The sequence below is a fragment of the Rhinoderma darwinii genome, chromosome 13, assembly GCF_050947455.1.
Source record: "Rhinoderma darwinii isolate aRhiDar2 chromosome 13, aRhiDar2.hap1, whole genome shotgun sequence".
NCBI classification, from domain to species: Eukaryota; Metazoa; Chordata; class Amphibia; order Anura; family Rhinodermatidae; genus Rhinoderma; species Rhinoderma darwinii.
The window spans coordinates 57,661,540-57,805,718 of record NC_134699.1 but is presented as its reverse complement, the minus strand read 5'-3'; the positions used below and the strand labels follow the sequence as shown (position 1 = coordinate 57,805,718).

The 144,179-nt window shown below is 43.7% G+C and overlaps 7 protein-coding genes and 1 long non-coding RNA gene across 9 annotated transcripts in view; 3 read left to right on the top strand and 5 right to left on the bottom strand.

Annotated features, from left to right (window-relative positions):
* Window positions 1-2,234, bottom strand: part of NPLOC4 (NPL4 homolog, ubiquitin recognition factor) — a 39,300-nt gene extending 37,066 nt beyond the window's left edge. Inside the window, exon 1 of the mRNA XM_075845968.1 lies at window positions 2,085-2,234. Within this exon, the coding sequence (XP_075702083.1) occupies window positions 2,085-2,099 (15 nt within the window). The 5' untranslated portion in view covers window positions 2,100-2,234. The remainder of the gene's footprint in view (window positions 1-2,084) is intronic.
* Window positions 2,235-2,262: 28 nt separating this feature from the next.
* TSPAN10 (tetraspanin 10) lies at window positions 2,263-6,509 on the top strand. The gene is made up of 3 exons (XM_075845969.1): window positions 2,263-3,746; window positions 4,341-4,948; window positions 6,203-6,509. The coding sequence occupies exons 1-3, from the start codon at window positions 3,633-3,635 to the stop codon at window positions 6,507-6,509; spliced, it is 1,029 nt and encodes a 342-aa protein (XP_075702084.1). The 5' UTR covers window positions 2,263-3,632.
* Window positions 6,510-14,488: 7,979 nt separating this feature from the next.
* PDE6G (phosphodiesterase 6G) lies at window positions 14,489-67,704 on the bottom strand. Of its 2 annotated transcripts, none has more exons than XM_075846842.1 (4): window positions 67,536-67,704; window positions 18,242-18,481; window positions 16,935-16,975; window positions 14,489-15,011 (listed from the first exon to the last, which is right to left on the bottom strand). In XM_075846842.1, exons 2-4 carry the CDS (start codon window positions 18,385-18,387, stop codon window positions 14,935-14,937), a joined length of 264 nt encoding a protein of 87 aa, XP_075702957.1. In that variant the 5' UTR covers window positions 18,388-18,481; window positions 67,536-67,704; the 3' UTR covers window positions 14,489-14,934. The 2 variants fall into 2 exon arrangements, with proteins under 2 accessions (XP_075702957.1, XP_075702956.1); XM_075846841.1 differs by lacking the exon at window positions 67,536-67,704 and adding an exon at window positions 33,257-33,330.
* On the bottom strand, window positions 31,222-33,507 carry OXLD1 (oxidoreductase like domain containing 1). Its single transcript, XM_075846840.1, has 2 exons — window positions 33,275-33,507; window positions 31,222-32,154 (listed from the first exon to the last, which is right to left on the bottom strand). Exons 1-2 carry the CDS (start codon window positions 33,332-33,334, stop codon window positions 31,747-31,749), a joined length of 468 nt encoding a protein of 155 aa, XP_075702955.1. The 5' UTR covers window positions 33,335-33,507; the 3' UTR covers window positions 31,222-31,746.
* Window positions 33,452-42,024, top strand: CCDC137 (coiled-coil domain containing 137). The gene is made up of 6 exons (XM_075846839.1): window positions 33,452-33,608; window positions 35,769-35,896; window positions 38,557-38,791; window positions 39,127-39,209; window positions 39,562-39,641; window positions 40,917-42,024. The coding sequence occupies exons 1-6, from the start codon at window positions 33,544-33,546 to the stop codon at window positions 41,112-41,114; spliced, it is 789 nt and encodes a 262-aa protein (XP_075702954.1). The 5' UTR covers window positions 33,452-33,543; the 3' UTR covers window positions 41,115-42,024.
* Window positions 67,705-81,369: 13,665 nt separating the features above from the next.
* On the bottom strand, window positions 81,370-97,798 carry GPRC5C (G protein-coupled receptor class C group 5 member C). The gene is made up of 5 exons (XM_075846402.1): window positions 97,650-97,798; window positions 86,237-87,269; window positions 85,459-85,553; window positions 84,593-84,730; window positions 81,370-83,816 (listed from the first exon to the last, which is right to left on the bottom strand). Exons 2-5 carry the CDS (start codon window positions 87,264-87,266, stop codon window positions 83,787-83,789), a joined length of 1,293 nt encoding a protein of 430 aa, XP_075702517.1. The 5' UTR covers window positions 87,267-87,269; window positions 97,650-97,798; the 3' UTR covers window positions 81,370-83,786.
* Window positions 82,180-109,542, top strand: LOC142666381 (uncharacterized). Its single transcript, XR_012851673.1, has 4 exons — window positions 82,180-82,337; window positions 101,509-101,657; window positions 102,276-102,371; window positions 109,015-109,542. It is a non-coding gene; the product is annotated as an uncharacterized LOC142666381 (long non-coding RNA).
* A 7,069-nt stretch (window positions 109,543-116,611) lies between these two features.
* Window positions 116,612-143,921, bottom strand: GPR142 (G protein-coupled receptor 142). The gene is made up of 4 exons (XM_075845343.1): window positions 143,389-143,921; window positions 124,569-124,628; window positions 122,491-122,658; window positions 116,612-117,717 (listed from the first exon to the last, which is right to left on the bottom strand). Exons 3-4 carry the CDS (start codon window positions 122,636-122,638, stop codon window positions 116,840-116,842), a joined length of 1,026 nt encoding a protein of 341 aa, XP_075701458.1. The 5' UTR covers window positions 122,639-122,658; window positions 124,569-124,628; window positions 143,389-143,921; the 3' UTR covers window positions 116,612-116,839.
* Window positions 143,922-144,179: the final 258 nt, after the last annotated feature.

The following is a 144,179-nucleotide window of genomic DNA, read 5'->3' as shown; positions in this document are numbered from 1 at the left end:
TGTATGTATATGAGTGATGTAGTGTATGTATATATTATGTATATGGGTGATGTAGTGTACGTATATATTATGTATATGGGTGATGTAGTGTATGTATCTGGGTGATGTAGTGTATGTATATATTATGTATATGGGTGATGTAGTGTATGTATATATTATGTATATGGGTGATGTAGTGTATGTATATATTATGTATATGGGTGATTTAGTGTATGTATCTGGGTGATGTAGTGTATGTATATATTATGTATATGGGTGATGTAGTGTATGTATATATTATGTATGTATATGGGTGATGTAGTGTATGTATATATTATGTATATGAGTGATGTAGTGTATGTATATGGGTGATGTAGTGTATGTATATGAGTGATGTAGTGTATGTATATATTATGTATATGGGTGATGTAGTGTATGTATATATTATGTATATGGGTGATGTAGTGTATGTATATATTATGTACGTATATGGGTGATGTAGTGTATGTCTATATTATGTATATGGGTGATGTAGTGTATGTATATATTATGTATATGGGTGATGTAGTGTATGTATATATTATGTATATGGGTGATGTAGTGTATGTATATATTATGTATGTATATGGGTGATGTAGTGTATGTATATATTATGTATATGAGTGATGTAGTGTATGTATATATTATGTATATGGGTGATGTAGTGTATGTATATATTATGTATATGGGTGATGTAGTGTATGTATATATTATGTACGTATATGGGTGATGTAGTGTATGTATATATTATGTATATGGGTGATGTAGTGTATGTATATATTATGTATATGGGTGATGTAGTGTATGTATCTGGGTGATGTAGTGTATGTATATATTATGTATATGGGTGATGTAGTGTATGTATATATTATGTATATGGGTGATGTAGTGTATGTATATATTATGTATGTATATGGGTGATGTAGTGTATGTATATGAGTGATGTAGTGTATGTATATATTATGTATATGGGTGATGTAGTGTACGTATATATTATGTATATGGGTGATGTAGTGTATGTATCTGGGTGATGTAGTGTATGTATATATTATGTATATGGGTGATGTAGTGTATGTATATATTATGTATATGGGTGATGTAGTGTACGTATATATTATGTATATGGGTGATGTAGTGTATGTATCTGGGTGATGTAGTGTATGTATATATTATGTATATGGGTGATGTAGTGTATGTATATATTATGTATATGGGTGATGTAGTGTATGTATATATTATGTATATGGGTGATTTAGTGTATGTATCTGGGTGATGTAGTGTATGTATATATTATGTATATGGGTGATGTAGTGTATGTATATATTATGTATATGGGTGATGTAGTGTATGTATCTGGGTGATGTAGTGTATGTATATATTATGTATATGAGTGATGTAGTGTATGTATATATTATGTATATGGGTGATGTAGTGTATGTATCTGGGTGATGTAGTGTATGTATATATTATGTATATGGGTGATGTAGTGTATGTATATATTATGTATATGGGTTATGTAGTGTATGTATATATTATGTATATGGGTGATGTAGTGTATGTATATATTATGTACGTATATGGGTGATGTAGTGTATGTCTATATTATGTATATGGGTGATGTAGTGTATGTATATATTATGTATATGGGTGATGTAGTGTATGTATATGGGTGATGTAGTGTATGTATATATTATGTATATGAGTGATGTAGTGTATGTATATATTATGTATATGGGTGATGTAGTGTGTGTATAGATGTATATATTATGTATGTATATAGGCGATGTAGTGTATGTATATATTATGTATATAGGTGATGTGTATGTCTATATTATGTATATGGGTGATGTAGTGTATATATTATGTATATGGGTGATGTAGTGTATGTATATATTATGTATATGGGTGATGTAGTGTGTGTATATATGTATATATTATGTATGTATATATTATGTATGTATATGGCTGATGACACACATGACATGACACAGCGGCTCCAGCCTGACACTATTGCCGGGCCTACTGACTGCTCCCCGCACACCGCCGCCCCCTCCTCATATACTTACTATACTCTCCGCCATGTCTGCTTCTCCACGGTCTCCTCCTTCACCTCACACCGCAGTTACCTCCGGGGATTCCCGGCCTCTAACGTCTTCAACCGGCCGGTCCTGCGCACTGTCACTTCAATAAGCTTCCCCCGGTGTAATCCCAGACACCAAGGTTCCGGCACCGAACGTTCCGGCCTGGCAGGAAGCGCGCCACCTTCAGGCCTCAGTGTGTATAACATGACGAGACTTCAGCTAATACTGTACTCGCGGGACACTGATAAGGAACCCGACACTACACCCTGAGAAGATGCCCACTGTCACCCCACACAACAAAGTACCTAATGTCCTCCTCCAGACCTCCTATCTAAGGCCACAATAACAACCATAGAAATCAAAGCCTGCCCCTTAACATTGCCAACCACAGTGCCCCCATAACAGCGCCAAATATTTCCATTATAATAGATAGTGCCAGCTAAAATGTCCCCATACCACTGAAAGTCACAGAGCCCCCATACCAAATCCACACGTGCGAACAAGGCTGAATTCACACATGCAGTTTTTGATGCCGTTTTTTTAAGCCAAAGCCAGGAGGGGACACAAAAGCAAAGAGAATGATAGCGGAAAATCCAATACATCTTCCTTTTGTATCCAAAAACTGCATGTGTGATTTCAGCCTAAGACCCTGTTCACATGGCAGATTTTTTGCGGAACATGCCACAGATTCCGCTGCAAAACTCAGTCTGACATTCATTTCAATTGGAGTCGGACGCTTCTTTTTACCCGCTAGTTGATTTTTTTCAGCTAGCGGGTAAAAGAATCCTCCTGCCGACAGCAGGAATAATTCTGCAGCAGATTTTGCAGCGGGACCTGCCACGCAAAATCCGCCGTGTATACTAACCCTAAAGGTATATTCACACAGTGCAGGTTTTTTAGTGCCGTTTTTGAAGCCACAACCAGGAGTGGATTTTAAAAAAAAAGTCAAATCTTTTCTATAAACTTCACCTCCCTTTTCAATTCATCCCTGGTTGTGGGTTCAAAAACTGCACCAAAAAAATGCACAGTGTGAATATACACTTAGGCCAGTGTCACGCGCGCAGTTTTAATGCAGATTTCGGCTGCGTTTTCTTTTTCTTTTGACAAAGCCAGGATTCGACACAAAATTAATGGAAAGTTTAAAAGAATTACATACTTCTGTCATCGGCTCAAAAAACCGAGCCAAAAACTGCACTAAAAACTGTGTGTGTGTGTGTGAACCTGGCCTTAAGGTGATCATTGACCTTAGATGTATATTGACAGATCCGACCGAATGGGGATCTGCCGACAATCTTATGTCTATGTAGCCCTAAACACTGAGTGTGCCCACCCATGCCGCCTATGTTCTAGTCATCATTGCCTATTATTAAACTCTGATTTCCCCAGGATAGAGGGGGTTAAATAAAGGAGGGTAAATGAGCCGCACCAGGAGACATGGTGCCTCACATGATAAGAGGCTGACCTCCAGTCTCCTGATTAACTTGCCGGGGGATGGGATAATCTTCAGTTCATATTTGCCCGGTTCAGAATTGAATGCATGTGAAAATGGGCACCAAAATTCACCGCCTTTTTCAGAGACTGTGTCCTCTTTCCGTGCGGTGGAAAAGCCCGGAGGAACGTGAGGAATCGAGGATCTTGTTACCCAAGGTAAACATTCCTTACAATCCGTGTGATCGGTAATTGATTGCTAAAATTTTTTTTATTTATTTTCAAAATACTATATTCACATTATTATGACCAACTCCTACTTTCGGCATTGCGTTGCCCATGAAGGAAGTGATGTGTCGAGGTTGGCGGTTTTTCTCGCACAGCGTCTTCGGTTGTGATCCATGCAGGGCTGGGCTTTCTGGTGTGGATGACCATAAAAAAAGACATCACCCGCCTACGGTGCCACCGCTTACTGCGCAGGGACGCTTATTGTGCAGGATCCTGCTACACTAATAGAATGTAGCTGCAATTTTAAGGGGGGCACTGATCTGGCTTGCTATAGAGGGCACTGATTATGGCGGGCAATATTATGGTGGAGGGACTATCCTGCAGGGAGGGAATGACTTGCTGGCAATGTCACCAGTGGGGGCCATGACTATGGATAGTAAGGTCACGGGGTGGGGCAATGACTTGACTGGCAATATTGTAGGGTGGGCACTATTTGACGCTCCTCTTTTCCTCTCAAAGGTTCGTAATGAAGAAAATTTCCATTTCCTATATGTAATTTCAAAATTGTGAAATCTCTTTCCGCAGGGGGCTGTCAACCCGAATACGAAATACGGCCTAGAATCCGATGACTTCCTATACTACTCCCACAGCAGTGGTGCTGAAGTGGACCGCTCGACCACCTCCGTCACTCCAAATAACTGGCCACCACCTCGAGGCCATCGCCCTGATCCCCTCATACCGTCCATCAAATATCTCATGTTCTTCTTCAACTTTATCTTCTTCACATTGGGCTTCGGCCTGCTCTGCATTGGCTTTTGGGGTCTTGCCGACAAACAGTCCTTGATGGGAGAAAAGATTGGAAATTTGGGCACCGACCCCATGCTTCTATTTGTTCTGGTGGGCCTGGTGGTGTGCGTCTTGACGTCCTCGGGATGCGTTGGGTTCATCAGAGAGAACCTTTGTCTCCTCCGACTTTTCTTTGCTGGGATTTCTGTGCTGTTGGTGTCACAATGTGTGGTGGCCCTGGTGGTCCTTTGTTTTCATAAACAAATTCAGGATTCAGTGAAGACGACCATGCTGGTAGCCGTGAGCAGATACCAAGACGATGCCGACCTTAAGTTTATACTGGATGAGATTCAACTTGGCATGGAGTGTTGTGGAGTGCAGTCCTACCAAGACTGGTCTACAAATCTGTACGTATTCTGCCGAATTATATCTGAGGAGCTTCCATTTATTTATTTGATCTAGGGCTGATCCTGAGTTACAGCCTGTATCCTAGTCCAGAGCTGCATTTAGAATTCTAAAGGCTTCAGAGCAAAAATCTCTCTGCATCCCTTGCTTTTTTAGTGTCTGCACAGAGCTTGTTCTGGTGATTTACATTGTGGGAATTAATCTTTACTACAAGATATGTGCAGTTATAGTTATCTGATGTAGGGAAAAAAAAATCTCAGCTAAACTGTTAGGGGAGTATCTGTCGACAAGCTTATTGACGGTTTCTAATGGCAATGAGCAGAACTGCGAATGCTCTAGAGTATATAATAAAAGATGTAACTCCGAATCAGTACAGTATAAGTAATGTATGTACACTGTGACTCCACCAGCAGAATAGTGAGTGCAGCTCTGGAGTATAATACAAGCTGTAACTCCGAATCAGTAATGTAGTGTATTTAAGTAGATTGCACCTACATATACATTCAGGGGCGTAACTGCCTATAGTTTGCCCTACAAAAGACATGCATCCCCTATCCACAGGATAAGGGATACATGTGTGATCGCTGGCAGCAATAAGGAGAACGGGGGACCGAAAGTCCCCCGAAGTTCTCCATCACAAACCTCGGACTTCCGGCGTCTGCGCAGTTCAATAAAAATGAAAGGAGCGCTGGTCACGCATGTGCACAATTCATTTCTATGGAGCCGCAGACAGACCCCAGAAGTCCAAGGTTTGTCATGGAGAACTTCGGGGGACTTTCGCTCCCCCGTTCTCCTTATCGCTGGGCGTCCCAGCGATCACACATGTGTCCCCTCTCCTGTGGATAGGGGATGCATGTGTTTTGTAGGAACAACCCCTTCAGTGGCGTCGCGCTGTGGCAGCTGCTAGCGGAGCCTCCGGACATGGGGGGAGGGGCCATGCCGGCGGGTGGCACGGGCCCCCTCATGCTACGGGCCCCATAGCAGCCGCCACGGCTGCTAAAGCGGTAGTTACACCACTGTATACCTTATAAAATGTTATTTACGAGTAAACCTATAAAGTCTATGATCAGCTGGGTTGTCGTGTAGACAGCCTTTGCCCACATGCCCTATTTTGGCATACGGACATCACAGATTAAGTAGTAGAGGTTGGGAACTGACCGCTGTGGTGGCTTTGTCATTTCCAGAAGGTCTTCTGGGGTGTGGGACCACAAACTATTCATACTGACCTTGAACCTAATGAGTCTCTACTTCCACAGGTATTTTAACTGCAGTTCTCCTGGAGTCAACTCATGTGGTGTCCCTTATTCCTGCTGCATCGACCCACTTCAGAATGGTACTGTACCCAATTCTCAATGCGGATTTGGAGCCCTTGATATGGGTGAGGCCATGGCTGGCAGCCTGATCTACCTGGGAGGATGTGTTCCTCAGCTTGTGCTTTTGGTCAATCGCAGAACTTGGGATATCACTGCTGGTTACCTTTTGGTGACTGCCATAGAATTTGTTTGTATTGTTTGTGCCCAAAGAGTAATAAGAGAAATCAAGGTGGTAAAATCTCTTTATTAAAGTCTCTGTTAATCTTTAGAATGGTATACGAGTGATCCCTACCGGTGACGGGTGGTTATGTTATGGTTACAACTACTATCGAAGGTGATGTCCTAAACGGGTGCAAAGCAGGTGAGCTTTATGATGAACTGTTATGTCCTATCAGCTCAATACACCATAAAGGTTATGGAGACTCCGCTCTGATCTTGATAATGAGCAGGCCCCGGAGACGTGGTCACCTAAGTGTGGTTCCTCTCTGATTGAAATGGAAGCCTACTATGACTACAGTCATTTTAATGGAGAACACTGTACGAGTGGCCAACTCTTCAATGGACCTCCTCATTCTCCAGGAGTTGGGTACCCAACCCATCTTAAGAGACACCAGTCCTGACTCTTAGGAACAGCTTTCAACATGGTTGTGGGTTCTAAAAAGCTCCGTGTCCAGATTTGACAGTGTCAAACTTTCTAGGCTCTTTACAAACAACCATTGAATGGGATATTGTAGGAAAAACTAGACCTCATGAAGTATGATGTTGAGTAGAGGGACCTCCAGAAATGGTAACTCTTTCTGAAGGCTAAACAACGGACTACAACGGTACAAATCAATAAAACTATGGTGTATCAAATGTCCTCTCCATATACGTGTTTCACCTATTCACAGTAACCATGGACCTAAATGGGAGAAGACCATCTTGTGTTACGGTGTTGACCTTCAAAACACAAGAATGTGTAAGTCTAGTGGTGCTTTTGAGAACTGGAAAAGTGTCACGTGGTTTCGTAGATTCTGGTTCTTTCAGAACTAAAAAAATGGCTTTTACTTTTATCATTAAAAAGAAACGACTTTCCACCATATGGAACCTCAAACATTCACCAAGGATCATTAAAGAGTTTCTCTGTTACCACTTGTTAGAAGGTCCCTTGACAGTAAGGTGATCATACAGTGTCTGACTGCTGGCGCCTTCGGCAATCAACTATATTCTGTTGGGAATCCTGGCAGTAAGTGTTGAATTTCCCTGCAGCACCACCACAGGGGAAACTAAGCATTACACAGTGCTCATTCATATTAATTGGTTGTCTGTGTAATACAGGACAGGTCCTCTAGAGCGAGAGACGCCCTTTGTAACCACTCTCTATTCTGGCCAAGATTTGAGGATACTGAGCAGAGGACACCCCCCCCCCTCTATTCTGGGTTCTCCAAGCTGGACAACCCCTTAATGGTCCACCGGGGCTGTAATCATAGGTCTCCATTGAAAGACTAGGAATTTGGCCCTACTCTGCCAAAACCACCATCATTGGTTACAATTTATGGTCCTCACTATGTCATGGTTTTTTCACCTCCCTGTTTTGTGTTCCTTTTATCCGCTGCATCTTTGCTCCTCATCCAGGTTTCTCCCCAGTAGTGAAAAGATCACCCATGAAGCTCCGTGTAAGTAGGCCCCTACAGATGGTCAGATGGTGGACCTCCTAGAAGCTCCTGGTGGTAATACCCTGGCTTACATTTGGTGACCCTATGCTTGTGTATGTACCCTTATACACTTCTGATACCAATATGGGCCAAAACATGTCATCTCATCGACTTAAAGGGTGGTTTTGTTTTTGTTTTTTTACCAGAAACCGCTTCTATGACAGATTATTGAGTGTCCAGCTGTGGAGACCCCAACTGAAAATGAGTAGGCTAAGGTGAGGTGGTCACCTAGGTGTGGTACATCTCTATTGAAAGAAATAGAAACCGATTTAGTAAGGCACCCTTAGGGCTAGTTTATACAGAGTATTTTGATGTGGAAACCGCGTCAGAAACGGCACCAGAAAATGCCTGAAATCGCCTCTCATTGATTTCAAAGGGAGGTGTTCTTTTCCCGCGAGCGGTAAAAAGAAGTGACCTGCTCTGTCTTCAAAGTTTCCGTCTCTGACCTCCCATTGAGATCAACGCGGCATATGCCCTGCCGGCAAATCAAAATCCGGCAGATTTTTCCGCCTGCAAAAAACTCAGTGTGAACAGGGCCTTAAAGTGCAGCTAAATGTTCGACAAACTTCTGACATATCATAGTGACATGTCAGAAGTTTGTATTGGTGGGGGTCCGAGCACGGAGACCCCCACTAATCGCTAGAACGAAGTAGCTGAAGCGTTCGTGTGAGCGCTCAGCTGCTTAGTTTCTGTTCGGCTTTTTCCGGAAATAAATGTATCGTGTACGGGCTCATAGGCTTTCCAGCTCCCTTTTTAATTTTGAGGTAGAGGAACAGCATTTCTTCAGTTGAACCAGGGACGAAAACCACCTTGGTAGCAAGATTGGCAATACACAGTGCTACTTGACAGACCAGTCCTAAATGATGGCATGAATTCCTCTTACATGACCCTCCTGAAAGAACCAACTTCTATAGATATATGGGAAATGCTAGCGATGGAATTCCCTAATATGCGCTTATAGGTTCACCAGAGGTCAACTTATGACGCGGCCACAACCCCATTGGTTGAGGGACATTGGCATTTCCCTCTAAAAGTTTGGCATGTTTTCCAGGCTGCTCCACCTCCCACCCATGCGTAACCCAAGATCCTATTATATATGACCGCCTATAGTATAAATACGTAAGTAAAGAGTATCCGGCACACCAATTTGAGAAAAAGGTAATTTTTATTTTGTTTTTTTAATGCCAGTGGCGGAGTGCGACGTTTCGGTCAAGGCGACCTTCTTCAGGCACTGAGCCGTGCTGGTTAGACTGCATATACGAGCGCTTAGTCAAAATAATAGCGGCTGGCCGCTTTGTAATGGAGCTCCGTTACATAGTAGCCAGCCGCTATTATTTTGACTAAGCGCTCGTATATGCAGTCGAACCAGCACGGCTCAGTGCCTGAAGAAGGTCGCCTTGACCGAAACGTCGCACTCCGCCACTGGCATTAAAAAAACAAAATAAAAATTACCTTTTTCTCAAATTGGTGTGCCGGATACTCTTTATTTACTCATCTTCGGGTTCGGCCCCTATCCGTGCAAAAACCCCTTTTCCACCCGTATCTGGCGCTATCTGAACTTATATACATATAGTATAAATACATTGCCTTGATTCAACTCTGTAGATGCATTGAGAATATGTAGAGGAAAATCTGACGTGCCCAGTTTTTTGGGTCTTAATTTTTTTTTGTTTTGTTTTTTCTTCTTGGAGAATTTTTGTGGATAATACAAAGCCAACACGTGATCCTTTATCTTATAGAACAGTTGTGTAGTTCGGATTAGATGAGCAGATTACGGGTGATTTATACAGACCGTAGCAAGGACAGGGGAATATGTACAAGATTATATCAGCAGGCAGCTAAGGGTTTATGGATCTAGACTAAAGACACCGGATTAATACAGCCAAGAAATGTATCACTAGAAAAAAGATATTGTGAAGAACAGAATTTAAAATGCATGTATTGTTTATAACTTTATTTTTTATTTTTTTATGTTCATGTGTCCCCTTTTCCCTGCTAACAGGGAATAATTCAGAAACCTCTTCAGTCCCCAAAGTATTCATCTAGAGCCGGGGTCTCAAGCACGAGGACCGCGGGCCGCATGCGGCCCCTGAGGCTGTCATCTGCGGCCCGTGGGACACCGAGCCGCTAGTATCGGCTCTGCTCCGGTACTCTGTGAAATCCCTGACATCGTTGTCCATGAATGGACACACGATGTCAGGGTCTTCCCCAGAGCGGAGTTCCAACCAGAGCGTTTGCATAGGTTCTGCTCCGGGATTGCTGGGGAAGACCCTGACAAACCTGTTCATATATGGACAGTTTTGTCAGGGTCTTCCCGCAGAGCGCTAGTATAGGCTCTGCTCCAGAACCCTGTGGAATTCCCTGACATCGCTGTCCATATATGAACAGGTTTGTCAGGGTCTTCCCCAGAGCGGAGTCTCGGGCAGAGTGCTAGCACAGACTCTGCTCCGGGACTCTGGAATCCCCTGACATCGCTGTCCACATGTGGGCAGCGATGTCTAGGGCTTCCCCAGAGCTAGACAGTGATGTCAGGAGCACAGTAGGAGCGCTAGTAGCTGGGGTTGCCCCTGACATCTCTGTCCATATATGAACAGTGGTCAGGAGCAGAGCTGGAATCCCAGGCAGGGTGCCAGAAGCGGTTCTGCTCCGGGACTCCAGCTCTGGGCAAGCCCCTGACATCACTGTCCATATACACTGATGTCAGTTGCTTCCCCAGAGTTCAGGAGCAGAGCCTATACTAGTGCTCCGCTCTGGGACACCGGCTCTGTGGTTGCCCCTGACATCACATTCCGGTCCAGGAGGATCCCATGACGTCACTGTGTATGAACAGTGACATCAGGGGCTCCTCCAGCAGAGGAATCCCTGGCCAAAGCGTTGGCAACGCTCTAGGAGTGGAATCCCCAGCCAGAGGGAGCCCCAATGGAGCTATCTACTGGTGGTGTCTGTGGCACTATCTACAAGGGGTGTGTGTGGCAGCATCTACAGAGGGCACTGTGGCATGATCTAAAAAGGGACTGCCTAATTTTGAAATTTGTGTGTCTGCCAAACGCTGCCAACTGAGCCGCCGGACTGCATTTAGCGACACTTAAACTGTAAAACTGGATTGTTGAAATAAGCACGTGGAGAAATCTCGCAAATTTCCGGTAAGTTTAAACCTAGCGCTATTATTATAGTAATGTAGTATTATAGTAATATAGTGTTATAGTAGTTCTAATAACGAATTGATTAACAATAATTTTGTAATATATCAAATTTGAAAGTAATGCGGCCCGTCAACTTCACATTTTTTCTATATGTGGCCCACTTACCTGGCCGTGTTTGAGACCCCTGATCTAGAGCAAGGGTCTCAAACACGCGGCCCCTGAGGCTGTTATATGCGGCCCGCCGGGCACCGTAGCTCCCTCGGGAGAGGAGAGAGCCAGCCGAAGGAGGAGCGTCAGAGCTAGAAGCGGCTCTGCTCCGGGACTCCGGTTCTGGGGAAGCCCTTGACATCACTGTCCATATGTGGACAGTGATGTTAGGAGCAGAGCTGGAGTCCCAGGCTAGTAGCACTCTGCCTGGGACTCCGGCTATGGTGTTGCCCTGGACATCACATTCTGGTCCAGGAGAATCCCCTGGCATCACTGTCTATGGACCGTGACAAGGGCTCCTCCAGCAGAGGAATCCCCAGCTAAAGTGTCGGCAACTCTCTGGCTTGGGATTCCACTCCTAGAGGTAGCCCCAATGGAGCTATCTACTGTGTGGCACTATCTACAGTGTCATTATCTACAGAGGGCACTGTGACTTTTTCCATAGAGGGAACTGGGGCACTTTCTACGGGGGGTTGCATTATCTATAGAGGGAACTGTGGTATTATCTACAGAGGGCATCGTGGCATTATCTAGGGGGCGGAAGTGTGACATTATCTACGTGCGTGTGTGTGTGGCATGATCTACAGAGGGTACTGTGGCACTATCCAAAAAGGGGCTGCTCAATCTTTACGTTATTGCATCTGCCAACTGAGCCACCGGACTGCATTTAGCGACACTTAAACTTGAAAATTTTAATAAGCACGTGAAGAAAACTCGCAAATTTAATGAAAGTTTAAACCAAATTATAGTAGTGTTCTAGTGATGTAGTAATGTATTCTTATAGTAATGTAGTGTTCTAGTAATGTAGTAGTGTTAGGCTGGGTTCACACGACCTATTTTCAGACGTAAACGAGGCGTATTATGCCTCGTTTTACGTCTGAAAATAGGGCTACAATACGTCGGCAAACATCTGCCCATTCATTTGAATGGGTTTGCCGACGTACTGTGCAGACGACCTGTAATTTACGCGTCGTCGTTTGACAGCTGTCAAACGACGACTCTTAAAAATACAGCCTCGTCAAAAGAAGTGCAGGACACTTCTTTGGACGTTTTCGGAGCTGTTTTCTCAGACTCCAATGAAAACAGCTCCAAAAACGGACGTAAAAAACGGCGCGAAAAACGCAGCGAAAAATGCGAGTTGGTCAAAAAACGTCTGAAAAGCAGGGTCTGTTTTCCCTTGAAAACAGCTCTGGATTTAAAGACGTTTTTGGTCACTACGTGTGCACATACCCTTATAATAATGCAGCATTGTTATAGTAATGTAATATTATAGTAGTGTTGTAGTAATGTCGTATTGTCGTAGTAGTGTCAGGCCTAATTCACACGTGCGTATTTCACGTCCGTGTTACGCGCGTGAAAATAACGCACGTCACACGGACCTATGCAAGTCAATGTGGACATTCGGACAGTCAGACTTTTATAGTAATTTAGTAGTATTCTAGTAGTTCAAATAACTAATTGATTAACAAATAATTTTGTATTGTAACAAATTTGAAAGTAATGCGGCCCGTCAACTTCACGGTTTTTCAATGAGTGGCCCACTTACCTGACCGAGTTTGAGACCCCTGGGCTAGAGTAATACAAGAAATATGAGATGGGGAGGAGGGAGATGAAGCTGCAGTTCTCTTGCTCTCTCTGAGACTGAATGCTGTGAGAGGGGAAGAGGAGCTGAAGTGGGGAGACATCTTATTGCCGCCGTGGTCTGAGCATAGAATTAATATCACGCGAGGTAGAATTGCTCAATCAGTAGGAATTGAAATAGAAAATATGCAAATAAGAATTACTCAATTTTGCTAATCGGGGTGGTCATGCACCGAAATAGCTGTCAGCCAAACGAGCATTCGGCCGACATGTCATTTCTCCCGACTCCCCCATAGGAGTGCTCGGTTAGCTCAGCAATGTGCACATGTTTATTTTAATAGGGAGAGGGGAAGAAGCTGCTGCTTGAGGGGGTCTGCCAGCGGTTTAGTCCTCAGTCCCCATTAAAATAAACACGCACCCTTGACTGAGCTGACCGAGCACGTATATGTGGGAGCCGAGAGACATGATGTGCCTGATCCTTCTTTCCTCCAACATCTGCCGTTGGGAGAGTCAGGTTGACCCCATCCACATAGATCGTTGACTAATTCCACGGAAATCGTGGGTTTGGCCGAGTCCTGTATACTCTCTATGGGCACATTTTAAGAGCAGTAACCCATTAGTTTCTTTATGGGAGGTCGACCATGTCAACCACTATTGTCCCCACCTTTTTCTCCTCAAAATAGTGAGTTTTTAATATTGACCAAAAAAAAACAGGACAACCCATGTTGTACCAGTGACATACAGCATGCGTCAAATTGCAGGTGACCCCATCCCTCCTGCTCCATGAGTGACGCCACCAGATCTCCACAGGAGCAGAAGACTTGACCATGTCACCTACTGCGGGAAAAGCCTATTCCTAGGCAGCCATCCAAATAAGTTCTTCAACTATGAAAGTGCTGTTGGCGAAATGACTGTGACTCCAATTATATTGCTCTACTTTTTTTTTTTTATTCCAGAAACAGCGCCACACTTGTCCATGGGCTGTATGTGGTATTGCAGCTTAGCCCCATTTAAGTGATAAAGCTGAGCTGTAAGACAAAATGGTGATGGTATTGCCCATGGACAAGTGTGGCACTGTTTTTCCTCCATTTTGGTTAAATAGGTTGTACAGAATTAGAAAAACATGGCTGTTTTGTTTTTGTTTTTTTAAAACAGCACCACAACTGTCCACAGGTTGTGTGTGGTATTGCAAATCAGCCCTGTTCGCTTCAAACGAGCTGAGCTGCTATACCAGATACAACCCATGGACAGGTGTGGCGCTGTTTTTCCTTAATTCTGTGCAAGCCCTTTAAGTATTGATAGTGGGTGGGCCTTAGCTAAAGGCCGGGGCTATCCTGGTCCGGCCTCCTACTGCAGACAGTAGTAGGGACATTTTCCTGCTTCAGTAATCCGACGTTTGGAAGGTAGAAATATTTACGACTCCCGAAACCTATGGAAATTTTAATGAAAAAGTTGAAATATGAAGAGGGATGTTATATGGTACAAACCCATCCAATGGGCTCTGTCCTCAAGGGCATGTTCCAAAGGTGACTGACCCATAATGGAAAGCAAAGAGGACAGATATGACAAAAAGTTAGGAGGAGAAAATATAATTTAATCCCAGACAATGTATGTTGTAGCTATCGCACTGCTCTGACACTAGGACAGGTAGCAGTTGTACTATCTGTTTTTTTAGGAATTTGGGGGCAACTGGAGAAATAAAAAATAACAAAAACATTGGCAAAAAGGGAAACATCGATGTGGACAAAGAGGGTGAAAATCTCATGAAAGTTGATGGATGGAGATTTATGTGATTATTCTCCCAGGATGCCTGGGATGTATTGTACAACATGGCGGAAATCACCGAGATCTCTATTGGATGGGGCAGTTGCAGTGTGTTAAAGTTTTTGTTTTTTTCCAGGGGAGAAAGCCGGCAGTTCAGCATCGAGAACTCAGAGGAGCAGAGTTGGGCGACCTCGTCCTGTACCGATTCCTACACACACTACATCTCCCTGTACCGACCAGCCAGCAAATAAAAAAACAGGCTTGAGCAACAGGGGCATCTGGGGTTCTAGATGATGCCATACTGGGCCAGTTCGTGCAGCTCCAAGTGGTTGAAGGCTTCCCAGGGGCAGATGACGGTGATGTCTGAAAAGAGATAACAATCGATATTAAGTGAGGAAAAAAAATAGGAAACTATATTGGGTCCTTAAAGAACTTTGGCTAAATGATGACTGGCCACCAGGGCCACCCCAAAGAATTTCTGGTCCCCCCGACAAGACAAAATTTTTGGCTTCTCTACTTCAGTTGAGAACACACTTCTACATTTATTGGTGCAGGGTCTACCACCACAAGCTTTTATTGATTATCTCTATACCAGCTGAATATTTCTAAGACAACTAAAGCTCAGCTTAAGGGTTAATACATTTTATTTCCTGGCAGCTGGGTGTGGATTAAGTAACTAGTATGCATATTGCTGGTGGAATGAGATGGGGTTCGTAATATCCCTGGTGGTCTAGGGTGACTTAGTTAACATATATTATCTGGGTGATGAAGTTTACAGTAATAGCCCTGGTGGTCTAGGGTAGTGGTTAATGTCTACATGCCTGGCGTTCTAAATTAATGAAGGGCCAAATGCTAGTAAAAAGTGTTAATGCTAGCATCCCTGGTGGTCCAGGGTAGTAAAAAGTGTTCATGCTGGCGTCGTTGGTGGTCTAGGGTAGCAGTACATGCCTGGCGTACTAAAGTAAAGAAGGGCCTAATGCCAGTATCCCTGGAGGTCTAGGGAAGTAAAACGTGTTCATGCTAGCATTCTTGGTGGTCTAGGGTAGTAAAAAGTGTTAATGTTAGGATCCCTGGTGGTCTAGGGTATTGGTAATGTGTACAAGCCTTGTGTTCTAAAGTAATGAAGGGCCTAATGCCAAAATCCCGGGTGGTCTAGGATAGTAAAGTGTTCATGCTATCATCCTTGGTGGTCTACGGTAGTGAAAGGGTAAATGGCAGCTCCCTGGTGGACTTAGTTAGTAAAAGGGTAAATGTGTCTAGTGGTTTACTCACCTCACGGGCTCCAGTGATGACTCCCATGTACTGTCTGACAGTAACCTAAAACGTATGTGCTCATCACGTTCAATTTCCCCTTCTTGATCTTACTGATCATTAGGCTGAACTCTTGTCGACCGTTAAAAAAAATTGTCCAGAGGGTCTGGTGTTACTAGGCCACCTTACCTTCAGGCTCCCTAATTTGGATTCATTAAGTTGGATGGAATGGGCAGACCTGCTGACCACAGCATATTGCATGGCTGTAGTCCCATGATGTGACCTTCATGAGACTTCAAGTAGCTAAACTTTTTTTCAACAGTTCTCCAATCTCTTCTGCTGGGTATGATGAATTTGGTGGGGCCAAATATCAGGTCAACATGTGGTTGCATTGAGTTCTCCCCATTCACTCAACCCAATGCATTTCAAAGACGTTCCTATGGAACACTACCATTGCATCAAGGCTCCGTTTGGATAGGAATACATGTTGGAAGTTGCTCTCTAGCTGTAGGCCCTTGGTACATGGTGATATTCTTTACCCAAAAACCTCAAGAGACAGCGCTATCTACATAAAGTGACAACCTGCCTATCTTTTTGGGTTGACTGGGCTATCAAGACCACATGGATGGTGCGTAAAGAGGTTGTCTGAGGACAACCCTTGTCCATATGGGTACCCAGCCGGGGAACCCTTTCTTGAGCCAGAACCGAGAGCCCCTCTGTAAGAGCAACTTCTGCCCTCGCAAACTCGAATGGTCCATGAATGGCCGCCATGTAATAATACATTTTCCATACAGTGGCTACTGTCGGGAAAATACCTCAAGCTCCGTTCTGGAAGGGAATGTCCTGGATGAGACCATTTGTTTGACCATTAAATAATGAAAAGTTTTGGAACTCCACATTTTCAAGATCTCTGCTTGCTGAACTAGAATAATCAAGCTTTATTTATAGAAGACCACATAGCCTCTCTCTTAATGGCAGTGTTTAACCCCTTCACCTTGAATTAATATAAATAAAATGCAATGATTTTTTTTTTACCTGTTCCTAGACCTTCCATTCCAGGGATGTCGTCGCCAAATCTACCAGAGAAGTAAGGAGGTATTTTAGGGAGGAGAAATAAAGCTGTATTGAATGGAATAGTTAACCTATAGTTTAAATGGTATGTACACTTTTCGAACAATTTCTTTTTGTATTGTTCCAATGCATCAAAAAATTAAGCAACTTTGCAAAAAGTATATAAAAAAATGTCCTACTGTTTTGTGTTTACAGCTCCTGTGTAGACGTGAGTCTCCATGGTTACAGACTACAAAAAACCTGTGTAGTCTGATCCTGCAGTCATGTCCCACTCCACTACCTCTGCCCCTTCTTCTTGCTAACATACAGTAGGTAAGCAATAAGAGGAGGGTTGATCCAAGGAAAATGGACGTGTTTACACCCAAATTAGGGACATCACTTTACTGCCTATGCATATAGATGTATTCCAGTTCTAAAATCCTTAAAGTACCCCTGGAAGAAGATATGAAGTCCCCTACCTGTCCCCCCTACCAGAGCTGCCCTCAATATTTGCCAGCGGTCACCTGAATGTGACTGATCTCCACAAAATTTACTTCTGTCACCTTCGGAGTGAGCAGAGGCTTCACCCGGGGCAAAGTTTCCGTTTGCTGGCACCATCCCTGTAAATAAATATTCACTCCAAAGTGGCTTGATGACACCCCCCCCCCCCCTGCCACTCTGTCCCAGTATCGCCCCCGGAGGGAGGCCTGTATTGTGAGTATGAAAGATTTCTTAAAGCAGTGTCTAGTTTAGAGAAACCTTTAAATATCCTCTAAGGAATGTCGGTGTTAATAGAGGGGGTTCTCGCAATCAAGACCATCTTCTATTAGCCAGTGCTGATAATAACTAGAAAGAGCGTCTTTTGCTTTGGAGGACCCGGCAGATCCATGTAATACATGAACACTCCATTAATCTCAATAGGAACCATGTAATGCTTAATTTCTCCTGTGGTGGCACTGCAGGGAAATTAAACACTTGCTGCTGGATTCCTCCCCAGATAAGAGCTGATCGCTGAAGGTCCCAGCAGGGGACACCTTGTGATCTGCTTTTCATCAGGTACACTTCTAACAAAAAAGGATTTTCCAAAGTCGACAACCCCTTCAAAGGATCATTAGACTACATTCCCCTTTAAAAGTCGGAATGCCCTGAAGAATTTTTGATGCCCATGTCTGAAGATCTCTGCGGTTCTTGAACATGACCCTATACACTGGACTTTAGTAAATAGTCCTATCCTATATCTGCCCTTGTGGGTGTTGACAATAAGTTGTGGCGTTAGGTCCATGTTCTCTTACCCCTGAACTCCTTTCTTTGGGGGTTTACTTTTAAACTGTCTGGTCTGTCGCTGCTTGAATTTTGGTGGTCCTTTCCTTGGGGTGGCAGGTCCCCCAGTCACACGTGTGGCAGATTTAATCTCTGCCTTTGCTGGCTCAAGATTCATGGCGGTTTTTGAGCCTCTCTAGCTCCGGTAGACTCCCAGGCAAAGTGGAAAAAATCTCGGTGATGCCAGGTGAAGGGAGGATTTGAAGAACCACCTGGAAGAAACAAATATAGGGAAAAAATGTAATGACTGAAGTACCGTTCCTAAAAAAAATCTAAGTTATTAGTATGCAGGGTATGATGACCATATACAAAGTGGACTTCTATAATGGACAATGCATTATCTCTCATCTGTATGAGACATCATCAGGTTTGTACCTGTACATGTGAGCCTTATTTCCATAGCTGTCCTTAAAAGGTTGCTTGAGATTTTGCCCCACAATACTTATTATTGGCCAGGAGTACAATAACCATGGGCCACACCAACACACACCCCTATCCCATGTCACAAGGACCTGTTAGTACAAGCCACGTAGACAGACTTCCTATATGGTTTCTATATGGGCTTATGGTGGACTAAGACCTTGTTTGATTCTATCGAAATTGTCTGCGTCTGCCATCTATCTATGATGATACGTATGCATAAAGCTGGCCATAGTGCCCATTTTTAGCTCAATGGGAAGAGGGAATAAGCCGTTGCCTTTCTCGGGAGCAAAGGATTGGGCAAGTTGAAATCAAACATGCCCCATTCTTCGCTGTCGGGGGACAGTTGGGAGGCTCCCATACAAATTTAGATTCCACCAAAATTGGCATGTTCCGTCAAGTTTTATCTAATAAGTATGTCCAGTTTTAAAGCTTCATAGTCTTCACTAAGATAAATAGTGACCACTTCAACCCATGGTTGACATGTTGACAAGCTGTAGAACATTAGAGGAGCAGAAGTAGAGCAAATATTCCAAATTTAAATTTATGTGGACTTTTGAAGTTATAGGCTCAGATGAGATGGGTCCCATAGCAGAAACACAATAAGAGCTGCCTTCTGGTGATGTTCTTCACAACCAAACTTGGAAGGCCTAGCGCTTGTGCTCTTCCACCTTTGTTGTAGTAGAGAAGGGCCCTCAGGCTGGTTCCCCTATCTTGGTTTGAGACTATTGTGGAGACCAGGAGCAATACACAGGAGCAATGAACCAAAAATAATGGTCACTTTACGGAACAACATCACCCTTAAAACCTACCTCTACTTGTATCACTCAATTTAGGCCGCACTGTTATGAGAATTCATGGATTCAGGGTCTATTTGGTTAAGTTCTCGAAGGTTGGCATTGACCCCCTACTGCATGGCCCAGATGGCATTGCATTCTTGCAACCCTAAGTTCCTAATTTTGACCCTAACCAAGGCAACCAATCATAATTCCTTCCTGTTGTTTCTCTCCTTAGTGACCCTTTTTTTTTTCTAGTGCAATTTTGAAGAGAAACTCTAATCTGTGCTCACCTGTGTATTAACTCGGCTCAAGTCTGATCCTCTTAACCCAAGGACGTGAAAGGCAATTATCCGGATGTGATATGTAATGAGAGCGAAAACACTGGAGGAGGCAGAGAGGAGAAAGTCCAGGAATACAGCTGCGATAGTGCACATGAATGGACCTTCTCAAAAGTGTAATTGTCATTCTACACACGGCTTTATGACCGTAGTATTCGACGACTCCAGTTTGTAACCTTATGCTTACAGTAGACATGGTGGTGGTATATTCTTGTACTATATAGGAGAAGTTATATAGTAGTTATATTCTTGTACATAGGGGGCAGTATTATAGTAGTTATATTCTTGTATATAGGGGTAGTATTACAGTAGTTATATTCTTGTATATAGGGGCAGTATTATAGTAATTATATTCTTGTATATAGGAGCAGTATTATAGTAGTTATAATCTTGTACATAGCAGACAGTATTATAGTAGTTATATTCTTGTATATAGGGGCAGTATTATAGTAGTTATATTCTTGTACATAGGGGGCAGTATTATAGTAGTTATATTCTTGTATATAGGGGGCAGTATTATAGTAGTTATATTCTTGTATATAGGGGTAGTATTATAGTAGTTATATTCTTGTATATAGGGAGCAGTATTACAGTAGTTATATTCTTGTATATAGGGGCAGTATTATAGTAATTATATTCTTGTATATAGGAGCAGTTATATTCTTGCATAAAGGGGCAGTATTATAGTAGTTATATTCTTGTATATAGGGAGAAGTATGATAGTAGTTATATTCTTGTATATAGGAGGCAGTATCATAGTAGTTATATTCTTGTATATAGGAAGCAGTATTACAGTAGTTATATTCTTGTACACAGGAAGTATTTAGGGGACTATACAGGGCTCACTATACATAGAAATAATTGGGAGATAAACTCAAGCACCGCACACACTCCTCCAATAACCGGGGATGTGAGACCGATTGCTTAAACCAGTGGGTAAGGGGCCCACTGTCAGGGTCAGCTCACACTGTTTTTCCGCACTGATTTTGCAGAAACCACATTGTAATTCGCGCCAAAAATCTGCTGAAATTGCCCCCCTGTGATTTCAATGGGAGGCCGAGGCGTTTTTTTTCCCTGGGCGGCTATTGGCCGCTTGCTGGAAAAAAAGTGGCACGTCTTTTCTTACCGCGCTTTCCGCCTCTGACCTCCCATTGAAATGAATGGGAGGCAGAAAAAAGCTGTGTTTTTTGCCTGCGGTCCTTGCATTAGCTTGAAGGACAGGTATAATGTCTATTACAAAAGAACTACGCAATAGAAGAGGGTCAGATATATGTAGCAGAGTTGAGTTGAGTTTGGTAATGTGGCAAAGGTGTGAAAGTCAAGAACTGCAATGTAAAAAGTTGATGTTAGAGGTTTGTCTGATTCACAAAGGAAGAGCAGTGCAGAGATCAGGTGCAGCACGGAAGAAGTCATAGATACATCATCGCAAGTCATTCATATGGGAGGATAATAGTTGTAGGTTGTTATCAGAACAGGGAGCACAGGTGCCAATAAGCAGTTATCCTGACCCGTCCAGCAGCCTGTATAGGGAATAAGTCACTGTGCATGTACGTACAGACGGTGAGTGATTCCTTATACAGGTTCACGGTCGGGCATGACAACTGTTGCCTTGGATGTGGGCGCACACGCAAACTGCAGTAGCGGCCTTTAGTAAGATGTCCATGAGGTGAGAATTTACGGGAAGGCACCTCCGGAGTGTCACTTTAAGATGCAACTTGGTCTCCTAGGGTTTTGTGTATACATCTCCTGTGCATACCTAGGGGTTTCTCTATGGTTGCAGACTACAAACATATGTGTATTCTGATGTCATCTATCTTCCATTCCACTACTGCTCTTTTTATGTTAAAAAGAGGGGTCAGAGGGAGTTCTACATGACTGCAGGATCAGACTACAAAATTTGTTTGTAGTCTGTTACCATGGAGACACATAGGTCTGAAAAGGAACTCTATACACAAAACAGTCAGTACCCTTAAAAGGCACACAGACGTACAGTATGGGCCCATAGCCGGTTATGGACACTATATTTAGGATCTGTGTGATATGTTTATGCGCTGGATGTATAAGAGAAAGGCCACTCAAAAATAATTCAATACAATGAAGAAAATTTCCTTTTTAGATGTGGAATTAAAGAGGTTTTTAGGGTAATGTAAATAAAGCTTAATCATTTTATGCCGTAGAACATTTTAATATACTTTTGGGTTTAAACATGTCTGCTTGCTGTCAGTGAACGTGAACCTGTTCTGATCATGTTCATCTATATCAGAGGTCTCTACTGCAATGAGTCGTGTGCCTGTGTCAGTTGGACATGATCAGGACAGTGTTTCTAGTCTGTTGATGTAAACTAGAATGTTTTCATTCACTGCTTGCAAGCAGACATCTTTAACATGGTGAGGAATTGAAATACAAAGTATATTCCATGAAACAGAAGAAAATACTGTAAAGGGGTTGTCCAGTTTAGAAAACCTATTTTCATATATCATATTAGGGAATTCTGAGTTAATAGGGGGGAGGGGGTCTCTGTTTAGGATCCACATCTCATGGCCAGAGTGGGGAGTGGTTATAAAGAGCATCCTCGCTCTGGAGGACCTGTCCTGTCCAGCATTACACAGACAACCCATTAATATAAATGGACACTCTGTAATGCCTAATTTCTCCTGTGGTGGCGCTGCAGGGAAATTGAACACTTAATGACAGGTTTCCCCACAGATTACAGCTGATCACTGGGGGTCCCAGCAGGGGACACATTGTGATTGGCTTATTGTCAAGAGACCCTTTAAACAAGTAGGGATTGTTCAAAGCGGAGAATCTCTTTAAGGAGTTTCAAACAATTTCATATACAAAAAAAGATTGGTTGATTGTAGATGTGTCTAGGCCTTATCGGCCTTCTATGGTTGTAAGAAGAGCTCAATATCTTTCTATTCACTGCCTAAATACTGCACTGGGCCAAATCATTTGAACAATGCATGGACATCTCTGGAGTAACTGCTACATAAGCTGCAGCACTCAATCAGAAGTTGGCTTAATGGGGTTGTCCACGTTTTGGACAACATCTTCTCTAAAGTATCTTCAAGACACATTTACCTAATGGATGGGATGTCCTCGTGGCACAAGCAAGTCTTGCTTAGTAGGTCCTGTCTGAGTTTTGCATAAATGTTAGAGCAGAGGAACCTCAATGAGCTTCTTCAGAAAGGGGTTCCTATCATTCGAAACGGACTTGTCCAAAAGTGGACATCCCCATTGAATCATTCTACCTCAAGGTAGACCATGCAAACTATTCCCTAGGTTCTACTGTTAGTCAAAAGTCCCTTAGGAGAACATCATGAAGGTCACCTAAAAATAAAGTTCTCATACTTGGAAGGGTTGAGATGGGCTGGTGGCTTTTAATGACTAAGTTCACATTCACAAATCTAAAACGGTTTCTTTATCTTCTGCTTTATCATTTTGTCAACAAGCGACTGGAACCATCTGTTTTTGGAGAATTGACATTATGGAGATGAGGCCTTCTCTGACAGATCAGGCTAAGACATCTCAGGTCTGTACTGTGATATCATCTGAACCCACAGGGAATTATTATTAATATTGATGTTCTGCTTGACGTTGATGCTTCTAATAACCAGACAACCTAAGCTGTTATTGCGCAGGTTTTACAGCATTGCCTCACGGGGGACAAGCATTGATGAAATAATTTACCTTCCTTCGCATGTAATCCTCTTAAACAGCGTTGAACAGGTCATGTGAATATATTCTTAGACATAACTCCAGCAGAGTATGGAATTATTTTTGTGCCTACAAACACTCAGGCTTCCTTGTGGGGTTGAAGCCATAAAATGTTCAAGGGTCTACATACAATTCGGGAAGCTGTTCTGGTTGGTTTGGGTGCCAGCTCCAGTTGACCCCATGCTCTGTCCCATTTTGTGAAGGGCTATCCAATCTCCCAGGTCCTACAAACAAGAACAGTAGAGCCAACCCAACGAAAGGTGGTCTGGTGATTATGCTATTCTACCATAGGACGTCTGAAGGTGTGATGCATTTTTGGCATGAGGACACATGGATATGGTAAATTGAGATGGATATTGTTGACACATCCTCTCTGAGGTCATGATCTCCTTGGCTGTCCACCGTGGGCCATCTCTACCCCATTCAAACACGTTTTAACAATGTTTCTTATTCCAGACCATCCGGTGAATCCAGATAAATGTGAGCTATGACGTCGTTGACCATATTTTTACTGTTTTTGGTGAAAATAAAAGGTTTTCCTTGATGAATCACAGAACACCCATTCTACCTTCCATTAGACTCTAGGGTTTAGTGAGTACAGTTGCCTTCACCAAATAGTGAACTCCATGGTGGCAGGAAGTATGTCCGGTATATGATCGACTACTCACATAAGTGTCACAGAGGTGTTCGGAGCCAGTCAATGATGACCGTATGACCTTACAACATTTACTTGTTGCGTTATAAAGAATACAAAAAGTGTACTGACCCGAAAAGTAAGCTTCATAGGTGTTGGAAAGTTTCCAGGGGAAGGAATAATTCTGTACCTCATTGGTGAATTGAGTTCTGTATGAACCCTTTAGACCTGACCATCAAGTCGACAATATCGGAAGGCCAATTTCCACTGAAAATCTAACCACTGGTTCATCTTTTTACTCAAACACTTGGACTTCAAATATTTTTTTCATTTTATGGACTTCTGTACAATATGTTTGGGTCTCCCCAGACCTTGAGGTTTATGGAGGGAAACTGTTACATACCAATATATAGTATATTCCAGAATCAGTCCTTTTTAACAAATGTTCTATTAGGATATTCGAACAATAAAACCAAAGGTTTTACCCAGCAGGAATGATCCAAAAGTGGGGTTTTATCTACTGAGCCTTATGAATTATTTTGTGCCTAAGCTTCCATATTGTTTCAGAACTTGAATCCAACAAAGTATCTCCTGGTCCCATTTTGGACCTTGGTGACTTCCTTGGAAACTGAAAGTAGGTTCTTACCCGTAATTATTGTTTGAAGACTTAGTGGACTTGCTGTAGACCTCATTGACCATTATGATGGTTTCAAATGATTGATATTTAGTACCAGGATGTCTGGCAAAGGGCATAAACAGCCATGCTTGGGTCTTTAAGTGCAAATTTTGGGCAAAAGTTCATATCATCCCCCTTGGGACAAAAAGCAGAAATCCCCTTTGGGCTGGCTCCTCCCTTGCTTAGGCACACACATCCAAGTGTGAATAAGGCCAAGCAGTGCTAACCACTTACCAATCCATGCTACCACTAAGCTGCCCTCCACTAGGCGGAACTTGTGAGCAGCCAATCAGAATAAATCTAACCAGCTGTTGTTTCTTACTTCAGAAATAACCTTAAAAGGATTGTATGCTTCACACTATGCCGTTCTTAGAAGTCCTTTTAGGGTTTGTTTAGTTAATAGTTGGAGGAACCATACTTGGAATTCCATCTTCTCTAATAGCTGCAGGCAAGAGCTGCTTCTAGCTCTAGAAAGGGGTTGGATTAGCCCACAAGTAGACCAGTGAACCCTTGGTTTTGGCCAAGGCTCTGACATAACCGGTTCCAACCATAACTGGCCTATGAGGTCCAGCAGAAGAAAGGCCGGAAGGATCTATCAATTTTTCGCCCCAAAAAAAATTAGTACTATGGACTTCTTTGGAATGATGCTGCATTTCAGGTCCATGGAGTCACAACAACTCAATGGGCCGTGACATTACCCAATGGCTTCTGCATAATACCAGTGTGAGCTCGTGGTTATGGTTCAGCCATAGCTTTAACTTAATGTAGAATATTCACAATGTAATGGTTGATGTTAGGGCATGGACTGATCCTTGACAAAATTACACATTGATGGGCATTAGGGTGATGAGATATTTCTGGAGAAGTGGGTCTAGGGTAATTTTCTTAGTGTATGTATATCACTCCCACATTACAAAAATCATTGGCCCTTCTATAGACTAAATGTGATGTTACAGGATTAGAAGGACGTTCTGCTGAGGAGGCAAAATACCGTCAGTACAAGCAGCTTAAGGGTGACGCACATCTCAGCCTATCCTGGCATTGTGTAGCCGTAGTCTCGTGTACCTGCCTGGAACGACCTACCATTATACAAGCTATGTGTGTCAAGTAGAAACTCATGTCTCTTCAATGCCAGCAGACTACTTGGCAACTCTTTTGTACTGAGTCAATAAACAACATGGCAACTCCCTTGTACCTGGCCAATAGACAACATGGCAACTCTCTTGTACCTGGCCAATGGACAACATGGCAACTCTCTTGTACCTGGCCAATGGACAACATGGCAACTCCCTTGTACCTGGCCAATAGACAACATGGCAACTCCCTTGTACCTGGCCAATAGACAACATGGCAACTCCCTTGTACCTGGCCAATAGACAACATGGCAACTCTCTTGTACCTGGCCAATGGACAACATGGCAACTCTCTTGTACCTGGCCAATGGACAACATGGCAACTCCCTTGTACCTGGCCAATAGACAACATGGCAACTCCCTTGTACCTGGCCAATAGACAACATGGCAACTCCCTTGTACCTGGCCAATAGATAACATGGCAACTCCCTTGTACCTGGCCAATAGACAACATGGCAACACCCTTGTACCTGGCCAATAGACAACATGGCAACTCTCTTGTACCTGGCCAATAGATAACATGGCAATTTGCTTGTACCTGGCCAATAGACCACATGGCAACTCCCTTGTATTTGGCCAATAGACAACATGGCAACTCCCTTGTACCTGGCCAATAGACAACATGGCAACTCCCTTGTACCTGGCCAATAGACAACATGGCAACTCCCTTGTACCTGGCCAATAGACAACATGGCAACTCCCTTGTACCTGGCCAATAGACAACATGGCAACTCCCTTGTACCTGGCCAATAGACAACATGGCAACTCTCTTGTACCTGGCCAATAGATAACATGGCAATTTGCTTGTACCTGGCCAATAGACCACATGGCAACTCCCTTGTATTTGGCCAATAGACAACATGGAAACTCTCTTGTACATGGCCACCAGACAACATGGCAACTCTCTTGTACCTGGCCAATAGATAACATGGCAAATCCCTTGTACCTGGCCAATAGACAACATGGCAACTCTCTTGTACCTGGCCAATAGACAACATGGCAACTCCCTTGTACCTGGCCAATAGACAACATGGCAACTCCCTTTTACCTGGCCAATAGACAACATGGCAACTCCCTTGTATCTGGCCAATAGACAACATGGCAACTCTCTTGTACCTGGCCAATAGATAACATGGCAATTTGCTTGTACCTGGCCAATAGACCACATGGCAACTCCCTTGTATTTGGCCAATAGACAACATGGAAACTCTCTTGTACATGACCAACAGACAACATGGCAAATCCCTTGTACCGGGTCAATAGACAAATTGGCAACTCCCTTGTACCTGGCCAATAGACACCATGGCAACTCCCTTGTACCTGGCCAATAGACAACATGGCAACTCCCTTGTACCTGGCCAATAGACAACATGGCAACTCCCTTGTACCGGGCCAACAGACAACATGGCAACTCTCTTGTACCGGACCAATAGACAACATGGCATTTCCCTTGTACTAGGCCAATAGACAACATGGCAACTCCCTTGTACCTGGCCAATAGATAACATGGCAACTCCCTTGTACCTGGCCAATAGACAACATGGCAACTCTCTTGTACCTGGCCAATAGATAACATGGCAATTTGCTTGTACCTGGCCAATAGACCACATGGCAACTCCCTTGTATTTGGCCAATAGACAACATGGCAACTCCCTTGTACCTGGCCAATAGACAACATGGCAACTCCCTTGTACCTGGCCAATAGACAACATGGCAACTCCCTTGTACCTGGCCAATAGACAACATGGCAACTCTCTTGTACCTGGCCAATAGATAACATGGCAATTTGCTTGTACCTGGCCAATAGACCACATGGCAACTCCCTTGTATTTGGCCAATAGACAACATGGAAACTCTCTTGTACATGGCCACCAGACAACATGGCAACTCTCTTGTACCTGGCCAATAGATAACATGGCAAATCCCTTGTACCTGGCCAATAGACAACATGGCAACTCTCTTGTACCTGGCCAATAGACAACATGGCAACTCCCTTGTACCTGGCCAATAGACAACATGGCAACTCCCTTTTACCTGGCCAATAGACAACATGGCAACTCCCTTGTATCTGGCCAATAGACAACATGGCAACTCTCTTGTACCTGGCCAATAGATAACATGGCAATTTGCTTGTACCTGGCCAATAGACCACATGGCAACTCCCTTGTATTTGGCCAATAGACAACATGGAAACTCTCTTGTACATGACCAACAGACAACATGGCAAATCCCTTGTACCGGGTCAATAGACAAATTGGCAACTCCCTTGTACCTGGCCAATAGACACCATGGCAACTCCCTTGTACCTGGCCAATAGACAACATGGCAACTCCCTTGTACCTGGCCAATAGACAACATGGCAACTCCCTTGTACCGGGCCAACAGACAACATGGCAACTCTCTTGTACCGGACCAATAGACAACATGGCATTTCCCTTGTACTAGGCCAATAGACAACATGGCATTTCCTTTGTACGGAGACAATAGGTAACCTAGCAAGGCCCTTGTCTATTGACATGATACAACATGGAAACTCCCTTGTACCAGGTCATAGATGGCAACCGCCATCATTGTTCAAAGTAAGACAGGTCCTCTGTATGGAGAAATCCTTATTCTTCCAAAAAAAAAAATCTAAATTCATTTTTATAAAGGCATGATTGATAAAGCATGATGAGATAAGGACTACTGCCATACTGAAATTCCCCTTCTCTACTGCCAATGCAGTCTGAGACAAATCTTTATTTGGGGTTGTCAGATAGTGCATCTCCAGTAACCCGTCCGTCTTAGATCACATAGGTCATCAACTCAAAACCTGAATAGGTACTGAGCTGAGGGTATAGAGGGGCAAGGAGGCCTAGTCTTCATCTCTTCATGCCTTTATTGATCAGATTTTGCTAATAAATGTAAGTGGAAAGTTATTTAAACTCTGTGTTGATCACTATGTCACTACTATGAACCCTCAACATATCCAAAATGTAACCCTGGAACACAGTGTTACCCCATTTTTGGGTATAATTTTTTTGGTTCCCATGGTTATCCATGATACAAAGAGCCAAAATAGTTGAAAGTATACCATTAGTTATGGTCCATAATTTAAATCATAGGGTACCCAATAGACCGATGACCTTTATCTGACAATGGGTACAACAATACCTCAGGTGGTTGGGTCAAGGTAAGTATCCTTGGAGGGTACAAATACTACACCATTTAGCCACAGATGAAGGTCGCCAAATATGAAACATATGATCTTGCTTGTTTATGTTTTAAGGCAGCCATAGACCTCTAGTGGAGGTTATACATTCCCACCACCCAAGATCCTTCTATCAAGATACGTATTCAGATTGCCTAAGCCCACAAGAAAACGGTGGAAATAGGAAATTCAGCCAGATAGTTCCACCGCCAGATTATTATGGTGCAAACTGTAGCAGTTAACCAAAAACATTCCTCTCTGTCTAAGTCAGTTGGGTGGTAATATCTGTTGAACCCATAGACCTGAAGGCTGGTGCTTGGTCCTTCTGAAACTGGCCATATCTGGCGACATTAAGAACTCTTTCACATGAGCGTATCTAATGGACGTATTCCCTAACTTGAAGATCCTAGCCAAAAGAAGGAAGACAACAACCTTTCCCAATGTCTTTCTACTTCCCTCTACAGGTACAAAACGGAAACCAACCTAAATATGCTCACGCATAGGGCCCACAGCCATGTAGAGCCCGGATAAAATCATAGATTGAGACAAGAAGCAGATGGTTATGGCACAAAAGGCCTAAAAAGTTCCAACGAAGATGTTCCTATTAAATTCCTGGTCTTGCCATTGCCATTGCCTTACCTTATGTAAACAGTTTTCACATATCCAGACGTAATATCTGTCTCTCAGTGGTCAGCCCCTTCATGTGCTCTCCTCTGGAAATACACTGATCCGCCCCACCTCTGAGGCTCTGGATTTATTAGGCTCAGAAGTAATAGGATTACACGTCTCTATCTCACAAGGTAATCTGATAACCCATCTGGGGACAGTGCACTACAGTGAAGAGCTTTGACCCTTCTGTGTGATGAAGAATCTCAATGATAATAATTGCTTCCAAAAAAAAAAAGGATCTTTCGACCAACAATTACACGGGCTATTCCCATTCATTAGGATGGTTGTCCAACTTGGCCAAATGTGGACATAACGGAAGATGAACTGCTTCTAGACACCTGTGGTGCAACGTATCTCAGTGGTGACCGCAGAGTTGGACAAGAAGAATCCAACCTATATAATCGTCTCTCTCCTCTCACCAACTCAGTTTTTCGGCTTTGTTCTGAGAACCCTATACAGATCCTACTAATGTCAACAGGATATTGAATGTTTATGGCCAACTGAAATCTTATATATACACTATATGGCCAAGCTTATGTGATCACCTGATGTCACACCTATATGAGCTTGTTGGACATCGCATTTCAAAACCATGGCCCTTAATATGGCGTTCGGTCCCTTTTGCGGTATAACAGCCTCCACTCTTCTGAGAAGGCTTTCCACAAGATTTTGGAGTGTGTATGAGGGGATTTGTGCCATTTCAGCCAAAAGAGCATTTGTGAGGTCAGACACTGATGTTGAGGAGAAGGTTTGGCTCACAATCGATGTTGAATGGGTCCAAAACCGAAAAAACAGCCCCAAAACATTATCCCTCCTCCACCAAATGTTACAGTATGCAATATACATTCCGGTCGGTAGCATTCTCCTGGCACCAACCAAACCCAGATTCCTCCATCAGTCGGCCACATAGTAAGAAGTTCATCACTCCAGAGAACCCGCTGCTCCAGAGTCTAGTGATGACGTGCTTTACACCACTCAAGCTGCCTCCTGGCATTGGGCATGGCTTGTGTGCAGCGACCATGGAAACCCATTTCATTAAACTGTCCCTCTTGATCACCAGAAGTCCAAAGAAGACAGAAGTTTCTTTAGGCTCCGGGTGTAGTCTTCGGGCATGATACCGCTTGGAGATGATGAAGGGCCGTTAACGGAGAAGATACCTACACATTAGCCATGTGGTGGGCTTTATTGTGACCCCCTGGCTCTTCACTATTGTGGCTGTAAGTCCTTGAAGGTGAAACTCTAAAAATATGGGACCATAATGCTTTGGTGGAAAAGCTTCTCCCCCATAAAATGGTGCTCATATTAGTTTGAGACCCCCTGGACCATTACCTGTGGTGAAGACTCGCCCCTCTGTAGTTGCAGTTACTCTCGAACGAAAGAAATTCACAAAATACGCTTTCATGTATAATAAATATATTTTTTAAATTAAAAACACTGTACAGATAGAATATTTATTTAGTACAGAGACACTTAAAGGGACACTTTTTTTTTTTTCCTTTAATGGGGCGCCGAGACGCCCCATGATCTCTACTTTATCTCACGTTCCAGTTTTCGGGATCGGTCAGTCATCCTATAGAAGAACGATAGTCAGTTGGACATAAGACAGACTTTAGGTCTGGTGTCCGTATAAATTTACAAAATGGCTGCCTCCACAGTTAGAGAAGTAGACTTTGCAATGAAGTAGTAGACACAGGATTTTCTCAAGGGGAGTGTTCATGGTCATTCGAGTGATGTGACTTGAGGCAGTTGTACGGAGCCAACATGGTGCCGAAAGGTGACAAAGAGGAGCAGTGGCAGCAGATGAGGTGGCCATGACTTTCATCTATAGGTCCGTGAAGGTCTTCTACCCATAACCCTCCCCCGTTCCTTACACCATGGCGACCAAGGCTCCGGTATAACACTACAATTTCCGATGGCTGGTTTATGTCTTGCTGCTACGCGTTTTGAACCTTATCTCCATCCTTATGAACATCTTAATGTTCTCATCGTCTATCTGCTTCTCCAAGGCGTCCAGGGCTCGCTCTCCTCCATCTTTGTACAGTTCCAGTAGTTCTTCAGCATACGCGATCCACACACAGTTATGGCAGCCACTCATACAGCAGTGAGTGGGAGGAGGTGGAAGACGCGGCTCGGTGAGGTTGCCAGGACCTTCAGGGAGCGGATATTTGGTCTTCAGGGGGTTGTTGTCCACAGAGTCCAGAAGATTTGGGTTCTCCGCACTTTGATCGTTGCTTCTTCTGGATCTTCTAGAATAAATTCCTTCTCTGACACGTAAGATGGAGGCTGAGGGGGTGGAAGAAGGAAGTCTTCTTAGAAGGCATCTCAGTAGCTGAAAAATACAACAGACAAAATGGTGGTCGCACTGGTAAGCATTAAAGGGACACATATCGGGACTGAAGCACTTTGGAACATCTCCAACGTCACTGGGGTAGGAACCCACATACAGAAATCTATGTTCTCATTCTCCTTCACGGATGAAAAATTCCCACTGTGTCTCCGCTCAGTCTTTTAATTTGCCCCCAAATGCCCAACTGTTTAGACTGTTGCCTAGTAACAGGAGCTGCAGGCGGTGGGTGACTACATGTGAACACCGCAGCGTGGCTATAGACATAAGAGATCTGTTCTTCATCCAACTCCCCCATATTCCAATACAGTGCCCGAAAAATGCAAAACAGATACTAGAAGCATCGGCACTGTTATGGGGCACTGTCGCTGGCACTGTTATGGGGCACTGTGGCTGGCACTATTTTAAGGGCACTGTGACTGGCTCTGTTGTGGAGGTGCTGTGGTTGGCTGGTATAGAAGCACTATGGTAGACACTGTTATGGGGGCTCTAAAGCTATTGATGTTAAGCTGGCTCTGTTATAAGGGCACTGTGACTGTTGCAGTTATGAGGCACTGTGGAAATCGCTTTCATGGGGGCATTTTAGCTTGCTCAATTATGGGGGCACTGTGACTGGTTCTGTTATGGGGTACCAAGGCTGACAATGTTATGGAGCACTAATGCTATCACTGTTATAGAGGCACTGTGGGTGGCTCTGTTATGGGGTACTGTGGCTCTGTTATGGGGGCACTATCTGACTGGAGCTCTGAATCTATTGCTGTTATAGGGGTACTAAGTCAGTCACTGTTATGGTGGCACTGTGGTTAGGTCTGGTTATGGGGGTACTGTGACTCTCACGGTTATAGAATCTTTAAAGCTAGTGATGTTATGCGAATACCAAGTCTAGCACTGTAATGGAGGCACAGGCTCTGGATATGAGGGCACTGAAAGCATTGCTGTTACGGGGTTTCGAGACCGGCACTGTTCTGAGGGCACTGTGGCTGGCACTATATGATCACATCTAGAAGAACAAATATAGGGAAACGATGTACACGCTAATTCACAATACAAAATAAGGGTATCCATCACGCGTCCGCCGCATGGTTACCATGGTAACGCTCCTCACTTCGCCGTATATGTCCCGCTTTCCCCCTTCTTTTTGGGTCTTTGATCCAGTCCCTGACATTGATAAACAGAAGTGACGAAAACAGAGGTTGAGGGCAAAAGGTTCCAGTTTCAAAGATGGCGGCTACGTGACGTCATTAACTTGTTCCAGCGATGGAAGGTAGAGAACAGCCAGAGTGCGCCGGTTTCGTGATGACGCATAATGCAGTAGCCGGAAGTTCCCGATCTTGTGGGCCCCACGTGTGATTTCTGTTCTGAGCTGACAGTAAGATGGGGAAGCAGCGGAAACTCGCAGGGTCCTCTGATCCCGGTGCAGGCACGGGGAAGCCTCGAGGGTGTGTAGTTTTCTTAGTTTGTAAAGCATCTGACGTACGTTTTCTTTGGTTGATGACGTATTTACAGCTCAGAATATATTGAAAACCTTCAGCAGAGTAGTCAGAACCAATGCAAGTGAAGAAGCAGAGGAGTTGCCCATAGCAACCAATCAGATTGCTGCACTCATTTAGGAAAAGCTCGCTGACAAATGAGATATGGAATCTCATTGGTTGCCATCGGCAACTCCATTGTTTCCTTGGTTTAGATCTTATAACTTTGGTCTCCTTCAAGGAATAATTAGGACAACACTAAAATGGAGTGGAACTCCGGGCCTGCTTGTGTCATGCTCCACCCCTTTCATGTTCTATATTTACACAGTTCTCTGGGACTTGTATATTAACCCCTTCCTGTCGTAAACAACTTTCAGACTTTATTTTTGGTTTTTCCTCCCCACTTTCCAAAAGCCATAACTTTTTTCATTTTTCCGTCGATATAGTACCATGAGGGCTTGATTTTTGCGGGGCGAGTTGTAGTTTTTCGTAGCACCATTTATTTTGCCGTATAATGTACTGGGAAACATGGAAAAAATAATTTGTAGGGTGGAAAACGAAGAAAAACAGCGATTCCTCCATTTTTTTTTTTTTGTTTTTTTCGCTTCGTTTTTACGGAATTCACTGCAATTAAAACAACATGTTAACTTTATTCTGTGGGTCAATACGATTACGGCGATACCAAATATATATAGTTTTATCTATGTTTTACTACTTTTACAAGTAAAAAACGAAGTGTAAAAAATTACATTTATTTTGTGTCACCAAATTCTGAGAGCCATAAATTTTTTATTTTTTATTTTTCCGTCGATTAAATGATATGAGGGCTTAATTTTTGCGGGATAAGCGGTCGTTTTTAATACTAGTTTGGTGTACATGCGACGTTTTGGTCACGTTTTATTTAATTTTTTTATGGGAGATGAGGTGACCAAAAAATAGAGATTCTGGCGTTTACAATTTTTTTCTTTTTACCGCGTTCACCGTGCGGGTTAAATAATGATGTATTGTAATACTTCAGACTTTTACGGACGCGGCGATACCAATTATGTTTATTTATTATGCTCTGGGGGGGGGGGAATGGGAAAAGGGGGGTCTTTTGAACGTTTAATTTTCTTTTTAGAAAAAACAACAACTTTTATTTTACTAATTTTTACTTTTTTTTTATTAGTCCCCCTAGGGGACTTCAACCAGCGATCGCTTGCACGATATACTGCAATACTAATGTATTGCAGTATATCGTGATTCTGACAGGCCGGAGGCAGGACTTAGTAGGAGCTCAAAGATGGCGGACCTGGGGGCCTTCACATTTAGGCCCCCAGGCAGCCATAGCAACCATCGCTGCCCTGCGATTGCATTGCGGGGGGTGCGATGAGCTGCTATAGGGGGTCACCCCCCCCCTCTTTCTAACTATTTAAATGCCACGGTCGCTATTGACCGCAGCATTTAATGGGTTAAACTAACGGGATCCCGCTCGTTACTGTGAAGTGTCGGCTGTAACATACCGCCGATACCCGCATCGTATGGAGCAGGTTTACTCCGTGAGCACGTTGCTTCTTTCCAGCGATCGGTGGGGGTCTCCGTGCTCGGACCCCCACCAATCCAAACTTCCGATATGTCACTATGAAGTTTGTCAAACGTTTACCTACACTTTAAATTCCATTTCAGTAGAAGCGCAAGACGTTCTGGATGTCTGAAACTGGTGTAAGGTTCCCATGGCAGGTCGCAGTAGTATAATAGGCAGGGTCCGGACCCCACCGTTACCGAGCCCCCTGTCATGTGCAGCCACTCCATTGAGTTGTACAGGATTAGTTCGACATAGTTTCTTTCGTCCAGAAACAGCGCCACACCTGTCCATGGCTTGTGTCTGGTATTGCACCTCAGCTCGATTGAAGTGAATAATGCTAAGCTGCAATACCACACACGACCTGTGGACGGGTGTGGCGCTGTTTTGGAAGAATGTAGCCATCTTTTTCTAATCCAGGACAACCCTTTTAATGGGACTTCCAGAAAGGGCTTTTTGGCTAGGCCACTACTTTCCTCTCGAGTCACAGGTAAAACTATGGGATGACCACAACCTATTGTGTCCCATATAGTGAATCTGTTATAATGTTCTGGTGTATTTCTGTCTAGAAATGAAAAGAAGAAAATGAATAGCAAACCAAAGGATCTGGATACCCAAGAAATCCCCTTCAAGCTTCGAGAGATCATGAAGAGCCGCATGGAAATGAACAATCCAAAGAAAAAGAAGAAAAAGCCAGGTGGGCAGGATATGGGGTTAATCTTAACTCCTTAACGCCGAAGGACGGATATATACGTCCTCAGCAGCTGCTAGTTCGCGCAGGAGGACGGATATATCCGTCCTGTGATGGCGCGGGTACTGAGACTGTACCCACGCGATCAGCGGCAGGAGCACGGCTGTTATACACAGCCTGGCTCCTGCTGCAACTGCCGGAATCGAAGCGCGCTCCGATTCCGGCAGTTTAACCCATTAAATGCCGCTGTCAATAGTGACAGCGGCATCTAATGTGTTTGACAGAGGGGGGACCTCCCTCTGTCACCCGATCTGCGCCCCCGCAAACAAATCGCGGGTCGCCGTCGGGTTTCCATGACAGCCGGGGGTCTAACAAAGACCCCCAGGTCTGTCTTCAGCATCTGCCTGTTAGGCGATGCCGGAGGCATGACCTAACAGGTTGCCTGTCAGTTTTACACTGACAGGCAATAATGGTTTGGTATACGAAGTATACCAAAGCATTATATATGCGATCGGCACATCGCATAGTGAAGTCTCCTGGTGGGACTTTAAAAAAAAATTTAAAACAGTTAAATAAAGTTTGTGAAAAAAATAAATAAATAATTACAGTCAAAGTCAAATAAAACTACTTTTTTGGCCCAAAAAGTGGTTTTATTTAGTAAAACTGTCAAAACAAATCACACATACACATATATGGTATCCCCGCGATCGTAACAACTTGACCAATAAAATGAACACATTAATTAAACCGCCGGATGAACGGCGTCCAAAGAAAACGCAAAAAACAACGTCAAAATTCTCTCTTTTCTCCCATTCCCCCCATAAAAAATAAAATAAAAGTTAATCTATAAGTCCTATGTACCCCAAAATAGTACTAATAAAAACTACACATTGTCCCGCAAAAATCAATCCCACGTACGGCCACATCGACGGAAAAATAAAAACGTTACGGCTCTTGGAATGCGGCGATGCAAAAACAAGTAATTTTTTTCTAAAAGGCTTTTTATTGTGCAAACGTAGAAAAAACATATAAAACCTCTACATATTTGGTATCCCCGTAATCGTGCCGACCCATAGAATAAAGTTAACATGTTATTTACGCTGCATAGTAAACGGTGTAAATTTATAACGTGAAAATTAATGCTGGAATAGCTGCTTATTTTCAATTCTCTCCTAAAATAAAGTTAATAAAAGTTAATCAATATGTTATAAGCATCTAAAAATGGTACAATTACAAAATACAACTCGTCCCGCAAAAAACAAGCCCTTATACGGCGATGTCTACGGAATAAAAAAAGAGTTACGACTCTTGTAATGCGACTGTGAGAAAACAAAAAATAATCCTTGGTCATTAATGTGCAAAATGGCCCGGTCATTAAGGGGTTAAATGGGATGTCGACTTTAGAAAGCCCTATTCAAATACCCTATTAGGGAATAGTTAATAGAGGGGGGTCCTTCGTTCAGGACCCTCATCTATTGGCCAGAGCAAATAGCATCTTTGGTTCTGGAGGACCCGGCCTGTCCACACATTACATGCACAGTTCATTGACTTCAGTGAGAACCATGTAATGCTTCATTTCTCCTGTGGTGGCGCTGCACGGAAACTAAACACTTGCTATCGGGGTCTTCCACAGATTACGAATGACTGCAGGAGGTTCCAACAGAGCGGGAACCTGTGATCGTTGTTTTTTTAGAGGGGTCCTTGTAACAAAAAGGGTTTTAAAAAGTGGACAGCCGCTTTAATGTCGTGTTCTAGATCCTGTTCAGTCATTTCTGATTTTAATTTTTTGGGGAGTTTAGCAAAAAAAATGTTGGCAATTCGAAATACGTTAAAGGGGCTGTCTCATTAGAGGCAAACTTTTTCAGTTTGGAAGCCTTAGCGCCCACTGCAGGGAAAAGGTGTTGTTACATGGCATCTATATAATACATGGACAGCTCGGATCCTCTCTTAGTGTTGCTTTACCTGTTGGGCGGGGTCCTGAGCGGAAGGCACATGGACAAACCCTTTGAATATGATTGGCATCTGCACTGTGGGTGCTTTTAGAATGATGGATGGGGAAGGGCTTAAATGTGACAACCGTGACATATCCTTGGGAAAGTTGTATTTTCCCCTTCTTTATACATCAATATCTTTGAATGCTGCAATGCATCATGGGTTTAAGTTTTTGGAGCATGAGAAGTAAGGAGTAATTTTGGAGGACCCAGCATGTCCCCACATTACACGGACAGTCCATTGATTTCAGTGAGTACCATGTTGTAATGCTTAATTTCTCCTGCCGTGGCGCTGTAGGGAAAATGAACGCTTGCTGCAGTACTCAGAGTAGATGATTGCCTAGGTTTACAACAGGAAGGGAATCTGTAATTGGCTTGTTTTTGGGAGACCCTTACACAAAGGGTTGTAAAAAGTGGACAACCCCTTGAATGTTTAGTTGTATACTCTGTTCAGTAATTTTTTTTGGGAGCATTAGTAGTATCTATAGATTGGGTGGAAATTCTTCGTCAAAGAGACCTACCAGGCCAAGTGAGTCAGCTGCTCCTACTCGGCCAATCAGCTGGATTGCTTACTTTCAGCCACCACTTCGAGGGGCCGGTCACTAGGTGCTATTGTGCACCCACCAAGTTCTGGTTATTACCTTATCAGATTCATTATAGTCCTCTCCTTTTCAGCAAAGAAACAAGGTCCAGACAATGAAGAACTCCAGACGGACATCAAGGTCCCCACGTTCAAGCGGAAGAAGCACGAATCTGTCTACAACTATCTGGATCGAATGAACCGAGAGACTCAACACGTCGTGTTCCTCAGCAAGAACCAGCGGGATCGTATGCCGGAGAAGGAGGTGGATGAGAAGGGGGAGCCAGTGGTGGATGTCTCCATCAAGGAGAAGTCCCAGAAGAAGAAAGAGTGAGTTGTTTTCAATCAGTTCAGATCTTCATCTCTACGTAAGAAGACTTGACCTAGTAGGTTCAATCAATATTCAACTTCTGACAAGTAAACGCCAACCAAAAGCTCAGAACTTTGGTTTTTGGTGGAGCTTTAGCGATGTCCATCCTTGTCATGTTTTAGTTACTGACGGTAAAGATGATGGAGATCAGGGGGGTCTACTCCCATATTGGTCCATTGGAAGTGACAGGGAATGGGGTTGTTATGGGTTGCCTGTAAGTGGACCTTACAGCTCTTGGTTCTTGCCACTTCTGATGCTTGATGAAGATTCATCCAAGCGTTGTGTTCTGTTTCAGTTATAACCGAAGACGTCTGGATAAGTTCATAAAGAAGAAAGAGGAGAAGAAAGAAACTCGTTTAGAGAAAGACATGTTCACAGGTGAGGAACAGAACTGCTCACCATTGTCGGCCATTTTGGAATTATGGAGCTGAGTCATTTAGTCACAGGGTCACCCACCTGCCTACACATATACACAGGCCCTTCCCTACTTTCTCCTCCTTCCCTCCCTCATCCATATTTGTCAGTATTGAATATGATACTATAGTCAAGCCTCTGTCTTCGGTGTTGACTGAAGGTAGGAACAACCACTTGACAGCCGACATGCATCCACTTAAGGATTCCGTGCACTTTAATGGAAGGGACAGTAGGGCAATATTTATTTAAAGGTATAGCACATCACCTGTGAGGGACCATTTTTAATCGCATGGTTTCCGTTGTTTTTATTTAACAGATACTGTGATGTTTGGGGAAGTGGTAATGGAACCTCCATCTCTCACGGTAAAGCCAAGGAAAGGTAAAGCTGAAACGAAGGTGAGATCATGCTCCATACGTTGGATCGTCGATGATAACATAGCTAGCAGTAAACTTATAGGGGAATTCTTCTTTCAATCTGCCTACCCATGAGAAGATAACACGGGAGGGTCTCTGAGTGTTGGGAGGACAACCAATTCCTAACTTGAACTTTCAAGATACAGCTATGTTGGAGATTCTGACTTAGTCATTGGTGTGGCCGCATTTGAGAACCACAGTCGTGTAATGGACATCATCAATGTTGTCTTCTGAAATGTCTACTTGCCCAAAAATATGTGGACATCTGAACATCTCCATCCAATACCAAGGTCATGTATATGGAGTCCCCCTTATTTCGGAATATACTCCTCCGGGAGGGTCTTCCATTAGATTTTGGCTGGTGGAATTTTAAGCCACAGGAACATTAATGAGGTTGGCTACTCATGTTGTGCATTTAAGCCCTCACCATAGGTGTTCCACCAAACATTAGGGTTGACACCACACGCTCAGACAGAAGCGTTCTCCTGGCAGCCACCAAACCCAGAATACTTCAAATAACCAATTTATACTTCTCCAAAGTCCAGTGGTGGTGGCTTCATACCATTCTAGTTCTTGGGGGTCTCTTTCTTAGCCATGGAAACCAAATTTAATCCCAGTTTCATCCAATGAGCAGTTTGTGCCGTAACTTTGTTTCCGGAGTTCTGAAATTGAGGGTATAATTTTTATGCGCTTCGTGCCCGTTCTTGTGCGGACACCACGGCTGAGCTGCAAGTCATTTCCACTTTATAAATTAATGTTATTCCTTTTCCGTTCTAGAGCTGCTCAGGTCGTCTTTTGCAGACTTGTTTAAAAGGTGGCACGGTATGGCAGTGCCATGGCGAGAGTCACTAAGCGTTTCAGTAGGACTCTCTACTGCAATGTTTTGTCTATGGAGAGTACATGACTATCCTGGATTTTATGCCCCTGATGGAAATTACTGTGACTGATATGTCCAAAACTGCTAAATAGAAGGGGGTGCACTTACTTTTGGCCATGTAGTTTATTGAGAAATACATTAAGGTAGAATTCTAGGCTTATGGGCATGGAAAAGTGGACTCAATAGACCAAGCTGAACACCTTTATGACCATGTTTAGGCACATTCTTGACCAGTGGTCGCTCTGTATCAGGTGCCAAACAATTGGAATTTTCTTGCACTATACGCTTATGATTGCTTTATACCTCAAAATGACTCCTGTTTTTATAGCCGTCCATGTTTGATAGTTTTTTTTTGTTTTTCTTTTATTCAATCTCTGTAGCCGGGAGAGAAGAAACTCCTCTTGAAAAGCCTCTTTGACAAACCCAGCTCCGCAGCGCTCCCACCTGTTATGTCCTTAGCCAGAAAGAGACTTTTAGAGGATGAACGGGAACGCGTCGTTCAGGCTTACCGTGACATTAAAAAGAAAAAGCAGCTGCAAAGCGAAGGAGCCAAACGCTCCAAACCTCACCATACATGACCTGTGGCCATAGATGGAGACCAACTAATTCAGAGAACCTTACAGCAAGACGGGCCATAAATGGGTAATTTTGTTGAATGGGTGACATTTTTATATTTTTTTTTATTTTTTTATATATATATATTTTTGGCTGTGGACATTATAACAGAGGTTTGCTTTAAGAACAGGTCAGGTCAACAGAAGACTTGACAGCTGGGACTGGTTGAGAGGATCTTCTGCCGGTGTGGAGACAGTAGCCCCAGAATAAACCTCTGGTTCTCAGACTTTGGTGGAACCAAAACACTTTGTAGTCAAGTGTTGTCCATATAATTGATGAAAGATTTGGAAATACACACCATACAACTCGATACATTCAGGGGGTCATCCTACTTGGGTAGGACCTCCTTATTACCCTCAGAACAGCACAAAAGGAACATCTCCAACAACTTGCTGAATCCATGGCATGGCCTCTCTTGAGGATACTCCTCCTAGTTTTCCTGTTGCCTTTATTGACCTGGGCCCAACAGGACATCAGATGGGGCAACGTGAACACAACTGGAAAGACCAGGATGGCCAAGTGGCAAGTTTGATATGTGAAGACAGTAATGGATTACCTTGGCTTTTATTAGAATAGGCCTTCAATATTTGATCGGTGGAGGACCAACTCAAGCAAGGTCCATGTTTCCTTCATTGTTTTCCTATGCGCAGCAACGTACATATGGTTGTGGCTTTGCCTAGTACTGCATCTCCCATTCACTTCAGCAAATATTGATGTCCTATCCTAAGGGTAAACGTCAATATCAAAGTCCCAGAAAACACCTTTAGTGAGCAGTTGGAACTAGTAATGTGGTTGATTTGACGTTATTTCAAGCAGGTTATTATTATAAACATATTTCCTATACATATAAAAAAATAAATCAATCTTGACCTATTGCAGTTTTTATACTGGCCACTAGAGCAGATGCTGACATTTCCTTTTTTCTCTAGTTCACTTATCAGCTTTGCTGTGTAGACTGAGACAAAATAAACAGAGTGTCCCAAAAGAGGACAGAGGGGTTTTCCTAGAATCGACAATTATGGATAGATGATAATTGTCTCATTGCTGAGACCCACACCAAAACCCAAGATCCTCCTCACCGCACCCCCCACATTAAGGAAAAGCTTTAATGGAGCGGTAGAGCATGTGCTTGTCACTCCATTTTATGTCTATGGAACTGACCGAAATAGCTGACCGTTGTACTCGGGTGTAAACATGACTCCCAAAGACTTTAAATAGAGAGGCAGCACGCATGCTCAACCGCCAGTCCATTCAATGTTTTTCTCACTGCGGTCGAGCAGTAAGGTGGAACGGGGGGTTTGGGACCTCCATTCTCTTGATCATTGGGGGCTCCCGGCCATCAGACAAGTATCACCTATACATAATTATTTATTCTGGGAATACTCCTTTAATGACAGCTCTGTTATACTGCTGGATGTGTGGATACGGAGAAGTAGAATTGCTTTAGACGCAGATAAGGTTTTGTATGCAGCTCCTCTGCCGTTCCCTGCTCTCTGGGTGAGAGAGCTGTACGCCATATTTTTCCAGAAACATTATTCGTCTATGGACACTTTTCTGTCCATTATCTCTCATTTTATGGCAGCTTCCATAATAGACATTCCCTGCTGTACTGTTTATATAGAAAATACAGGACAGAATAGTTTATCTGCAATATGGACAGACACACACCACCGTGGTTCAAGTGAACCAAACTTAGGTCACCGTTAGGTTCTTGTGTGATCTAACCTTGGTTCACATGAACCCACGGTGAGGTTGGGGGTTGCGCAGCTTAGAACCAAACACTGCCCAGGCAAAATCTGCGTCTGCATAGATTTCCTGAGCCCTATCATTTGGTGATCAGACAGAGCGCTCATGAATTGGCCTGTTCAACCATAGAGAGAATCCTGCAGCTCCAAAATAACAGTCCAGTCTATCCCTGCTCTGATCTTGGAGTGTTGTAAGGACAAAAATCACGCTAAACGCAATCCACTTCCAGTCCAGGAAAAAAGCTGCAGCCTGGTAATGTGGGTAAGCCACCAGGTATGAAATGGTAAATCTCTTTTTTTTTTTTTTGCCCTAGACCACCCAGCAGGCTGACAATATCCCTTTCACTGCCCTGGACCCCAAGGGATGCTGACATTATCGCCTTCACTGCCCTTGACCTCCAGTTATGCTTACATTATCGCCTTCACTGCCCTTGACCACCAGGGAAGCTAACATCGTTGCCTTCACTGCCCTTGACCACCAGGGAGGCTGACCTCTCCTTCACTGCCCTCGACCTTCAGGGAGGCTAACATTATTGCCTTCACTGCCCTAGACCAACAGTTATGCTGACATCGCCTTCGTTTCCCTTGACCACCAGGTAGGCTGACATCCGCTTCACTGCCCTTGACCACCAGGGAGGCTGACATCCGCTTCACTGCCCTTGACCACCAGGGAGGCTGACATTATCCGCTTCACTGCCCTAGACCACCAGGGAGGCTGACATTATTCGCTGCACTGTCCTAGACCACCAGGGATGTTATGAACCCCTTCACTGCCCTAGTTCACCAGGGATGCTGACATCATCCGCTTCACTGCCCTAGACCACCAGGGAGGCTGACATCCGCTTCACTGCCCTAGACCACCAGGGAGTCTGACATCCGCTTCACTGCCCTAGACCACCAGGGAGTCTGACATCCGCTTCACTGCCCTAGACCACCAGGGAGGCTGACATCCGCTTCACTGCCCTAGACCACCAGGGAGGCTGACATCCGCTTCACTGCCCTAGACCACCAGGGAGGCTGACATCCGCTTCACTGCCCTAGACCACCAGGGAGGCTGACATCCGCTTCACTGCCCTAGACCACCAGGGAGGCTGACATCCGCTTCACTGCCCTAGACCACCAGGGAGGCTGACATCCGCTTCACTGCCCTAGACCACCAGGGAGGCTGACATCCGCTTCACTGCCCTAGACCACCAGGGAGGCTGACATCCGCTTCACTGCCCTAGACCACCAGGGAGGCTGACATCCGCTTCACTGCCCTAGACCACCAGGGAGGCTGACATCCGCTTCACTGCCCTAGACCACCAGGGAGGCTGACATCCGCTTCACTGCCCTAGACCACCAGGGAGGCTGACATCCGCTTCACTGCCCTAGACCACCAGGGAGGCTGACATCCGCTTCACTGCCCTAGACCACCAGGGAGGCTGACATCCGCTTCACTGCCCTAGACCACCAGGGAGGCTGACATCCGCTTCACTGCCCTAGACCACCAGGGAGGCTGACAGCCGCTTCACTGCCCTAGACCACCAGGGAGGCTGACATCCGCTTCACTGCCCTTGACCACCAGGGAGGCTGACATTATAACATTCACTGCCCTAGACCCCCAGGGATGCTGACGTTATCCCCTTCACTGCCCTGGACGCCAAGGGATGCTGACGTTATCCCCTTCACTGCCCTGGACGCCAAGGGATGCTGACGTTATCCCCTTCACTGCCCTAGACCATCAGGTATGATGACATCCCCTCCACTGCCCTAGACCACTAGGGAGGCTGACATTCGTTTCACTGCCTTAGACCACCAGGGAGGCTGACATCGCCATCACTACCCTAGACCACCAGGGAGGCTGACATTATCCGCTTCCCTGCCCTAGACCATCAGGGAGGCTGACATTAGCCGCTTCCCTGCCCTAGACCACCAGGGAGGCTGACATTATAACATTCACTGCCCTAGACCCCCAGGGATGCTGACGTTATCCCCTTCACTGCCCTGGACGCCAAGGGATGCTGACGTTATCCCCTTCACTGCCCTGGACGCCAAGGGATGCTGACGTTATCCCCTTCACTGCCCTGGACGCCAAGGGATGCTGACGTTATCCCCTTCACTGCCCTGGACGCCAAGGGATGCTGACGTTATCCCCTTCACTGCCCTGGACGCCAAGGGATAATGACGTTATCCCCTTCACTGCCCTGGACGCCAAGGGATGCTGACGTTATCCCCTTCACTGCCCTGGACGCCAAGGGATGCTGACGTTATCCCCTTCACTGCCCTGGACGCCAAGGGATGCTGACGTTATCCCCTTCACTGCCCTGGACGCCAAGGGATGCTGACGTTATCCCCTTCACTGCCCTAGACCATCAGGTATGATGACATTCCCTCCACTGCCCTAGACCACTAAGGAGGCTGACATTCGTTTCACTGCCTTAGACCACCAGGGAGGCTGACATCATCGCCATCCCTACCCTAGACCACCAGGGAGGCTGACATTATCCGCTTCCCTGCCCTAGACCAACAGGGAGGCTGACATCCGCTTCCCTGCCCTAGACCATCAGGGAGGCTGACATTAGCCGCTTCCCTGCCCTAGACCACCAGGGAGGCTGACAGCCGCTTCCCTGCCCTAGACCACAGGGAGGCTGACAGCCGCTTCCCTGCCCTAGACCACAGGGAGGCTGACATTATCGCCTTCACTGCCCTTGACCATGAGGGAAGATAACATTATCGCCTTCACTGCCCTTGACCACCAGGGAGACTGACATTATCGCCTTCACAGGCCTTGACCACCAGTGAGGCTGACCTTATCGCCTTCACTGTCCTTGACCACCAGGGAGGCTGACCTTATCGCCTTCACTGCCCTTGACCACCAGGGAGGCTGACATTATCGCCTTCACTGCCCTTGACCACCAGGGAGGCTGACATTATCGCCTTCACTGCCCTTGACCACCAGGTAGGCTGACATTATCGCCTTCACTGCCCTTGACCACCAGGGAGGCTGGGCTGATATTCGCTTTACTGCCCTAGACCACCAGGGAGGCTGACGTTATTCGCTTCAGTGCCCTAGTTCACCAGGGATGCTGACATTATCCCCTTCACTGCCTTTGACCACCAGGGATGCTGACATCCCCTTCACTGCCTTTGACCACCAGGGATGCTGACATTATCCCCTTTACTGCCATAGACCAGGGGGGCTGATATCTCCTTCACTGCCCTAGACCACCAGGGTTGATGACATTAAAGGGCTATTTCAGATTCCGCAAATAAATTGAATTGTAGAATGAAAAGTTACACAATTTTCCTAATATAATTTTTGTATCCGTTCCTCACGGTTTTCAAGATCTCTGCTAGCTGTTATTCAATAGGAACCTTCATCATTTACTTCCAGTGGATAAAACTCTGTACTGGTCATGTGATGGACACACAGGTGAACGGCTCGTTGTGTTGTAACAGCACCTTTAACTCCTTCATTGCTCAAGACCACCAGGGATACTGATAGTGCCTTTTGTTTTTTTTTTATCTCATACCATTCCTTTTAAAGGGGTTGTCCCAGAATAAAATATTATCTACATGATAAATGATAATTTTCTGTTCGCTGCGTCCCCCACAATTTGTGAGAATGGGTGTCCCCACCCCCCAGATCCTAATCACTGAACCTGCTCCCCGCAGTCAGGAAGAGCTCTATTCAATGAGAATGACAAACTGCCGAGCCTGGACTTTGCTGTTTCCGCCATTCCCATAGAATTTTAATGGAGTGGCAGCATGCATGCTCAATCACCACTCCATTCAATGTCCTACTCACTGCGGTTAAGCAGGGAGCAGGAGCTCGGGGGTTCGGGACACCTGTTCTCATAATCGATTAGAAATGTATCACCTATCCACAATTTTTAATCGTCAGATAGCCCCATTAATCCTCTGTCTACTAGTTATTTGAGAGAACATTCCATTTTACTGTAGGCTGTAAAGTAAGATGCTTTATTTGTACCAGTTTGCAGTGTAGCTGGTTTGGCCACTAGAGGTCAGCACATGTGAAAAAATTGAATATACATAATTTATTTTGACATGAGCAGACAAAAAAAAAGCTGAAAATTATTTATCAAAGTTATTATAAACCTGTCACTCGTAGTGTCCGTTTTAACCCATGCAAGGTTTCCTGTTCCTGCAGCACGGCAATCTGCATGGAGCAGTATAGGCCTATAGATGAATATTATCTATAGGCTGATTTTCATTCTTTGCACCAATGTTTTCCTCTTCGGGCCCTTTCCTACAGTATTTGCATCCCTCGTCCCGCTTTGTTTTGCTAGAATAGGTGTCTAGACCGGCCCTGTGACTGCGTGTGGCCCTTGTCCTATTTTTTTTGTCAGCCCAAATTGTCTTCTGCTTTAGTAAACTAAACGGGTTTCCTCTGCATTCAGAATATCCTTGTCAAGAGATGTATGTATTTGATTTAGAATACTTTGTGTACTTGTCATACCTATTACATACCAGCAGGGGGCAGTACCTTTCCTTTGTTAACCATCGCATGCCTCTACCTTTTATTTCGCCTTTGGCCTAATTGAAAAATATCTTATCATAACTGCCAGCTGCTGTGTGTTTGAGCAGAAATGTTTTAATCATCAATCTTAAGTATAGCGCAAATCTTAAAGAGGAGTGGACACAGTGAGGAAGCGTAGTAAAGTATTCGCTGCTGTAGAGCAATAGAGCAATGACCAACTTTAAAAATGTGAAAACCGTTTATTAATATCTGTCTTCTAAGTTGAGATATGATAAATTAAATTTACAGGCCCAAAGCCTGAGGCTGCAAAACTGAGAGATTATTTTCTTTCTGATTTCTGTCCGGTGCAGTGTTGTCATGGGGGCAAGGTCACCATCCAAATCAATATCTGCATCCTACCCATCCGTGCCAACTTTTGGGAAGGGATATATGTACGGCTGGGTTCACATGGTGCATTTTTATTGCGGTTTTAGCATGTTTTTTTTGTAGTTTTGGTTAATGAACTCCCATTGACAGACATGGGGGGGGGTTTATCTACCAAAACAAAAACACACACCATGTGAACCCAGCCTAAAGTGTCAAGGGAGTCGGCATGCGTGGCATTTTGCTTTTTCCCCCGCCCATTTATATAGGACACGCCCCAATACCACAGCATTGAAATTACAAATCGTGCACATGACCTCCTTTCATCAATACCCCAAAATGAATACAGACCCTTTAAACAAATCAAGATCCCCGACCAGACCCTCTAAGGCCTCATTCACACGGCAGGGTTTCCCGGCCGGGTACCGGCCGTTCATAAATCGGCCGGCACCCGGCTGCATTAGGAATAATAGACCCCTAATGGGGCTATTCACACGACCGATTTTTTTTGACGGCCGGGAAAACCGCCCGTCAAAAAATAGGACATGCTCTATTTTCGCCCGGGTACCCGGCCGCCCGGCTCCCATAGAAGTCTATGGGGCCGGGTAATACCCGGCCATCACCGGGATGTGTCCCGAGTGACGGCCGGGTTTTCCGGCTCTTGCGCTCTATCTCCTCCTCCTCACAGCGCAGAGTGCATGTGAGGAGGAGGAGTTGATGCCATTCTGACGAATGGCATCGCTGTACACGGCTCCCTTCTCCTGCTTGTTTTAAAAGCGCCCTGGCCTGGCGACACCTTTGATGGCGCCGCTAGCAGCTGCAGCAGCTGCTGCTGCGGCGGCTGCTACTACTGCAGCGACGCCACTACAGCAGAGCGGGGAGGTATCTCCCCGCTCTGCTATGTGCTAGCCGCACTTTAGCTTCTTGAAGGAGCGGAATCCCCGTGTGTTCGGGGATTCCGCTCCTGGACAGAGCGCTTGATGTCTCTGTCCATATCTGGGCAGTGACATCAGGGGAAACTCCTGAAGCGGAATCCCCGAACACATGGGGATTCCCCTTCAGGAGTTGCCGCTGATGTCACTGTCCGGATCTGCCCGGCCCGGCACGGATGCATAACTTTATGCAAACCGGCAGGGCAGAATGGCCGATTTTACCGGCCGGCACTCGGGCTCGGACGCGACCCGGTCGTTTGAATCCCGCCTAAATAAATAGACGCCCTAAAATAGACACTACAACAGAACCCTAAACTAATACAGGCCTCAGATCAAACCCCCTAAATTAATACAGACCCTAGACCCCTTGAAGGGGTTGTCCAGGCACGGAGTACTGATGAGCTATCCACAGGATAGGTCGTCAGTATATGATCGGTGGGTGATCGACACCTGGACTACGAACCAATCGGCTGCCTCCGGGCACCGGATGTTCTGCAGGGTATGCAGTATTCAGAGCCGGAACTAGATGGCCCTGAACAGCTGATCGGTGCAGGGTCCGGGTGTCGGACCCCCACCGATCATATACTGATGACCTATCCTGTGGATTGGCCATCAGTTGTCCGTGCCTGGACAACCCCTTTAAGTAAACAGACCTCAGTCCCACTAAATAAATACAAACCCCACACCAGACCCCTTAAATAAATCCAGGTACTATAATTGCCACTTAGTGCGAGCCACTATAGTCCATTTTTTGGGGGAAGGAGGCATTTAATAAAAACATTTACCCCCATTAAGACATCTTCTAGATACCGTAAGTTACATGCCAGCCCTTGGGTGCTTAGGTATCAGTGGGCATTGCTTGTTCCTCAACCTATGGCAACAGATTGGTAAAAAGTAGCCGTGACTCTCAGGGTATGTTCACACGCAGTGTTTTCAGCCGTATTTCTGGGCGTTTACGCCTCGAAAAACGCCTGAAAAACTGGAAGCTGAACGCCTACAAACATCTGCCCATTGAAATCCATGGGAAAAACCGCATTTAGTTCATACGGGGCGTCTTTTTACGCCGCTGTTTTTTTTCAAAAAACGTAGCGTAAAAAGAAGTGCATGTCACTTTTTGAGGCGTTTTTTGGAGCTGATTTTACATTGACCACTATGAAAAAACGCTCCAAGGTCCTGTTCACACAGCTTTTTGACACGGAAACCGCGTCGGAAAACGCGCCAAAAAACTGTTGAAAATGCCTCCCATTGATGTCAATGTGAGGCGGATGTGTTTTGTTATCGTGAGCGTTAAAAAAACGCTTGCGGTAAAAAGAAGCGACATGCCGTATTTTCGGGCGTTTACGCCTCTGACCTCCCATTGACATCAATGGGAGGCAGAGAAAGCGTATTTCGCTGCGTTTTTGCCTGTGGCACTCAATGGGCGCGAGCGAAAACACTGCGAAAAACGCGGCAAACTGTGTGCAGGCATATCAAAAGCTGCCTCAAAATTCCAAACTCTGTGTGAACAGGGCCCAAAAGAAGCCTGAAAAGACGCCTAAGAAAAGCTCCAAATTAAAAGCTTCATTTTCAGCTTCAAAAATGCCTGAAAATCAGAGGCTGTTTTCTCTGAAAACAGCTCTGTAATTTTCAGCTGTTTTTGACTCGGCGTGTGAACATACCCTAATAGGGGGGAGGTGCGGAATATTCTGATTGACCCGGGGGTTAAGTAAATAGCGGCGTGTTGTAATTAATTACAGCAGGCATGCAGCGTGCAAATATGAGCTGAGCCGCGGGTGGTTTCGGATCGGGCATGGAGTGTTATAAAATGTTGACAAAGTAGGTTAAAGAGTCCAAGACGTCTTAATCCACATTCCATGACCTCAGCGTCTAAACCGCACAAATCGAATTCCACAGAATGACCGGAGGAGAGACGAAACTGACTGAAATGTACAAGTCCCTCAGGCCACGATACAGAAGTCGCGGAGGTTTTGACATTATGTGCGTCATATCAAAAACAAAATGGTAAAAGTTGCATGAAGGCGCCGAGGACCGCAGATTACAGGGAAATTGTGTTCCCAGTGTAATCCTTCTTTACAACATATATTTCCGACTCCTCTAAATTTTTTGCAAAACTATCCGATACGTTCAGGTTGCTCAGTGTTTGATCGTGTTTTAATCTAGTTTTAGGGAAATCTGGGGGGCACCACCAGGGTTTTGGGGGGCATGTCACCTCAATGCTGTGCCTTCTCCAGATGCGAGGCATAGGCTAAATATCGCCTATGTCCGTACTTCTAGATGGAAGCTGAATTCATACGGTAGAAGAGTGGGTAACAAATTCAGTCATCTACGCTTGCTGTCAGTGAATGGTAAGATTCTTCTTTACAACTGTAACCTGTACAGACCGGCTAATGGGTTTTAGTTCACAGAGTATTGTAACAAACCATCAGCTGTGAGAAGTAGAAGGGCATGTTCACACGCAGAGTCAAAGTCTCAAAATACGGAGCTGGTTTCAAGAGAAAACCGCTCCTGATTTTCAGACGTTTTTTGTTTTTCACGGCTGTTTTTGGAGCGGTTTTCAATAGTCTATGGAAAATTGCCTCAAAAACGTCCCAAGAGATGTCCTGCACTTCTTTTTCGCGGCCATTTTTTTACGCGTAAAAAACAGAACGCCGTTTTCCCATTGAAATCAATGGGCAGATGTTTGGAGGCGTTCCGCTTCCGATTTTTCCGGCCCTAATATCGGCCGAAAATAGGCCGTGTGAACATACCCTAAGGGTCTGTACAGTTTTCTGGATGTAAACTGGAATGTTTTCACTCATTGACAGCAAGCAGTGCTCTTGGAAAGGGTGAAGAATTGAATCGTGAAGTATATAAGAAAGTTGCAGGAAAAAAGGGCTTGCCATGAAATTGCCTTGTAAAACCGGTCACACCGGTAAAAATAGAAATAACGTCTGCGTAATGGAAATAAACTGGACCAACTATTTTTAATTTTAATTTCCCTCAAAAATGAGAGGTTGCCCACAGGCGGTGTCATGACAAGTAAAAATGTGCCCAAACAGAGTCTAAATATTCAATTCCTCTGTTTGATTAGTTATGGCTGTCACCATGGAAGCTGGGTGACCTCCAAAATGGCCGCTATTATATCTCCCACAGGACTTGTCACCCAGCTTTCCCAGGTGGATAAACTAGCTATGCCGTAGTACCGGGGAGGAGGATAGACCACTGTGTAACTAACCTGATGTGCCATTAAGGGGGCATTCTCACATATTAGGGAATTGCACTATAAGTGATTTCCTAACACACATCCATTACTCCATCCGCTCTCCTGTTCAGGACCCTCGTCTATCAGAAACACTGGAGGACATGGAAAGCTCATTAATTTCAATGGGGACTGTGTAATTCTTTGTTTCCTGTGGTGGCGCTGCAGGGAATTGAACCTGTGCTGGCAGTTTCTCTCACAGATTACATCTGATCACTGGGGTAACCAGCAGGGGGACATCCGGCGATCAACAAATCTTTGGGTCTGTTTTGTTTTTTTTAGAGGGGTCTGGGGATAAAATTAGTTGAAGGGGTCTGGTTTGAAATTTGTATTTAGCTTATTTGGTTTGAGGTTTGTATTAGTTTTAAGTGGTCTGGTCTGGAATTTGTATTTAGTGGGTCTGAGTTCTGTGGTAATTTAGTGGGTCTGTTTATTTAGGGGTTCTGGTGTCAGTATTAGTATTATAGTCTGTTTTGGGGGTCTATTTTTTTAGGGGGTCTGGTCTGGATTCTTTAGGGTGTCTGGAGTCTATCGGTTTAGGGGGTCAGGTCTGAGGTTTGTATTTAATGGTCTGGGGTCTGTATTTAGGGGGTCAGATCTGGGGTCTATATTTGTAAAGGGGGGACTTGTCTGAGGCCTGTATTTATTTTCGGGGTCCAGTCTGGGATCTATATTTAGCAGGTCTGGACTGGTATATGTCTTGATTTAGTGGGTCTGTATTTATTTAGTGGGTCTGCTAAGGTCTGTATTAGTTTAGGGGGTTTGGGTCTGTATTTAGGGGTTGGGAGTCTGTATTTAGGGGGTCTGTTCTGGGGTTTGTATTATTTTAGGGGTTATTGTCTGGGTCTGTATGCATTTTGTAGTGTGATGATAAAGGGGTGGTTCCAATTTTTTATTTTGGGGGCGTGTCCTATATAAATGGGCGGAGAATATGTAAAAAAAAATAATCTGAATCTCCCCGATTCCCAAATATTAGTGAGTATAAGAATTGGTATTTATACTAATATGTTAGTTTAGTTCCGATATTAGCGCATTGCTTGACTAGCTATTCCCTCACATAGCCGTGCGTTATATACGAGCGACATGACCAGACAGTGTAAGTCTACAGCGATACCCTCTCTGTTTTTCTTTCATGCTGCACTCTTCTCATCTTAGAGGAACAGACCATGTATTCAGCTCCTTAAAAAAAAAGCCCCCAGTAATCAGAGGATCTAAAAGAAAAAAAATGTGGTTAAGATTGGAGCGCAGTATAGACGACTCCTTTACATTGCTGTGCGGCAGCTGACTGACTCCTTTACATTGCTGTGCGGCAGCTGACTGACCCTGATTAAATTAGAGAGAGTCTTTGATGCTGTTCATCTTTGTAGGCAGGGGGGGGGGGGGATATTTTTTTTTATGTATAGTGGAAACCTGATCCTGTTACTAGTCGTCTTCATGCAGTAAAGGGGAAACAAATATGTTAGCAAAACAAACATTTAATGATTGCCACCCCAAAAAACATGAAAATGAATGTTGCTATGCAGTAACTGTGTGCAGTCCTGTAATTTCTGCTATTTATATGCCAGATTCTTCCTCCTTTTCTGGGACAGGAAGCCATATTAGCTCACATGTGGCTTCCTTTTCTGTCACACAGTCACCCAGAAAGTCCACTTTCAGCTGTTCTCTACACCCTCCTCTTCTATTGTGCACCTACCATAGAGACATGGCACGCAACTGATATGGGACCCCATGGAAGGAGAGGGCCCCTGCACTGAACTGCTTTTCATGACACCCTTGTAGAAGCTAGCTGACTATATGAGCTGTATAAATCCATATGCAGTTAGCTCCCCCTACAGGTAGCTACTGGTACAGAAATTTATCAAGTCAGAAAAACCACCGATTCTCAGATATATTATGAAAGTAATCAGGTCAGAAGGGTGGACGTTAACATTAAAGGCGCAGTACAGGGTTCTAAGTGAGGCTGGGGCCCATTCTAATTTTTCTAAGGGACCCCATGATTTCTTTGGACACCCCCCTGCTCCCCCTCCCATGCCTTTAATCCTGCTTGATAGAATCTATACCTGTAGAGAGGGAATCCGTACCACGTACCAGTTACTGGATGCCAGCGCCTGCGGAACATTTGAATAAAGTTCTATGTTTGTATTATATTGTTGGCACAGGGTCCTGCACCTGCTGCGGTTTTTCCAGTGTTATCAACCACGGAGCTCGCCAAATGTCCCAGTGTATGCGCATCTTAAGGGTTATTAAGGGCTATTTTCAGCCTTTTTTCGGGCGGTAAATGTCCCAAAAAACGGCTGAAAAATCGGAAGCAGAACTCCTACTAACATCTGCCCATTGATTTCAATTGGAAATACGGCGTTCCGTTTCGACGGGGCGTTATTTTACGCCTCATTGTCAAATAACGGTGCGTAAAAACATGCCCCGTAAAAAGAAGTGCGTGTCACTTCTTGAGCCGTTTTTCATTGACTCTATAGAAAAACAGCTAAAAAAAATGCTAGTTGCGTAAAAAACTTCTGAAAATCAGGAGTTTTTCCCTTGAAAACCGCTCCGTATTTTCAGCCGTATTTTGTTAAGCGTGTGAACAGAGCCTTATAATTAGATCATGAACGTTTTGACAGAATATATCTATCTATCGATCAGTTTATCTCTCTAATATTCGTGTCATTTGTAGAAAGTCCCTGATTACTCGGGTGTGTTCAGTCCCAGGTGGAATGGCTTTATTTGCTGCTGTCAAACAGGATTTAGGGTGATGTTTGTAGGAAAACTCCACTATGGGTCTGAGTAAATGAGGAGCAAAGTGTTTGTCTTATTCCATAAGTGGTGACAAGTCCCTGTCGCCACCTAAAGAAACTGAGCATAAGCTCCAGGTGTGAGGGATCAGCGGCGTTATTACCACATTGTTCAAGGGAGAAGCTAAAAGAGGGGAGAGATTGGAATAAGGATAAAGACAAACAAGTGACAGGAGTATTGTCTAGTTTGGTGATACGTGGGTGGTCACTGGTCAGATCAGACTCTATTATATATCATCTATCAATCTCCTATCTATCTCGCTATCTGTCTATCGCGATCTATCTATTTATCTATTGCTCTATCTCATATCTTATCTATCGCAGAGTGGAAAGTGATCGGATTATTGTCTAGGTGGTGATACGTGGGTGGTTGTTAGTCAGAGGATATCTACCTATATCATATCTATCCTGCTATCCTTCTAGCGATTGATCAATCTAGCCCGTCCATCGATCGATCTAGCCTTCCATCCATCCATCCATCCATAGATCGATCTAGCCTTCCATCTATCCATCGATCGATCTAGCCTTCCATCTATCCATCCATCGATCGATCTAGCCTTCCATCCATCCATCCATCGATCGATCTAGCCATCCATCCATCGATCTAGCCATCGATCGATCCATCGATCTAGCCATCGATCGATCCATCGATCTAGCCTCCCATCACCCCAGATGTGCTATAACAATGACAGCCACAGCGAATGTCTTTCTAACTCCAGGACACTTTTTAGAAGTTCTAATTAACCATTAAAGCCACTTGACCATGTAGTCCCATGTCCTCAGCAGGCAGACAGACATTGAATACACAGACTGTAGGTGTCCACATAGTCATGGAGATATGCGTGGAATGCTGTAGCTCTCTTGTGTGACGTCATGGCAATATATTTGCTTCACCTGGTGATCTAGAACAAAAGATGTTCTGTATGACTTGGGCCCGAGGAATGTCTTCGGCCCAACCCCACAAGCCTGTTAGATTTGTATCTGGCTTGGATCAGTCTTGGCAGGATGCTCACTGTCACTCTTATGTGTCGGAGTAATATACCTGTTCTGTATTACATGCGTGAAGGATATTACCACCTAATATACACGCCAGCATTCATGCAGCGGAGGAGGTTCCCGACAACTTTGGGTTAAAGTCCTACCCTGGTGGGAAACATCAGGAGGCAGTCGGGTTGTTCCCGTACACATTCGATTCCATTCGTTCCACCTATAAATATCTACTGTGTGTGGCCAGAGATGTTCATGAGGTCCACCATGGTGACCACTGTAGGTTCCTGGAAGTAACTGAGGGCTTAGTCTAAGGGAGTCCATATCTTCATTATTGACCCCGCACTGAGGTATGGTCTTTGATGCAGAAGACTCCAGGGAAAGTCTCTGCATTATATGAACCAGCAGGTGAAGTCAATGGGCGGTCAGAGGTCAAAGCTAAGGTGAGATGGCAGCGGTACCAGGGAGCAGATGAGAGATGAAGTCACAGATGTGGCCAAAGATTGGGACTTCATTAGCAGCCAAGACGTCACAACCAGGGAGAAGAGCAGAAACCAGATACGGGGCAAAGATTCCAGTCAGGAATCGGGGCTAGAAGCAGGAACATGTCACATAGTGACATCATCAGTGAGCACTGGTGACATAACACAGCCGGCTGATTTCTACAGGAGAGGGCTGAGCATTAAATCTCTTATTCCGGTTTTTAATTATCCGAAGTTGGAATTACAGACTGTCTGTGATAAGAGGTTCTATATGTCACCAAGGTAACACTTCCTGTCCCTCTACTGTAACGCCTCAGTGCTCTTATAGGGACACAACCAGTCAGATTTTACGCCTTATTTTCTTACAGATGAGATCTAATTGGTTTTCACGTGGACCAGTTATTCTATAACTCTAAGCTTCAAGAGCACAGGGGCAGGAAGTGTTGTCATGGGGACACACACGAAATCTTTCCTGACATGAAGGCAGATAATTTTTTTAAATACACCATTGGGGATTTTTTTGACTTATGGAACTTTTATTATAACTGTTTCTTGGAAGTAAGTGTAGTTTAATAACTAGACGGGTGTGAGGGTAGTCTGGTGGTGACCCAAATTTCCACCGTATGAAGGAAACCAGTGTTCTGGTATATCGCTATGCAGTCACATATCTCCTGGCAGCTACATGGTTAAGCCGCAGCTGGGTTCCTGGTTGTGTTTGGACTTGTCGTGAAGACTTTTACAGAATTAATTGGCCCCCAGGGTGCAGAGTATAAGCTTCATTATAGAGGGTGGAGGCCTCCAGTGCAGCGCTCTCCAGGGAGTAATGTGTCTTCATTAGGGGAGCGCAAACAAACAAAACACAAGATAAAATCACACAACACAAATACTGAAACAATAGAGACCTCTCCCAGTGAAACCAACGAATCTTAATGGTATCAACTTCCCGCTACACATTCAATATGGAGGGCTAACAGACCCCGTTGGGAGTAGGGTTGCCACCGGACTGGTTAACCATGGGCCTGGCTCTTATTTACACTAGGAGGGCGGTGGCGGTCCAATAATTTCTATAAGGTTACTTCATATATGGATTGAATACGCCTTTGTCAACCCCTGCTCATTTGACTTCCCTCCTATGACTACTGTAATGCATACCCGGCTCTGCTACATCTTTGTTATGGAACCTTGGCTCATCTTACTACCCTCCCTACTACCGCTATTGTACCGCATACCTGGCTCTGCTACATCTTTGTTACTGATCCCTGGCTCGACTGACTATCGCTACTGTACCGCATCCCCAAATCTGCTATATCTGTTACAGAAGCCTCCCTTGTCTGACTACCCTCCTGACTTTTTCTATTGTATCGCATACCCGGCTCTGCTATATCTCTGTTACAGAGACCTGACTCATCTGACTTCCCTCCTGACTGTGACTACTGTACTGCATACACAGCTCTGCTTCATCTCTGTTACTGAACCGTGGCTCGCCTGACTACCCTGCTAACTACTGCTACTGTATCGCATACCCGGCTCTGCTATATGTCAGTGATGGAACCCTGGAGAATCTGACTAGCCCCCTGACTATGGCTACTCTATCGCATGCCCAGCTCTACTATATTTCTCTGTAATGGTATGTTCACACGGCTTATTTACGGATGTAATTCGGGCGTTTTAGCCCCGAATTACGTCCGAAAATGTGGCTCAATAGCGTCGGCAAACATCTGCAAACATCTATTCTGTTCCGACGGTCATTTTTTTTACGCCCCGCTGTCAAAAGGCGGGGCGTAAAAAAGACGCCCGCGTCAAAGAAGTGCCTGTCACTTCTACAGACGTAAATGGTGCCATTTTCCATGGACTCCATGGAAACACCGCTCCATTTACGTCCGTAATTGATGCAGCGAAAAAGCGCCTCAAAATTCCATGACGGCTGAAATTACGTAGCTGTTTTCAGGAGAAAACAGCTCCTGAATTTCAGACGTAATTGCTCGTACTCGCGTTTTTCGCGGCGTCCATTACGGACGTAATTGGAGCTGTTTTTCAATGGAGTCAATGAAAAATGGCTCCAATTACGTCCCAAGAAGTGTCCTGCATTTCTTTTGACGAGCCATCTTTTTTACGCGCCGTCTTTTGACAGCAACGCGTAAAAAAAGACAGGTGTTCGGCACAGAACATCATAAGACCCATTGAAAGTAATGGGCAGGTGTTTGGCGTAATGGAGCCGTTTTTTAAGACGTAATTTGGGACGTAATTACGTCTGAAACTTGATCGTGTGCACACAACCTCTTTTCAGACGTAATGGAGGCGTTTTACGCCTCGAATTACGCCTGAAAAGACGGCTCCAATACGTCGGCAAACATCTGCCCATTGCTTGCAATGGTTCTTACGATGTTCTGTGCCGACCACCTGTCATTTTACGTGTCGCTGTCAAAAACGGCGCGTAAAAAAGAAGGCTCGTCAAAAGAAGTGCAGGACACTTCTTTTGATGTAATTGGAGCCATTTTCTCATTCAGGCTGGGTTCACACAACCTATTTTCAGATGTAAACGAGGCGTATTATGCCTCGTTTTACGTCTGAAAATAGGGCTACAATACGTCGGCAAACATCTGCCCATTCATTTGAATGGGTTTGCCGACGTACTGTGCAGACAACCTGTAATTTACGCATCGTCGTTTGACAGCTGTCAAACGACGACGCGTAAAAATACAGCCTCGTCAAAAGAAGTGCAGGACACTTATATACATTATATGCGGGACACTTATATACATTATATGCGGGACACTTATATACATTATATGCGGGACACTTATATACATTATATGCGGGACACTCATATACATTATATGCGGGGCACTTATATACATTATATGCGGGACACTTATATACATTATATGCGGGACACTTATATACATTATATGCGGGACACTCATATACATTATATGCGGGGCACTTATATACATTATATGCGGGACACTTATATACATTATATGCGGGACACTTATATACATTATATGCGGGACACTCATATACATTATATGCGGGGCACTTATATACATTATATGCGGGACACATATACATTATATGCAGGACACTTATATACATTATATGCGGGGCACTTATATACATTATATGCGGGACACTTATATACATTATATGCGGGACACTTATATACATTATATGCGGGACACTCATATACATTATATGCGGGGCACTTATATACATTATATGCGGGACACTTATATACATTATATGCGGGACACTTATATACATTATATGCGGGACACTTATATACATTATATGCGGGACACTCATATACATTATATGCGGGGCACTTATATACATTATATGCGGGACACTTATATACATTATATGCGGGACACTTATATACATTATATGCGGGACACTTATATACATTATATGCGGGACACTCATATACATTATATGCGGGGCACTTATATACATTATATGCGGGACACTTATATACATTATATGCGGGACACTTATATACATTATATGCGGGGCACTTATATACATTATATGCGGGACACTTGTATACATTATATGCGGGGCACTTATATACATTATATGCGGGACACTTGTATACATTATATGCGGGACACTTGTATACATTATATGCGGGGCACTTATATACATTATATGCGGGACACTTATATACATTATATGCGGGACACTTATATACATTATATGCGGGACACTTATATACATTATATGCAGGACACTTATACACATTATATGCGGGACGCTTATATACATTATATGCGGGACGCTTATATACATTATATGCGGGACGCTTATATACATTACATGCGGGACGCTTATATACATTACATGCGGGACGCTTATATACATTACATGCGGGACGCTTATATACATTACATGCGGGACGCTTATATACATTACATGCGGGACGCTTATATACATTATATGCGGGACGCTTATATACATTATATGCGGGACGCTTATATACATTATATGCGGGACGCTTATATACATTATATGCGGGACACTTATATACATTATATGCGGGACACTTATATACATTATATGCGGGACACTTAGATACATTATATGCGGGACACTTATATACATTATATGCGGGACACTTATATACATTATATGCGGGACACTTATATACATTATATGCGGGACACTTATATACATTATATGCGGGACACTTATATACATTATATGCGGGACACTTATATACATTATATGCGGGACACTTATATACATTATATGCGGGACACTTATATACATTATATGCGGGACACTTATATACATTATATGCGGGACACTTATATACATTATATGCGGGACACTTATATACATTATATGCGGGACACTTATATACATTATATGCGGGACACTTATATACATTATATGCGGGACACTTATATACATTATATGCGGGACACTTATATACATTATATGCGGGACACTTATATACATTATATGCGGGACACTTATATACATTATATGCGGGACACTTATATACATTATATGCGGGACACTTATATACATTATATGCGGGACACTTATATACATTATATGCGGGACACTTATATACATTATATGCGGGACACTTATATACATTATATGCGGGACACTTATATACATTATATGCGGGACACTTATATACATTATATGCGGGACACTTATATACGTTATATGCGGGACACTTATATACGTTATATGCGGGACACTTATATACGTTATATGCGGGACACTTATATACGTTATATGCGGGACACTCATATACGTTATATGCGGGACACTCATATACGTTATATGCGGGACACTCATATACGTTATATGCGGGACACTCATATACGTTATATGCGGGACACTCATATACGTTATATGCGGGACACTCATATACGTTATATGCGGGACACTTATATACATTATGTGCGGGACACTCATATACGTTATATGCGGGACACTCATATACGTTATATGCGGGACACTCATATACGTTATATGCGGGACACTCATATACGTTATATGCGGGACACTCATATACGTTATATGCGGGACACTCATATACGTTATATGCGGGACACTCATATACGTTATATGCGGGACACTCATATACGTTATATGCGGGACACTCATATACGTTATATGCGGGACACTCATATACGTTATATGCGGGACACTTATATACGTTATATGCGGGACACTTATATACGTTATATGCGGGACACTTATATACGTTATATGCGGGACACTTATATACGTTATATGCGGGACACTTATATACGTTATATGCGGGACACTTATATACGTTATATGCGGGACACTTATATACGTTATATGCGGGACACTTATATACGTTATATGCGGGACACTTATATACGTTATATGCGGGACACTTATATACGTTATATGCGGGACACTTATATACGTTATATGCGGGACACTTATATACGTTATATGCGGGACGCTTATATACGTTATATGCGGGACGCTTATATACGTTATATGCGGGACGCTTATATACATTATATGCGGGACGCTTATATACATTATATGCGGGACGCTTATATACATTATATGCGGGACGCTTATATACATTATATGCGGGACACTTATATACATTATATGCGGGACACTTATATACATTATATGCGGGACACTCATATACGTTATATGCGGGACACTCATATACGTTATATGCGGGACACTCATATACGTTATATGCGGGACACTCATATACGTTATATGCGGGACACTCATATACGTTATATGCGGGACACTCATATACGTTATATGCGGGACACTCATATACGTTATATGCGGGACACTCATATACGTTATATGCGGGACACTCATATACGTTATATGCGGGACACTCATATACGTTATATGCGGGACACTCATATACGTTATATGCGGGACACTCATATACGTTATATGCGGGACACTTATATACGTTATATGCGGGACACTTATATACGTTATATGCGGGACACTTATATACGTTATATGCGGGACACTTATATACGTTATATGCGGGACACTTATATACGTTATATGCGGGACACTTATATACGTTATATGCGGGACACTTATATACATTATATGCGGGACACTTATATACATTATATGCGGGACACTTCTTTCAGACGTAATTTGAGCCGTTCTTCATTGAACTCAATGAAGCACAGCTCAAGATTTACGAGCGTCTCAGACGGCTCTCAAAATGCGAGGAGGAGCAATTACGTGTGAAACGAGGCAGCTGTTTTCTCCTGAAAACAGTCTGTCTTTTCACACGTAAATGCCTGCTATGTGCACACGTAGTGACCAAAAACGTCTGAAAATACGGAGCTGGTTTCAAGGGAAAACAGCCCCTGATTTTCAGACGTTTTTTGAGCAATTCGCGTTTTTCGCTGCCTTTTCGCAGCTTTTTTTACGTCCGTTAAGTGTCCCGCATATAATGTATATAAGTGTCCTGCATATAATGTATAGAAGTGTCCCGCATATAATGTATATAAGTGTCCTGCATATAATGTATATAAGTGTCCGGCATATAATGTATAGAAGTGTCCCGCATATAATGTATATAAGTGTCCCGCATATAATGTATATAAGTGTCCCGCATATAATGTATATAAGTGTCCCGCATATAATGTATATAAGTGTCCCGCATATAATGTATATAAGTGTCCCGCATATAATGTATATAAGTGTCCCGCATATAATGTATATAAGTGTCCCGCATATAATGTATATGAGTGTCCCGCATATAATGTATATGAGTGTCCCGCATATAATGTATATAAGTGTCCCGCATATAATGTATATAAGTGTCCTGCATATAATGTATATAAGTGTCCTGCATATAATGTATATAAGTGTCCTGCATATAATGTATATAAGTGTCCTGCATATAATGTATATAAGTGTCCTGCATATAATGTATAGAAGTGTCCCGCATATAATGTATATAAGTGTCCCGCATATAATGTATAGAAGTGTCCCGCATATAATGTATAGAAGTGTCCCGCATATAATGTATAGAAGTGTCCCGCATATAATGTATATAAGTGTCCCGCATATAATGTATATAAGTGTCCTGCATATAATGTATATAAGTGTCCTGCATATAATGTATATAAGTGTCCCGCATATAATGTATAGAAGTGTCCCGCATATAATGTATAGAAGTGTCCCGCATATAATGTATAGAAGTGTCCCGCATATAATGTATAGAAGTGTCCCGCATATAATGTATAGAAGTGTCCCGCATATAATGTATAGAAGTGTCCCGCATATAATGTATAGAAGTGTCCCGCATATAATGTATAGAAGTGTCCCGTATATAATGTATATAAGTGTCCCGCATATAATGTATATAAGTGTCCCGCATATAATGTATATAAGTGTCCCGCATATAATGTATATAAGTGTCCCGCATATAATGTATATAAGTGTCCCGCATATAATGTATATAAGTGTCCCGCATATAATGTATATAAGTGTCCCGCATATAATGTATATAAGTGTCCCGCATATAATGTATATAAGTGTCCCGCATATAATGTATATAAGTGTCCCGCATATAATGTATATAAGTGTCCCGCATATAAGTGTCCCGCATATAATGTATATAAGTGTCCCGCATATAAGTGTCCCGCATATAATGTATATAAGTGTCCCGCATATAATGTATATAAGTGTGCCGCATATAATGTATATAAGTGTGCCGCATATAATGTATATAAGTGCCCCGCATATAATGTATATAAGTGTCCCGCATATAATGTATATAAGTGTCCCGCATATAATGTATATAAGTGTCCCGCATATAATGTATATAAGTGTCCCGCATATAATGTATATAAGTGTCCCGCATATAATGTATATAAGTGTCCCGCATATAATGTATATAAGTGTCCCGCATATAATGTATATAAGTGTCCCGCATATAATGTATATAAGTGTCCCGCATATAATGTATATAAGTGTCCCGCATATAATGTATATAAGTGTCCCGCATATAATGTATATAAGTGTCCCGCATATAATGTATATAAGTGTCCCGCATATAATGTATATAAGTGTCCCGCATATAATGTATATAAGTGTCCCGCATATAATGTATATAAGTGTCCCGCATATAATGTATATAAGTGTCCCGCATATAATGTATATAAGTGTCCCGCATATAATGTATATAAGTGTCCCGCATATAATGTATATAAGTGTCCCGGATATAATGTATATAAGTGTCCCGCATATAATGTATATAAGTGTCCCGCATATAATGTATATAAGTGTCCTGCACTTCTTTTGACGAGGCTGTATTTTTACGCGTCGTAGTTTGACAGCTGTCAAACGACGACGCGTAAATGACAGGTCGTCTGCACAGTACGTCGGCAAACCCATTCAAATGAATGGGCAGATGTTTGCCGACGTATTGTAGCCGTATTTTCAGGCGTAAAACGAGGCATAATACGCCTCGTTTACGTCTGAAAATAGGTTGTGTGAACCCAGCCTGACTCTATTGAAAAACAGCTCCAAAAACGGTCGCGAAAAACGCGAGTTGCTCAAAAAGCGTCTGAAAACAGCTCCGTATTTTGAGACGTTTTTGACTCTGCGTGGGCCTTACGGAGTCCTGGCTCATCTGACTACCCTCCTGACCACTGCCACTACCACTACAGCATACCCGTTTCTGCTATATCTTTGTTACTGAACACTATCTCAGTTGACTACCGACCTTGCTACTGTACACATACCTGGCTCAGCTACAACTCTGTTAAAGAACCCTGGATCGGCTGACTTCCCTCCTGACCACCGTTACATTACCGCATACCCGGCCCTGCTATATCTCTGTTACGGAGCCCTGGCTCATCTCACTACCCTCCTTACTACCGCTAGTGTACCGCATACCCGGCTCTGCTATATCTTTGTTACGGAGCCCTAGCTCATCTGCCTACCCTCCTGACTACCACTACTTTATCGCATACCCAGCTCTGCTACATCTTTGTTACAGAGCCCTGGCTCATCTGACTACTCTCCTGACTACCAGGTTTTCTACGTCGCTTCCTGACTACGTTACATTCTCTAACATTATCCAGATAATTAACCACCGGACTAGCAAGGGGTCAGCTGAGAACCTCCACCCTAACCAGAGGAGTGCACCCCCATATTTACACCCCAGGGGTTGACTATATCTTTCCTATTGCAGATCCCTTACCCAAGTCTTCATATGTTATTCATGTTCCCCATAACAGAGGCAGTCACATTGCCTCCATTACAACACCACCCACAGTGACCCTATGAGAGAGTCGGCCAGCAGCAGTGCCCCTATAATAAAACCACCATAAATCACATTGCTTCTATTACAGGACCAGTCACCGTGCCAGCCTGCAGCAGTGCCCCCATGATCGAACCTATCAAGCTGGCACCAGTGCCCCCATAACAAAAGCAGTCTGCAACAGCACATCTAAAACAATACACCAAAGCGGACAACCCAATTCTCGACAAAAGCCCCCCCCCCCCCACTACGAGCTGATCATAGCGGGTCCCATCATATTATAACAGCATGCATGCGGGCGGTTGTGACCGTTCCAACTGAGCATCTTCACAACTGAGCATCTTCATCTTGTGTACTGATCCTAGTAGACCTAGAAAGCATTACTATGGGAGACGGGAAGGGTCAAAGTTCAGGTAAGAGACACGTATGCATAGCGGTGACTGGTTGACCAAAGATATTGCTCCATAGCTTCCAAAATGGCTGACAAATGTTGATACTAGCTTAGCATTCAAGAGAACATGGAAATCTTGCTACATGGGGTGGAGGGCCACTTTAATGAACATGTTGGGATCCGAGTTTGTCTTCGTAATCCAATCGTTTTATCGCGTAAGATGCAGATAATGAATATTAGGAATTGAAGACGCTCACAGCGGAGACCGGTGATCTGAGGCCGTGTCTCTGGTGGATGATACCACAGCGTTAAATTCAACCTTACTAAGCTTTGTCCTGTAATACAATGCAAAAATCAATGACCTTTCTCTCCGCAGAGTCAAGGACAAATCTCGCCGGGGGAGTTGCCTACAACGGCTAGAAGGACGAAAAAGCGAAAAGTTACGCACCATAAAATCCCCAGTGAATATAGAACTTTATGGGTCGTCCTCTTCAGTCAACTTGTAATAACTTCTATTTAGCTGTTTATCTGTTTCTAGAAAAGCTGGGTGGCAACCAATATGGCCATCAGGGGTTAATACACAGCTTTCCCAGAACCGGATTGCCAGTAACGAGAGGTTTGGGTCCCTGCTTTCCTCAGATGGGATATGATGTGCAACAATGATATGGACTGGTGCCACAGTGCCCCTATAACAGAGGCAGCGACAGCGCTGCCTTGCCTTCATAACACAGCCAGTCACTGTACCTCCATTACAGGACCAGCCACTGTGCCCCTATAAAAGAGACGGCCTGCAACAGTGCCCCCATAACAGCGCCTATTACCTGGTTCCATTACAGTGTCGAAACAAAAACACTGACCGCCACAGTGCTCGCATAGAAGAGTCTGTCACAGTGCCTCCATATCAGCATCTGCCACAGTAACCCCATACCAGAACCAGTCATAGTACTATTATATCAGTGTCTGCCACCGTAACCTTATAACAGAGCCAACAGTTCCCCCATATCAGTTGCTGCTACAGTAACCCCATAACAGAGCCAGCCACATTACGCTATATCATCACCTGCGACTAACCCCATAACAAAGCTGACCATGATGCATGTATAACAATGAAAATGGCAGTACCACCCAAACAGAACCAGTTACCGTACCCCCATATCAGCACCTGCCACAGTAACCCTATAACAGTCATAGTACCCCCATAACAGAACCAGTCATAGTACTATTATATCAGCACCTGCCAGAGTTGCCTTATAACAGAGCCAACCACAGTTCCCCCATATCAGTGCCTGCTACAGTAACGTCATAACAGAGCTAGCCACAGAGCCCTATATCAGCACCTGTGACAGTAACCCCATAACAAAGCTGACCATGATGCATGTATAACCATGAAAATGACAGTGCCACCCTTTCAGAACCAGTAACAGTGCCTCCATATCAGAGCCTGCCACAGTAACCTTCTAACAGAGCAAACCACAGTCCCGCTTGCCACAGTAACGCCATAACAGACCTACCCACAGTGCCTCCATATCAGTGCCTGCATTAGTCCCTTGTTAACACCATAACAGTGCCAGTCAATGAGTTGCCAGCTCTGCCAAGAGTCCCTTTATTCCTGAACACTTCTGGAGGAGTTGGCAAGTCTGCCCCTTCTGACACCCGCTCTTGCCCGCGGCTAAGAATCGGAGAATATGAATATCTACCGGTTTTCTTCTCTTTCTCGTTCAGTTATCTCACTATGTGCCATCTCCTTCTCCCTGCGTCATTCACCCCTTTGCTTGGCGCTCTACACTTTTATCCTCCGTACCCTTGTGTATCCATTCTGGCTGAGATCCTTTCATCCTGACAATGTGCTCGATTTCTGTGACTCGGGCCGCCAGCCGCCATGGCACGGTGCCCACACTTATCAGGTTTCCCTTCAGATTCTCTGCCAGATCCTGGGGTGACCTCCTGGCTTCCAACCACGAGACTACAATCCCCATCCCTTCTCTGTAATTTCCTATATCCTGAAATTCTAAATCCTCAAGAGCCGCTCCCTCACGATTGAGATGGGCAAATTTTTGCCCATAGGGGGCAGTATTTTTGTGCAGATATAGTAAAGATGTCTAAATTGAATAGTGACTACCAGGAAGCTGAGATATGGGGTGCTGTTTGGTGCGATCCTCACACTGTAGAATAATTTTAACAGTCTCTATGGCTGCCTGTAACATGAAGGGTCGCCATAATTTTTTTTATTGCCCTAATATAGTCAGTGGCTTAAATTGAACCTCCTGGGCCCCAATGCAAAGTCGTTAACGTGGCCCACCACCTACTATATGCCATTTATAATAGTTTTGTCGTCTTATGTGACCGAGGGTCCGTTGGGCCCCAGGTCGCCAAGACCGGGTGCAACTGCTACCTTACCACCCGCAATAGCTAACCCTATTAAAATAGGTTCCAAAATCTAAATTTTTGACCTTGCAACCCTTTGGTGCTGCTATTTTATTAACGAGAGCAAAAAAATCACCAGTGACTACTTTGGTTCCTCCATGTCCATAGGTAAGTACAGACACAACCAAAGCAGCTCTACACTGGGAGGACCCAAGAAACAACACCCCATATCTCAGCTTCTGATACACCTATGAGTTTGACTTTGTGGGGTTGATATATTGAAGATCACTGAAGTCACCCCTGAACTTTTTGGGTTTAAGTGGAGTTGGACTTTAGTAAGAGTCAACCAGAATCGGCCCCTTGAAAAGGTTTTTTTTTTTTAAGGGAAAAGCGGCAATGAAAAACCACTCTCTCAGACTTCCCTCGTTCAGGAGGAGGAAGTCTTAGTTCTCCCATATTTTGCCAAGGATGGAGAGGTCAGCGGAGGAGCTGAATAATTTATATAGGGGTGATATATTTCAGGATGTTTTCCTACGTACGTGTGTTTCTTAGAGCTGAGGTGGAGGGATTTATGTGTTAACAGGAAAAGGGGATAAATCTCACATCCTTCATGTGTTTAGTCGTCTGTTTGCCCTGTGATATTAATAAGAACCCATAAAGTTTTAAGGGGGGGGCGGCAAATGTGGACACGATTGCTCATTTCTGATGCATTGGCTCACAGTGCCTGACTGTAAATACGCTGCAATGACTACAGTCCAGCACTTGTTCTCTTCTTAAAATTTTGCAATACTGGAAGCGGATCACTGAGCAGAAATAAACAAGTATAGGACTATCTTAAAGGTGTTGTAATAGTTACTCAGGTGTTCCCCTTTAAATGAACGTTAACAAGATGTTAACACAGTGGCCAGAGCCGGCGTCAGCACCCGGTGAACCCGTGCAAGTGCCGGGGGCCCACTGCCGTGGGGGGTGGGGGGCACTCGGCTGCCGGATGCTGACGCAGGCTCCTTCAGGAGTGAAATCTTTGGCCAGAGCATTGCCGAGGCTCTGACCAGAGATTCCGCTCCTGGAGAAGCCCCTGACGTCACTATCCATATATGGACAGTGGCGTCAGGGGCTCCTCCCAGGAAGGAATTCCCAGCCAGAGCGTCGGCAATGCTCTGGCCAGAGTGTCCACTACTAGAGGGAGCGCCAAAGGTTTTCTCTACATGGAAGGGGGCTGTGTGGCACTTCCTGGGAGGGGTGCTGTGTGGCAGTACTTACATGTGGGCTTTGTTGCCCTACCTACGAGTGGGCTGTGTGGTACTATCTACAGAGGGCACTAAATATATGGGGGCCTAACTTCTATATGGTGGTATAAAAAGGGCCTAAATTCTATATGGGTGCACAAAGTTTTCTGCCATTTTACTGCCACCGTGAGTTGACCCGCAAAGGGCCCTACTAAGTCTGTGTCACCCAAGGCCCACATAAACCTGGAGCCGGCCCTGACCGTGGCACACAAGCATACGGTTACTTCCTCTATATGAGGCATGATCAGCGTAAAGATTATAACACGAAGAATTTTATTGCAGAAAATCTGCAACCTAATACAGCAGCAGAGTGGATGGGATTTGAACAAATTTCATCCACACGCTGTGTAAAAAATGTTCATAAATTATTATTTTTTAATCCCCAGCCTGTCAATTTATGTTGCAGAATCGCCGGTTTTCAGTTGCAGGTTTTCCCCATTGAATCCAATAGGGAGCTAAAACAAGCAATACATTTTTGTGGCGGAAAAGCTGCTATTTCGCATACTTGCCCAATTCTGTGCTTCTGCGTCCATCCTGGCCTCCAGGGACGACGTTTTATCCCATGTGACTGCTGCAGCCAATCACAGATTGATGAATCTTTCCTAGCCTTAAAAGGCCAGCGTGCGCACCAGTGCAAAGTTTCCTAGCCAATCCCTATACACCCTAGACTTTAAAAAGGGCTCTGCCCTTTCTCTCCTTGCCCAGCATTGTTGTCTGCCCATGTTCGTCATTGAAATTGATCCCTTATTTGTATCCTGCATCCAGTGTTCTCGCTTCCTGTGCCAAGTGTCATCTGTGCCAAGTGTCATCTGTGCCAAGTGTCATCTGTGCCAAGTATCAGCTACGCCGAGTGTCTGCCAAATCTTCTACCCAGGTATTCTTGTCCTAAAGACTATCGTTGATTGTTGTTTGGCCAGCTGCTACTCCGCTATGGCGGAGCGGCCTAGTGGGTCCACATACCCCATAGCCGTGACATAGAAGCAGTATTATAGTAGTTATATTCTTGTATATAGGAGCATTATTATAGTAGTTATATTCTTGTACATAGGGAGCAGTATTATAGTAGTTGTATTCTTGTATATAGGAGCAGTATTATAGTAGTTATATTCTTGTACATAGGGGGCAGTATTATAGTAGTTATATTCTTGTATATAGGAGCAGTATTATAGTAGTTATATTCTTGTATATAGTGGGCAGTATTATAGTAGTTATATTCTTGTATATAGGGAGCAGTATTATAGTAGTTATATTCTTGTATATAGTGGGCAGTATTATAGTAGTTATATTCTTGTATATAGGAGCAGTATTATAGTAGTTATATTCTTGTATATAGTGGCAGTATTATAGTAGTTATATTCTTGTATATAGTAGTATTATAGTAGTTATATTCTTGTATATAGGAGCAGTATTATAGTAGTTATATTCTTGTATATAGGAGCAGTATTCTAGTAGTTATATTCTTGTATATAGGGAGTAGTATTATAGTAGTTATATTCTTGTACATAAGGGACAGTATTATAGTAGTTATATTCTTGTATATAGGAGCAGTATTATAGTAGTTATATACTTGTATATAGGGGGCAGTATAATAGTAATTATATTCTTGTATATAGGAGCAGTATTATAGTAGTTATATTCTTCTACATAGGGGGCAGTATTATAGTGGTTATATTCTTGTATATAGGGAAAACACTGAGAGCAAAGGAGTCATACACTATTGGGATAAAGTTTGCCAGTGGCATAGAAAAATAAACTTTATTAGGACAATACAAATTACATATAATTTAAAACTAGACTGCAAATCCAAGACCTGTACACCTCCCAAGTGGCATAGAGGAACCACTCCTTATAGATGCAGCTACGGGAAGAAAAGGGTCTTTCTGACAATTAATGACATGTCAGCTAGGGCTGAAGCAAAAATTGAATGCGATTGAGTAGCAATAAAGGCAAAAAGCCAGAGTATATAATTTAGATAAATTGCATCGTATACACAGCCAGACTCATAGTAATATTCTAGGTAAGTAATTGTAAGCTGGACTATAGTAGTGACCAAAAAAGTGCTTCCATACGCCCACATAGAGCAAGACGAGTCTTCCCAACAAGTATAGCCACAAGAAAAAAAGGCAAGTGAAAAATATAGGGCACAGTATAGAATGTTACTAACCCATATGGTTCCTGTAGTTCAGTGACTTCCCGAGTACGGAGAGACCCCGACGTGCGTTTCGCGTGGATGGCTTTTTCAGAGGGGTATATATAGGGGCAGTATTATAGTAGTTATATTCTTGTATATAGGGAGCAGTATTATAATAGTTATATTCTTGTATATAGGGGCAGTATTATAGTAGTTATATTCTTGTATATAGGGGCAGTATTATAGTAGTTATAATCTTGTATAGAGGGGGCAGTATTATAGTAGTTATATTCTTGTATATAGGAGCAGTATTATAGTAGTTATATTCTTGTATATAGTGGGCAGTATTATAGTAGTTATATTCTTGTATATAGGGAGCAGTATTATAGCAGCTATATTCTTGTACATATGAGGCAGTATTATAGTAGTTCTGATCTTGTATATAGGAGCAGTATTATAGTAGTTATATTCTTGTATATAGGAGCAGTATTATAGTAGTTATATTCTTGTACATAGGGGACAGTATTATAGTAGTTATATTCTTGTATATAGGGACAGTATTATAGTAGTTATATTCTTGTATATAGGGGCAGTATTATAGTAGTTATATTCTTGTATATAGTGGCAGTATAATAGTAATTATATTCTTGTATATAGGGAGCAGTATTATAATAGTTATATTCTTGTATATAGGGGCAGTATTATAGTAGTTATATTCTTGTATATAGGAGCAGTATTATAGTAGTTATATTCTTGTATATAGGGGCAGTATTATAGTAGTTATATTCTACTATATAGGTGCAATATTATAGTAGTTATATTCTTGTATATAGGAGCAGTATTATAGTAGTTATATTCTTGTATATAGGGGGCAGTATTATAGTAGTTATATTCTTGTACATAGGGAGCAGTATTATAGTAGTTATATTCTTGTATATAGGGGCAGTGTTATATTCTTGTATATAGGGGGCAGTATTATAGTATTTATATTCTTGTATATAGGGGCAGTATTATAGTAGTTATATTCTTGTATATAGGGGGCAGTATTATAGTAGTTCTATTCTTGTATATAGAGAGTAGTATTATAGTAGTTATATTCTTGTATATAGGGGTAGTATTATAGTAGTTATAGTCTTGTACATAGGGGGCAGTATTATAGTAGTTATATTCTTGTATATAGAGGGCAGTATTATAGTAGTTATATTCTTGTATATAGGAGCAGTATTATAGTAGTTATATTCTTGTATATAGGGGCAGTATTATAGTAGTTATATTCTACTATATAGGTGCAATATTATAGTAGTTATATTCTTGTATATAGGGAGCAGTATTATAGTAGCTATATTCTTGTATATAAGGTCAGTATTATAGTAATTATATTCTTGTATATAGGAGCAGTATTATAGTAGTTATATTCTTGTATATAGGAGCAGTATTATAGTAGTTATATTCTTGTATATAGGAGCAGTATTATAGTAGTTATATTCTTGTATATAGGGGCAGTATTATAGTAGTTATATTCTTGTACATAGGGGGCAGTATTATAGTAGTTATATTCTTGTACGTAGGGGGCAGTATTATATTATTTATATTCTTGTATATAAGGTCAGTATTATAGTAATTATATTCTTGTATATAGGAGCAGTATTATAGTAGTTATATTCTTGTATATAGGGGCAGTATTATAGTAGTTATATTCTTGTATATAGTGGCAGTATTATAGTAGTTATATTCTTGTATATAGGGGCAGTATTATAGTAGTTATATTCTTGTATATAGGGGGAAGTATTATAGTAGTTATATTCCTGTATATAGGGGTAGTATTATAGTAGTTATATTCTTGTATATAGTGGCAGTATTATAGTCGTTATATTCTTGTATATAGGGGCAGTATTATAGTAGTTATATTCTTGTATATAGGAGGCAGTATTATAGTAGTTATATTCTTGTATATAAGAGCAGTATTATAGTAGTTATATTCTTGTATATAGAGGGCAGTATTATAGTAGTTATATTCTTGTATATAGGAGCAGTATTATAGTAGTTATATTCTTGTATATAGGGAGCAGTATTATAGTCGTTATATTCTTGTATATAGGGGCAGTATTATAGTAGTTATATTCTTGTAAATAGGAGCAGTATTATAGTAGTTATATTCTTGTATATAGGGGCAGTATTATAGTCGTTATATTCTTGTATATAGGGGCAGTATTATAGTAGTTATATTCTTGTATATAGGAGCAGTATTATAGTAGTTATATTATTGTATATAGGGGGCAGTATTATAGCAGTTATATTCTTGTAATATAGTAGTATTGTTTTTGTCTATTAGCAGATTGCCACAGGCATGGAAACAGTTTCCCTTTAATTTGCTTATTCACAGTAAAAAAAGTTCTGAAAGGTCACAATTCAACTTTTATTGTCTATACTTTGAAGGAGCTTGTGAGTCACAACTCAACGGAGCTTACAAAATTCAGAGATTGTCAAACCGCTTCATACATGTTATAACAGGTAAACACAGAAAAAGGCCATACTTGCAAATGGACACAGCCAGGTCAGAAAATGCTGATGAAGGAGTGAGCAGGTGCTTTAAATAATAATAGCCACTCCCACTGGTCTTGAGGGGAGTGGTGTGTGGTGCATGGGATGTGTAGTAAGAAATAATAAATGAATAGTGTGTGTGTGCAAGTGTAATACTATGAGTGAAATATAGGGGGCAGTAATGAGTAAAGTGCCTCAATAGAAATAAAATGGATAATGGGGTGCAAGTGTGTGAAACATGGAGGGATAGTGTGTACGTCATGAGGCACAACGTGTATAGCCAGGTAGAAGCCTATTTGTGACGCCTTGATAGTTCATAGAGCGGGCTACCCTGCTTGCTATGCCAAACAACAACACACCATGCTCTCCCAGCATCAAAGACCCAGCTGTGTCCAAGAGAAGCGAATATATGTAGTAATGAAAAATACCTGGGGTATTAGTAATCATTTTGGCCAAAAGGACGCAAGCTCGCAATCCACGACAAGGATCCCCAGACTTGCGAGTCCCTAACTCCTTAAATGGAACAGAACGTTCCTGATGTACAAACAGAACCGATAAAAACAAGGGGACATATATGAAAACACAGAAAAAGGCCATACTTGCAAATGGACACAGCCAGGTCAGAAAATGCTGATGAAGGAGTGAGCAGGTGCTTTAAATAATAATAGCCACTCCCACTGGTCTTGAGGGGAGTGGTGTGTGGTGCATGGGATGTGTAGTAAGAAATAATAAATGAATAGTGTGTGTGTGCAAGTGTAATACTATGAGTGAAATATAGGGGGCAGTAATGAGTAAAGTGCCTCAATAGAAATAAAATGGATAATGGGGTGCAAGTGTGTGAAACATGGAGGGATAGTGTGTACGTCATGAGGCACAACGTGTATAGCCAGGTAGAAGCCTATTTGTGACGCCTTGATAGTTCATAGAGCGGGCTACCCTGCTTGCTATGCCAAACAACAACACACCATGCTCTCCCAGCATCAAAGACCCAGCTGTGTCCAAGAGAAGCGAATATATGTAGTAATGAAAAATACCTGGGGTATTAGTAATAATTTTGGCCAAAAGGACGCAAGCTCGCAATCCACGACAAGGATCCCCAGACTTGCGAGTCCCTAACTCCTTAAATGGAACAGAACGTTCCTGATGTACAAACAGAACCGATAAAAACAAGGGGACATATATGAAAACACAGAAAAAGGCCATACTTGCAAATGGACACAGCCAGGTCAGAAAATGCTGATGAAGGAGTGAGCAGGTGCTTTAAATAATAATAGCCACTCCCACTGGTCTTGAGGGGAGTGGTGTGTGGTGCATGGGATGTGTAGTAAGAAATAATAAATGAATAGTGTGTGTGTGCAAGTGTAATACTATGAGTGAAATATAGGGGGCAGTAATGAGTAAAGTGCCTCAATAGAAATAAAATGGATAATGGGGTGCAAGTGTGTGAAACATGGAGGGATAGTGTGTACGTCATGAGGCACAACGTGTATAGCCAGGTAGAAGCCTATTTGTGACGCCTTGATAGTTCATAGAGCGGGCTACCCTGCTTGCTATGCCAAACAACAACACACCATGCTCTCCCAGCATCAAAGACCCAGCTGTGTCCAAGAGAAGCGAATATATGTAGTAATGAAAAATACCTGGGGTATTAGTAATCATTTTGGCCAAAAGGACGCAAGCTCGCAATCCACGACAAGGATCCCCAGACTTGCGAGTCCCTAACTCCTTAAATGGAACAGAACGTTCCTGATGTACAAACAGAACCGATAAAAACAAGGGGACATATATGAAAACACAGAAAAAGGCCATACTTGCAAATGGACACAGCCAGGTCAGAAAATGCTGATGAAGGAGTGAGCAGGTGCTTTAAATAATAATAGCCACTCCCACTGGTCTTGAGGGGAGTGGTGTGTGGTGCATGGGATGTGTAGTAAGAAATAATAAATGAATAGTGTGTGTGTGCAAGTGTAATACTATGAGTGAAATATAGGGGGCAGTAATGAGTAAAGTGCCTCAATAGAAATAAAATGGATAATGGGGTGCAAGTGTGTGAAACATGGAGGGATAGTGTGTACGTCATGAGGCACAACGTGTATAGCCAGGTAGAAGCCTATTTGTGACGCCTTGATAGTTCATAGAGCGGGCTACCCTGCTTGCTATGCCAAACAACAACACACCATGCTCTCCCAGCATCAAAGACCCAGCTGTGTCCAAGAGAAGCGAATATATGTAGTAATGAAAAATACCTGGGGTATTAGTAATCATTTTGGCCAAAAGGACGCCAGCTCGCAATCCACGACAAGGATCCCCAGACTTGCGAGTCCCTAACTCCTTAAATGGGACAGAACGTTCCTGATGTACAAACAGAACCGATAAAAACAAGGGGACATATATGAAAACACAGAAAAAGGCCATACTTGCAAATGGACACAGCCAGGTCAGAAAATGCTGATGAAGGAGTGAGCAGGTGCTTTAAATAATAATAGCCACTCCCACTGGTCTTGAGGGGAGTGGTGTGTGGTGCATGGGATGTGTAGTAAGAAATAATAAATGAATAATCCTTTTGGCCAAAATGATCACTAATACCCCAGGTATTTTTCATTATTACTTATATTCGCTTCTCTTGGACACAGCTGGGTCTTTGATGCTGGGAGAGCATGGTGTGTTGTTGTTTGGCATAGCAAGCAGGGTAGCCCGCTCTATGAACTATCAAGGCGTCACAAATAGGCTTCTACCTGGCTATACACGTTGTGCCTCATGACGTACACACTATCCCTCCATGTTTCACACACTTGCACCCCATTATCCATTTTATTTCTATTGAGGCACTTTACTCATTACTGCCCCCTATATTTCACTCATAGTATTACACTTGCACACACACACTATTCATTTATTATTTCTTACTACACATCCCATGCACCACACACCACTCCCCTCAAGACCAGTGGGAGTGGCTATTATTATTTAAAGCACCTGCTCGCCCTTTCATCAGCATTTCTGGCCTGGCTGTGTCCATTTGCAAGTATGGCCTTTTTCTGTGTTTTCATATATGTCCCCTTGTTTTTATCGGTTCTGCATGTTATAACAGGTACGACACTAACTGCTTTACCCCTCCGTCACTAGGCTCAAATATTACCTAGAGAATAGATACTAGTCTGTCGTTCCCTTTGGAATAAATGTACAATGACACATTGGAAAAGGTGGACGATCTGTCTCGGTATAGGTAGATGGTCCTACCGCTTCAAGTTTAAGGTGTGAAAAAATCTGCAAGAAAATTTAGCCATTTCCTCGACACACTTATATTACACTATTCTAAGAGACCGTCCTGCAGCCTTTAGTCAATGATTACTATTAATGACGGGCCGAGAACTTTGGATCCTCTTCTGGGATCTATTATGATTTGGACCTTGGACAAAATTTATAATGGACATATGCCATATCAGTTTGGACTATATGGACATGGGCAATGTATCAAAGTTTACAGATCTTGGACATAAGGGTTTTCCAGGACCGTAATATTGATGGCCACCCTTAACATAGGCCTTCAATATCTGATCGGTGGGGGTCCGACTCCCAGCACCCCCACCGATCAACTCCATGAAGGGGCAAGGATTTGGTTTGGCTGTGTCTAGTACTACAGGTCAGTTATTTTCATTTAACGTGGTTGTCACAAGAAGGACATATATCCGCTATTTTGTGGATAGGTGAAAAATGTCTGATTGCTCGGGGTCCCACCCCTGGGACCCCAACTAGAACAGGGACCCCCTTGTCACTGCACGACCCCAGTGATTAGGAGTTTGAATGGAGCGGTGGTCACACATGCACCCTGCCGCTCCATTCAATGTCTATGGGACTGACTGGTGTTCTAGTGATCGGTGGTGGTCCCTAGTGATCAGACAACTAACCCTTATTCTGTGGAGAAGTGATAAATGTCCTGCGTTGGACAACCCTTTATAGGGCTGAGTAGCTGTGAGCTGCAGTACCAGGCTGAGCCACAACCAAATATATGATGTAGGGCAATGCTACAATACTTCTCCTGTGCTGCACCTACACTATGGGTTGCTTTCGTTCAGACCATGATAATTCATCTTTTTGCAGATGACAAGGTCACATAATTGTTTGACAGCTTATCCACCACACTCGGGGACGAAGATTTGGTTTATTGCCCTTTTCATGTGCGCTTTTAATAACAAGAGTCACATAGAAGTGCCCATATTTTTCCTGTTAGTGAAAAGCCCATACTACAGTGCAAACCACATGTTTGTGCCCAAAGGGTGGCATTCGCTCTAGTAGTTCCCATATAACCATATCGGTGCCCATAAAATAGTCCCTATTAGTGCCACTTTCACCGATTTTATCCCCCATGTTTTTTGTTTTTTTAGCTACTCTATTCTCTATATGCTCCAGTGGGCATATGGACAGAGGTTGTCCAGTTGGGCATGCCCTTTTAATTCATGTTTATTGTTGCCAGTGGTTCGCCCACCACACACCCAGCACCTGAGGCTCATGCCCCACCAGCCACCAATTCCCCATCTCTATAGCCATATCTCGTCCTTCTAACTTTCCCATAAGCCTCTTCTATCTGGGTTGGCACAGATACTGCCTAAATGACTGGTCCATACCGCGTTATTTTTACAGGAATTAGGAAATGGTGCCACCTGAGACAAAGTTCTCACCCAGCCTTACACATTATATAGATCCTATATAGACTGACATTATCATATATGGCAGCCTGTATGGGACCAGGTATAGTTTTTCAGTAAGGCCCAGAAGCTTCACACCTCATGTTCTCCATAAATGCTCTTAAAGACGTTAAACAAATTCTCCATTGTGCTGGTTGCCAAGTAAGCAGGCGCCCCTCGGGCAGTACGCTTCCTCAGTCCTATGGGCTGTTTTTACAACTGTAGCCTCTTAATAACACATAAAGCTAAATTGCTCTCTGAAACGCAACCCTTTCCTTTTAAGTGCTTCATCTCTTTCTCCTTTTTGTACAGACACGTTCCTACCTCGATCCAGTAGCGCTTATTTTTGTTACTTAGAAAAGTATTAAACTAAAGCGCTGGTATAGAGCCACCATATATAACATATCGATACCTGCCAACACTTCCAGGAACATCTGGGAGACTCCTAGAAAAAGGGTAGATCTCCCAGACCCTGCAGTCCTCTTCACTCCTGCACGCTGCTGCATATAACATGCTGCCCATGGAGGGGACCACTTGGCCTCTGGGTGCTTTACCCTGCCGTCATGGCTCCTCCAGGAACGGAATATCCGGCCAGAATGTTGCCGATGCTCTGGTCAGGGATTCCTCTCCTAGATGAGCCCCTGTCCTTATATGGACAGTGACGTCATGGGCTCCTCCGGGACAGGAACCCCCAAGCCAGAGTGTAGCTGACACTCTGGCCGGGGATTCCGCTTCTGGAGAAGCCCCTGACATCACTATCTATATATGGACAGTGACGTCAGGGGCTCCTCTGGGAGAGGAATCCCCGACCAGAGCATCGGCAATGCTCTGGCTGGGGACACGGGAGCCCCAATGGCGCTATCTACAGGTAGTTTGGGTGTAGCATTATCTACAGGGTGGGGTGTGTGGCGCTATCTACATGGAGGTTTGATGTAGCGCTATCTACAGGGCGGGGTGTGTGGCGCTATCTTCAGTGGGGTGTGGCAGTATCTACAGGGAGTGTGTGTGGCACTATATACGCGGTGTACTGCGACAACTTCTATATGGGGTCACAAACTGGTAGCCTAACTTCTATATGGGGGCATAAACAGGACCTAACTTTTATGTGGGGGCACAAACTGCAGTTTTCTGACATTTTATTGACGCCATGAGTTCCCCTGCAAAGGGGCCCACTAAATCTGTGTCGCCCAAGGGCCCACATGAACCTGGAGCCTGCCCTGGTGAAGAGGACTGCAGAAATAGGGATAGGGGAGTATCTGTTGGACAGCTGAACATAATCAGGATGGGCAGCAAGCAGAGATCTGGAAAATGGTAATTTTTTTTACTATAACTGACCCTCAAGTCTCTACTTCTCAAAAAAGCGTCAGTAAAAGTTGAAGGAATTTGATGACGTCATCAGTCCCTTAATGACTATGGATCGAAAGCTGGTGTCCCATCACTTAGAGGTTAGAGAATTTATGGCTAAGCCTAAGGAAGAACAAATAATATGCTTGAATGAACACAAAGTTGTTTTTGCATAATGGAAAACGTTGTCTGAATCTGATGTTTGAGCAGGATTATACGGGGTCAACGGAAAATTCCACTTTGCATGTTCGGCGTTGACATTGTTTTTGTCACATAGATCTTCACAAGATAAATGTCACCTTATGGCGGCTGTTCCTTGTTGGAGTGATAACGTCCTTAAACTGTGACTCCATAAAACTAATTACCAATATCAATAGGGCAGGGTACTGTGGGCCCTAATATACAGGGGCCCATTGTCCGATGACCGGCCCAGTAGCCACTTCGCTCCTAACTTTGGATACACCTCCCATTGATGAACTCATGTCAAGTTCTAGAAGGAGATTGGGAGAATTAAAGTGACCCTCCAGTCTCCGGACAAAACTATAAATGTGACGGAGTATATGTAGTAATATTACCTGGTGCCCTCCAGTTGCCCCCTATGCTGTGAATCTGCCGTTTTAGGATTCCCTCACTGTGTTTTTTTCAAAATGGCCACTAAGACTGAGTCTAAGACACTCCCTCTGTTCAAGGATTAGTTAGAACTCTGGCTCTAGCCAATCCGAGGACAGTGGGAGTGTCTCAGACTCAAGACAAATGTGGTAGGGGCCCAGTGGGCCTACCAAGATTGGAGGCCCCATCACAGTAGTGACCTATATGGAGATGTCACCATTATATATACTGAATGACCTTAGGTTACATCAGCTAGCTATTGTATTGTGAAAGTACTCACGCCCGCCATAAAGTACTAGGAAGAGATAGATGGATAAGGAGAATTATAGGACTGATGGGCGTTTACAGTCCATTTTTGTGCCTGAACTCCCAATTATAGAGGCCTCCATAGTTATGCCACAGTCTTCCATATTGTATGACCTTCAGCCACACCTACTGCTTCTATAAAAAATAGGTAATGTTATCATCTGAATGTCTCAGTAGTGCAGCCTCAGGCTTTGGGCCTGTAACTTCAAGTGATCATATCTTAGCATAGAAGCAACATATTAAAAAACGGTTTTTCGCAGTTTTAATGAGGGATAAAGGGTCTTTTATAAAGAGTGTCCGGTAGCTCTTTAGAATTTGAACAGAATTCTGGGAAAAGTAGGAGGGGTAAGGAGAATGAGTGGAATAATGGAACGATACATAATAGCAAACATTTCAAAATCCAAAATTAAGCTATGAAATATACAATTTTTTTTATTCACAAATAATTACAATATAACGACAAATTTAATTTAAATATTCAGGTTTTTTTTCTCTTATTACCTCAGCTATGAATTCACGAGAAGTGAAAGAGTTTTTTCATGTTTTTTTTTTTTTTTAGGTGATTTAAATAGAACATGTTTGCTTTTCTAGAAACTGGCGCAATCGCGGTGACAGGATCCCACGATTGCCGCCATAGCCAACGCACTCACGCCAACATCCAATCATTCGTCACTTTCACACGCAAAACAAAGTGTAAAAATAACACTCTTCATACAGAACGTCAGGTAAATAAAATACACATAAAAAATATTAAGATTTTCATCCCACAGCTGCTCCGTAAACAGCTGGTAAAATAAACGGACTTAGAACATGTCAGTTGTTTCCAAGGCACTGGTATTTACTTAGTAGCAGTACGGCAGCAGACATTATATAACTTCTTATTGCCACAGGGCTGAAAAGAGTATTGAGGCTCATGCATCACAACAGCCTGAAAGGAAAAAGTCGTCTTGTTACCCATAGCAACCAATCAGAGACCACCATTTTCCAGTGCAGTGTAGAAAATGAAAGCTAAACTCTGATTGGTTGCTAAGAGAAATAAGACCCCTATTGGTCCTGATCCATGAGGCCTGTTGCTTTAGATCACTGGTCTCCAACCCTTGACTCTCCAGCTCTTGCGAGACTACAATTCTCAGCAGGGGCGTAACTGCTCCACGTTCCTGGGTCCTCTTGACCCTCGGGTTCCGCTGCCGGTGTCGGGACCCTGTGCCCCGAGGTGAAGAGGACCCGGGAGCGGTAAGTAAATGGAGAGGTGTGATCTGGGATATAAATTCATTTTGGGTTATGTCTAAGGTCTGAAACTTTTTTGCAGTTTGGTCTAGGATATGGTTTCATTTTGTGGGTCTGTATTTATTCTGGGGTCTGGTCTGTAGATAATTTTTCCGTTCTGGTCTAGGGTTTAAATTAAAATTGGGGTAGAGAGTCTGAATTAATTTTGGACTCTGCTCTGGAATCAAGTATTTTTTGGGTCGGGTCTCGGCTCTAGATTAATTTTGGTGTCTGAATTAATACTGGGGTCTGGTTTGGTGTCTGAATTAATACTGGGGTCTGGTTTGGGGTCTGAATTAATTTTAAGGTTTGGGTCTTGATTAATTTTGGGGCCTGGTAAAGGGTTTGAATTAATCTGGGATCAATTAATTTTGGGGTCTGGTTTGGGGCCTAAATTAAATTTAGGGTTGGCTTGGGCCTGGATTAATTTTGGGGTCTGGTAGAGTGTCTGAATAATTTTTTGGGTCTGATCTGGGATCAATTAATTTTGGGGGTCGGGTTTCGGCTGTGGATTATTTTTTTTAGTCTGGATCAATTTTGGTGCCTGAGTTAATTTTGGGGTCTGCATTAATTTTAAGGGTTGGGTCTGGTTTGGATTTATGTGGTTGTCTTTTCAGGAGTATGAATTACTTTTGAGGTCTGGTCTAGATTAATTTTCTGACCAGGACTACTTTTGGGTCTGAATTTATTTGGGGGGGGGGGGGGGGGGGGGTTTATGCCTGCACAGTATAATGGGCACATATGGAGGCAGAGTAGTCTGATGATCAATTGTCAGGCCATGCTGGGAGTTGTACTTTCAGAGAAGTCGTGTTGTTTTGTTTTTTTACGCCCCTGACTGCCAGCGTCCACGCTGGGAGTCGTAGTTTAGCAGTAGATGAAGAGCCACAGGTTGATGGCCACTGCTTTATACTATCCACTTAGAGTACCTATAGGACCTAGTATAGAAGCAGCCATTATGCCATCGTGAGAATTCAGTCTATCAATACACTAGGAAACTAGTGACATCATTGAGACCTGAGTACAAAATGGCCGCCTCCAGGATAAGAAGGCAACAGATAAACTTCAAAAAGGATTGTGCAAATAAAGCATTAAACCACCCGTGGTAACGCCACGTTAGCCTGTAATTAAAAAAATTGACCTTGCAATGAGCTTTAACCCCCCCCCCCCTCCAACTTTTGCTTTCGGCCCATAATGGTGGAAGATGCTTGGACTGTATAGTATATATGAGTCGCCTTGTTACAGGACATAGTATATATCAACAGTGGTAATGATATACATCATGTATGGTCGGTCCTGGTAACGATTCTCTACAATTAGAGTGTCAGCTGTGTGACAAGACTTTCTTTAGTCCGTTATACTGGATGGTAGGAGAAGGGAGGAGGGGGATCCAGCTTTGGTGGCTGCAAAAATTGGACCTCACCACTGACTGTAGGGGGAAGAATTGGCCTGAAACAGAAATAATAAAAAAGAAAACACTGTAAATGTCAAAGTCTTAGGTGAAACACAGACACAGATATATATGCATACATGTAATCCTCAGGATCAGTACAGGATAAGTAATGTAATGTATGTACACAGTGACCCCCACCAGCAGAATAGTGAGTGCAGCTCTGGAGTATAATACAGGATGTAACTCAGCATCAGTACAGGATAAGTAATGTATTGTATATACACAGTGACTCCTCCAGCAGAATAGTGAATGCAGCTCTGGAGTATAATACAGGATGTAACTCAGGATCAGTACTGGATAAGTAATGTAATGTATGTACACAGTGACTCCACATCAGAATAGTGAGTGCAGCTCTGGAGTATAATACAGGATATAACTCAGGATCAGTACAGGATAAGTAATGTAATGTATATACACAGTGACTCCACCAGCAGAATAGTGAGTGCAGCCCTGGAGTATAATACAGGATGTAACTCCGGATCAGTACAGGATAAGTAATGTAATGTATGTACACAGTGACTCCACCAGCAGAATAGTGAGTGCAGCTCTGGAGTATAATACAGGATGTAACTTAGAATCAGTACAGGATAAATAATGTAATGTATGTACACAGTGACTCCACCAGCAGAATAGTGAGTGCAGCTCTGGAGTATAATACAGGATATGACTCCGGATCAGTACAGGATAAGTAATGTATTGTATTTATATAGATTAATTCTATATACACTCATCGGAAATAGTACCCAAGTGAGATGCGCGTATGTATTTTTACCTGTCCGTTATTTGAACTGTGACGGTTCTGTGCAGAGAATGCGTCCTCGGCTCTCAGTGTGGAGTTCCCGCTGGCAGCCACAGCCGGATGAGTGTTGGCAGTGGCTCTGGGAATGATCACATCATACGGAAGTTCTGTCTGTGGCAGAAGGAAGGAGAAGTATGAGTTGTGTGGTAGAAGCTTACCAGCTAATTAATAGAAACCGCCGCATGCCATAGCCGGGCCTGATAAGGAGCCAATACACCTCCGGGCGCTGATTATCATGTCCGGCTTGTATTATGTGGTTTTGAAAACCACATAGCTGTCAGGTTCAATTAAAATTGGGACCAAAAATCTGCACCATTATTTGAAGAATGTAGGCGTAAAAACACTTCAAGCCATATGGAAATAAATGCTTATTGTGCTTTTTAAGGTGGTATATTCCCCCTTTAATGTGCAAATCTATAATATCCCAGCCCATGTGCAATGTAGGCTGTACTCTGAGGTACGCCTGAGCCCTTAGGAGTCCTGCAGACTGCAAATATAGGGCTTGTATATTACAACATTTGGATGTTTTGTATGTCATTTATAGAATTGGGAGGACCCCTTTAATGGGGATATGGTAAAGTCTGCAAAGGGCACAGCATATCTAATGTAGAAGACACAACCAATGCTTATATACCAACTTCTTGGATATGCGCCAATGAGAAGTCAGGAATGACTCTGGTTACAGTCCCTTTAATTGGGTTGTGTGACTTTAAGAAGCGGTGTCTGTTTTGGATGTGTACCCGGTATACTATGAATAGCTGCAGTGTATCTGCTATCCGGGAGAAGGAATAGCATTATACGGAAGAGCTTACAGCCGCAGGCTCGCACTTGGCCCTTACCGTGTTTTTATTCATTAACGCCATTTCCGTGGGCTGATAGACGCTGCTCCTGATCTGTCCATTGTATCCGCTGTATGGAGATACAGGCCTCTTAGCTGGCAAGAGAAAAATACATATCCGAGTTAATTACAGCTTACTACTGTAGATGTGTATAATTTTCTACCTATGTCCCCATGACATCACTTCCTGTCCCTGTGCTGTGGCATCTGTGTTTCCATAGGAGTACTGGGACTAATAGCAACAAATCAGAATGCTGCTTTCATTTGCTGTCTCCATAAAACTCTATTCCAACCTTGGTTTTACCCCAGTATACCTCAAAATAGACCAACCCTTAGAGGGCATATCCACCGTCAAATCTTCTTTTTGTGATGTCATTGTGACATGCGAGTGAATTTCACTTGTGGTGTTATTAGTGGGACTCTATGAGCTCGGACCCGAACCAAAAGGTCTACAGTACTCGTATGCACCACCAGAACCGTTTCAGGCAAAGTCAGATATTTCTATGATTTGGTCCAACTACATTGTACGAAACATCAATGAAGTGGAAATACAAGAGTATTGTTGAAGATCTTTGGTCTCTAAGAGGTCCTCAGCACCTTCAGATCTTGCTGGTACAATCTCCTGGCATGTCCCTTGAACCTACCATAAGATTTGGAGAACCCTTTAGGTCCCGCAGACCCACAGGCAGTGGTGAGACCAAAAGCTCTCCACCCTCCCTACTGCACCACTTGGGTGTGGATAAGGTCTATACTGTAGGAATTCAACCATAAGTGCTTACCAGACTGTGGCTCATCCATGGAGAAAGCTTTGTTCTCCACATACATGCTCTGAGAGGTTTGCTCCTTGAGGATGGTTTCATACCCTACTCCTCTTGTAGGGTAAAGGTCTTCTTCAAATGTCTGCTCTAAACTTGGCTTGGTCAACTGAGAGATCTCCGGGATGATATAGAGGAACACAAAGGTCCAGGCATTTGATACCAGAGCAATAGCCAATGTTGGGTCATCCCAATACAAAGGGTTTCCAACCTGAGCGTTTCCATAGACAAACATAACAATCCACACGATCCAAATGCAAGCGGATAGGAAAAGAGTGAGTAGAATGAAGACCGCGTGCTTCTTCCAGTGACCATATCGCCCACACAAGGCTGGCCAGGCCGTCACAAATCCGGCAACGATGAGGAACATGACGTATATCAACGCCATTACAAAGTCCGCGTTGGCATATTGACACTTTACCTCAGTACTACTGCTTCGTACGATGGTGATGATCAGCCACTCTGTGTTGATGATCACTTCTACCAGAGATAGGGCAATGGCCACGCCAATAATCCACCAACCGCTTGGTCCAGAGTTTCTCCTCACCAAATAGTTGAGATTACTTGCATGGACCCACAAGCAGGAGAAGCAAATGGCAAAGAAGACACCAAAGAGGAATCTTCGAGATGCACAAGTTGAGAAATCTTGTTTGACCACCATATCAAACACAAGACAAAAAAGTCCCAAAGTGCCAAGGAGGAAAAACACTTGAGTTCCCAGCATGCTCTTCTTCCTCTTGTCCTGAATAAAGGGGGTGCTGGCTACTAATACAATGGTGAGAATGAAGGAAGATACAATGCCGGCACTTGTTATGGCTTGTAGGACAATGCCCCATGCTGCCGACAGGTCACATAAGTTATAGTAGAGCGAGTTTAATCCTTCTCCACATCCAGTAGGAGCCGTCTGAGCCTCGGCCAAATTTGAGAAGATGGTCAAAAGCCACGCAGAAGCCAAGATGGTCCCAGATGGACGAAAACCGTTGAGAAGAGCCATTTCCTATAAGGAATATAGAAACAAAAAGTTAAAAGAAGATGTATCTCTCGAAATACCCAACAAGAATTATGTCCATGAACATTCACCGTATGTGTCCCATGCTGGAGCTACATCGAGGGAGTGTCATAAATAACAATACTAGAACGTAATGGTGTAATGGAAATCACTCCCTCTTGCTGCTGGGCGAGCGATCCAATGATGCCCTGAAGGGTTAGGGGTGGTGCCAGGGCTATATGGACCCTAAGGGGCACTTTTTTTATATTCATAGAAGTCCGTTTCCTGATAGTCTGTAGAGCAAGTAGAAAACACCGACCTTCTAACAGGGTTTGTAGGTCCATTCCATACCTAAATGACATATCTGCCTATGTATGCTAATTTGCATACTTTTCCCAGAGAGCATTGCGTGTAAAACTCCCTGAACCAGCTGGATCTCCTCAAGGTGAACCAGTACCTTCCTAGAGCTATGTATAAGGTAAGATTAAATCCGCCTCCCATCCAATAATGCATAACCAGGTTCTTTTTGTGCTGAACTTTGAAGTCCTCCCACAGAATGGCCTAGAGCCAAAGATTGTCAGGATATAAGGGGTCAGCATGCTGGGACGTGTAGTCCCTCACAATACCACATTTGTAAGCCTCAGAGGAGCAGACCGCAACAGCTGACTTGTGTTTTCATCATGATAACAGAATGTTTACACAAGATCCGCCATATCACAGGATGAAGATGATTACAAACATATTGTTCCCCATCTGGCAGTCACGTATATAAAAAAACTTTAACCCTTTAAGTCCCAGGAGCTTTTAAATAGTTGTCACCAGGGTGTGCCAGGTCCATAAAAAAAACACAGCATTTAGTGTGACCAAGGCAGTAACACATGACTGCACATCACTAAGGTTTGGTCAACATCTCTGTAACTAATCACATGCACAGTAACCAGTAGGTTAGTAAAGAAATGAAGCATTAAACTTTGCATGTTGGAATCAATGGGTTAAATTCAGCCAGCAGCTTCCCGGAATGGAGAGCAGTGCTTTGGCTAATACAGAGAGGTCCAATCATGACATTTTAAAAAATTGTCGAAAGTGGACAATCCCTTTTAAGTGAAGCTATGAATATGGGCGGGGCTGTGACAATCATTCATTCATTTTCATGAATTGGGGAATAGTGGTCATAAATTACTAATGACTTCGTTGTCACCGCAGTATAATTAGCAGCTAACTAACAAAGTAGTATTGGAATTATGAATATTGGGTTTAGCTTAATTTTGACAGATACTATACTATATAAAAAGGGGACCAGTTAGAGAAAGATTGCTGTGGTTGTGTGAAGAGGGGAGTCTGATCAGGGCGTTTAGTAAATTTGTTTAAAATGGACAATTCCTTTAAGTCATGCAAGTAATATAGGTTGGGCTGTGACAACCTTTCATGAATAGATTAATAGTGCTAATAAATTAGCTGTTACTGTAGTAAAAGTGGGTATAGTTTCAGTGAGTACATATGGGTGTCCCTCCCAGGAGTCCATGGAGATGTGGTTGACCATCAGGTACCCCCCTGCAACCCACCCAAACCTAGAATTATGAGGGGATTCTTGGGTGCCAGCCTAGGTAGATTCCAGTACACTGAGTTTTGGTGAGGAGGGGCCACTTGCTCCTGACCCTTGCAGGGCCTTCTGTCTTGGAGGGTCGGGCAGTAGGTCACTGTAGACACCTCAGGATCGATCATACATGTAATATAGGGCTGATCAAGTGATCGACTATAGATAGGAAGTCTGGTCCTGATATGTGTATGCTTGATCTTGGACTGTGGCCGTCTGTCCTGGTGGACCCAAAATTCACTAATGTGCAAAGCAGATATAGTACACGTCCCCTTTAAATCCATATTAAATCCTAATCACAAGTCCTGGTGCAGAATTCCATCCAGCATTAAGTATTTTCACTGCGACTTCCCTTTAAAAGCCCCTTATAGGCCCATATACAATCCCATATGCAATAGTTATGGGAATTCAGTGGCGAGGATTGCTGAGTCTTTTCCTGCGTATTTCAGGAAGCGCCTGTAGGGGTCACGTACTGTAAGTGGCCGCCTGCGGAATGTGCGAGGAAACTCCACTTGGGTTTAAGGGAAGAGAGGAGACGTAATAGCTTCCCGGAACAGAGGAAATTAAAGAAATTGTCACCTCCAACATGTTCTGAGAATTATTGTGCCCAATACGACTCGTGTCTCCTGCCTGCCTGCTATCTGCCATTATTTTCTAGTTTCTGCACTCTAGGTAATTAGCCACGCCCCCTAAGTGATGTCATACCCCACCTACAATGATGTCACCTGCCTCTCTTCCCCATAAGAGTAGAGCAATAGTATTTTAAATGAATGACGTGAAATAAAATTTAAAGGGTTTAAGATTTCTAGAAATAGCGCCACTCCATAGGCTGTGTGTGGTATTGCAGCTTAGCCAAATACAAGCCACGCCCCTTTTGATTAAGGATAATTCAAAAATGTCCTAGATTTCTCAAAAAATCTCACTGTTTTCTACATTAATATGGACGTCCTGGTGGTCACCGAGCTTAACTCGGCAAGCCCAGAGCTATCAAAACAGTGACGTGTGATGTGTATGGGTGGCTGCAGAGACTATTTATTAGAGAGCCTGATGGACTCCCTAAGAAATATTTGCCAAATAATTTCTAGTGGAGCTCCCCTTTAAGCCCCGCCCTAAACGTCAATCTTCTCAGTCCATTTACAAACCTCAATCATTTGCTAGACCATTTTATAAGATTGAAACCACAAACCTAATACATGAGACCTCAAAACTGATGACGGGTTCCAATTAAACCCCCAGGGTCTCAGAGGAACCCATTATGTATCCAGCGTTCTGGTTGCCAGGCGAGCGTCTAATGATTTGCCATTTGTCATAGTCATGTTTACCGCAATCCGTTACCTAGGCAGCAGATTTTATCACAGGTGTTACACGTGAATTACCGCCACCCCACCCATCCTCCGTCCACACTCCCCTCATTTGTCTCGCGTCCCACAGAATTGTGCTGCCTGCGGCACCACAGCCGCTCCCGCCATGTACGCAAAAGGTCAGACGAAGCCGAAATAGGGGCAAAACCGTTTTATTTTGCCCTTGAAATCCGTGTATAGTACATGGATTGTATTATTTAAAGGGGAAATGTCCCCCGTTTAAAGGTGTTGTCCAGTTTAGAAAACCCGTTTTCATGGAGGGAATTAATAGGGTGGGGGGGGGGGGGTCTTCTGTTCAGGATCTTCATCTCTAGGCCAGAGTGGATAGAGGTTACAGAAAAAAACATGTGGAGAAATCCTCCAGCTCACCTGACACACTCCGGTGTGTCGTTGATAGCGCCCGGATCCTCGTGTCGGCACACGGGTAGCAAGTAGAGAAACAGGGGACAAAGGTAGGATCCGGCGCTGAAGGCGTTTAAAATGGAATCGATTTTCCAAGTTTAATCTTGTAAGTTAAAAGGAAGTCCAGTAGTATTAGGTCCTGGGTGTGTATGAAAAATTTTTTTTTTTGGATAGAGGTTACATAGACCTGTCCTTTCCTGTATTACAGAGACAATCCATTGATGTGAATGGACACTTTGTAATACTTCATTTCCCCTGTGGCGGCACTGCAGGGAAATTTAACACATAATTCTAAATTTCCTCACCGATTACAGCTGATCGCTGAGGGATCAGCAGGAGGAGCTTTTGTACAATCTTGGCCGTATTGCCCAACTCTCAAGACTCATATCACACCTCAACACCCCTTGTGGAGAACGTTCTAAATACAACTGAGCCGGAAACCTCGGTGATCGATGACTTTGGTCTGACGGGTTGTGAGATTGATGTTGATTTTGGCAAATGGAAAGTGCATTCATAAAAGGGATGCCCTGTGGGCATAGTGATCCAACTCCTGTACTCGCACCCAGTATATACCAGCTGTCATCTCACGGGCTGGTTTTGTTTTTGTCACTCGGTCCATACATGACTGGCTTAAGGGGCATTTGCCCCTAAAATTAAGAAATCATCAGCAATACAAGTCATCGTGTGAGGTCTTGTGTTTCTAGGTAAGCTGGTGGACAAACAATATGGTGGCCATTACTACCCCAAAAATGTGTTCACCCAGCTTTCCCAGATTCCTGCATGGCTAGTTATGAAGTGAAATATCCGCCAATCTCATATTGCGGAGATATTGGGCATATCTGGTGTTTGTGAATCTAGAAAAGCTGGGTGACGACCTGTACAGAAGCTGGAATGACAGTCGAATTAGTGACACCCAGCTTTCCCAGAAATCGTTTTTACATTTTTTGAAAAATCCTAATCGTAACCTCTTCCGTTCTGATTTCTGTCATGTGCAAGGACCTTGCGTGGCTCCAGATCCCCATCTACATCAATGTCCACACATGTAAGAACATATTTTCTACTATTAAGACAAGCTGAGATGTAGTTGTAATGGTAACTATACTGATCGGCACCCAGCTTTCCCAAAAAAGATGAATATGTATGCATATACACATGTAGGTGGCGCTATTCAAGACAGGTATGATGTAGATATTGCTGTAGATGGTGGCTCATTGAGCAGTCTAGAGAATTGGGTTAACAATTGCTACAAGAGTTGTAATGGCAGCTATACTGATTGGCACTCCACTTTCCTAGGATCAGATCTATATTCACAAATATTCACATGTAGGTGGCATAATTCGAGACAGGTAGGATGTAGATATTGATGTATATGGTAAATTCTTAAGGAGCCTAGATAATCAGGGTAACGACCACTGCAATAGGTGTAACGGTAACTATAATGATCGGCACCCAGCTTTCCAGAAACAGATCAATGTTTACGCATATACACATGTAGGTGGCGCTATTCAAGTTTGGTTTCATGTAGATATTGATGTAGATAGTGACTCCTTGAGAAGTCTAGAAAATATGGGTAACAAGTTATAACGGCAGCTATACCAACTTGCACCTGGCTTTCCTAGATCAACAGATCGTATTACAAATATTCACATGTAGGTGGCGCTAATTAAACCAGGAATGATCTAGATATTGATATAGATGGTGAATCCTTCAGCAGTCTGGAAAAGCAGTTTTTACAAGACAAGTCAGGGACTTAGGTGGGGGAGGGTGCCTTGCTGGCGGCGTCAATCTATAAAAGACAAATGGGTCGGCCTGAATTGTCCCGGACGGGCCATAACTGAGGGTGATCGGTGGGAAAAGTAAACAGGTTTGATTTGGTGGAGCAGGTGATGGGTGGCAGGAAGGATGTGACGGGTGAAGGTAACGTCTGCTCGCGATTGTTTATATAATTAGTACACACAGGAGGATTTACATACAATTGTACGGATGATACGGCCCAGGCCATCACCCTTCTTCCCTAATAAATCCCTCAGGAAGGGGCCAATTTACCCTAATTAGAGTCCTCTTATTAGGGGCCAGTTTCTGTTCGCGTCACATATCTACAGATACTTGGTTGGTATTGAAAATCTATGTTTTTTAGAGGGGAACTCTAAAAAAAAAATGTGGTCCTTTGGGTGAAAGTTTTTGGGCCTCCCTGCCAGCGGGCCAGATCCCGAATTATTTTTGCTGTGGGGAAAAAGGGCCCCAAGACACATCAGATCCTCAGTGAGAAACTTGACAGGATCCATCAACATCAATCTAATATACATGGGCTTTTAAGGCCGGGTCAAATGCCCTTCTACCCTTCTTGTCATGGCAACTATAAATCTCTGATGCAGGGAAATCCGCAAACTCCGCTGTGTTATTTGGGCACTGTATGGTATTATAAGGGCACGGCAGGATGAGACTACAAAAATCTCCTACCGTTTTATGTATACAGCTCCTATGCAGACCTATGTTTATAGGACACTAACATACCATGTAGTCAGGTATTACCCCCACTTTTGCTGTCTCCTGGATGGCAAGAAGTAGGGGCAAAGGGAATGGGATAACACATGGCTGCAGATCAGTCTACACAGGGTTCTATTTTGTAGTCTCCAACCATGGAGACCCATAGCTGAGCATAGGAGCTGTATACACATAACGATAGCAAGTTTTTTTGTTTTACATGCATTGAATTCATGAAATCATTGATTGAAAAGGTGGACGGACCTCTTAAATAGAATTCAATCACAAAACGAAATTCCTTTAAGCCGGCAGCTGATATTACAACTGATGAGTGTTGTTGCATGGCAGGGTCAGCGGTGGCGCTATAGGTCAGTGTTATAGGCTGTTTCTTTTAACATGCCCAGGCTACTTTCACATGCGAGGTCACCCAAGCACAACACACAATCCAACCTGCACACGTACAGTTGGTGCCCGGGGCCATGTTCACATTAGTAGGACGCACCGGTTGACAAGGGGCAGCCTGTTTACTGTAAACACGGGGACCGAAAACACAACTCAAGAACAAATGAACTTAGAGGTCACTTGGTTTTTAACCCTGAATTGTCCACTGTGGATTCAAGTGTTCACTTTATAAAGGGGGTCCCCTTATTGACGGTTGACCCCAATCATGATCAAGGGCGGCCAAACATTATAAGATCTTTTGGACTAAAACTACTAAAGATCTGTGGCCAGCGTCAGGCCTACAGCTAGCCACAGACCATCCCGAGATAAGTGGCGCCATATGTGTCTGATCAACGCTTATCTCCACTTCCACCATAGAAAAGTCATTTCTAACAGTTATCTTCTATCTATGGCCATTTTACACCTGATCTGACAATTGGACTTATAGCGGAGGTGTATAGAAGGGTTGACCAAACACTTATACACATAGGGATGGGCACCTCCATCTCCCTACACATGTATCACAGTGGGCACCTCCATCTCCTCTCCTCCATACACATGTATCACAGTGGGCACCTCCATCTCCCCCCTACATACACATGTATCACAGTGGGCACCTCCATCTCCCCTCCTGCATACACGTGTATCACAGTGGGCACCTCCATCTCCCCTCCTGCATACACGCGTATCACAGTGGGCACCTCCATCTCCCCTCCTGCATACACATGTATCACAGTGGGCACCTCCATCTCCCCTCCTGCATACACATGTATCACAGTGGGCACCTCCATCTCCCCTCCTGCATACACATGTATCACAGTGGGCACCTCCATCTCCCCTCCTGCATACACATGTATCACAGTGGGCACCTCCATCTCCCTCCTCCATACACATGTATCACAGTGGGCACCTCCATCTCCCTCCTCCATACACATGTATCACAGTGGGCACCTCCATCTCCCTTCCTGCATACACATGTATCACAGTGGGCACCTCCATCTCCCCTCCTGCATACACATGTATCACAGTGGGCACCTCCATCTCCCCTCCTGCATACACATGTATCACAGTGGGCATCTCCATCTCCCTCCTCCATACACATGTATCACAGTGGGCACCTCCATCTCCCCTCCTCCATACACATGTATCACAGTGGGCACCTCCATCTCCCCCCTCCATACACATGTATCACAGTGGGCACCTCCATCTCCCCTCCTCCATACACGTGTATCACAGTGGGCACCTCCATCTCCCCTCCTGCATACACGTGTATCACAGTGGGCACCTCCATCTCCCCTCCTCCATACACGTGTATCACAGTGGGCACCTCCATCTCCCCTCCTGCATACACGTGTATCACAGTGGGCACCTCCATCTCCCCTCCTGCATACACGTGTATCACAGTGGGCACCTCCATCTCCCCTCCATATACATGTATCACAGTGGGCACCTCCATCTCCCCTCCTCCATACACGTATATCACAGTGGGCACCTCCATCTCCCCTCCTGCATACACGTGTATCACAGTGGGCACCTCCATCTCCCCTCCTGCATACACGTGTATCACAGTGGGCACCTCCATCTCCCCTCCTGCATACACGTGTATCACAGTGGGCACCTCCATCTCCCCTCCATATACATGTATCACAGTGGGCACCTCCATCTCCCCTCCTCCATACACGTATATCACAGTGGGCACCTCCATCTCCCCTCCTGTATACACGTGTATCACAGTGGGTACCTCCATCTCCCCTCCATATACATGTATCACTGTGGGCACCTCCATCTCCCCTCCTCCATACACGTGTATCACAGTGGGCACCTCCATCTCCCCTCCTGCATACACGTGTATCACAGTGGGCACCTCCATCTCCCCTCCTCCATACACGTGTATCACAGTGGGCACCTCCATCTCCCCTCCTGCATACACGTGTATCACAGTGGGCACCTCCATCTCCCCTCCATATACATGTATCACTGTGGGCACCTCCATCTCCCCTCCTCCATACACGTGTATCACAGTGGGCACCTCCATCTCCCCTCCTCCATATACGTGTATCACAGTGGGCACCTCCATCTCCCCTCCTCCATACACGTGTATCACAGTGGGCACCTCCATCTCCCCTCCTCCATACACGTATATCACAGTGGGCACCTCCATCTCCCCTCCTGCATACACGTGTATCACAGTGGGCACCTTCAAATCCCCTCCTCCATACACATGTATCACAGTGGGCACCTCCATCTCCCCCCTACATACACATGTATCACAGTGGGCACCTCCATCTCCCCTCCTGCATACACGTGTATCACAGTGGGCACCTCCAGCTCCCCTCCTCCATCACATGTATCGGTTGGACAGTATGGACATCCCTATGTGCAGACCACTGTTCCCCCCCCTTCGTTCAGGCTGCATACATATTACGCCGGCGGTGCCCGGTTGCGGACCTCACTTGCTTGTATAGGAGGCTGCTGGGAATTTGGGACGTGTTTGAAGCGCTCTGTAAAAACCTAAATACCAAACACTACAGCTCTGTGTGCTGCCCTCCTTATATTTACCTAATAAACCTGGCTTAACCCCTTCCCTCCAAGTACAAATATTCTGCCTGCTTAACCCCTTCCTTTACAAGTGCTGCCAAAATAATGTAAGTTTAACCCATTCCACTCTAATGAAGTCTTAGAGTTGCAATTAATTAAATAGGGTATATAAGAAATAATGTGTTTAACCCTGTCCTCTCCATGTACAAAGACAACCCAAGTTTAACCCATTCCCCTCTATGGGCGTCTTGAGTCTAACACAAGGTTTGCATAGAGTGGTAATGAAACCTCTGTATAATAATGAGAACATCTGCTACTTTCTAATATACTTTGTGTTTCAATTCCTCACAGTTTTCAAGATGTCCACTTGCTGTCAGTGAATGAAAACCATTAAAAAAATATGTATATATCCAGATACTGAAATAGGTACAGACCCAATACTTCTCACAGCTGAGAGTTTGCCACAGTTGTATCCACTGTAGACTATCCTCAGTGAGCTAAAAAGCCTAACCTCTAAACTGATACAGTTTACCTGCACTGATACACTGTAGCAAACTATCAGGACAGGACAGCGGTTGGTGCTTCGGATATATTTAGCTCAGATGATTGCTCACTCTAGGCTAATACATTGTGACAAACCCTCACCTTTGAGAAGTATTGGGTCTGTACCTGTTTTCAGCCCTAGAAGGTAAACAATACTACTCTCATTCACTGACAGCAGTCAGGGATCTTGAAAAGAATACATTTTTTGTAACAGAGTATATTTATACAGCAGGACGTTTCACATTAAGATTTATTTACATAACACCTGAAACCTGGTGATCTCAGGCAAAATAAATATATATATATATATATATATATATAGAAGATCCAAACATAGGAGCAGCACTGTGTCAATAGCCAGAAACGGTTGGTGCTAGCTTCAAAATATCAAGGAGTGACGAGCTCCTCATGCATATATCCAAGAAAAAGAGACTGGAAGCAGCACTCAGCAAAAAAATGTGAATTTATTCACCCAACACAGCTGTGTTGGGTGAATAAATTCACATTTTTTTGCTGAGTGCTGCTTCCAGTCTCTTTTTCTTGGATATATATATATATATATATATATATATATATATATATATATATATATATATATATATAAATAAAATCCATGTTTAACCCATTCCTGGCTAGCTACAAATATGATGCAGCTTAACCCATTCCTCTCCGGTTACACAAATGATTACATGCCTAATACCTTCTCCTCCTTCTACTCGGAGGTCCTGCAAGGACAAAATAGGCATGATTAACCCATTACCTCCCACAAGGGTCTAGCAACTAGAGGAGACTCGCATACCTATCTCTTTATATTCATTCCTTGCAATAAAAAGAATGCATGCCTAACCAATTCCCCTCCATAGTGATCCAGCAAGCAGAGTTACAATACTCTGCAGGCAAAATAAAGCACATTTCACCCATAGAAATATTTACAATGCACTGAACAATCCAGTGTAATCCACCAGGACGGCAGCATTGCATCGCAGTCGATGTAGAGGAAGCTGCTGCAGGTCACATTGATCTTACCTGCCAGTGTCTGGAGCAGGGCACAGGGAAGACTTTATTCCTGAGTTAGTGGAGGGAGGGTGAGTAGTCCAGTCCTGGGCACACGCTGGGGGTTATGCTGCCTGCAGCTGGAGGACTTGTGTACAATCTGCCCGTTGCTCTCACTTCTTCACTCCTCCTTCTCCTGTCTGGTGACGTCACGGTGACATCATGGTGACTACCCCCAGGAGCTCCCAGGTACACTGCCACTCCTTCACCTGCCTGCCCGGCTCCACATCGGGTAAGGGCAGCAACACACACCTTGGAAAGTTGCAGAAACTTTTAACCCTTTGCTGTAACTGTTCTTCACTTTTGGGACTCTGGATATATAAAGCTTATCTGTTTTAGAAACCCCCTTTTTGAGGTGCTGAGACCCCCTGTGAGCTGCTTTTAATATTAAAATAACTTTCCCATTCGGATACCCCTTTAAGAACTAGACCGGGTTAACCCCACAGTAATAGGTGGGTTATGCCATCATTTAGTGGATTGAGGGGGTCAGAATACTAGGACCCCACTGATTCCTAGAACTAAGGGGTCCTATAGCTATGATAAAGCACGGAGGTGCTTTTTTATTTTTGGGGGTCCCATCTTTGTTATTTAATCCCCTTTTAATACAATTATTCTTAGCGCGTTTAGTAAGGAATTATTTGAAAACATTTTTTACCCCCCATTTGTTTTGCCGTATTCTGAACTTAATGGACTGGTATCAACCTATGTTCCTATGACAAACATTCCTGGCCTAGCAGCTCCGATCTCAGGATCAGTGGGGGTCCCAGCAGTTGGCTCCTCACCAGGGGGTCCGTGACCCCTTCATTCTAGAGAAAGGTGGTGGTTACTAGAAATGTTTTTGCCATGTATCTGTATAAGGCCTCCTTCGCACATAGATGTTTTTTTCTAGCATTTTAAGGCTCTGTTCACATCTGCGCTGTTTTTCCGTTCTTCTGTTCCGTCAATGGAAGCGCCGGAGTCATTGCAGCACGGACACTACAGGCGCCTGACGGAACCCATTGACTTTAATGCGTTTCATTGCGCTTCCGCGAGGGTGTTCATCATTTTACCGGAAGAAGTAGTGAATCCGGACTTATGGAGACAGTGAGGGGGAGGGGTCCATGTAGCAAATTTTTCCATTGCAAATTTCTGCTGACAACTTCTATGATAAGAAACACAATACTGATAAATCAGAGACGCAAAGCAGTGGAGGCGAAACCTTGTATCCGGTGTCATCAGATACTTTCTTATAAGGCTCCGTTCACATTTGCGCTAGGGCTACGTTCACATCTGCGTCATGTCTCCGTTCCATCTGAGCTTTCCGTCGGAACGGGATCTTGACTGAAACCAAAGGTTTCCGTTTACATCACCATTGATTTCAATGGTGACGGATCCGGTGTCAATGGTTTCCGTTTGTCTCCGTTGTGCAAGGGTTCCGTTGTTTCAACGGGATGAGTACCGTAGTCGACTGCGCTATTCATTCCGTCAAAATGGAACCCTTGCACAACGGAGACAAACGGAAACCATTGACACCGGATCTGTCACATTGAAATCAATGGTGATGGAAACGGAAACCTGGTTTCTTTTTGTGTCAGTCAGGGCTTTGTTCCGACGGAAAGCTCAGACGGAACATCGGAGCGTCGCCCTGACGCAGATGTGAACAAAGCCTAAGCCGCTGATAATGGAGCCTGGAAGGTAAAACACGTAGATTTGATATGTAATGATCATATAGATCAGTGGTGCTGCATAAGCGCTGCTTATCTCTCTGACTTTGGGGGTGGATTGTGACTGATATTGAGGGATAGAGAGATAGATAGATAGATAGATAGATAGATAGATAGATAGATAGATAGATAGATATGGGATAGATAGATAGATATGAGATAGATAGATAGATAGATATGAGATAGATAGATAGATATGAGAGAGATAGATATGAGAGAGATAGATATGAGAGAGATAGATATGAGAGAGATAGATATGAGAGAGATAGATATGAGAGAGATAGATATGAGAGAGATAGATAGATAGATAGATATGAGATAGATATGAGATAGATAGATAGATAGATATGAGATAGATATGAGATAGATAGATAGATAGATAGATAGATATGAGATAGATATGAGATAGATAGATATGAGATAGATAGATAGATAGATATGAGATAGATATGAGATAGATAGATAGATATGAGATAGATATGAGATAGATAGATAGATATGAGATAGATAGATATTAGATAGATAGATATGAGATAGATAGATAGATAGATATGAGATAGATATTAGATCGATAGTTTGTGTCATCTGTTCTATAGTGTAGATAACTGGCAGAACATAATCTGTCATTTTAATAATCTGTAATTGTAAAGTAAACAGAACACACTGTGTCACATGCAGTCTCTTCCACATTGAGCTGCTCAGCATTGTAAACAATGGGGTCCCCACATTGTCCTTGTATTATTTCAGCCGTCACCACAGGGTCCTATAGTCCCTCTCCGCTCATATACTCTGCACACGTCTTGCTTGTTGGAGACGTTTTATATCTGTTCAGATCTTTATTAGTTTTCTAGTAAAATTGAGGACTGGACAGGATTTATGATGCCACTAAAGAGCCCCAGGTGCTTCTGAATAACTGCAGAGCATCGCATCTTTCTGCCGTCATGATTCTGTATGACTAACATGAAATGATTGACTTCTGTAGAACGTGACGTCCTCCGCACCCCCAGCTCTTCTCATCATGGGTGGTGGCCGATCAGAAGGAGCATTTCCAAAATTCTCGAGATGTCCTCAATATGTCAAGGGTTAGTTGAGTCAGAGTGATATGGGATGAGGGACTCTGGATGTACACAATTATTGTTCTTATTCACTGATAACAAGCAGAGATTTTGAAAATGGTGAGGAATATAAACAAAGTATATTAGCAAGTATTTTATTATACAACAAGTAAGTTGTTTTTTTTGTTGTTTTTTTTACATAAAACTGAAAGTGGGAAAAGTCCTGTAACTTTCTGATGTACTATGTGACAGATCCTTACCAGTTCCTAAATCTCTGCTTGCTGTTAGTGAATGGTAACATTCCAGAAAACTTTCACAGAGCTGATATCAATTGAGTTTGCTACAATTGTATCCAATCTAGATCATCTGTGAGCTAAATACATCAGCTTAAAACTTTCTCCTGTCCTGATAGTTTGTTACAATGTATCAGTGCAGGTAAAAAGTATTGTCCAAATTGTTTATCCCACAGAAAATGGAGTCCAGTGTAGCAAACTCTCAGCTGTGAGACATATTAAGTCTGTATAGGTTTTCAGCCTCTATGTAAAAGGTCAGATGTGGCTCCATCAGTCAAATATGCTTGCTGTCAGTGAATAGGAGCATTACTGATTAAATCTGAAAACCCGTACAGACCTGCTGATGTATTTAACTCACAGAGAACTGTTTAGACTGGATACAATTGTAACAAACTCTCAGATGTGAGAAGTATTAGATCTGTACTGGTTTATATCCTTTGTACAATGTAAACAAGATTGTTCCCATTCACTGAGCGCAAGCAGAGATCTTGAAAATGGTGTGCCATTATTCTATAAATAGCTACAATCTGTATTTTATCTAGCTCTGCCCTTTTGATAGACGAGTTGGACATTGGTATTTGCTGTGCCCGGCTGTATGTTATCTATTGGCAGAGTGAATGTGCTTAATTAAAGTAGTGCCCCGGGGCAGGATACAATATTTATAGAACAGTCAGGTAACCACTCCTGTAATCCAGCGAGGGCCGCACCTCACCGCATGACTCCCGCGGCCTCTTTAAATATTGACCTGTCTTTCCTTTCTTGACTAATTCTTTTACAATAGTCTGATTTATAGGGAATGTACCGGCCGGGCCTGGGAACTTTCTAGAACGGAGCAGCGGCGCCCTAACTTATCGGCAACCCCTGAGCTCACCTGAAGTCCAGAATGTTCCTTCAAGGATATGATGACCGCTCAATAGGAGTAATGATCAGGTATTTCTGTGTGATAGGGGGCCTGGATCATGGACAAAAATATCTATCTATCTATCTATCTATCTATCTATCTATCTATCTATCTATCTATCTATCTATCTATCTATCTATCTATATCTATCTATATCTATCTATATCTATCTATATCTATCTATCTCTATCTATCTCTATCTATCTCTATCTATCTCTATCTATCTCTATCTATCTCTATCTATCTCTATCTATCTCTATCTATCTCTATCTATCTCTATCTATCTCTATCTATATCTATCTATATCTATCTATATCTATCTATATCTATCTATATCTATCTATCTATCTATCTATCTATCTATCTATCTATCTATCTATCTATCTATCTATCTATCTATCTATCTATCTATCTATCTATCTATCTATCTATCTATCTATCTATCATCTGTCCTGACTGTTTGCTACATTTCCCTACAATCTATACAATCATTCGCACGTCTCCTTTATGTTACTGCAATACTCGGGGGTCCGGTGTGGTTCCCAGATGTGGGAGTGAGGACCCCACCATTTTTTGCTCAGAAGTTTCCATCAATCATGAGTTTTTTCCCTCTGCTTAAAATCACAAATGTTCCTGTTCACTGACAGCAAGAAGAGATCGCGATGTCAAACTCATAAAGGAATCCATCACATCCTAGAAAAAAAAAATTGGTGAAATCTGGATCACGAGTCGGATCATTGCAGGTTTGTAGAGTGTCCTATTTTAGGGGGAACTCTCCTTTAAGCAATAAATAAAATCCTGTCCTGTTTAATGTTTCCCCGGTTATATAAAGGCTCATGAATGCGAGGTGTTAAAGTCGCAGGAGGGCGCTTGTGTTTTCTTTTGTCTTATTTGTAAGTCCTGTCGCTATAAACCTTTCACGTTGTCGATACCAGAACAATAAGAAGAACAGATAACGTATTAGTCAGCGCGGTGACACAAGAATGCTCCCTTTATAGCGTGCGGGGGAGGGGCGCAGGCCTGGGCGCAACAGTGAACTGGTCAAGGAGATAATGTAACTGTGGGGCGGCTTGACGTAGGTGTTTGATGCTTTGTATACGGATATCACTCCTTAAAGAAATATTGACTTAGTAACTATATCTGGGCCTTATATAACAGCCGATACACCAGGCCATTTTCATACATGACAAATTGGGCATTGATCGGCCTTCGTGCTAGACTACACGCCCCGGGCGCGTTGTTTTCATAAGTAAACCATTTATTAATAGATTTTCCAATATAGAGCTTCTGTATATAAGCTATTCCGATTTCCACACCTATGAGGGTCCAAGGGACATTACTGAGCACCCGATCTGTGCCAGGAAGCTCCAGGGTCAAGGTCCTAATCAATGACCCTAAATCCAACCCTAGCCAGGCATGGATAACTGATGACCTATCCACAGGACCTATCCATAGGTCATCAGTAGATGATCGTTGGGGGTCCGACACCCGGAGCCACACCGATCAGCTGCTCTGACTGCGTCCGGACCGCCACCAGTCATGTACTGATGACCTATGGATAGGTCGTGTGGATAGGTCAACAGTTGCCCGTGCCAAGACTTCAAAAAAACTTTAAAGACTCAATAAAAGGATTTTTCCGCTATAGGGGAACCCCACCATATCTTCACTTATTTTCTCTATGCAGGGGTGCTCCTGGCCACCCGATATTTAGGGATCAAAAGCACAGCCGCATTCACTTGACTGTGAACTGGGGCATCCATTCCTTAATTTTTGGGATTAGTGGGGATCCCGAAGTTTGTACCCCCACAGACCATAATGTTCTGCCACATTGTAGCAATATTAAAACTCCCACTATTTGAATGGCCATTTGCAGGACACTTTGGGGTACATTTGCATAAGCCCCGTCTTCTTTGAGGTCTGTTTTGCGGACTATTCCGTGAAAAACTTTCTATATGCTAAAACATTATTACATGGGAATACTCCTTTAAGAAGTCATCATTGTCTTTAATAATTCTAGGGTTTCTTTTTTTTTTAAAAAAAAGGTAGTACTAAAATATATCCTATTAGGGGAAAGTTGCGCCTTTCTCACAGTCCAGGAGCCTGTCGTTTCCTTTCCAACCTGCAGGTTCACAAACCTCCTCAGTCACCAAAAAGTCCATCTAGGGTAAAACAGTAAATAGAAGACGGGGAGGAGGGAGATGCAGCTGAAGTTTAAAACTCAGTCTTTCAGTAATACAGCATGAGGCGGATAGGGGAGGGGGAGAAGCAGGTTGAGACATCTGATTGGCTCAGCGCACACAGCACAACTCTTACATCACACCAGGAAAAATCATCAAAGGGAAGGAAAATGGCTTGGTCCTTAAGGTGTTAAAGATGAAATCTTAGGGGGTTTAGAGGTATTGTACCCCTAGAAATCCTAAAAGGGTTTTATTTACCTCCAACGGTAACAGCGCTGTGGAAAATAACACCATTTGTATAAAATAAATATATAGAAAAGGGACTGTCATATGCTCTATTAGGGTGTGCAGCTAAAAAAATCGGAAGGTTTCGCTTAGGTAAAGTGGGTTTCCTGGCTTTGAAGGGTCATAGACCTCTATGAGGAAGGTTCGTCCTTAACTGGGACTAGCCTTCATCCCAAAGGCCTCTTAGTATCTGCAGGGCTGCCTGTATGGTATGTACACCCTTGACCCCAAGGGCTTTATGGGGTTTGCCCACATGAGATTAGCCGTTGGCAGATGGACCCACAATGTGAAGAGTAGTTGGGTTTACAATACTTTGTCTCATGCCTTTTCAGCTATTTTGAAGGCTTCTGGTCTCCAGGAGACCCCCAATTTGCCCTCTTTCCCTATTGCCTGAGTGGCATATGGGCCGTCTATGACCTCCAAAGTAAAAGATACCATCTGAGATATTTTGGACCAAATCAAGCACCTACTTATTACTGATAGCAGTCAAGATGCCATGTCAACCAATTCAATAAGTGTGAAGATGGCTGTCGTTGAGCTGGTGGGATGAGGTGCGATGGGGTTAGGTGATGGGCAACTTGTGAGATCTAGAGACCCTGTTCTAGTTCTCAGCCAGTTTATGATCATTATGAGATCTTTCTAGAACCATAGATGGACCAAATCACACACCATCTGATATCCGTAAAGACAGCTTAACACCATGACAACCACTCTGAGGTGGACTAGTGAGCGACTCATTAGATTGAGCCCTGGAGATCCAGGTTCTAGTCCTAAGAAGGTTAATGATCATTAAGAGATCTTTCCAGACCAATAGATGGTGATGATCCACTTGTATCTTCTAGAAGCTGCTAGGCAACAATATTGAGAGAAGTCACTCTTGATGTTTGTTAAAGATTAGGCTCGGAGGATTATATGTCAGATGGCCTTATTGTCCTATGGGGCAGCTGTGGCCTCCAAGGAAAAAACTACCATCAAAGATTATGGGACTAAATCAAGCACCATCTTATGGTTTATCGGAAAGATGACATCTAAACCGGAGACTACGACAACCAATCCAGTTTTATGTGTAACTGGGTCTGACCTTGAGCAAGGGAGTAACGGGCAACTGCTTAGTCTCCAGCTTTGAAGACCCAGGTTCTAATCTCAAGCCACCACATTGAGAAAAATTATTCTTGACGTTTGAAGAATATTTGGCTCTGAGGATTAGATTTCCCTATGAGTCATATGGTCCATCTCTGGCCTCCAAAGAAAAAAATCCCATCTAAGCTTATTACTCATATCAGTAAAGATCTCTCCGGTGGACACCTAGACAACCAATCCAATACTGTGTGCATGCAGTTCTAGCTCTTACCTGGTGGGGTAGACTAATGGATTCCTGTCCAACCTGAAGACCCAGGTTCTAATCCCAAAAAGGTTAATGATCATTATGAGATCGATAGGTTAGATGGTCGTGATCAACTCAAGCACCATCTTAATACTGATAGCAGTGGCGGCAACCAGACACCATTACGACCACCTCAAGTGCGTGTGTTCCACCTCTGACTCTGGGATGGACTAATGTGTTACATGGAGACCAAGGTTTTAGTCCCGATGCATTTGATGACCATTATAAGATCTTTCCAGAACGATAGGTGGTAATAATCAAGCACTCGCTTATTACTGGTTGAGACATCTCAACCAGACATGACAACCAGCTCATATGTATGTGTTGCGAGGTGACCTAACGGGTAAGTGATGCGTATGCCCAGGTTCAAATCCTGAAAGGATTTTTTTTTTTTTTTTTTTGTCCTTCTGAAACTTCTAGATAACAATATTGAAAAAAACTTTGTCTTTCGCGCTGTTGAAGCCTTGGCCCTGGGGCTTAGACGACGGATTATATTTTGGCCACAGTAGAAATACTGGTTCAAAACCTGTGCCTGGTAAATTGCAACAAAATCTAAAGGAAATGGATTTAAAAATTATTTTATTTTTTTTTTAAAAATCCAATGATTTTTCATGATTTTAAGTGATTTCTATTGATTTTGACTGATTTGGGTGAATTTACCTGATTTCCGATGATTTTCTTCTATTTCAAATCAGTCCGACAAATTTCCACTGATTTTGTCAGAAAAGGGCAGATAAACCAGGACAGGCTTGCAGAAATATCTACTAAGCAAAATTCACTGACCAGTCCTGTTTTTACTGGTTTTTTTTTTTTTTGCTTTTTTCCTAGAAATCTGTGAAATCAGGCAAATTCAGCCCAACTGATTTGAAATCAACCGAAATCCGTAAAAATCTATCGAAATCATATGAAATCACCAAAAATCTTTGATTTTTTTTTGGGGCAAAATTTACAATTACATTTTTTGTTTTATTTAGTAATTCTATGTTGATATCCTGTAAAAAAAAAATATATATATATATTATATTTTTTGAAAAGCGGCTTAGGAGTTCTAGCCAATGTGTTTTGAGCCACCGTCTCTCTAAACCAAATTGCCACATTCTGAACAAAGGGCAAGGTATGTTTTTGGAATATTCTTGTTTTCAATCACCTTCTAAAGAATTTAGGAAAACTTTCCACATGGAGCCCCCGGGACTAGAACCGTCAATGACATCTTCACACATCAGGCACAATGATCGAGACATGATAGAGATCTGTTGAGTCCCTGTTTGGCCTCTGTGGATCTTTGGGCCTCCTCATTAATGCATAGGCTTCTGTATTGTTGGTAATCGCAGGGTCCATGGTTCAAGTCCCCTTGTCAGTTGGTGGTCACTCAGATTACCTAGGCAAAAATACATAAGAATGTTTTTTTTAAATTAAGGATAAATACTAGGGGTTCCTGCATTTGCTGAATTTTTGCTTCTTTACCCCAAATACCTTTCTCATATAAATACCTTTTTCTTCTTTTACAATCCACTACGTTGCAGGATACATTGCACAAGGCTAAAGTTGAGCCCAGGTACCATTAAAAACAAGGTGGCATATACTCTATTCAGTCCCTGGTGATCTGTGATATATACAGTTCCCAGTCCCTGGTCCAGTAGTTTATTTTACATAGTCCCTGAAGGTCTGTGGTATATATTTATACAGTATTCAGTCCCTGGTCCAATAGTGTATATTTTACCCAGTACCTGGTGGTCCGTGGTATATACAGTATTCAGTATCTTACCCAGTATTATTTTTTATCCAGTCCCTGGAGATCAGTGATTCAGTATTTAGTCCTTCTTGACCCAGTGGTGTATATTTTACCAAATCCTTGGTGGTCAATGGTATATACAGTACAGTATTTAGTCCCGGGTGGTCCAGTGGTATATGTTTCACTCAGTCCCTGGTCACTCAGTGGTATATACAGTATTCAGACCTTGGTGGTATCTATTTGGCATAGTCCTTAGTATTTGAAGTATTCAGTCCCTGGTGATCCATTGGTGTAGATTTTACCAAGCCCCTGCTTGTCGCTGGTATATACAGTATGCAGTCCCTTCCCTGGTGACCCTGTGGTATATACAACATTTCTGCAAACCAATTGATGCCCCCCTCACGCCTCCGTTTTACCCACCTGCGGTCGGCGTCCTCCTTCTACCTGGCGTCGCTCCTTTGCGCTGAAGCCCGCATCTGACGGCCTCCCTCACCATATTGGATCCAGGGTTGTAGGCCAAAACAGTATAACAAATTCTCAAATATGGATATTTACTGGGCTACGCCCTGAATATGAAATCTTTATTGAGGAACGTAACAGAACAATCAATGTGTATTGTGCGTATGTAGCACTCAGGTCGTCCTCCGTCAGCGCGGGCTCGGGCTATATCCTCATCGTCTATTTATAGTGTTAGAGCGGGCACATACAGGCACCTTTGCGATGTTTTGTTCTCCGCTGTGTAAGTACAAGGTGTGTCTATTGTGTAAACTTTCCTGAGGTCATCACCTCTCGGCGCGCATGAGGCACTCCGAATCAGAAGGGCAGGGAGCGGCTGGCATTATTCATCCAGCATTCTTCATGTCTGCCAACTCTTCAGTGGGTATAGAGATTCATCCGGAGAACAATATATGCCAATATCTGTGCATTGTGCTGTGATCTGCATTCTTGCTCGCCATTGTTCGCCAGATGACTGGATCGGGACTATGACCTTTCGTTGTCATTGTCATTAATTCTATCTAATAGGATTGTGTTATTTTTGGTGAAATGGTCTCATCCTCTATATTACCGGGGCATCTATAGGGCAGAATGAAAAAGTAATTATCTGTAGTAGTCCATAGACATCAGATTTTTACAATTTTTTTCTGACATTTTGGCGAGGGTATCCTAGGTGGAGCCGTATTTACCGATAGCTTAGAAGGTCATTGCACCAGGTTTCGGCTATGGACAGTTAAAGGCGTTCTCAGAGGGTTAAAAAAAATTGTATTAGGTTAAAAAAATACACATTCTAACATTTAAAGTATAAAATAAAAATCTTCTTTTGAAGAGTGCTGTGCTGTCCCCAGTGTTTACACTGCTGAGCAGCTCAATGTGGGTGGGACTGTAGCTTGATTGACAGGTGTGCTCTGAATTACGACGCTCGATATGCCACAGTCCTGTGTTAGGGTCAGTTCACACTGAGATTTTTGACACGGAAACCGCGTCGGATAACGAGGCAAAAAACTGCCAAAAATGCCTCCCATTGATTTCAATGGGAGGCGGAGGCATTATTATGTCAGAGCCTGGGGCCACCAAAGGGTCCTGTGGTGGGCCAGACTGGCGCTGTCTGTAGTGACATATTACATAGTGCCCCTTTATTAGGTAAAGCTGGAGACCTATGACCAGCATAGCCCTGGATTATCAAATAAAGGGGCACCCCACCTCTACTGACTGCCTATACCCGACTATTAAAGATGACCCCTTTAAGGTTGAATTGAATGATTTCACTGATAGCGGAGTGACTCATTAAGGATAGGTTTCTCCCCATTAAGGTGCGGCACGGGGAACGTTTGTGTATAGTCCTTCATCAGTCTGTTATGGGAACAGGCCACTGTTGGTGCAGTCCTCCAAGATCTTCATTCACACCAACGTCACCTTCACTCGCAGCAAGTCTCAACATGTGAAGGACGGCAGCAGCGACCTGTCAATACCCAAGATCCAGATACTCTCCAAAAATAGTAATCATTGGACAACCGTTCCTGGAAATAAGACACGTCAGAATGAGACAGCACTCTTTATGGCAACACCACACATGACTTCAAGATTTTGAAAAGATAGGGAACCATTTCAGAATAAATGTGCAACTCTAGAGACCATGGAAATTTAAAGGGGTTGTCCCTTTTTTATTAGAAGGTTCTTCTGATGATTTCCAGCTGCTAGGATCCCTAGCGATCAACTGTAATCTGTGGGGAACCTGGCAGCGAGTATTTAATTCCCGTGAAGTGCCCCCACAGGTGAATTGAAGTATTACATGGTGCCCATTGAAATCAATTGGCTGTATAGGTAATGAACAGGCATGTCGGGTCCTCCAGAACAAGAGGGGCTCTTTGCAACCATAGATGAGAGTCCTAAAGAGGAGAAAAAATGGGAGGAGCTTTCTCCTGTGATCATTATCGCCCCCTGCTGAGTAATACACTTTGTATGACCTGTCAAGAGGAAAACTAAATTTGCAATAGTGGGAACAGTTTCCCACCCAACTACCCTGTTTTTCATGGGATTATCCCGCTAGACAGACTTTAAAGGGGGCAGGGCTTGTGCAAAGATGCCCCAAAGTGGGCATTCTTTGGCGTATCGGGAAGTATACCGCAAATGGGGATTCCGAATAGGGACAAGCAGCCCCATCCTTTACACGTTCTGTCTTCAATAAATGTCACTAGGTGGTGAGGTAGGAGAGGGGAGGTAAAAATGTACCTGGAGATACCAAAGCTAAGGTTTCATTGATCGGTTCATTCATTCCTCTGGGCACCAATCGTGTAGGGCATGTGGGCAGTTACATTAGGGCTCTTGAATGCCAGCTATTAAGTATTACTGTAGCAGGACTAGGTCAGGATGTTCCAATCCATTGACAGCAAGCAGAGTTTTTGAAAAGGTTGAAGAATTAGAGAACAAAGTACTTTAGAATGTTAAAACAATTTCCCCAGAAATGCACAATTGTCATACCCTACCCGGACCTTGACTTTTTGGCACACAGCACCCTGGGGCACATGTCTCGCCAGCCCCCCCCCCCACCCAACTGCATTCTGAGGTGCCCTTGAATGTATTTCCTTGCAGCATCCTCCGATATAATTAAGACATGACCACGTTTTTAAGAATGTGATTCCATATTTTCCGTTTTATGCCCAGAAATGATATATGACCACCATAACAGCTCTCCTAGGCGATGTCATCCAGCTTTCCCAGGCTTCTGAAAGGCAAATATGTTTAAAAAATGCATTGATAGGCCCCATTGTTCCATGCTGCTGTGCACTAGGCAAGGAGTCTAGGAAAGCTGGGTGATAGCTGAAAATTCTTGGGAAAATTCTCTTTAATTTGCAAATGTATTCCTGCTATTATTCAGTACAATATCTGTGTGTAGTGCTCCCTCTAGTGGTGATAGTAAGCCAGACACGCTGAGATTCGTACAGGATAAGATCGTTGTGTCATTATTTAGTGTCATCTTAAAATACTTTTTAATATATTCGGGGGGCCCAACATTATTATTTTTTTTTTATTCAAGCATCTAAATGGGCTCCGTTCCGCCGGAGGCAATGAGCTCCGTGGATTCCCCTATGTCTGTCTCCTTAGGCTACGTTCACACAGGGCGGAAAAACTGTGTAAAAGTGCACAGCGTATCTGCCCTGGCGGCCGCAGGGAATTACGGCCAAAAAAATCGCACCAAATTGTGGTGGCGTTTTTCGGCTGGACTGTCTGCTGTGGAAAACTGCACATATAAAAAAAAATAAAAACCCCACACATTTAGGGCTTATTCACACGAGCGTGTGCTTTTTGCGCACGCAAAAAAAAACGCCGCGTTTTGCCTGCGCAAAAGGCACTTAACAGCTCCTTGTGTCAGCCCTGTATGATGCGTGGCTGCGTGGTTTTCGCGCAGCCGCCATCATTATGACACTCCATTTGGATGTTTGTAAACAGGAAAGCACGTGTTGCTTTTCTGTTTTCATTCATCCTTTTCACTGCTGTTGCGCGAATCACGCGCGTCCCACGGAGGTTCTTCCGTGTGGCATGTGTGGTTTTCACGCACCCATTGACTTCAATGGGTGCGTGATGCGCGAAAAACGCTGAAAGAACGGACATGTCGTGACATTTACGCAGTGGACTAACGCAGCGCAAAACTCACGGACTGTCTGCGCGGCCCCATAGACTAATATAGGTCCGTGCGACGCGCCTGAAAATTACGCGCGTTGCATGGACGTATATCACATTCGTCTGAAATAAGCCCTTAACCTCTGACGTCCTGCAGACCGGCCGCCTGGGATAATGCTTCATCCCATGTGACCGCTGCAGCCTGTGATTGGCATCCCAGGAGGCCGGCCTGGACGAAGAAGCAGAGAGATCTGGGCAAGTATAAGATTATTTTTTTTCTGAGTTGCGATTTCTGCTATTTGTTGCGGGTTTTACCTCCGCATTGAATTCAATGAAAAAATCCGCAACAGAAAGCAGCGATTACCAAATACAACTGACGTGCTGCGGAATAAAAAACAGCACCGCAGGTCAATTTCTGAACAGTTTTTCCGCTTTTCATTTCCGCAGCGTGTGGAGATTTGTTCACATCTCATCCTCTTTGCTGCGGATTTCCCGCTACTAAATCCTTTGTGGAAAATCTGCAGTATTTATGCCACGTGTGAACTGTCCCTTACAGTATCTTGAGTAGTTGCAGGACCTCTTATACACAGGCCGCAGCTATCAGCCCTGACTGGATTTGTTTCTAAATCTGGTCAAGGGTCTGTATTTGTTTCGGGGTCTGGTCTGGGGTCTAGTTCTTCAGGGGTCTGGTCTGGGGTCTGTATTTGTTTTGGGGTCTGGTCTGGGGTCTGTATTTGTTTTGGGGTCTAGTTCTTCAGGGGTCTGGTCTGGGGTCTGTATTTGTTTTGGGGTCTGGTCTGGGGTCTGTATTTGTTTTGGGGTCTGGTCTGGGGTCTGTATTTGTTCAGGGGTCTGGTCTGGGGTATGTATTTGTTTCGGGGTCTGGTCTCTGTATTTGTTCAGGGGTCTAGTCTGGGGTCTGTATTAGTTTAGCGGTTCTGGTCTGTGTCCTGAATTTGTGTAAGAGGTCTACGATAGGGGTCCATATTTGTTTTGGGGTCTGTTCTTGGATCTGTATTAGTTTAGGCGGTTGAGTCTGGGGTGTGTGTTCAGTTTGGGGTATGAAGAAGGGGGTCATAGGCACTAGCTGTGGTTTAAATGTCTTAGGTTGGGGGCATGTCCTATATAAATGGGCGGGGCATATGTTAAAACTGTTTTGCTCTTCTCGAAAACTCTCCCTAATGTCACTTCTCAAAAGTTATCCTGTGATAGGTGGAAGGGGATCCTGCAGGCCCCCAATACTCCAAGCAGTGTCCCCTTATGCTCCTGGACCGCTATGCAAGTGGCTTTGTCAGAGAAAGCTGCAATATCCTCCATAGTGGTTGTCCCCTGGCTTTCCCAGAAATGGATATAGGAAGACAAATTAATTTGGTCTTAAAATGTAATAATTCTAATTTTGAACAAGGACGGCTGCAGTACCTCTTCTGACCAGTAGTACCAAATTCGGAACCAGGATATTTAAATGACATATAAAGAGTATTATTAGCTATGTTTTCCTGGAAATCTTATATTACATATGCTACGGATCACTAGCATGTCTGTTAGGTGAAGTAGACCATGCATGGTAATGTTGGGACTGGCCATTTGATTATATACAATCAACCATTAATGCCAAGAACTGTGTATACCATATAGGCAGTTCTTATAGGGCCCAGGGAAGGAACATATTTTCTTAGAACCATGCATTGTGCCGTTCCTCTGTTATTCCTCCTAGAAATGTAAGAATATATTGTCAACTGGGTGTTACCATTCTCCTTGTCAAAGGGGCGTGTCCTTACACTGTCTCACTGATTGGACAATGTCAGTCTGTGTAGGGACACAACCCCAACTCGAAACATCCAGCTGTCAATTTAGTCCAAATTTCTAGGAGGAATAACAGAGGAATGGCGCAACATAGACTTAAAAGAAAAAGTGCTCCAAAATTTTAATTTCATGGGTAATTCAATTATTTACTAAAACAGACATGTCAGAGGAGGTGACAGGTCTTTAAAGAAGGGGTAGGCTCAATGCTGATATGGTATGAATATACAACAGCAGGGGGCGCCATTTTGGTTGCTTCGGGGCTCCTCCCCTTCATTTATGCCATTTGTATGAGAAGGAGAAGCGTTTCCATCATCTATATACATCTATATTGGAAGGGATTCTTCACAGTAAGAGCGGTAAGACTCCCTACAACAGAGTAATGTCAAAAACAAGATCATAATTTAATAGGAGATCACTTTAAGGCCTCCACGCCGCAGGTCACATGATGACATTATACGTTTTGTGCCTCAAACTTGAAGACATCTGTAGTAGGCTCTTTGAGTGTCATCTCAGGCAATATATGGTGGCACCTGTGGCAGGCAACCTCAGGGGCATTTGTAGCACTGTATGGTGGCACCTGTGGCAGGCAACCAGAGGGGCATTTCTAGCACTGTATGGTGGCACTGTATGGCTTGGGCAGGCAATCTGAGGGGCATTTGAGGCACTGTATGGGGTTGTCTGTTGTTCACACTCTGGGGGGCATCTGGGGCTAGTACTCTGGGCGTCAACTTAAAGGGGACTTGTCACCTCTCCTGACTTGTCTGTTTAGTAAATAATTGTATTCCCCTATGAAATAACAATTCTGGAACATATTTTTCTAGAACTCTGCATGTTGTGCCATCCCTCTGTTATTCCTCCTAGAAATGTCTGAATAAATGGACAATTGGGTATTACCATTTGGGGGTGTGTCCCTACACGGACTGATACTGTCCAATCAGTGCTCACAGAGTGAGACTGTGTAGGGACACGCCCCTTCGACAAGGGAATGGTAACACACAGTTGTCAATCTATTCATAAATTTCTAGCAGGAATAACAGAGCAATGGCACAACATAGAGTTCTAATAAAATATGTTCCAGACAGTGGCGTAACTACCGCTGTAGCAGCTATAGTGGCTGTTACAGTGCCCGCGGCATATGGGGGCCTGTACATTATTTACTATGCTACAGGCCACATTAGGCCTGCAGCCTATAAGGCGCTGAGACAGGATGCCTGTGCAGGCTGGCGCGATGATGTCACTGGATCACGCCGGCCTACACAAGGATCACATATTATAGGCTGCTGTGGAGGCTGGGGAGCAGCTCCGTTTGTCACGGGAAGGGGGCTAGGTGAGTATAAGTTTTTTTTATTTCAGTTTGATGTGGCACTATCTACAAGGAGGGCTGTGTGTGGCACTATCTACAAGGAGGCCTGTGTGTGGCACTATCTACAAGGGGAGATGTGTGGCACCATCTACAAGGGGGGCTGGGCATGGCGCCATCTACGAGGAGGGCTGCGCGTGGCGCCATCTACGAGGAGGGCTGCGCGTGGCGCCATCTACGGGGAGGGCTGCGCGTGGCGCCATCTACGAGGGGGGCTGCGCGTGGCGCCATCTACGGGGAGGGCTGCGCGTGGCGCCATCTACGGGGAGGGCTGCGCGTGGCGCCATCTACGGGGAGGGCTGCGCGTGGCGCCATCTACGGGGAGGGCTGCGCGTGGCGCCATCTACGGGGAGGGCTGCGCGTGGCGCCATCTACGGGGAGGGCTGCGCGTGGCGCCATCTACGGGGAGGGCTGCGCGTGGCGCCATCTACGGGGAGGGCTGCGCGTGGCGCCATCTACGAGGAGGGCTGCGCGTGGCGCCATCTACGAGGGGGGCTGCGCGTGGCGCCATCTACGAGGGGGGCTGCGCGTGGCGCCATCTACGAGGGGGGCTGCGCGTGGCGCCATCTACGAGGGGGGCTGCGCGTGGCGCCATCTACGGGGAGGGCTGCGCGTGGCGCCATCTACGGGGAGGGCTGCGCGTGGCGCCATCTACGAGGAGGGCTGCGCGTGGCGCCATCTACGAGGAGGGCTGCGCGTGGCGCCATCTACGAGGAGGGCTGCGCGTGGCGTCATCTACGAGGAGGGCTGCGCGTGGCGTCATCTACGAGGAGGGCTGCGCGTGGCGTCATCTACGAGGAGGGCTGCGCGTGGCGCCATCTACGAGGACTGTGTGTGGCGCTATCTACAAGAGGGGGTATGTGGCACTATGTACAGGAGTCTGAGGCACTATGTACATGAGTCTGTGAGGCGCCATCTACAAAGGGTATGTGGCACTATGTACAGGAGTTTGTGAGGTGCTATCTACAGGGGGTATGTGGCACTATGTACAAGAGTCTGTGAGGCACTATGTACAAGAGTCTGTGAGGCACTATGTACAGGGGTGTGTGTGGCACTATCTACAGGGGGTATATGGAACTATATGCAGGAGTCTGTGAGGCACTATGTACAGGGGTATGTGGCACTATGTACAAGAGTCTGTGAGGCACTATGTACAGGGCTGTGTGTGGCACTATCTACAGGGGGTATATGAAACTATATACAGGAGTCTGTGAGGCACTATCTACAGAGGTTACGTGGCACTATGTACAGGAGTCTGTGAGGCACTATGTACAGGGGTGTGTCCCAGTGCTTTAAGTTTCGGGTCAGTTTTTTTTTAATAACTATTAGGACTATGAAATAACATAATTAAGTGATAATAAATGTTATAATATCCGCGCTTATCTGTTTGTTACAATTTCCGTAACCCTGTAACTAAAAGGTTAATTAGAGTACACTTGGCGCTTGGCTGTATTTTTACATTGCACACAGAACTGATAAATGTTAATTGTCGGGATGGCGGGGGTTGTGGGGGGGCAGTCAACAGTTTGCATATGGGGCCCAGTCTTTCCTAGTTACGCCCCTGGTTCCAGAATTGTTCATGGAGAATACAAGGATTTACTAAAATGGACATGTCAGGAGAAGAGACAGGTCCTCTTTAAGGCACTTATGGGTAATCTATGGTTGGCGTACTGTTAAGGCATTGTTGGGGTAAAAAAAGGCAATGGCCGTACACATTATTTCACTCTCAATTTTCACTCAAAATCATGACATATTTGCACTGGACCCACCAGCCCTTAGACCCAGGCCTGCACTCATCTGATGCCAAATTGTGTCAAGAGTTAGAAGAGTTGACTTGGAAAATTGAGGCGAAATTGGCCACAATCCCACATGCGGGTTGTTTTGCCTTCTGTATCAAATGCATAGGCCTGAGAAGGTAGAACTTGATGGACATGTGTCTTGCCAGTCTATGTAGGACTCTTCCACAGAAGAAACCGCTGGATCCAAGTTTTCATATTTTTGGCAAAAACATTTAATCTTAAGTCTAGAAGAATTGTCTTCTGCTCAGTAGCCTTCATTATACCCACAACACATTTCATTTTTGACTCATGGTTTTCTTTATTTGTTCTTAAATAATCATCACCTAGTGGTGGTCACCTCTCCGGTTTCCTTCTTCCCATACAGTAAACATACATAGCTACGAGGATATATTCGGCATCATATATATGTATGAAGTATAGGAGACATATGGAATAGATCCTACACTCTTGTATGACCATAAACATATTCCGGTTGACATGCAATCATTATGGGCAAGTATGGTAAAAGTGCCCGTTGGAAAACTGGCCACTCTTCTGTATGTAGCATCATTTGACTCAAATTGTTGTTATCTGTGGAATCTCCATGGGCTTCAAAGAGTCGGAAAAATTGTCACTTTGGGTTTTCTTCCCCTCAATTGTACGACAAGGTCTTTCCATCCCAAGAATTTCCCTCACCATATCCCGAAATCTCCTACTCACAAAGCAATATAGGAAGAAATTGACAGCGGTGTTGAGTAAAGCCAACATATTTCCAATATCCATAGCCAAGTGGACTCTCCAGTCCTTGTGGACGGAGGACACATACATGTGAATGATTATGACAATGGTCCGAGGAGCCCAAAGCACAGCAAATACAGTTGTGATGCCGATGAGTATGGCTGTGGTCTTGCCAATTCGAACCTTGTACCTCTTGGTCTCAGACTTCCTTCTAAGCCTAAGGATGATGACGGAGTTGATGAGAAAAAAGAAGGTACAAGGAATGAAGTAAATAATAAAGCAATGGACCCATTTGAGGACACGGTCCAACAAACCTGGTGTTCTAGGGTCCCTCCAAACATCACTCCACCAGTAAAATGGGATGCCGGTCACAAATGATGCTAGAAAGACACTTACAATAATCCTACGTGTACGTTCTGGATAGGAGAGAGAGCGATATTGTAAGGGAAGACACAAGGCTACGTATCGGTCCATAGTTAGGATGACGGTGATCCAGATGGAGGCATGGTTGGAGGAGAACTCGAGGACACTGACCATATGGATGAAAGCGTTGGGCACCTTGCGATGGAGAATGGCCGTCTGAAGAATAAAGCCTACAAAGATGATAAAGATCTGAGTCAAGATGTCAGAAGTGGTGAGGGCCAGGAGGTAGAAATATGAGGATTTCTTGGTTCTGGATGCCAGCTTTGAGAGGGCAACCGCTGTTAAGATGTTCACTGTTGGAAGAGAAGAACATGGCAATCATGAACAATCTAGAACCTCGAATAATTCAGCATCTGGTGGGGATAAGTCTTGGGGCTACACAGCGACATCTAGTTAAATCTATTCTACTACTACAGGGAACAGCGGGCATCGGCTCCCTGTTCCTTCATAGTTATAAACTGTATCAGTGTTTTGAGGACAGGCCGAAAGAGGCGTGGGAACGGGGATAGTATTATTTATTATTTTATTTTCAGGGCTGATATTACTGTGAGGAAGCACCAAAAAGGGCATTATTCTGTGTGTGGGGGCACAAAAAAGGGCATTTTTGCTGTGTGGTGGCACAAAGGGGGCAGTATTACTGTGTGGAACACAAAAAGGGTACTATTAGGCCCCATGCACATGACCGTAGATTTAGTCTGTAATTACGGACACATTCATTTCTTTGGCCGACGGACACCTTCCCGTATATTCCCGTACAAAGGCTCCGCAAAAGATAGGACATGTCCTAATTTTTTGCTTTTTACAGACCATGCTCCCATACTTTACATGTGAGCACGGTCCGCAAATGCGGGTGGCTGTCCATGCCCCTATTCACGGAACTTGATTACGGGCACGGTCGTGTGTACTGTGTGGGGCAGCATTACAGTTTGGGTCACTATCTGACACTATTGATTTCAGGTGAAGTATTTTGGCGCTATTTTTGACGTGAAAATGGTAGGCATAGGCAGCAGGAAAAATAACTGTCATACCTTTTCTTCTGACAATTCCATCTCTGACCTCCCATTAACATCAATGGGAGACAGAGAAAGCGGTTTTCGTGGCCGTTTTTGACTACGGTGCTCAATGGCTGCGGGCAAAAAATGTGGTATATGTTCTGCCGGCAGGTCGAAATCTGTCTCAAAATTTTTGAAGGAACTTTGAGGCAGATTTTTCCGCCTGCAAAAAAACTCAGTGTGAACAGGGCAGTAATGGCGGTTTGGGCCGGATAGAGAAGAATAAGGAAAGTGAACAACTCCAATCAAAAAACCTATAGATATAATTGTATAATTCACAATGTTCGAGAGAGGGGGTGGCTATCAAGGCTATCATGAGAACTTTGCACTGACTCCATTAATGTGTTAAAATGTCCCGGATCACATTAGTGTAAGACGAGTGAGTGGAAGCAGTGACATCCAGACTCATCCATTTCCTCCTGTCCACCATGGTGGCTTTGGTACACTGAGGTAACACAGAGCATCTGTCGGCGCTGTGATCATAGTCACGTCTGCACCATTAACTATGGAGATACAGCTATGGACAAGTCTGGACGTTGTGTAAAGCAAATACACACAGTGATAACCAATGTCCAAGACCAGGTGCCCATGTAAAGATGGCAAACAGCTTGAGGACATTTGTGCACATTCGGCTTCATTGTACACACATTAGGGCCGTTCTGTAGGACAATGCTTCTTACTTTCTCTCTATGGAAAATTACAATCATGAGCCGTGTTTCCACACGTGTTACATAGTGGATGAACACGTCAAGACAAGGCCTATAATATTCTTGCCATCATTGGCAACTAAAAGAATTATGTCTGATGGTCACACGTGGTCACACGTCTGATGTGACCACGGAAAAGCAAATAAAGTTAAAGATAGTATCAGATCGGGTAGGATTTACCATAGGACGGGGGTCTCGCCACCAAGTTCTAGAAGTGTAAACTTCAGAGGCCCTTTTGGAATTTTGCCTATACAGTGCCGCTCCAGACTGTGCCACTGTATGGCACTAATGGGGCACTATGGTCTTTTTTTTTTATATGGTCACTGTATGCACTATTCATATGGGACTATATACCACTATTTAATTGTAAGTGGAGTATTCATGAAATATAAGGCACTGTTTATCTGGGCACTGTGAGGCATTATCTGGATATTGAATGTACTACTTTTCTGAGATGGCACTATTTTTTATGGGCACTGGGTGACACTATCCAGGACCTACAATACTAAGGTAGGAACAACCATCCTGCGAAATAGAAATACACTTGAAGTGTAATGCAATTCATGTGCAGAATGACACATGCACTTATATTATAGTCAATGTACAGAAATATAATCTCACTTACTAATAGGGTATATGTTCCCTTTTGCACTTGCTTACGGGCAGTTCTATTCACCCCACGTGTCATGGTCAATGGCAGTAATTTATAGGACAGCTGTCAGTGCTGCATCATGTAACTGCATTACAGGAGTAAACGAAATCAGAAAGAAACGCGTGGCGTACCGGGTATGCATTGTAACTAGACAATAAAGCCTTGTCTTGGATTACACTGCCTAAGGCTTGTGCTGTTCTTATACTAAAGTAGATTTGTGCAGCTTCAAGACGTGCCCATACGACTGCAAATATGATGAACAGAAGATATATGTATGTGACGCTGACCAGAAGTGGTCACGGGGACCTAATATACTGATAGCTCAGACCTATGACAGTGTTACCACTGGCAATACTAGTGCCTTTGCCAACTACTGTTTTTGCAGATCCTTACCGAAAAAAAAAAAGTTTGGATTGAGTCTGACCATTGATTTCTGTGTTTTAAGATTTTATTAGTAGCTCTAAAAACTAAAAAGGCAATGCACTTCATATCCCGGAATGCACTGCAGCAGAGTAGATGCTACAGCTCTCAAATCTACAAGCAAAATCTGTACAGACATTGAACCATCAGGGGTTACAGGGAGATATAAAGTCGGAGCTATAAATGAGAATTGGGCTTGCACTATAGGACCAAAAGTATACATACTATCTGTCCAACAATTCAGTGCAGTATTATACTGTGTGAGGCATAAACACTACACCTCTCAGATCAATCTGTACAGACGCTGAACCATCAGGGGCTGCAAGGAGATGTGAAGTCAGAGCTAAGGATTAGAATTGAACGTAAAGTAGATATACTATATATCCCACAATCTAGTGCAATACGTGCCTGGCATAAACACTACACACCTCTTGAATCAACAAAGCACAATCTGTACAGACACTGAACCATCAGGCGCTGCAGGGAGATGTGAAGTCAGAGATAAGAATTAAACCTAAAGTAGTTATACTATATATTCCACAATCTAGTGCAGTACGTGCCTGGCAAAAACACTACACACCTCTTGAATCAACAAAGCACAATCTGTACAGACACTGAACCATCAGGGGCTGCAGGGAAATATGAGGTCAGAGTTAATAATGAAAATACTTCCAGTGGTTCATAAGTTCCTGAAAATTCTCAATCCCCTTGTCCTACATCCTGAATTAATAGAATTGTATTGTAGAGGCCTTTCCTTTAATCCAATATACCTATTGCAGCACATTTTGGCACATAGTCCGCAGTCTGCATTATGTTATATTGTTATCTGTTGCATAAAACATATATCTGACCTTTATATACCTAACGTGCCAGGCGTGTTCGAGACGTGGTATAGATTGCTTACTGCAGTTTTGTATGAACCTTACACTGATTTTGTACTCAGATTGGAGGTTAAGTGCCCCTTATTACCACTCTTAAAGAGGTTAACAAAGCTGCAACAATTGGTCCGTGCTTCCTGTATAAATTGACAAATAATGTGTCACATATATTCTATTATTTTCCCTGAAACCTTTTACAGGCATTTAATACAGGAATTAGGAATAATTTACTCATTAGTGGGTGTCCTCACGTAATCAGCCGCATGTTACCAGGGTAATGTAGCTGAACGCAATTAATGGCCAACTACACAATCCTGTACCACGTACACAAGAAGAGAGGAAGATGAGACTTCAGCATCACACAAACCTAGAGAAGTAGTAAAAAGAAAGAAGAAAAAAAAAAGTATAATAAAAGGAAGAAAAAGGAAGAAGAAAAGGAAGAAGTTGTACAAGAACAAAAAAGAAGATAAGAAAAAAAGATGACAATGCGAAAAAGAAGAAATGGCGAAGAAAAAGATGAAGAAGAGTCTAAGAAGAAAACGAAGAAGAGTCTAGAAGAAGCATAAAAAAAGAAGAAACGAAGAGTCGAAGAACAAGACGAACTAGAGTCGAAGAAGAATAAAAAAAGAAATGAGGAAGAGAGGAAGAAGAGTCGAAGAAACGAAGAAGAGTTGAAGAAGATACTGAAGAAGTCAAAGAAGAAGAATAAAAAAGAAGAAACGAAGAAGGGTCAAAGAAAAAAAACGAAGAAGTAGAAGAAGACGACGAAGGAGATGAAGAAATGATGATTAAGAAGAAGGAATACAGAAATTGAAGAAGAAAAAAGAAGAAGAAATAGGTGGATATTAAAGTAGGGGATCTCCATTCTGAGTCTGGGAGATGGGTCCAGTGCCCTCTGCACACCCTCTGAATCAGAAACATAATAGCTTCAATGAAGTGAAGACCACTCATGTTGAGTGTGGAAAACAATTGATTTTGATGGAACCATGGCTGTACTTCAGTTTCCACCACTCCACTGAATTCAATGGGTAGAGAAGATGATATTACTGTTTAGAGATGTTGTAACCGAGGTCGGGGCTATGACAACTCCTAATCTTTTTTTTGGGATGGACAAGACCCTACTACTACTAGGTGGATTAGGCTTATTATTTCAGAGAATTGCCTGGAAGTGGAAATTACTTATTGTTGGGTAGTGAGCCTTTAACATGAAAAGAGTTTCCCACTGAAACCCTAAAATAATGAGGGTGCCTAAAGGGGTTGCCCAGGAACATTGCCACCCTTGTCCTGAGAATAATTTTATCAACTTAGAGCGTGTTAATGCAAACTTGGACAACTTCCACCCACCAATGGCACTCACCTGGTAAGCCAAGACCAAGTAGTATACTATAATATATAACTGGTATATAGCCAAGTACACATGGGGAAGGGTCTGTTTTTTGGCCTTCATCTTCAACTGCCAATAAGGGTGTTTTGTTTTCGCTGGTGTTTTGTAAAGAAATCATCATCAGACGTCATTAGTGCAGCTCTGGGGAGAGAAAGATGAAGATATTAACGTCAATTTATACAAAATGTAAAGCTAATGCAATATCTAAGCCTCATTGCAAGATGGCACATATGGCGGAGGAGATCCACTGGACTATCTGGACGGAAAGATCTGGAACAGAAACATCTAGATTGCAAGTAAAACCATCTACAGCCTTGTCAGAAGGGTTCTTCATGGAAGACTTACTAACAAAATTCTAGTCTCCTGTAGAAGCTAAACCAAGAATTTAATCGACACAAGAATGGAAGCAAAAGCTCTGGATTGACTGGTGAAGATTTGGATATGGTCTACAGCCTGCAATGAATCCCAGTGGAGGTTTATTTCTAAGAGTGCAGCTGGTGGTCAAAATTAATGTAACCCTGAGTGGGAAGACAAATTAGTCCCAACTTGTTCTGTAGGAGGACAAATGACCCCATAAACATGGCCAAGGTCATGAAGAACTATGTTCATAGAAAACTAGAACAAAGATGGTGTGGCCTCCTCAGAGTCGTGACCGCAAAGGCCATGTGGGATTACCTTCAGAGAAAGAAGCAACTGAGAAGGCCAAAGTCTGCAGAAGAACTATGACATGATATCTCCAAGATGCTTTGAACAACTTCCTATCTGACTTATTATAAACTATATGACCAAAAGTATGTGGACACCAGACAATCACACCTATATGAACATTTTGGACATCCCATTCCAACAACTTGTGTGTTATTATGAAGTTGGTGCTCTTATGTGGCTATAACAGCCTCCACTCTTCTGAGAAGGCTTTTCACAAGATTTTGGAGTATGTCTGTGGGGATTTTTGCCCATCCATCCAGAAGAGCATTTGTGAGGTCAGACACTGATGTTGGATGAGAGGGCCTAGCTTGGAATCGACATTCCAATTAAAGTGTCGGATGTGGTTGAGGTCAGGACTCTGTGAAGACACTCAAGTTCCTCCACACTAAACTCCTCACCCCATGTCTTATGGAGCTCGCTGTGTACTCAGGGGCGCAGTCATTCTGGAACAGGAAAGGGCCCAAACCCCACAAATTTCATAAACCTACTCGTGGCAAAGGTGGCATCCTATGACAGTGTGCAGCGTCCATGGCCGAGGACCGTTGGGTTCACTCACCTCCCGACGCTCGCAGCCATGGATCTGTGAGCGCTGGTCCCCATCTCTTTCCTAGGAGACGCCAGCGCTCACTTCCGCTCCGGTCTGCTGTGTCCCGTAGGGTGTGCACGCTCTTAAAGGGCCAACGCGCGCACATGAAAATAATCATCATCATTAACCCACATCATTTCCTAGTCTATAAGAAGGCTCAAGCCCCTCTGATCCTTGCCTGAGCGTTGTTAGTTTATCCCAAGTCTGTCTTGCAAATGGTCACTTAGTGTTTCCTGTTCCAGTTGTTACCCGTGCCCCGTTACCTGTTCCTGTATCCCGTGCTGTGTTCTTGTTCCTGTGCTTACTAGTGTTGCAGTCGTGTCCTACTGCACCTGCTGTCATTTGCCACGTCCAGTGTCCTGCTACATCTCGTACTGCGCGCCACGTCTGGCGCTGCCTGCTGCACCGACCTCCATCCGTGCTGAAGCCACAGCCACTGGACTAGTTCAGGTACCCCAGTGTTACGAACTGCTATAGACTTTTGTATAGTCTGAGACCTGGTCAGCTGCCTCTCCGCTACGGCGGAGCGGCCTAGTGGGTCCACACACCCTGTGACCGTGACACAGTGTTACGTGCAAAGTCACTGAACTCTTCAGTATGACCCATACTACTAGCAATGCTTGTACATGGAGATTACATGGCTGTGTAATGATTTTATGCAATGGGTGTGGCTAAAACACCTAAACTCATATATTAGAAGGGGTGTCTACATACTTTTGGCCATACAGTATAAGTTTATTGCCATGATCATTCTTACCATGGAAACTAGAGGATTGCAGATCTGCAGTCACATCTTGAAGTGTATTTTTCCCCAGTGCTGTAAATATAAAACAAAAATGTCAAAAAGTTAGTTACAGATACTATAGAACATCAGTCATAGGTAGTTGGACAATAAATAAATTTTCCTAGTATGACTATTACATGAAAGCATTTGCCATGAATATCGGATTAGTGGGGGTTCCAACTCTGGGATGTCCGTTCAACAGGCCAAGGCAGCATATAATTGTAGAGGTGGTCTATGAGATTTGTCTAAACCAAGCCAAGGACGCAAAATTTCTTACAAACTGAATGAATGTCCATCCTTCAAGGGGTTGTCTGGATTTCTGACATCCATGTCTCCTCATGAGACAATCCCTTTAAGGCCAAATTGGAAGTGAAGTTTAGTCCTATTCACTTCAATGAAGAGTGAAAGAGTGGCCACATCTCCACCAAGAACGGGAAACAGGACCTCCCAACTGTATCGCCATATCTCCGATTGACATGTTGTAAAAATTAATCTCTGGAAACCCCTTTTAAGCAGCTCCGAAAGGTATGCAATATGCTGCCTTAACAGTGTTTGCATTTCATCCACCACCTGTCTATTTCACGGTATCTTCACACTTGCATGTCGACAGGAGTCCGGGAAGTAATGACCTAATTGGCTTGCCTCCATTAATCCTGTAATAAAAGGTGTGCTAAATGTAAAAATCAATTGACGAATAAAAAGTATTACTAGAGATAGCGCTATTAATATTATCGCCACTTTACGCCAAATTATGTCTATAAATACATTAATCTGATACGGTCTGTATGAGAGCTTCATTGAGTTCCTTCCAACAAACCAACCAGCCGTCCATTGGCTAATAGAACTTTTGACTTAGAGGGCGTCTCTATTGATAACAACTGTGATTGGTTTATTTGGGTGACTACTGACCTCTATCAGAGACCAAATATGACCAAGCAACATTTTGGGTATTCCCATCTCAGACATTTATGGCACAGCCACTGGATATTTCCTCCATAGAAGTGAGTGGAGAGCGACGTGGACACTTCGTCGCGCATTCACTGCCGCTGGATGGGGTCCCACTTAATGTAACCCCTTACGTGATGCTGGGGTGGTACCAAGGCCGTAGCTGTAGGGGGTGAAGAGGTAGCAGTTGCACCCAGGTCCTGATGACTGAAGGGGCCCAAAGACCTATCTGCCACATAAGAGGACACCAACTTTATAAATGGCACATGGTAGGTGGGGTCCCGGTCACAGATTGGGCATTGGGGCCAAGAATCTTTAAGTTACGCCCCTGGGTGGTGAGATGAAGTAATAAGTATGGGTGCAAGAGAAATCTCATAACTGGTTAACAATTACACAGATAAATAAATTTTTGGTCAATTCTCTCATAATAGAATTACATTAGTAGGGTCCGGTAGTGATTTGAGTGGATAGGTCGTGGAGTAAATAGTTATCTCTTCATTAAACAGAGCAAGGGGACCTGTGTGTTCTTGACATCGCCCATAAAGGAAAGACATCTGCTCCAGTCAGGTTCACATGGTGTTGTCCTCATGGGTATTGTTGTGGCAGGGCTCCATGATCGCCTCAGAACACCATTATTGCATGCTTAGACAACTTTAGCTCATATAATATTCTTCGAGTCTTCTTTGAAAATGTAGGGATTCATAGTGGATTAACGGAACATAAAAGAAAGCTCTTTGAAGAAAATGTGATCTTCACCCTTCTTCTTTTTCAAATCACCCTTCCCAGACCTTCTGCTCACCAAGGTCAAAAAATCTAAATCCAAAACCTTTACCATGAATGTTCTAGACTAAGTACCTACCACCAGGTCCTGGGGCCTACCTCAATACATTTCCAAGCCAATGATCCGCTCCTAATCCAAGAGTTCCAACAGGACCAACCAAAATGGTCCATTTCTCATGTATGGTTTGAGAACGACCATCTTCAGTTTTGTAGAGAATGGTAGACGGTTTATGATAGGTTCCTCCATGATGATGAAACATTAACAGCTGGTTAGTCTGGGAACACCACCCCTATATAGTTTATATCCTATTATATTAGAACCTTAATATAGATGAACCTTCTTCTTGTGGATTAAGCCACAAAACGTCCAAAAGCATAACTATGGTAGTAACATACACAAGACTGACGGACATGGAACGGTGAGAAGGAATGAAATAGCAGGAAAGGTCTAGGCGTGTGACTGGGTGACCAAAAGACTTAGCCCCATATGTTCAAGATGGCTGACAATAGTTAAAAGAAACTACTGCTTCAACATTTTGAATTCTTCATCACACCCCATGGTAGACATTCCGATTTCTCCTGGAGGTCCAAGGCTCGGGTTATTTGATACCAGACAGACAGACCAGCTATGGTGCCATATTTACCAACCCAGGTGGTTTACAACTATTGTAAGGGCCAAAGAAATGTTTAATGAAGGACTGAAGAAACGAAAGTTCTTGAAGACTCTGCAGCATATTTCTGTAATTAGTGAATCCCCCTGCCCCCTGAAGCTTTGAATTCCTTTCCTCCATGTAGGAATTGTTCATTACGTGGAAGAGCAGATCGTATAAAAAGACTTAAGATAATCGTTAATTTCCTTGAACCTTCTAATTAAGACTTATTTTTCTATAGGTCTTCATTAGGTTCTCCGGTGATAGGTCCTACTCTAAGTCTCCATGGGGAGTGAATGGAGGGAAAGCCTATTATCCTTATTAAAGTAAATGTCCACATGACTGACCAGATGGCATGACTCCTCTATAATGATCTTAGGAAGATCAGTCCTGCAAAGTGGTTATGGATACGCGGTGTGGTGGTGGAAATACTGATGTATCCCACTGTGGGAAGAAGATAACAAGAATATTCTATATCAAAAAAGTTCTATAGTGAAAAATGCATCAAGTTCTTCTTAAAGGGGACCAGTCATGCTGCAGATGTTGCCCTATCTGTGGGCAGCATCTTAGAGCGGATTGATATAGATATATAGTTTAGTGAGAAAAGGTTCAGTAGAACTTGTCATTTCTTGATATAAATTCTGACTCTAATATTAGGAGTCTGGAGGGCGGTCCTACTCGGTGATTGGCATCTATAGCCGTGACTCCACCCTCTAGACTCATACGCAGGAATTGAAATGAATAAATTACAAGTTATTTTGAAAATTTTCCGATAATATTATATATTAATCTGCTCAGCTCCTCCTGCTCCACAACATACTGCCTAATGATAGGGCGGTATATTAAATGTAACAGATCCCCTAAATAAGTTGCCCCATTATAGACTTTTATGACATGAGAAGTCAGATAATCAATCAATCAATCAATCAATCAATCAATCAATCAATCAATCAATGAATCAGACAGACAGACATTAATTGGTGTGAAAATTCACCTCCCTCTCTGTTACGGATTGCTTCTGCCTGTAGTTCCCCCTCTTTTGACTGTCTCTTGCATAGGGAGAGGAAGTTACATGGGAGGAGGATTGCAACTCCAAGGGAACAGGGAGAAGGTATGCAATTATTGGGCTGTGGCTAACACTTGGGGGGCATTGTGGTTGGTACTGACACTGTAGATTGCATTATATGAGGGGGCACACTGTGGCTGACACTGTATGAAGTCTGGTATTGTATGGGTGACACACTATGGTTGGCACTATATAAATAGCTCACTGTGGCTGACACCATATGGAGGGGCACATTATAGCTAGCACTGTATGGGGATCGCTCTGCATCTGGTACTGTATGGAGTGGTATACTACGGCTGTCACTGTATGGCAGGGCCGGACTGGCCATCTGGCAGTTCTGACAAATGCCATATGGGCCGATGAACAGTGGGCCGCACAAACGATCAGTGTCTCAGGCGGCAGGGTACAGCATTTCTAAGGGGGCGGCACATCAGCTAAGAACTGCTGTCCGACTGTAATAGCAGCCGTGGTCTGTGATGCTATCTAACAAATCTCCCCCTCCAGCCCCCCTTCCCTACTCTTCACACAACCTTCCCTCCTGCTGCTGTTACCAGTCGGGACGTGAGGGAGGGGGAGGGGAGACTGTAGGCGGATCTGTGTTGGGCTGTGAGCAGGAGAAGTGCTGGAGTGAAGAATCTCACCCCATCAACCTGCTGAACTCCCTTCACAAGTATCCTACATAAAAGGTAAGTGCATGTGTGTTTACAATGTGTTACAATGTGTGCATGTAATGGGCATATTTGTGTGTGTGTGTGTGTGTGTGTGTGTGTGTGTGTGTGTGTGTGTGTGTGTGCAGAACGCTATAGCTGTTGTATATATTTCACTCGTAGTTTAACCCCTTAACGACCAAGATATTTTTTACGGTTTTCCATCGTGTCATTCAAATAGCTATAACTTTTTTATTTTTGCGTGGACATTGCTGTCTAAGGTCTTGTTTTTTTGCAGGACAAGTTGTATTTTTTAATAGCACCATTTTTGGGTACATAAAATTTATTTGTTAACTTTTATTAACTTTTTTTGGGGGGGAATAGAATTTTTCATTAAATTTCGCCACACTTTTTTGCGTCCTTAATTTACGCCGTTTACCGTGTGGTATAAATAACACAATAACTTTATTCAGTGGGTTGTTGCGATTTCAACGATACCAAATCTATATAGATTTTTAATGTTCACTTTTTTTTCAAAATTATTTGTTTTTGTGTCTCCATATTTGAAGAGCCGTAACTTTTTAATTTTTTCGCCGATGCGGTTGTATGAGGGCTTTTATTTTGCGGGACGACTTGTAGTTTTTATTGGTACCATTTTGTAGTAGATGCGACTTTTTCATCACTTTTTATCAAATTTTTTTTTACGGCAGGATTAACAGAAAACAGCAATTTCTGCAGTGTTTTTCATTATATTTTTTACTACGTTCACCGTGCGGGCAAAATAATGTAATAGCTTTATAGTTGGGGTCGTTACGGATGTACCAGATATGTGTAACTTTTTTACTTTTATTTTGTTTGTTTTTTAATAATAAAGCACTTTTTTTTTACTTTTTATGAAACTTTTCTTTACTTTTTTTTTACTAGTCCCACTAGGGAACTTTAATATGCGATTATCTGATCGCATTTATAATACACTGCAATACTTCTGTATTGCAGTGTATTACTGCCTGTCCGTTTAAAACGGACAGGCATCTGCTAGGTCATGCCTCTGGCAGGCATTCACTACAGGCAGACCTGGGGGCCTTTATTAGGCCCCCGACTGCCATTGGAGACACAGACACTCGGCGATGGTATCGCCGGGTGTCAGTGGGATGAGAGGGAGCTCCCTCCCTCTCTCCAAAACCACTCAGATGCGGTGTTCGCTATTGTGCACCGCATCTGAGGGGTTAAACGGGTGAGATCGATACTAATATCGATCTCACCCTTTAGAGCAGGGACGCCCCCAGCCCTCAGCTACCTCTGGCAGCTGAGAGCAGGGAGAATTAAAAGCTCCCTTCTCTGTTTACTTATTCCGATGCAGCGACGTAAAAAGGCTACTGCATCGGAATAAGGCCCGTTAGTGACCGACGTAAAAACACGATGGGCCGGTCACTAACGGGTTAAACACTGCAGATTTTACCAATGGATTTAGTTGTGGAAAATCCGCAGCATAAGGGCTTGTCCACATGTATTGGAATTGCTGCAGAAAATGGTGCGGATTTTTCTCAATGTTGGGGGATGGTGACGTCTCCAGTGAAAATGCAGCAATTCAGTCACTTTCCTCAGCGGGGATTGACATGCTGCAGTACGAACTATACACACCGCAGGTCAACTGCTGGTCGGAAATTTTACGCAGCGTGTGGATGAGATTTGATCAATCTCCCCCACGCTGCTGCTACTGTATTCTACTGCGTATTTTCCGTCAAAAATTCCGGAAGGAAAAAACACAACTCAGATTTTTTATATCTTATACTTACCAAGAATGCTGTTTCTTCGTCCGGGCCGGCCTCCTAAGATGACGGCCTCCTGCAGGATGTAGGAGAGAAGCATCTCCATGGTAAGTATCCATTTATTTTTTTTCTGCTCAGTTTTCCGCAGTGGCCATTCCTAGCCGAAAAACTACACCACAATTTGGTGCAATTTTTCAGCATGAATTCCCTGCGGTGCACAGGGCAGATACGCTGTGTGCATTTACAGAGCATATCCGTCCTGTGTGAACATACCCGCCCTGTATATACATATAGCAGCTGCTGTCCTACAAAGATACAGCTGCAAACCACGCCAACGTGCTGCATTCCCATGAGTAAGCTCAGTTTTCAAATGATTGTTAATGTCCATGGAGTTTTTTGCAGACGTTCACAATCATTTAAAAACTGCACCGACGTTTGGTAAAACTGCATGTGCTGCGTGTTGTACTGGACGATGGTTGTTGTTACGATCTGATTGTTTGTATTAAAGGTAATGTACACCTTTGAAAGGGATTTTGTTTATATATGTAAAAATGTCAGTCAGTGTATTTTGTGCAACTTTATAATTAGTTTTTATTAAAAAAATCTTTTTACTTTTTGAGATATAGCTGCTCTGTGTCCTGTATACAGAGCAGCTGTATCTCACGCTGAATCCTGAACACGTCCGGTATGTCGGACAGATGGGTTCAGTGTCAGCGGGTCCTGTGTGTCTGACACGCAGGATACACCTGTAATACATCACATGTAAGGTAGATGTGATAGATTACAGGTGGATACAGTCGACTACTCTATTGGTACCGCCCAAAAAACGGAAACCTTGCGAAACAGAGACAAACAGAAACCATTAGCAACGGAAGCGTTACCATTTCTTGGATGTGCCATTGCCTTGTACTACATGAGCACGCACCATTCAGCGAGTTGTAATCTGCCCGGCTTCATCGCTGCACCGCACATGCCAAGGGACTACAAGGCAATGGAGAAGGCTAGTAGTAATGTAGATCAGTCAGGGGGGATGCCAATCAAGTTCTGGGGGGCGCCATTTCAATCTTTGCCTCAGGCAGCAGAAAAGTTAGAATCGGCCCTGGGCGGAGGCGCCACTGAAACCAGCCGCCGCCACCCCCTTTTGCATTAATTGTACCTGCCTTACAATAACTTGCCTCGCCAATCAGCGCCTTGCAACGATGCTAGCGGCACGATGATGTCATGTGGGGCACCGTATACAGGGGGGCTGTATGTGGGGCACTATATACAGGGTAATTAGAGGTGCAGTGTATGGAGCTATTATATTTAGGGGTACAGTGTGTGTCACCATGAGAATTTTATCTTCGTTTATAGGTGCAGAAATGTTTGAATAGTGAGTAGCTGAAGACATCTGAGCAGCAAACTCTGCAGAAATGGGTAGTGGTCGGGAGAAGTCATCTCTGGACAGGATGGAGAAGAAAAGAGAAAAAGAACAACTAGAATCTGAGATCGTCACTGGTGAGTCACTTAATATAAATGTTTATTCTGCAGCGAGATAATGGGTGGTATGTTTTTTTTTTTCTTCGTGAAACAGCAACTCCCAGCATATCCTTACCATTGTTCGGTCCATGCCGGGAGCTGTAGTTTCACGCTGTACAAACCTATACAGCAGGGGTTGCACTAAATTGAGCTGTATTTGTGCTGGTGCTGTATTTATGTGCTGAGCTTTGTTCTGGTGCTGTATTTATGTACTGAGTTTGGTTCTGGTGTATATATGTACTGCGCATGAGTCATAAGTGTGAGTGCGCATGTGTCCTAGGTGTGAGTGGTGTGCGTGCGCATGTGTCCTAGGTGTGAGTGGTATGCGTGCGCGCGCATGTGTCCTAGGTGTGAGTGGCACGAATGCAGCATGTGTTTAGCTTGTGGGTTTGCCTCTGTTCGTTGTGTGTGTGTGTGTGTGTGTGTGTATATATGTCTGAGTATGAAATCACACTATTTAGTTACACTGTCGTGATAATTTAGCATTGTACACTGGTATAATGTGCTATCTTTATACATCAGTATTAGGCCATGATCACGCACTCGGGATTTGATTAGGACGAAGTCCCTGATTCCACACCCAAATCCCTTTCAAATCCACTAACCTTCTGCATCCATTAATAGTGAATGGGCTATCACATGCAGCAAAAATAAGTCTGCTTCAATTTTTTTCGGTTACGCGAAAAAAATCCTCAAGAATAATGAGCATTTTCATTATTCTCGTGGGAACGTAGCGGATTCATTGGAGTTGGAGCTATCAGGAACTATTCCTTTTTTCATTTACACCTGTTTACACCTGTTTTAATAAATCTCCCCTTGTCTTGTATAGCTGAAAGGTGTTCCCAGCCCAACACTGGCGGCTGCGTATGACCTGCGGTGGGCCTGTGAGGTTAAAAATGCCAGGGCAGATTTAAAGTCCCAGTCCGGCCCTGTCTGGGACCCACGCCTATCTCTAGAACGGGGCACCCTAAACCCTGTTGTTTCCGATCTGTGATGCTGCTAATGCGTGTGATTTTTTACCATGAAGAAGAAAACAGCGTATCTCACTGAGCTACTCTGTTTCCGTAACTCCCATAGTAGTGAATGGCAGTTACGTACGCAGCGTAGCATGCAAGCTATGCAGTTTCCAAAAACTACCATTCAGTTGTATGGGACTTACAGAAACAGCAGAGCTCAGCGAGAGGCGCTGTTTTTGTAACTCAAGACCTTATAACCTTTTTTATGGTCGGAATTCACCTCATTCAGCCGAGCACAGAGCGGTAGAACGGAGTTTAGGGGGCCCTGTTCTAGAGATAGGTGCAGGTCCCAGATGTGGGACCCGCATCTATCTGACATTTATGACATATAAGGTGGAGATGTCATAAATGTCCCTGCTGGGAAAACTCCTTTACCCATTTATTGGATCATCGATAACTTCAAGAAGAGAGGTTCCATTGCTGTGAAGAAAGCTTCAGGGCGCCCAAGAAAGTCCAGCAAGTGCCAGGACCGTCTCCTAAAGAGGATTAAGCTACGGGATTGGTTCTACACCAGTGCAAAGCTTGCTCAGGAACGGCAGCAGGCAGGTGTTGGTGCATCTGCACGCACAGTGAGGTGAAGGCTTATGGAGGCTGGCCTGGTGTTAAAGGGAATGTGTTGCCAGCAAAACATGTTTTGTTTTTTTTAATTAAACATTTAGTGTGTAGGTGTTTAAACATTGTTCAAATTTTTTTATTTTTTTCACGAGTCAGGAAATATTATAAATTAGATTCTAATTTATAATATTTCCCATTGCTGGTCACTAGATGGAGCTATTCCCAAAATTGCAGCATTGCATGTGGTAAAGCAACCACATTGCTTTTTGCTGCAAAATACTGTATTTGCATAAATATAAAAATGCTCATAACTTGGCCAAAAATGCTCGTTTTAAAAAAAAACAAAAACGTTACTGTAATCGACATTGCAGGAGACAATAAGAAAGCTATGATGGTGGTGTGGAGATTAAGTGGTGTCTAAACAGTGAGTGTCTTCAGTGCAGGCCCCTGGTTCAAATCCTGATGTGTGTCCTTGTCTAAAAGGGAGCTCTGCTGGATGGTGTTTATAGTGGTGTGGAGGAAGTGCAGTGAGATTGTTGCTGCATAAGAAAGTTAATTATGTAAAGAAAGTTACTTATGCAGCTGTCTCTTTTGAGACAGCTGCATTTATATAGTAGATTATTGCAGATTTCAGCAATATACTCATCACTCAAACAGGTATCAGAATCCATTCCTTCATAGGTGGACTTTGGGAAAGGGGAAGCAGCCCAAGTTCACTAGTAGGACAACATGGGTGTTAGAACCCACATTGTATAGAAGTGATTCCTGCTCTCAACTCAGATCACACAAGCCACATCTTTTAAAAACGGATAATCGGACCTTCAACAAGAATTTTTTTTAGATCACAATGGGGAGGGTCATGCAGTATGGCAGTGTGGTGGCTTGGGGCTTAAGTGCCTTGGCCTGGTTTGTTATGGAGTAAGCCCATGTCCCTAGGTTCAAAGCATCCTGCATGCTGCTTGTGTATTAGATGGTGTTCTCAATTACACAAGTTTGTTGTTTGTGCTTGGTGATGTTTTTCCAACAATTTTGGCAAGCGGCTGACGCTCAACAGGGCAATGTACTTCTCCTTTAAAAGGATACCTCGCCTTGTGAACCTGCACTGGTGAAAGACTTTCAAAACTGAAACACAGGGTGGAGATCCTGGGGATAGAACCAACATGTCCTTGACACCTCTAGTTTATCAGCAGGGAACTTTACCAGTGCGCTGCCTTAGCTGCTGAGAGCTAGCCACAAACTCTTCCAAAGATGACATGTTCTTATTCCTGCTGGAAGTAATGATTGCATTTGGTCTTATGGGGACAATAAAAAAAAAGCTAAGATACAAGTGTGAGCTGGTGGTGTGGAGATTAAGTGGTGTCTAAACAGTGAGTGTCTTCAGTGCAGGCCCCTGGTTCAAATCCTGATGTGTGTCCTTGTCTAAAAGGGTGGTGTGGTGTGGCGTGGCGTGGAGGCAGTGCAGTGAGATTGTTGCTGGGGATTGGGGATTCCGCTACAGGAGAAGTGCGTGACTACACTGTCCAGATATGGACACAGCGAAGTCACGTACTTCTGCAGCGGAATCCCCGACTCTATGGCCGGGGATTCCGCTACAGGAGAAGTGAGTGACTACACTGTCCATATATGGACACAGCAAAGTCACGTACTTCTGCAGCGGAATCCCCGACTCTATGGCCGGGGATTCCGCTACAGGAGAAGTGAGTGACTACACTGTCCATATATGGACACAGTGACGTCACTCACTTCTGAAGCGGAATTCCCGACCTGTGGCAGGGAATTCCTCTTCAGGAGAAGTCAGTGACTACATTGTCCATATATGGACATTGAAGTCAGTGACTTCTCCTGGAAGGGGGGGGGGGGGGGGGGTGGGTGCAACCTACAGGGGGCTGTGTGGGATCACCTACAGGGGACTTGGTGGCATCACCTACAGGGGGCTGGGTGGCATCACCTACAGGGGGCAGGCTGGGTGGCATCACCTACAGGGGGCAGGGTGGGTGGCATCACCTACAGGGGGCTGGTGGGTGGCATCACCTATGGGGCAGGGTGGCATCACCTATGGGGCAGGGTGGCATCACCTATGGGGCAGGGTGGCATCGCCTACAGGGGCAGGGTGGCATCGCCTACAGGGGGCAGGGTGGCATCACCAACAGGGGGCTGTGTGGCATCACCTACAGGGGGCTGTGTGGCATCACCTACAGGGGGCTGGGTGGCATCACCTACAGGGGGCTGGGTGGCATTACCGACAGGGTGGCATTACCTACAGGGGACAGGGTGGCATCGCCCTACAGGGGGCAGGGTGGCATCACCAACAGGGGGCAGGGTGGCATCACCAACAGGGGGCAGGGTGGCATTACCTACAGGGGGCTGTGTGGCATCACCAACAGGGGGCTGGGTGGCATTACCTACCAGGGGGGCTGTGGCATTATCTACAAAGGGCTGTGTGTGGCAACAAATTTAAATGAAATTCATCCGATTTTAAAACGGACAGGGAAAAAAACTGATGCAAATCGGGTCCAAATCGGCCGGTAAAAACGGCAACTCGGCCCGGAACGGAATCGGAACGGATGCAAATCGGATGCAAACCGGCCGGGAAAATCGGCCAAAAACGGCCGATTTTCCCGGCCGACACTCGGACCCTGTCGTGTGAATGAGGCCTTAAGAAAGCTAAGATGCCAGTGTGAGCTGGTGGTGTGGAGATTAAGTGGTGTCTAAACAGTGAGTGTCTTCTGTGCTGCCCCTGGTTTAAATCCTGATGTGTGTAGTGGCAGTGAGATTGTTGCTGCAATAAGAAAGTTACTTATGCAGCTGTCTCTTTTGAGACAGCTGCATTTATATAGTAGATTATTGCAGATTTCAGCAATATACTCATCACTCAAACAGGTATCAGAATCCATCCCTACAGAGGTGGCACTTTGGGAAAGGGAAAGCAGCCCAAGGTCACCAGTGGGACAACATGGGGGTTAGAACCCACATTGTACAGAAGTTATTCCTGCACTCAACTCAGATCACACAAGCTGTGAGCTAGCTGCACAGCAGCTTTACAATAGCTACAATAGCAACAATAGCACATCTTGCACATCTTTTAAAAACGGGTAAACAAGAAAAACTTTAGATCACATTGGGGGATGGAGTAGTATGACAGCATGGTGGCTTAGGGCTTAAGTGCCTAGGCCAGGTTTGTTATGGAATTAGCCCATGTTCCTAGGTTCAAAGCATCCTGCTTGTGTAGTAGATGGTGGTCTCCTCACTTATACGAGTTTTTTTTGTGCTTGGTGACATTTTTCCAACAATTTTGGCAAGTGGCTATCGCTCAGCAGGGCAATGTATTTCTCCTTTAAAGGGATGCCTCGTCTTGTGAACCTGCACTGGTGAAAGACCTTCAAAACTGACACACAAGGAGGAGATCTTGGGGATAGAACCAACATGTCCCTGACACTTCTAATTTATCAGCAGAGAACTTTACCATTGCGCTACCTCTGCTGCCAAGAGCCAACCACAAACTCTTCCAAAGATGACATATTGTTATTCCTGCTGGAAGTAATGATTGCATTTGGTCTTATGGGGGCAATAAGAAAGCTAAGATGCCAACGTGAGCTGGTGGTGTGGTGGTGTCTTCTGTGCAGCCCCAGGTTCAAATCCTGATGTGTGTTCTTGTCTAAAAGGGAGCTCTGCTGGGTGGTGTGGAGACAGTGCAATGAGATTGTTGCTGTATAAGAAAGTTACTTATGCAACTGTCTTTTTTGAGACAGCTGTATTTATATAGTAGATTATTACAGATTTCAGCAACATACTCATCACTCAAACAGGTATCATAATCCATCCCTGCCCAAAGTCACCAGGAGGACAATGTGGGGGATAGAGCTGACATTGTAGAGAAGCAATTCCTGCCCTCAACTCGGATCACACAAGTTGTGAGCTAGCCGCACGGCAGCTTTACAATGATGTATTCTTCACATCTTTTAAAAACGGGTAATCGGAACTTCAACAAGAAAAACCTTGGATGACATTGGGACATGACAGCAACTTGGGGGTTATCTGCTTTTAAGGCTGGAGATCCTGGAGATAGAACTCACATCGTCCTCACACCTTGAATTTATCAGCAGACATCTTTACCCGTGCGCTACCTCTGCTTTCAACTGTTGGCAACAAATTCTTCCAAAGATGACATGTTCTTATTCCTGCTGGAAGTGACATTTACATTTGGTCTTATGGGGACAATAAGAAAGCCCAGAGATCGACCTGAGCTGGTGGTCTGGTGCTTAAAGCAGTGTCTTCTGTTTGGACCCTGGTTCAAATCCTGAAGTGTGTCCTTGTCTGAGAGGATACCTCGCTGGGTGGAGGCAGTGTAGTGAGGAGGTTGCTGCATAAGAAAGTTACTTATGCGGCTCTACCAGTTCTCTTTTACAGAACATTATTGCAGATTTCAGCAATATACTCATCACTCAATCAAGTATCCCGTTCCGTCACCCCGTAGGTGTTGCTCTAAGGGGAAGGGGGGAAAGCTGAATGTTGAGCACATAAGCTGTGAGCTCGCTGCTCCACCGGAACGCATTTTCACCTCATAAAGAAGTGCGGTAATCTGACATTCAACAGAAATCACTTTGGACCGAATCGACCGACGTGCGCTGTGTGCTGTGACTGGGGGGCTTACGGCCAGGGCCGGTTTTAGACAGAGTGTGTTGGCTGCTGGGGCTTGTGTGCCAGGGCTGCTTTTATGTCTCAGTGCGGCCCTGCTTTATGTGGATACACTATAGCTGCACTGAGTGCAGGGCACGCTCTACTTGGCACTGTATAGGGGTATACAGTGGATCACACTGTATTGGATTCGCACTGTAGCTGGTTGTGTCTGGCTGGGATTGTCTGGGGCCACACTGTGGCTGGCTCTGTATACGGGCAAACAAAGCTTGCATTGTATTGGGGTCGCTGTGCGGCTGGCATTGTATGGAGGGTACACTATGGTGAAACACTAGCTAGAACTGAATGGGGGGCACACTATGCATGGCACTGTATTGGGTATACTGTGGCTCACACTGTATTCGGTGCACAATGTAGATGTTGAGTCTAGGGGGCACACAGTAGATGGTTGTTTATGAGGGTCACACTGTGGCTGGGATTGTCTGGGGCCACACTGCAGCTGGCTCTGTATACGGACATCCAAAGCTGGCATTGTATGGGGGTTGCTCTGCGGCTGGTGTTGTATGGAGGGTACACTATGGTGAAGCACTGTATGGTGACACGCTATAGCTGGCACTGATTGGGGGCACACTTGGCTCACACTGTATTGGGTTCCAACTGTAGCTGGTTGTGTCTTTGAGCACAAAGTGACTGACTCTATAAGGGCACACAAAGCTCGTATTGTATGGGGGTTGTTGTGCGGCTTGCGCTGTATGGAGGGGTACGCTGCGGCTGTCACTGTACAGGGAAACACTATGCATGGCACTCTATAGCAACGTACTGTGACTGACACTGCATGTCGGGCACACTATGCTTGGCACACTATGGCAGGCACCTTATGGTCTGCACTGTATGGGGGTAACAAACTGTAGTGTTGCGGTTTTGTGCTCTGCCAGTACTTCAATATGTGAATAAGCCATTAATGTGTAGAATCTGCTCCTCCCACCGAGTCCAGATCACAAGATAACGCAAAGTGTCTAATTTGTTTTACTGGTCGCTGGCCCCTGCATGGAGCTGAGCAGAGCGGTTATATCCCAGCTACTGGAAGGAAATGCTCCAGCCGCCAGGGAACAAGGGGTTAACTCCGGCACACAGCGCTGCACTTGGTTAATCTCATTAAATCCAAAACATAAATTATTATCGACCGCTCAGGGTAAATAAAGCCATTAGCAATAATAGATGCTGTTAATATGTGTACTCTCCGCTTCAGAACCAGCCCACCGGGAGGCAGCAATTCAATAGATGTGTGATCAAGATCTGGGGGACAGTTAACCCTTTCCCCCGACAAGAGGGCGCATAAAAAGATTAGATTAACTGTTTGATATTTCCTTAAAGGGGTTGTCCAGGATTAGAAAAACATGCCTGCTTTCTTCCAAAAACAGCGCCACACCTGTTCACAGGTTATGTGTGGTATTGCAGCGCAGCCTCATTTACTTCAATGCAGTGGAGCTGTAATTCCGGACACAACCCATGGCCAGGTGTGGCGCTGTTTCCTCAAGAAAGCAGCCATATTTTTATAATCCTGGACAACTCCACTTAAAACCATCAAAATGAAGTTTCAACTTGTCTGGAAGCTGAGATACAGGATGATGTTTGACAGTCTCCTCACACTGAACGCCTTGGACAGATTTACTCATAATTGCAGCCCAAATAACACCGTCATAAATTGCCAAGGTGCTGCCATATACAGACTATACAATACCGCAATATAGTGCCGAAATAATATGCAGAATCCAAAGAATACACTATACTGCCATATACAGACTATATTATAGCACCATATAGTGCCCAAATAATATGAAGTATCCAAAAAATACATAATAATGCCATATACAGACTATATACCACCACCACATAGTGCCCAAATAATATGCAGTATCTAAAGAATACATAATACTGCCATATACAGACTATATAATACCACCATATAGTGCCCAAATAATATGCAGTATCCAAAGAATACATAATACTGCCATATACTTCGTACATACTAATATTCAATTTCCAAAAACCTACCATACACAGCTAAATAATGCCAGGTGATTTTGGTTTGTTCTTGGAGGTCCCCTAAGAAACAGGTGGCCTGGGCAGGGGCCCAGCGCCTAAAACCAGCCTGTTGAAAGGGACGCTCAGTCAAAATGATAGTTTCAGACTCCCTAACAATGGTGTAAAGAAATAGTTGGTTGTTACAGGGCAAGTCCCCACCCATTTTGCTCTGACAGGGGCAGTGGCGGATAATAGGATGGGCAAAAGTGGCAATAACACTTGTAAGTGCGCCCCCGGTTGGTGGAAGCCTCCATCATGGCGCCAGTTTTATTTAAGAGAAGTATAGCACTTTTATTTGAGCCTTATAGACCATTGTTCTAGTGGCACTTATGGGACGGTTGTCTTATATAGTATTTTTTTTTTTAGGTACAGTATGGTGGCATTATATGGCGGTATTATATTCCATTACCCTCCTCACAAAAAAATGGCAGGGGGCCTCGCACATTTTAGCCATAGGACCTCAACAGACCTTGATCCGGCCCTGGCATATCTGTATATATACACACATACATATTTATTCATTGTGTAATGACAAGTTCCTTAACTTTCACATATATTTTGTTTTAATTGCTCAGCTTGCTGTCAGTGAATGGATACATTTGGGGTAGATTAACGACTGTGCCTGCGTCTAGAATTCGGCACATTTCATTCAAGAGCAGATCTTTGCGCCTCACTAGACACGTGGCTTACAATTCTCCAAATTTAACCAAACGAAAACTAATTTCTGCCTAATTTTATGCCACCCCTTGATTGGCTTATTTTGGTGTAAAAATGTTGGCGCAATTTGACACATCCCTTTACCTTTAAGCTACGCCCCTTGTCGGACAAGCACCTGTTCTGTTTGGCAAATTTCATTGATCAATTTATCTAAAATGATTTTATGCCAAAAAAAGGAAAAAAAAAAACTTTTACAATTTTAAATCTGCCCCAATGTTTCTATCCAGACACTGGAAACCTGTCCAGATTTTGTCCTGCTCACACAGCTGCAGTCTCTTTCAATGTATTACTCCATTGAAATAATGGGACTGAGCTGCAATACCTCACACAACCTGTGAACAGGTGTGGCGCTGTTTTTGAAAGAAAGCAGCCATGTTTTTCCAATTCTGTACAACCCCTTTAAGTAAGTTGCTGTAATCCTGCAATTTTACTACAGCTCGCACACCCCCTAATGTCGCCGTGTAGCCTCGGTCCAATGCGTTGACCTTTTTTGCCTAGAATTGTTTTTGAACACCCATCCATCTTTCCCAGACTCCCGAATGGCAAATCTGCCGGCTTATGCAGGAACAGGGAATATATTACTGCGTGACATCCCTTTGGGATCTAGGACAGTGACCATATTGGTTGTCACCCAACTTTCCCAGACTCTTAAACTTCCTTTAAACCAGAATTATATTACATCCATTTGTCAAGTTCTAGTCCGGGCTACGCAGCGATATCTGCTCCCCACAGAGCAAAGGTTTATGAACACGTAGACAGCGCTGAATATATCTCCGGTGACAGCAGCGCTTATATACGCTCTCATGAAGTGCCGAGCATGCAGGAATAGAAACGGGTCATGTATCTCTGAAAGCCGATGGTCCATGAAATGTTATATAGACACGTGACAATTTCGCCACCGAAATCCTAACCAATCGTCCCTCACAAGAACCCACAGCAATCAATAACATTGATCTCAGCGCAACTCTATAGTGTTCTATGTGCAGGACTTCAGATATGTGGAGGGACCTGGGCAAAACTTTGTGTGGGGACCGCCTTACCCACACCATAGAGAGCCAGGAAAATAATATACTTATAATATACTTATTTTCTATACAGTTGTGCGGGCTACGCTTTCAACACAGTTGAGGCAAAGGTGTACCCAAGTATACCAGCCAAATTAGTGCCAAATGGGCATAACGTAGAGCCCAATCATGGTGTGAACCTAGCCTATCAGCACCTGAAATATACTGCCATACAGTGCACACGTAACAGTGCCTTAAAATACTTTCATACGGAATTCAGATAACGATGCTAAAAAGACTGCTATACAGTGCTCAAGCAACAGTGCCTAAATATACTGCTATGCACTGCTCAAGTATCAGTTTCTAAAAATATTGCTATACAGTACCCAAATAACAGTGCCTAATTAATACTGCCATAATACTCCAGTAATAATTCCAAAATAATCATGCCATACAGTGCCGAAAATACTGCCATACAGTGATCAAGTAACAACGTCTAAAAGTATTGCCATGCAGTGCAAGCAAAAGTTCCTAAAAATACTGCCATACAGCGCTCAAATAGAAGTGTCTAATTAATGCTCCAGTAACAGTGCCTAAATAATCATGCCATACAGTGCTCAAGTAACAGTGACTCAAAAATACTGCCATGCAGTGCTCAAGTAGCAGTGTCTAACATGCTTCCCTACAGTGCTAAAGTGCCTTAATAGTACTACCATACAGAGCTCAGGTAACACTGCCTTTATATACTTCTATACAGTGCTCAAGCAACAGTGCCTAAAAATACAGCCACGCAGTGCTCAAATAACAGAGCCTAAAAATACAGCCACGCAGTGCTCAAACAGTGCCTAATTAATACTGCCATACACTGCTCTAGTAATAGTGACTAAATAATACTGCCATACAGAGCTTAAATAGTTTGTGTGGCTCTCAAAGTCTTGGTTTGTGATGTGGTGGGAGCAGAAAAGAAAAGAGGGGTTTGCTGTATGTGCATCCTTCTTCTTTAATTGTTTTTTTTTAAAGGACCAGATCTGGTGTTCCCTCTTCGCCAATGTTAATATTGTACCATCTAGCACCAGGATACTGTATGTCATAGCACCTCAATATTAACGTCTGCCTTCTGTGGATGGATGGATGGATGGATGGATGGATATGAGATAGATAGATAGATATGAGATATATAGATAGATAGATAGATAGATAGATAGATAGATAGATAGATAGATAGATAGATAGATAGATAGATAGATAAATTAAACATATTTCCATGCTACATTGTTTGCTTGCCTTGTATACTATCACTTTACAATACATAATACATGCTGTATCCCCATTGTAACCGCTTCCGTATTTTACACCCCCTAAATTGTGCCCCCTGATAGAAATCGGATACACGGGTGGCTTCTTACCTTGCTGCTGTCACATGGGCTTGTGTGTGGCTGGAGGTGCAGGTTATCAGAGGAGCACATTATTTCCAGGCATGCTGAGAGTAGAGAGGCTGCGGGATGTGCCTGCTGGGAGTAGTGACAGGAGAGGTGTGTGACACTGAGGAGGTGTGTTCCTCCTTCCCTATACATATGTATGGATATAATGCCCCCCGCTCATATAGAACATTCTATACACAGCTCATGATCACTGGATGCACCACATTTCCCAAATGTTCTAACAAGTTGTGGAAAATTCGATTCCGCGCTACTTAGTTATATCAGATTCGGGGACTGCTGGGTGACAACCTATATGACCACATAGGGGTTGTCACCCAGTTTTGCAGATGCCCTGAATGGCAAATCTACATAATTTCGCAGCAATATAGGGGTAAGCATTCTACACTATTGAGCTTTCCTGTTCAGGTACGAATTAAAGGGTCACAAGTTGTGATTGGTGGAACCCCGCACTCATCGCAAAGGGGCTGAAGACACGTTTAGCTGAGCACTCTGGTACCGATAGGCCAAGCAGAGAGCTCTACAGGCTCATAGATAGTCTATAGTCCGTACACCGCCTTCATTTCAGTGATCGTGGGGGTCTTACCCCATTGATCAAAATGTAATTATGAAATATCAGACGTTTTGGGACATGACAAGGGGGACATAAGTAATCCGAAGAAAAAAAATCCCTCAAAAACTTTCCTTCTGAAGAACAAAAATTCTACGGAATCTGACTTGAGTGTTAGCTAACTTATGGGTGAATAGAACTGTTTCGG

Bases quoted from the DNA above. Each gene is read 5' to 3' on its own strand.
- TSPAN10 (XM_075845969.1), top strand. From the start codon at position 3,633: ATGCATGTGAAAATGGGCACCAAAATTCACCGCCTTTTTCAGAGACTG. The intron at 3,747-4,340 runs GTAAACATTCCT...CTCTTTCCGCAG, and splicing joins CGAGGATCTTGTTACCCAAG to GGGGCTGTCAACCCGAATAC. The intron at 4,949-6,202 runs GTACGTATTCTG...CTACTTCCACAG, and splicing joins CAAGACTGGTCTACAAATCT to GTATTTTAACTGCAGTTCTC.
- PDE6G (XM_075846842.1), bottom strand. From the start codon at position 18,387: ATGAATCTTGAGCCAGCAAAGGCAGAGATTAAATCTGCCACACGTGTG. The intron at 16,976-18,241 runs GTAAGAGAACAT...CTTCTCTGGTAG, and splicing joins CCAAAGAAAGGAGTTCAGGG to ATTTGGCGACGACATCCCTG. The intron at 15,012-16,934 runs GTAAAAAAAAAA...ATCTCTTTTCAG, and splicing joins AATGGAAGGTCTAGGAACAG to ACATCACCGTCATCTGCCCC.
- OXLD1 (XM_075846840.1), bottom strand. From the start codon at position 33,334: ATGTCAGGGACTGGATCAAAGACCCAAAAAGAAGGGGGAAAGCGGGAC. The intron at 32,155-33,274 runs GTGAGGAGCGTT...TGTATTTTTCAG, and splicing joins AGCGGGACATATACGGCGAA to CTACTGAGATGCCTTCTAAG.
- CCDC137 (XM_075846839.1), top strand. From the start codon at position 33,544: ATGGGGAAGCAGCGGAAACTCGCAGGGTCCTCTGATCCCGGTGCAGGC. The intron at 39,210-39,561 runs GTGAGGAACAGA...TTTATTTAACAG, and splicing joins AGAGAAAGACATGTTCACAG to ATACTGTGATGTTTGGGGAA. The intron at 39,642-40,916 runs GTGAGATCATGC...CAATCTCTGTAG, and splicing joins AAGGTAAAGCTGAAACGAAG to CCGGGAGAGAAGAAACTCCT.
- GPRC5C (XM_075846402.1), bottom strand. From the start codon at position 87,266: ATGGCTCTTCTCAACGGTTTTCGTCCATCTGGGACCATCTTGGCTTCT. The intron at 84,731-85,458 runs GTAAGGGCCAAG...CTTCTGCCACAG, and splicing joins CGTTAATGAATAAAAACACG to ACAGAACTTCCGTATGATGT. The intron at 83,817-84,592 runs GTAAAAATACAT...TTTCTGTTTCAG, and splicing joins ACAGTTCAAATAACGGACAG to GCCAATTCTTCCCCCTACAG.
- GPR142 (XM_075845343.1), bottom strand. From the start codon at position 122,638: ATGATGATTTCTTTACAAAACACCAGCGAAAACAAAACACCCTTATTG. The intron at 117,718-122,490 runs GTGAGTGCCATT...CTCTTCCAACAG, and splicing joins ACTTGGTCTTGGCTTACCAG to TGAACATCTTAACAGCGGTT.